Below are 111,362 nucleotides of genomic sequence, written 5' to 3'. Positions count from 1 at the left end.
TTTGTCGTTTTGTGCTATTGTTTTGTGAAACCATCAACAAAAAATGAAATTCAAGTGATTGTCAACGGCAATTACTCGGCTTCAATTTTAGATCGAAACAAAAAAAAATTATCAAGCTTAAAACTTTTATAATGTAATTTATAAATCTTATTAAATTCGTACAATTAGTAAAGTTAACTTAAGCATAAGACATATGTAGTGAACTTATTAAAAAACAACGATGTCTGCACTTAATTTTTAATTTAAAGAATTATAGCTGCTTGACTTTGGCTTCAAGATAAGAAAGACTTTTTAACGGAGGTATTTTTTTAAATTTACTTCGGAAAATGTTAAACTTCGAATGAAATTTTCATTCATTTTCAAATTATTTTATTTTAAAAACTAATATAGACTTTTTCTGAAAAAAAATCAGAATTTTTCTGTAGTACATAGAGGGGAATCCTTTCAATTGATACCGACTTTATTTGTATGCATCACAAATTTTCCGCAATACACCAATGGAAATGCAATTAGAGAAACTCTGAAATTCTTTATTCCATAAATTTCAAAATAATTATTAATCACAGGGTGGAATATAATTTATCCTTCATTTATTTAAATACGATTTTGACAAAAAAAATTTTTAATGCATTTTTTTGTCAAAATGAAAAAGATTGCCAAAATTGTATCTGAATGAATTGCAATGTATGTGAATGAAATTCGTCCAAAAATTGAACTTCAAATCAGATAAATTAAAGACTATATTTATGAAGATATTATGAATAATAAAAGCAGTATTCACTAAATACTTTAATAAACTTTTTATCTAAAATAAGAGGTGTTTTTGATTGCACTTTCATTTGATTACATCAAATTTTAGCAATATTTTTTATTTTGAAAAGAGAAATATTACTGATTAATATGTAGAAGATTCTTTTCGTAAGAACTTTAAAATGCACGGAGGATAAATAACATACATTCCAGTGTTTGGAACTAATTTAGAAGTTCTCAAAATATAAGAAATTTCAGTGTCTTACATTGCATTACCATCGGGCTTATAGACAGAGGAATTCTGATAAATTTATAAACCTTTTTAGTAGTATGGACGGAAAAATAATGCTAAATTGATAGACTTTCTCTAATGAGGTTCATCCTGTTAAATTTATTAAATTTCTCATATGAGGTTTGTCTTGTTAAACTGAAAAAAAAAGTTTCTTCAAAAAAATAAAAATTTGACTTCATGTTACATTAGAAATTTTTTTAATAACTATTTTGTTTTACCTGTATCCATAGTAAAATCCTACATATAAAATTGAAAAATCCTTAAACTAATTGTATTGAAACTTTTGCAATAAACTTTGTTTGATTGTTTATTTAATGACTTATTGATAAGAAAAAAATTGCAAACTTCGTCATAATAACACAATGATATTTAATGAGTGTTCAGAATAATAAGTCTCAGAAATCATATTCAAAGTGTTATTAATTGTGAATTCGGGTACATAATTTCAAAATGAACACACTTGATTGCATTAAATTTTATGAATGTTATACCTGATTAATACTTGCAATCCAATAAAGCTATTTGAAATTAAAGAATCATTTATGCTTTATTTAAAAAAAAATCCTTTCTTGAGAAAATACTAAAGCACTACTGAAGCCTTATATATTATTATTATTACTTTATAAATCACAAATATACAAATACATTTCAAATCTTTAAGAATTGTATTTGATGGTTAGTGAGGAACTAAATGCAATAAGGAATAAAGTTAATTGAAAATTCAAATTTATTTCAGTACTGGTGCCATAAACGAACGTAGAGTAAAAACATAATATAAGAAACATCACAGTTACCATTAGGCATATAATACCTAAGGTAGATATAAAATATAATACCGTATTAAAGTTACGTACAAAAATATAAATTCCATTCAATGTCTGCTATCTTCTTCCTTAAAGAAATCATTTTTGAATTGACGGCTTTCATTTTGTCAGAGGAAGCTTTAGATCCTTTTAACGGATTTATGTCCAAAAAGCATCTGCAACGATAGAAGATAGACACGAGTAAAATCGTTAAAGAAATATTAAATTTTTGAAGCATTTATTAAAATTCTCAAAAGAATTCTATTTTAATTATGTTATTATTGAGTGACTTTGTATAAGCTTACTTATAACTTAATTGCACCCTTACTAAGGGAAGATTAAATTTGCAAAAAAAAAATTATTGGAGTTCTGAATTATAAATTCTGCCAAAAAGCCCTTCGAAACTACGGAAAGGTTTTGATTCAACTTTTAGATTTTATTACACATTCTAAAACATCAAAACCAAATGAACCGATTGCTTTTTTAAACTTGAAATAAGGCGGTAAATAAAGAAGTTATAATTAAATGAGTTTCACAAAAAGAGTCACCCAGATTGTTTAACTTTCAATTCAAAAATTAATAGTTGATGCCTCAAGTTAATCCAAAGATTTAGATCTGTTAGCTTAGTTAATATTTTAAATTTAATGTCTATAATTTAGTCATCATTATAAGTCTAAATTTAGAGATATAGTTCAACATTGAGTTTCATTAAACTTCTTTAAAAATTGAGATACTTTAAAAATTTTGATGGTGATTGCTCGATAATGGTAACTTGTAAAGGTTGATTTTTTAAATTTAATCGAAGTCTAAAATAAAAAGAGATATAGTCAAACGTTATCATAAAAAATTACTGTACATATTAAGTTATTGTCTGCAAATATACAAAATAGTGTTCTATATCACAAAATTCAAACAAATTTACAAAATATTCAAAATTAGGGGAGTTATAAGTAAATGATTAGTGAATGCGTTGGTAAGTGTCAGATATATTCCAAATTATTAGTATTGGGTTGATTAAATTACCCCCGAAAGTTTTATTTTTTCATTTAATAATTATTTTTTATGTAAAAGGTATAGTTTAGTAAATAATACTAGTCAAATTTTTTCAGTATAGCTCTAATTTGTTGCTCCAAAAATTTCTTAAAAAATTGAGATATTTGAAAAATTTTGGTTTCAAAGCAAAGGTAATAGTTACTTTGTGAAGGTTAAATCCAAATCTAAGTCTAAAATTAAAGCAATATATGGACAAAATCAATCTATTGCATACAATAGTACAAGTTATTGCATATAATAGTATTAATGTTAGTAAGAAATTTTAATATATTTAATAAAATTTAATGAAATATTGATGAAATAGGAAATACTAATATATAATTAGCGTCAATTAAATGGGCAATACAATAATCATAATTGATTTATGTTGATTTCAATTACTAATAATTGTTCAAAATTTGGTTATTAGTTATATAGTCTATAATATATAATACAAAGAGTCCTAACATAATATAATAATAAATAACAAAGTTAAAGTCATGGCAAAAGTTTGTATGCTCAAAAACCTACTACGAAATGAAGGAAATTGAATAGAATCACACATTAATGTACAGTAAAGTTTAAGTATATGATACATATGACTATCATAACAATTAGAAATGTAGAAAACCAACTTTCAATGCTTACTAACTAGTATTTATAAAAAATGCTCTAAAAATAAAAAGGTGAACACAGAAGACATCGTACAAGGAAAAACTTAATAGTTAAAAATCAGTCGGGAAATGTTTATAATCAATATTAACTGGTTAATAATGATCAGTTACTCAAAATTAAACATAATATAAGGAGCCAAAGCATGTTACTATAATATTTAATAAAATTATAAGCATTTTAATGAGTTTGCACAAGTTTGTTGGCCTGTTGACCGTTGTAGTAGTTGCACTTTCGCAAGATCAGCAGGGCTGTGATGCCACAATAGGCATTTCATGTTTCCCAGCTTTTAAAATTTCTTTTTGTAATCTCTCACTTTTGGAAAAGAAATTTTGAAAGCTAGGCTATTGTCTATTGTGGTATCACAAGAGCTAAATCAGGTCCATGATTTTGCGCACCCTGAAAAAGTCCAATAATATCACAGGATTGTCCGTCACATCTTGTCTGGTAAGTCCCAGGCAAGCACGGATGTGGTCAGAGGACGTCTGTTCATTGTAGCACGTGATGCAGGTATGAAAACACCAGGAACCATTCGATTATCTTAAAGATCTTAAGGGACCACTGAGAAAGCGAGTGGTAGTTTTATGCAGCATGAGAATCAAAGGTGACTTATTCATGGAAGGGGAAAAGATGCAGCTTCTGTGATGAGAGGCCAGAGCACCAAAGGTAGAAGTCTGACTCAGCTCCGATGCCTACAGACCTTAGCTGGGCATAATGAAATGGCCATCACGCCTAGGATGGCCTATCAAGAGCAAACTCCCGACGTATTTCGCCCACGAACACCTCCTCGCCATGATGAGGAGGTCTGCAGGACTGGAGGAGGCTGTAAGACAGTATTATAGAGAATCAGCTGAATCCCCGTTCTTCATGCGGATTTAATGAAAAAAAAGAAGAAGAAGAAACTGATTTATAAATCAGTACTGAATAACAGTACAAAATCTTACACAAAACTGAAAGGTATATACCGACATAATTAAAAAAGCTAAAATCATTTCAATAATTTCTTTCTTTACTATTATTTGTTGTCATTCCGGGGCTTTGCGTTATTAAATTAAGTAAAATACATTTTTTATAGTTAATAAGCTTTGCTTTTTAGTTCATAGCTTTATTTCTAGTATATCCAATATGGTTCAAAATTCATACTTATTCGTTTAGAGGAATAGTAAAAATCACCATACTATTATTGATGCCAATGATACTTAATTAACGTTGGTAATATGTATGATTTGAAATAAGAAAAAAACGCAACATAAATCGTACTAAAAAGTAAAGTTAATGGAGAAAAGGTACTTGTTCGTTGGTCAGCGGAATGAGTAGGGGTTGAAACCCTTTAGTTTTTTGCATATTTTGCAAATAAAATCAGTAAAAGATATAGTGTATTTCGAGATAAAGTATTAGATGTGAACCTTGGTTTTTTTATATGATTTTAAACGCGCATGTCTGTTTAGCAGCACTAAATATTTAGTGTAAATTAAAATAATTTTTTCAAAAATAAAAACATTCTTTGAAGCGTGATTGCGTTTAATGGTTAGGTTCATAATAATTAGATCACTAATCATTAGGTTCATAATAAGATATAGCCTTTTAATCATAATAAGAATAATCATAACTGGAATTACTGACGAAACTGACTATTAGAATTAAAATAATTTTCTTAAACTTCATTTATTATTTTTCAGGAGCAGAATATTTTTTTATGCAAACCGCCTGAAGATAAAGATGAAAGGAAAGGAAAGGATTCATGGATGAAGAAACAGTTGATATATGATTTATTTTTTTATTAATTTCTTTGACTGGATAAAATCAGTCATTCTTTCCTATTTGGAATGTTTTTATTGCTAATTTCACATGTAAATATGTATATTTCCATCAATCCAGCCAGTGCATCTTGATTAGCTTAGTCAAGATAGTAAACATTCTAGAAAACATCAGTGTGAACGTCCAAAATGTAGTTTAATTTCAATTGTAAATACATTTTTTAATTAATTCTCCCTTGAAAACCATATTTTTTATAATTTTTAGCACCATTTTATTTATTAGTCTAGCCGAAATAGAAAATTGCCAGATCTCCCCCTCCCCCCAACTGGGGTTTGACCTCAGAAATGCATTAATTCTTTAAACTAGTTAAACTAACTATATTTCTATATATTTATTTCATATTTATAATTTTGTACGACTTCGATTTTTAATTAGTTCTGTCGAAACTTCAAACGAATTCCCGAGAAAATGAGTTTCACTGTCTGAAAAATAGCTTAACTTCAAATGTAAATAATTTTGTTTCTAAAAATAAGTCTTCCCCGAACTAGATATCTTAATAATAAATAGTGCCAGTACGTTTATAAGTGTAGTCAGAATATTAGACAAGAATTTGTGATAATTCCCTTTAAATATTAATCCTACTAATCATATCTATTTATATTATTTTCTTAATAAGTGCTTATGCTTCTTGATTAGTTCAATTAAATAAATATAGGGTAAACCAACCAGTGAAGGAACACTACCCAGAGAAGGAACATTTCATATATATTGATTAAAAATAAGAATTTGAAAGTTTTTCTTTAGATTGATTGGTAACAATAGCTTACTGCCAAACAATAGGAAGTCATCTAGCAATATTTTGGATTACCTGGTCAAGTAGACTTCTCTGGAAAAAATTTTGAATTTGTTATTATCTCTGGAACACCTTGTTTCTTTGAAAAAATTATAAGGTGAGTGTTTGTATTTATATGTTTGAAGTGGAATTAATTTCATGTAATACTTTTATTTTTCTCACTGTGAAAAAGAGAATTCAAAATATAGTTACTGAAGTTACATTTTTTTTTAAAGCACCATAGCATAATCAAGTACTGAGATAAGGGGGTGTTTATTCACTGGATCACCAAACGATGAAAAACCAGTAAAGGAACAAGTGTTCCTTTACTGGGTTTTTCTCCCAATTAATGAAACTAAAAGAAATTTTTTAATTTTCTTGTACTTTTAGTCATATTATGCATCAAAATTCTGTTTAAAAGACAAAAAACAACTTCTAACCAGTGAAGAAACAGGCATGTTCCTTCACTGGGAATACTTCCAGTGAATGAACAGTAATGTGTGAAATATGACTTTACATGACTCTAGGATAAGTAATTCTGCTATATAGAGGACAATCGAAATTTTGTTAATAATTGTATGAATAATTCCTGAAATAATTTCAGTTCAAAATGTTAATTTAATAGCTTAATTTATGAAAAAATTATAATTTATATTTATTAATGGGGTGTGTAGTTACATCAAATGTTAGGCAACTTAATAAACCATGTTTACAAATCGGAAACTAATTAAATATAATCATAAAAATTTGAATAGAACATTTTTTCGCTGGCTTTTGCACCAAGAACTCCTAATAAGCTATCATTATAAGATAGCAACGTGATTATATAATTTATAAAAACTACTTTACAATGTTAGAATTTAGAAGCAAGCTCCACAACAAAAAACAGAGTTAAACAGAAACGATACTCAATTTCTTCAGAAGCTTGAGAGGAAAATCCATCAAGATATGTTGCAAATTTTTAACGCAGCATTGACTGAAGAGTCTAATACCGAAAGTATCCAAGAGCCTGTACTTTTTTCAACATGGAAGAAGTACGTATTAAAAGAAGACCACTTGGTTAAGTCAAGCTTAGGAACTGAAGCTAGTATTGATAATGAATGCATCTTAGATATCGAATTTGAAATGAGTCCTCATGCTGATCCTCTCTTAGTTGAAAAAAGAAATGATTCCATAAGTAAAATCATTACTTCTAAAGATCCTCTAGATATAAGTCAACAAGAGTTGGATTTGCCTCAAACTTCAAGACACCTTTCCCCCGTCTATTTTCGAGAAAGACATTCTAGAAATGTTTGCATCAGAAGAAGTTTGGAAGAACCATTTACATTGGCTAAATATTGATGATAAAAAGAAAGGTCAAATAAGGAGAAAAACGAATAAATTACCTTTTGCACTAACTTCAGAGAAATAGAAACAATTTCAAGAGGCTGAAAGATCTTAAAAAAAGTTAAAACAAGAGAACATTGAAAAGAAAAAGAAAGAAAAAATACTTAAAAAAGAAAAAAAGCTTCAAGAAATAAGAGGAAAAAGAGTAAACAAAAAGGTGATAAAATAATAATGATAATAAGCAGCATCGGATGACACAATGATTTAGATTTGACTGTCAAATTATAAGAAAGAATGATTTTTTTATATTTATTTTGTATTTAACATCACTTTAATTTCTAGTTCATGATTACAGAAAAAAGTTAGCATTTTACGAGTACTTGTATGTTATAATTTCACAAATAGTCTTGTTTTTATATATTTGTATGGCTAAAAAGTTCATAAAGAGCATTAAAAAATAACCAAAATTAAGTGTTCCTTTACTGGGTGTTCCTTCACTGGTAAGAGCTGTTCCTTCACTGGGTCTTCTTACTACTTGTTATTTGAACCTCCAAAACTTTAAAACAATATTATGTAAGTTCTCTACAATTTTTTTGCATAGTTTGCAATTAGTAACAAATATGTTGACACTGTCATTTAACTGAAATTACGAATTTTGAAATTAATATGATTTTTTAAAAGGCAAGCGAAGCTTAAGTGTTCCTTCACTGGTTAGCTTACCCTATATCAGACAGAGAAAATGACAAAATCACTTGCAGTAGGCTTATACCACTCCCCATTTCTCCACGAAGTTGTTATAATGCTGGAATCTGAAGTTCCTTTGAAATTATAAAGCTACGGGAGCTGAGCTTTGGAAGCACTACATTCGCTTTTCAGAGGGAATATAATTGTTGAAAGTTTAAAAAAAATACTATTTAAGCGGAGAACTGGAATTTACTAAATACCGACGAATACGTATGCTATTTTATGAAGATCAATCGATTTTTTTTTGTTGTTGAAATTTTCACAAGAACATAAAATTTAGTTTTGAAATTTATTAAGTTGATTTTTTTCTTTAAATATAATTTATTTTGATGATTTAGCATAAGTGATGGTGAATCAGTGACTTGCAAGATATGACTCGCAAGACATTTTTAAATGATGGAATGACAAATTTTGATTAAAAGTATAATGCTAAATTGATTATTACCTGCGAAAAAAATTACTCAACGATTCTTATTCAAACAAGCTAATGATATACTAGACTTCATGTGATGCGGATTTTGTTGTTCTAAAAAGTGTAGGATGTAATTTTTAAGCGTTTCTTCGCATTCAAGCGGAGGAATTAATTTTAAAATGGTGAGCGGTAAGTTTTAATTTATTTGCTGTGGGGGCTATTCAGACTCAGAAATAAAGTTATTCCTTATATCTTCTTCCCGAAAAAAAACATGTAGATAAATACTTGAGTTGTGAGCTTCTAGTTAGAAATATGTATTAACGATTTCGAGTTCAAAAATTTGCCCCATATGTAGTAATAAAAATGCAGCTCGGTGTCAAACTTACACAATATTTATACTGTTTAATGCAAGAACAACCAATATTTAAAAGCGGTCTGAAAAGCAATTCTGAGATTCCAAGCGTAAGAGTCGATGGTAAAGCCTCCTAATAGAACTGAAATGTATCTTCAAATTAATTGTCAGAAAATGATTCCAATAGATAAAAAATAGACAAAAGCAGCATGAAATATTTCAATACTTTTTGAAGGATTTATAAAAAATTGATATTACAATCATTTTGAAATTGATTGTACTTACAACAAGTCACAAAACAATTTGCTACGCTTAGCCTAACTAGCTTGGTAAATGCTATAATTTGTTTTTGTTTTAGGACGAGATTAAAATTGATATTGACTATTTAAAAAAGGCAGTCGGTAGAGAACTTTCTCGAGCATTAGCCGATGTTGCCATACGCCGCCCTAATAGACCGATTGAACATCTAGCCTATTATTTAATAGCTCTTCACGAGAGAGAACTTGAATTGCAGAGGAATAAAAAAAGTAACATAGCAAGGAAACGACCACCAAGGGTTGTTAGTGATGCTTTCTTTAATGAAGTGCAAATAGTTGAGTCAGTATTGTCGGACATCGTGGATCAATGTGTTCAGCAATACGATCCATTGCTGGAGGATACGTTTTCAGACATAGACGATTCGCTATTAGTGGACTTGAGTGATACAGACATCAGGGAAACGAAACAGAAACAGCATTCAGTTGTTATTGATTCTAACACACATCTTAATGAAAACATTGAACAACTTAACCTTGGCAATTTAAAAAATGAAAGTGAAGTGTTTATTGCTGAACCAGAGGATCCTAGTGTTACGACAAGCGTCTATAAAGCTGTATATCGGAAGTCTCTGAGTGTTGCAGACATAGGTGCTTCATTTCATGAAAACCAAGCTGGAAGCGGCTAAATATAGCTACTGAAACTTCCTTTGTATTGTTTTTAAATAGATCCTTCAAAAAGTCTTCATCAATACTGACCCAAAATTCCAGAAGAAAAAGGCTTATTCTATGAATATTACTCTCCTTTTTAGCAATTATAATTTTTATCAATGTTGCGTTTTTTATTATGGATTTAATATGTTTTTTATTATTATAGCTGTATTTGTTGCTCAAAAAATTGTCTTTAAGTTTATTTTCAAAATAATACCATATAGTTTAAAAATAAATTGCTTCTAACAGATACGTGTTTTTCTAAGAATTACTTTGTTTTGTTTTCTCCCACCGTCAGATGGTGTGTATGGATATATATATATATATATGTAAAATGATGCAGTCGGACCGAGCAGGGAAACAGACACAGGATTTTAATTAAATCAGAGTAAATTTTATTTCATCATTCTTAGTTGAGTGGGAGCGAAAAAGTGATGTTTACTCCATCAGCAAACAGTCTTTCTGGTAGGGAAAATCATGCAAAAAAATCCTAAAATGCCTCTATTTAGGGAAAAGAGGGAAAACCCAGAAATTACTATTGGTTAATTAAATATATCACGCGATTCTCACAAGGCTTAAAAGGAAAAAATATCTTTATTTAAATTTATGTATAGTTGGCTAAAAATAGATTTAGAAACAGGATGTGGTTTCTTAAAAGTATCATAAAGTGCTTCGATTCGAAGAATTAAGTAGTAATAAATTAGGAGTTGTTTTATAACGAAGAAACTAACATAAAAAGATTAATTGAAGCTTTTTATGTTACATTCCCCCTCGCCGAAAATTTTTTGACTACTATCAAAAATTTTAAAAATTATCCCTTTGCAAAACTTTCCCTATGATGACACAATTAAAATAAAAAAAATCAAATTGTACTTTTAACAAGATTTCAAAGTAATATGAATTATAAAAAATACATATAAGTACACAATATAAAAAAAATTTCATGAAAGTCTCGAGGAAAAAAAAAAATTGAAGTAGCGCTACCATCAAAATGAAGTGTTAGATCTTCATTTTCAAGAGTTTTTTGTGATTTAAGTTTTTTCAGTCCTTTTTGAAAATCACTGTAAATAAATTTATTACTCATACTAACACAATTAAAATAAACTTTCACTATAAGAAAATTTATAAAAACTTTCTTTAAAATGTAAATATTCAAAAACATGAAAATACAAGTGATATGAGATATACAAATACAAATTGACACTTTTTCCAAAAAAAATTTTTCTTCAGGATTTGTACATCTTGAAAGTAAAATGTATAAAAAATTTTTGACACAATGGTCTTTAATCTGAAATTTAGGATTTCAGTGTTGTTAGGGGAAAATTTTTGCTGGACTAGGGACTGTTTTCCTCCTTTTGGGGAATACAGCCCCTAATCCAGCAAAAATTTTCCCCTAACAACACTGAAATCCTAAATTTCAGATTAAAGACCATTGTGTCAAAAATTTTTTATACATTTTACTTTCAAGATGTACAAATCCTGAAGAAAAATTTTTTTTGGAAAAAGTGTCAATTTGTATTTGTATATCTCATATCACTTGTATTTTCATGTTTTTGAATATTTACATTTTAAAGAAAGTTTTTATAAATTTTCTTATAGTGAAAGTTTATTTTAATTGTGTTAGTATGAGTAATAAATTTATTTACAGTGATTTTCAAAAAGGACTGAAAAAACTTAAATCACAAAAAACTCTTGAAAATGAAGATCTAACACTTCATTTTGATGGTAGCGCTACTTCAATTTTTTTTTCCTCGAGAATGCAGTCGGACCGAGCAGGAAAACAGACACAGGATTTTAATTAAATCAGACTAACTTTTATTTGATCATATATTACAACACATAATATAATCAAAACGAAACTAAATATCCTTTAACATTTTTATGCTAATAATATTAAATCAATTTAATAATATAATATTCCTCAAAGAATAAGTAAATTTCAATAACAATAAGTTTTTGAAAATGCAAAAATAAACAATCAAAATAAGAACAATGAATAAAAATTAATAATCATGAAAAATTCATAATCATAAAAATTAATAATCATCACAATGAAATATCAAGAATGAGAAAAAAAAAATTTCCGAATATAACCAAAATCTATTATTATTTTCGCTGTTCAAACACCACATATTTTGATAATCAAAAAATATTTGTAAATTATTATAAGCACGGATCGAAGTAAAAGCACGGATCGAAGTAAATTTTCATTATATGAATACCATTGAAGAATTTTCCATCGAGGATTATCACTAAACACTGGGAATCACTGCGCGAATCACTGTATTATCACTAAACTGTACACGCGAACAGAATCGTAGCCATTAAGATGAACTTCTGGAAATGTAGAATCGCTGTCACTTTGAAATAAGCAGGAACTCACAAATATGGAACAGATGGTCTTTAGAGGCATGGAATTCTCGAAAAGGGGTAAACGAAACATTTTTTTTTTTTTCTTTCTTAATGTTTTCTCCATAGTCGCACCATTCCAAGAGTAAACACGAGAAGAGTTAGTAGAAAAGGGGGATAAACCATCTTCTTCGTTAAGATGAGTCACTGACTAACGCCGAAATTGATAAATTTGCAGACTATGCTTTCAAGGTTCATCCAAATCCAATTAATTTCGCAGCATTGGCAATGAACTGCTAAGCATTCTCTGTGAAGTCTTCGATCCGTTCGTTAATAGGCTCAAATCTTCTAACATAGTAGAAGTGTGTTCTTTTAGTTATTTTTTTTTTTATGTTTTGAAGAAGCATTTAATATTATCCTGCGCCCGTTTCATCAGTTCTTAAAATCCTGCTCGGCTTGTAAAATGATGCAGTCGGACCGAGCAGGGAAACAGACACAGGATTTTAATTAAATCAGAGTAAATTTTATTTCATCATTCTTAGTTGAGTGGGAGCGAAAAAGTGATGTTTACTCCATCAGCAAACAGTCTTTCTGGTAGGGAAAATCATGCAAAAAATCCTAAAATGCCTTTATTTAGGGAAAAGAGGGAAAACCCAGAAATTACTATTGGTTAATTAAATATATCACGCGATTCTCACAAGGCTTAAAAGGAAAAAATATCTTTATTTAAATTTATGTATAGTTGGCTAAAAATAGATTTAGAAACAGGATGTGGTTTCTTAAAAGTATCATAAAGTGCTTCGATTCGAAGAATTAAGTAGTAATAAATTAGGAGTTGTTTTATAACGAAGAAACTAACATAAAAAGATTAATTGAAGCTTTTTATGTTACATATATATATACATATATATATATATATATATATATATATATATATATATATATATATATATATATATATATATATATATATATATATATATATATATATATATATATATATATATATATATATATATATATATATATATACATATATATATATACATATATATATTAAGTAATTATCTAAATATAAAAGTTTTTTTTTTGGGTTTTGGTTTCTTTTGAAAAAAAAATCTCTCGTAGAGAAAAGCACTACGTATACGAAAAATGAACTTGTTCAGAATATTTAAAAGTGATAGAGTATACTTTGTAGACAAAAGAAAAAAAATTCAGCGTGAATAAAGTTCATATGGAAGTACTGAAATGGGCATATTATAGTTTCGGTTGAATACACAAGAACCTTCCTCAGTGTCTAAATGCCAAATGATGCACTTCGTTTCGGTTCAGAGTACACAATTTTTAATAATTGGAATTATTTACAGTTTGAAATGAAACTTCTCATGATCTTTTTAAATTTATTCTAGCCATTGAAATCAACGTTTCGTAAAATAAATCTGTTTTCTAGTTTGAGTAATGTTCAGAAATAATTTGAAAAACATGTAACTATCTTGAATCAGATTCTTTTACTGTCGACATGCTTCGCTAACACAGTAAAAAGTACATGTACTAAGGTAGCCAGTGCATTTAACTGTAAAATTTAAAGGAATAAGAATAATCTGATATTCCGCTATTTTTACAGCAATATTTACTGTAAAATAGCTGAGTAACTGCAATTAAAAAATATCATTGTAAGAATTATGGTATAAGGTTTTACGGTAAAAATGGATTTTACGGTAAAATGAATTTTATGGCTTCAGGGTGGAAGTACTTTTTTCCGGAATGTTTACGTTATAGCTGACTTATAGCATTAACTTGTACTTATCTGAATAAAATTTAATATTAACACCAGCTGGGTTACCTGTGAATGTTAGAAAATATAGTACGCATTTCTAATATTTTACAAAATATTTTTATTTAAAAAAATTTAAATTGATGACATACAGAAGTGTAAATGCAACATTTGATGTGAAATAGTTAAACACAATGTTCAAAGACATTTTATACTCTCTACATTTGATGATTTTATAAACATTTCAGCTGATATTAATAATAAAAGAAACATGTAAACTATCTAAAGCTGTAGAAAAACATTTGCAAATAAATATATAAAATATAAAAAAATAATATGCTAAACAAATTGAATTTTTATTAAAGTAAATATCACATGTGCAGCAACATGAGCATCATAAAACGCTTGTGCGTTTTCCATTAGGAACATTATTAGGCAGTTTTATGTAATATAAAGCTAAGTGAAATATATATATTGAATAAATGAACATAAGTTTTTGGAATACAATCAAAGAAAATTATATTCTTAAAAGTTTAAAAATATATGTGCAATTGTGCTTATAATTGTGAGGTGAATCGTCTTTTATGAAAATTAAAAAAAAATCCACTTTGAATATCGTGAAAATCTAAAAGGTTTCTAGCAATTTTCTAAAAATGTACTTTTTTATGTACTTTTTGGAAGAAAATTTTGAATGATAAGGGTTTTTCCACAAATGTTATTTTGTACTATTAAACATAATTTAATAAAAATTACACAGACATTATGTGGGAACATCCATAAAAGTATGTTTCTTCAACACGTTTTCTGTTTTTTTAACATCACATATTAATGTACAGGTAATTATTGTAAGGTATTACAATTTTTTTTATTATCAAATTAAGTTTTATGATATAAAATGAAATTTGTGGACATCACTTGCCATTCAGAGCTTCCTTTAAATTTTTTTTAAAAAACTGCTTGAAACTTTTTAAATTGTCATGATATTCAAATCAGACTTTTTTTCAGTAGCTACCAAATACGATACTAATCAAAAAAATTAAATGTTTTCCGCGCATATGGAAGAACTACTTAAAATGCTCGTATCTTGAGCAATTTTTAAATTTTTTTTCTCAAATTTCACACTGATAATTTTGTTATAAATTAAAGATTACTTCAAACATTTTATTTGATTTTATTGAATATTTTTAAAGTTTTAGTGAGAAAAAAAACGTAAAGCAAAAATTTTTTTTATTTTTAAATTTTTTTATAAGCATGTCTATTTTTCCATAAATATTTAAGTTAGGTTTAGAAAATTTTATGTGATTGTTGCATACAATAACGAAAGTAATCGATTTTCTGATGTAGGGTGCTCAAAAATCTTTTTTCATTCCTAATTTATTGCCGGTTTCCCAAATCTCTGAAAGCTTTAAACTTTATCCATAAGTACAAGACATGACCTAAACATCAATAAAGTTATAAAATTATCCTTTGAGTATTTCTTGATAAATTTTTAAAAAATCTCAAAAATTGAAAGTGTTTCTTCAATTAATGTAGGGTAGTGTATAATTAATATAGAGAGTCTCAGAACTTCGTGTACAAACCAGGAGCGAAGGTAGGGCACTACATAAACATTGAGAATTGTAAAGAACCCCACCCCCATTGAACTCTGCAAAGGGTGCTTCTCTTAGATGAATTCTCTGTTCATGTGTTTTAAAATCAGTACTTTTATTTTTCTAAATTATCCTAATTATATGTTTTCGAATAATTATTGTCGAACACTAAATTTAAATAGGCACAGAAATAGCTGTTTTAGCATAATTTACTCATTTGACATACAAATAGGCGAGCTATGCAAACTAGCTGCTATGATACAACATTTAAATCTCAGCTTTTGAGAATGTAATCTTCGATAATAACTATGATAACATAGCTGGGATAGCCTAATTGGTAGGTGTTGAACTCATGTTCGGAGTCCGAATCCTGCGGGCAGAAAAATCCCGGTGCATTAAACGGTGACTGGTGCACGTTAAATTTGTCGGAGTCACAAAGTCATCCAAGTTCCAATAATGAATCAATACATCTGGGGGTACTGACTCAGGAATTCTCTTGCCTTCTGAATTGGGTTCAAAATTATAAAGCTACGGAGTTGATCGGTAATCGTAAATTCGTACATGTAGCAGTACAGTCGTACATTTGTTCTCGTACATTTAAATAGTATTTTTGATGACATTATCTGAAAACAAATTTTTGTTTTAAGTTTAAAAAAATTATCATTGATATTGCGGTTAACTTTATTTTAACTTTTATTATTATTTTTTATATATATTATGATAAAAGCGGTTTTGCCAGCAATTTAAAATGTAGTCAAATCTTATTTCTTTTACGCATTACGAAGGTAAACATATGGAGAAAAAGTAGATTGTTTTTAAATGCCTCTTTTATGACACTGATGTCTTTGTTAATCTACCTTTTAAAGCAATTTTTTCAGTGTTTTCCTGCATCAACTCATTTTATTAAATAAGACAAAATAAAATGTTACGATAATACGTTGGTTTTTCTTAAATATCTGCATAATGGTACAAGTATCCCTTCTAATTAATGCTTTATAATGATTCTATTAGCACTTTCATGCGTGAGCATAATGATTCTATAAGACTCACATCTCTTTCATATGTGACAAAAAATGAACTTTTTGATAGTGTATGACTATCGTTGAATTTAAAGTGCTACATAATTTTTTGAGAGAATAATTCATTCGTATCAAAAAACTTCTTCTATTTATAAATGCATTCAATTACCGTATTTCTCCGTGAGTTAATATTTAAAACTAACAGGTTTGCTTGCATCACACAAAATGGCAAATCCTGTGACACCTACTTTTTGATGACATTTTAAATTGAAAACAAGTTAGAAAGAGGAAATCTGATTTGAAACCTAATAAAATCGGCAATATATTTAGAAAGATGTAGCTGATTCAAGGAAAAAAGATCAATAGACACAACTTAAATAGTCTTTTAACACATCTCATTGACAAAAATGTACTCGTGGGGGAGGCTTGTAAGTTCCGAATTTCTTTGTTGAAACCCCGGCAGAGTCTTGTTCACTTTTCGTTTTTAGTCATGGACTGTACTGAGGAATTTTCAGAAAAGGAATCATTCTTCTTTGCATTAATCTTCGATTCAATTCACGAGATCTAACGCACGTGCAGATAGTTACCACCAATGATATTATCAGGAAGGACAGTAATATGCTTACGATCAGAATGATTCGTGTTGAGTTTAGGCAATTTTCTATGCCAGCATCTGTAAAAAATATCAAAAAGAGAATTGCATGAAGTATATTAGTATGAATATAAATGTATTTAATTCACTAGATGCCGTTTTAAGGGTCTCATGAACTCTAATGCAAAAAATATAATTATCATTATCAGCATCACCCTGAAAGATTAATTAGCTAATGAAACAATTACTTCCTCTTGAGTGTCTGAGAATTTCAAAGAAATTTGATACGATTTATGCCGGAGAACAAATTTTATGTTGCTTCTATGAAAATACTTGAGTTTATCTGATTCAGTTGTGGGTATTTCAAATTTGTAATTAGTTTTGATCTTAAAGCAACAGATTTTTTCAAATGAAATTTTTAGTTTATTTTTTGTCGCAATGTGTAAGTTCAAAAACATTATATATAACAGGTTTTTTTAATAAATGTTGCTATAAATTTCTGAGGAACTTAAGCACAACATCAGGTTTAAAATTGCATAGGAACTCATGCTCGAAAATATCATCGCAAGCGGCTATAGGCGCTTTTTTATAATGATCTGTACAGAAACACACGAAGGAACAATTTATAGTAGAAAAGCGCCCCTAACAGCGTATGAAGGCATTTAAGGGGATGGGTTCCTATTCAATTATAATCCTGATGATGTGACTTAATTTTCTTAGAAGTTTGTTTCAACATTTCTGCCGTTCCCTCTTATGTATTAAGTTTTTTAACTTGTTCATTTCGGCAGAGAATATATTAAAAAGGTAATTTAAGAAAACTGTGGCATGGAGAGAGATATCGATTGCAGATTTAAAATCAAAGTGAAAATATCCGAGATCAATTAAAAAAACTCATGCAACAGAAAAATCAATTTGTTCCCCAGTGTTATCCTCAACTGAAATGCTCCATATGCTATTTCTTTTTCTTCAGAGATTTCTTGGAAATATTACAGCCATCTATATATCACATACAAGTATATAACAAATACTTAGCTTGTATGGTAACTTGGTTTTCTACCTATTCCAGATGCTTGGAAGATTCATTTTTCAAAATTGGTAATAGATTAAAGAAGTAAAGATTTTATGTAAAGAAGTTATTCTGTACTAAAGCCTTTTTACAAATTTACGTTTGGTAAATTACAATGTACTAGTGGGCTGCATCCCCTGCTCGCTAACGCTCGCCAACCCCAGAAAATTGCTACGCAATCTTATACGGTTTGCTTCTCAAACCAAGCTCGCTTCGCACGCTACTAACTTAGGTACATTGCAAATGCACAAAATTCTAAGAATTCAAAATAATCATTCAAATCCATATAACAACTTTTTTTAAAAAAAAATTACATCTTTTTGGTGAATACCAAGTCATTAAAATAAATTTGAATTCAAATAAATGACATGTAATTCGTTAAACCTATTAGAAATGTGCTATAGTATAAGATCTTAAAGCGTAACAGCACGACTGAGACTCATTTTTCAATGAATAACTAATAACAATAATAAAGCAAATAAATTCGTGATATAAATCAAAAATCGTCAAATAAATTCGTAATATATAAATTCGTGAAAAAAAGCGCTTTCGACAAAATATTAAAATAGAGATCTATCGACAAAGACTACTCACTTCTGCCTAGCTTAGTATGAGATTGCCGCAGCTGATAGCGTGATTCTCGGAAGAGATCATATTTGGTGAGAATACTCTATTTGGTTATTTCAGTTTCCGTTTTTAAAAGCGCTGTATATTGAGCCACCTCAGCTAGATTTGGCATGTGACATTTTTACCGGCAATCATTGGTCGATTTTCTAGCGTTGCCATTCGGGGAGTTGCAATGAGGCTTTTTTTTGTCACCGTGTAAGAGAAATAGATTGTTCTTAATGCTTGTGAAAAACAACCATTGTATAAATAAAAAGGAATTAATGAAGTTTTTAAAGTAAGTCAGCATTTCTACACATGATTTTTTATTAAAAATGCAATGCCATCAAAATTAATTTTTTAAAACTCTACATTTTTCACAATAACAGCATACAAACATGAAAACTTAAGATTAAAACTTACAACCAGTTCCTTTCTTCTTTATTATTAGTTTTTACACGTACAGTCGGCAAAAAAAAAAAGATATCACCCTGAATAATTTTCGTTCTAATGATCGGATTTTCACGAACTAAGTGTTAATCTTAATGGTTCCTGGGGGTGACCTCAAATATGCTAATTAATTAGTGCTAACTATTAATTAAGTTACGAAATCAGACACAAAAACGTACTTTCTCTGAATAAACATATATTTTTTCTTAAATATTTGGATTCTTAACCTTCAAAATATAGGGGGTAGCCGCAATCTGGGAAATATGGTCCCCATAGTTTGGTCAGGAGAGCGATTCAAAGTTCGTACCCCTTAATGTTAATTTCACTTTTTACGTTTTTAGTCATATTTTAAAAACTAATAAAGCAATTCGAAGAAAATTTCACCCAGTCATAAAACTCATTTACCCAAAGATAATTTCATGAAAAAAATAATTTTTAATAATTGTTAATTATTTTTTATTATTTAATTAAATTAAGGATGAAAAATTTTTGAATTATAAGGTATGAATTTTTTTATACCATATTAATCTACATATTTTTCAATTGAAAAATCTAAAGTTTCAACTGTTTTTATTTATTAGAAGCTGAGAAAAATTAAAATTAATTATTTTTAAAAAAATAATTTGGCGACAATGAAGAAATGATTAAATGGAGCGATTAATATTAAAATGTGATAAACTTGCGAGGAACTTGACTTCGCGCGCTTAGCATAAAATTTCATTCATATTTTTTTCGCTAATAATCGTTTGCTTATCTTTTCATTTTTATTTTTTTAAGCTATAAAATACGATGTTTCTTCTTTAGTCGTCTAAAATTCTATTTGCAATTTAGTAAAGAAATTTGAATAAAACATTTTATTGAATAAAATACATTTTATTCAGAGAATGTGGAGTTTTATAAAAGCATGCTTCTGATAGAATATGATTATACAACAGATTGTGCTTCTTTAATGTGATTTTTTTTTTCTCAATAACTGATAAAATTTTAATAATATACATACGAATGAATAAATTTGGAATAAAATATTCATCAATTTCTTGAATATATATTTTATAAATATTAATAAAAATACGCAGTCAACATTTTTAAGCATCTCTCACAACATCGCAAATTTCTCAAAATCTTATAGGGTAAACTAACCAGTGAAGGAATACTTAAGCTTAGCTTGTCTTTAAAAAAAAATCATAAAAATTTCAAAATTTGTAATTTTAGCTAAATGACGTATTTGTTATTAAATGCATGTCGACATATTTGTTATTAAATGCAAATTATGTAAAAAAAATTTAGATAACTTACATAATATTGTTTTAAGCTTTTGGTGGTTTAAATAATAAGTAGTAAGATAACCAAGTGAAGGAACAGTTCTTAAATTGAATAAACACTAAATTTTCCAGTGAATGAACACTTAATTTTGAGACTGTTTGATGCTCGTTAGGAATCCTTAGGCCACACAGATATCTGTCGCCCTGTAGATGCCTGAATTGACTGATGTTAACACAGGCGGGCATTAGGAAAAAAAAAAATCTTTTAAGTTTTCGTGCCCCCATTTCAGTATCTTAAGGGGCCTTACGAGCTCTGTTTAAAAAGAGAGTATCATATACATATATATATATATATATATATATATATATATATATATATATATATATATATATATATATATATATATATATATATATATATATATATATATATATATATATATATATATATATATATATATATATATATACATATATATATATATACATATATATATACATATATATATATATATATATATATATATATATATATATATATATATATATATATATATATATATATATATATATATATATATATATATATACATATATATATATATATATATATACATATATATATATATATATATATATACATATATATATATATATATATATATATATATATATATATATACATATATATATATATATATATATACATATATATATATATATATATATATATATATATATATACATATATATATATATATATATATATATATATATATATATATATATATATATATATATATATATATATATATATATATATATATATATATATATATATATATATATATATATATATATATATATATATATATGTAACATAAAAAGCTTCAATTAATCTTTTTATGTTAGTTTCTTTGCTATAAAACTTCATCCTAATTAATTATTCTAAACGAAATACTTTCTCACACTTTTAAAAATCCTGTTCTTAAATCTATTTTTGGCTCAAGTATGCATTTAATTAAGAGCAGGACATTTTTCCCTCTGCTCTTGTGTGGGAAACGTTCGATCTATTTCATAAACCAATAGCAACTACTAAGAGTTCCCTCTTTCCCTAAATTAAGACATATTACGGATTTTACTTTGCAAGATTTTCCCTAACATATAACCAAGGAGCGCAACTTTTCATGTGCACTTTCACTCATTCTCATGACTGCTCTTGTCTAATAATTAATAAATAAATTTTGTACCCTCCTTCCCGACCTATGACCTGTTTTAATCCTTCCACTCGGCAACGACGTTATATATATATATATATATATATATATATATATATATATATATATATCTGATATATATATAACAAAAATAATCATAGTAACAGTATTTGGTGGTAAATGTAGCTTATCGTAATTGAAGAATATGCTGTGCGACATTTTATGGTGAATTTGCGAACGTAAGTTTCAGAATGTATCGAAACATGTGGATGCTATTTGCTAATCATCTTTATCCAAAGAAAACCATGTAACGTAAATATCTAGCAAAATGAAGCAATTTTTTAAACAATGAATCATACAATATGCTACATATTATTTCTATATCTTATTCTTAAACATAACATATTTCAATGTTTTAAAAATGCCACTAAACATTCAGCAATTCATTGAGTTATAGAAAAAAGAAATCGTAAATTACAGAAAACCTTGTGAATGTGCATTAGAATTACTATACAATCTACATTTTATTTTTCATGCACTTTTTTTTCCTTCAAACTTTCATGCCTAGAAGACTCGATTAAAGCTGTAAAAATCATTATCCCTAAAATTTTGTATATAGCTATTATAAGTTATGTTAATTTGATTTTAGTATGAAATCCTCGAATAAACATAGCAAAAATAGCATAATCTAAATAATATCAGATAAAAAGTTCATGTATTTAAATTCTGAAAACTTATAAATCGATTCAAATTTTCTTTTCAAAAGAGATTAAAATAATTTTTTATTTTATTTATTTATTTATTTTTTTTTGCTTTTTGGACATAAATGAACTTAAAAATTGTCTATTGCCTAGAAACTTCGAGGTGTTTTCTATTAACTATTAATTAAACCTCTCAGAGCAATCACAAAACATTATTTCAATTTTTTTACAGTCAGAAATTGGTTGCCTAGCAACCTAGTAAAATTAAGCGTTTCTCTTTTGAATCAGTCAAGGGTTATCTTAAAATATTTATTTGCGGAGGCGACTTTTTTTGGCGGTTTTCTGGACTATCGCCAAATATATAAACCTTTATTGCAACCCAATTTACGACCCAATTGTTTTAAAATTTTGTCTACCCCCCCTAATTCAAGTGTCTAGATTCCAAATATGTAAAAAAAAAATATGTTTATTCAGAGAAAGTACGTTTTTGTGTCTGATTTCGTAACTTAATTAATAGTTAGCACTAATTAATTAGCATATTTGAGGTCACCCCCAGGAACCATTAAGATTGACACTTAGTTCGTGAAAATCGGATCATTAGAACGAAAGTTATTCAGGGTGATATCTTTTTTTTTTTGCGGACTGTACAGTGAATTTACAACTAAGCTTTATCTCTAGTTTTTAATTTCTCAATCTGAGAATTTTTAGGATTTAGTTAGGCAAACCTACGCACTTGTGTTGTGTATCATATTTTAAATGAATTTCAAATGGTTGGTTGCAGAGCACCCCATGAACTTTAAATACAAATATAGTGCCTTTATTCGGTTTCAAAAAAATACTTAATGTGAATTATTCACATAAAAGTTAATTGTTTCTTTAAATTTTTTGAAAATTTTAACCAAATTTACCTGAAGTCATCAGCTCGGCTCCTTGAAAATCAGACTTCGTGGAATGAGGTGTTAACTTGGAATGAGACACATTCTCTTTAACGATTCCTTTTTTTAAATTTTCAGAATGAGCTGTTCCATCATGGAAAGTTTCTTTAAAATGCTTTTTATGTAAATCTAATTCAGCATGTGATTCGGGTTCAGCATGAGAATTCCTTTGGAAAATTTGCTTGTTCATTCTAAAGTTTCCTTTCCCAAAATGTTGATAGCTTTTTTCTGTAGTCTCTTCTTTTTGGCTCATGTAATCCTAAATAATAATAATAGTAATACTTCATATGACACTATGGCTAATTCGAAACTTAACGTTGGACGTGCCTTACACACTTTCAAACATATTAAAAACTCATAATTCCTCTGTTAATAAAGTTTAATAGGGTAAATAAAGAACAATAATTGGCCCGCAAAGTTAACACACTGAAGAGCCAAAAAAACTGGTATACCTGTGAAGTCAACAATGGTACACGTGTGGGCCTTCGGCTCCGAAAGCCCATGTCGGTGATGTTTCGTTGAATGGTTCGCACGCTGACACTTGTTGATGGCCCAGCATTGAAATCTGCTGCAATTTGTGGAAGGGTTGCCCGTCTGTCACGTTTAATGCTTCTCGTCAATCGTCGTTGATCCCGTTCTTGCATGATCTTTTTCCGATCCCAGCGATGTCGTAGATTTGATGTTTTACCGGATTTCCGATACTCACGGTATACTCGTGCAATAGTCGCACATGAAAATCCAAATTTCATTGCTGTCTCGGAGATGCTATGTCCCATCTCCCGTGAGCCGACTATAACACCACGTTCAAACTCACTTAAATCTGTATAACCTGGCATTGTAGCAGCAGTAACCGATCTAAACACTGTGCTAGACACTCGTTGTCTTATATACGCGTTGCCGATCGCTGCGCTGTACTTTGATTGGCTCCATACCCCTTTATTTGCATACTCATGCCTATACCAGTTTTTTTTGGTTCTTCAGTGTAATAATTAAGTTTTTGAAAACTGAATTAGTTACAAAAAACAGCAACATATGTTTCGACAACAAATCACTAAAAAATTACTGACCGCATTAATTGCATTTTGATATGTGAATATTCTTCATTTCTACAGTGTTTGATATATTTCATACTAGTTGAATACCCGTTCGGCATGGAAAGAGAGTAAATAATCAAGAAATCGGTATAAATCAACTGAACGAAATCATGCAGAAAACTTAAATACATATATCAGTACAATTAATTAAGCTTAAATAATCCCAATTTTTTGTTTTTTAATATTTGCTCTCCTTCTCGGTGGTTTTATGTTATCAGATGAAGCAAAATAAGTTCATACTATCGAAATAAAGATTAAATATTTTCATTATCATTTGGCGTGAGGTCAACTCCTGGTACTGAATTACCATAATCAACAATTTTCTCTGAAACCTATTTATTTCAACCACGGTACTTATAGTGAATCTTTATAACAATATTAGTACATTTCATAACGATTAATAAACGTCAAGTAAAATAACAGTAGTAGTACCAATTACTGTAATTAATAAAGCAATCATTCGTGTCAATAGGTGAATTTTTAAGATTTTAATGGATGAATAAGTACCTTTTATCCGTAAGTTTATTTTCCTGATTCAAAACTTATTTTTCTATTCCTTTTTGTACCTGTTACCAAAATTATTTAAACATCATAGGCGTCTATAACAATATGGCTATTTCTTCTGGTTCTCATATACGAATAAATATCGTTTGTTCGTTAATTCAACTTTCTTCTATGTATTGTTTTTTTTTTATTTCCACTTGAATCCATTGCAAAAATAAATTAATTGTAATCATCAAAAATTATTATTGTCACATTAATACTTTTATAATCATTTTTGGTGAAGGAACTAATATCGCTGCTTATTTTGAACTCCCAATCACCAAATCATTATTGACGCCAGTAATGCTTTGTTAAATGTGGTATTAAATACATCTAGTATTGCCGTTATAATGAGGTAATGAGAATAAGAATATATTATACCAATATAGGTGCCTAATATAGGTACCGTGTTGTATTACCATCCGAAATGAATAAGTACCCCATTATCACTATACTACATATTCGTGGCATCTAACAACAAGCTATATTTTATATTATTTGCTATAGATTCCGATGAAGTTCCATACTATTAAAATTCGACATATTATATATGTTAGAAGTTCAACTCAACAAAAGAAAGAAATAATCATGTATCATCATTTTTTCTGTGATATTAAGAATTTATCACAATTTTACCACTGCTCAATAGATTACTTCAAATTTATTTGATTAGCTTTTGCTGAGTTTCAATTATTCAAATATGTATATTATACGTCCATTAAAACACCTTGTATGCCAGTTTGGCATCATTTAAGCGTCAGTTCAAACATTTCCTGGTTTATGTTGTTATTATTCCATTCATCTGATCTAATTGACACAAATCATAATACCTCCATTAAGCTTTTGACATTGTCGAAATCGATTACAGTCAATCGAAGAGATATGCTAATTAAATCTTCCTGTGTAAGTCGAAGATACTGCAAGATATGTTCAGGTGATGCTCATGATTTATGGAAGTAACGAGTGCCTTACAAATAAAATATGGGAAAAGCACTCCAGAGGAAGATTCTTTTATATGGTATTTCGTAAAGACTACCCTTAATAAATATTTTTAGAATCCTCAGAAAAAATAAAGATAAAGAAGTTTCAAAGTTTGGGGTATCAAACTTAAATTTAAGCGAGTAAAAAATAAAAAAGCAAAAGGATGAAAATTAAAGAAGGTGGATGTATAAAAAATCAAAATATTTTTAAATACACGTTGAAATTTGTTTCGAATAACCGTTTTTTAACTTCATTTTATTTTTTCTCGATATCAAACAAGTTTTCGTGTTTCGTTTAACCGGATTTGTCAATTGCGATTTTCCATATTTTCACCCATGGAAATTAATGTGTAACTCCTAATGTAATTAGGTTTTTGTATTCTTTTTTGATAAGGATTCTAGTAATATTTATGTTGAGGGAAGTCTTTATGAAACATCCTTCTTTGTCAATACTTTTATCAACCAACACCTATTTCATGAAATATATATGATATGTTGATGAATTTAAACCGCTGTTTTTTTCTTTCTATTGTTGAATTATTTTACTTTAGATTGGTTGGTTGGTTAGTTGGATTTTATTAGCACAAGAGCCAGAAATGGCTATACTGCACCAGGCACTAGGTTAATAGTCGGTCTCTAGGTCAAACTACGGTGTTCTTTTAAAGCAGAGGATATAGTCCAATAGTTTTGATAAATTTTAAAAGGTTGTGATGTATAGGGTCACCAAGTAAAGATTGAAGATTAGGATAAAAGCTGCCAAAAGATTTGTTCCTCAAATGTTTGAATCGTTCTCAGTCGGTTAAAATATCTTTAATGGTAATGTCGACATGACATAGAGAACAACTAGGTGCAGGTTCAGATTTTAGTAAATGCATGTGAGTAAAACGAGAATGACCAATGCGCAGTCTATTGATAATATTCTGGGTTTTGCGATCAATATGTATTGTTTTGAAGTTGTCAAGATTAGGATAAATTTCGTGCAGTTTATCATTAGCTTGTTTATACCAATGTTCTTTCCAAGCCTGTTGTATTGTGGATTTACATATACGTCTGAAATCAAGAGATGTTATAAGGTTATTACTTACATTTTGAGTGGTCTTAGCCGTAATGTCAGCAAGGTCATTCCCCCTTATGCCAACATGTGATGGTATCCAACAAAAGTAGATATGGAGACCTTTTACCACATTACTTAACACATTTTACATTACATTACACATTTTACTTAAGAAAGATAACGCTCTTTAATACTTTACTAACTACTGGTAGTTCAACACGAAATGCAATAAATGAATTTAATATATATACTTTAAATAAATACTAACTCTGTTACACTGTTTATCACAGGAAAGTTGGTGGCAGGATATATTCAATCGTTGCATTTCAGGAAAAGCTGTTGCATTCAATGTAACAAATGCTGCTTGAGTCGAAGTCTCTGAATCATAAGTTTCTGTCAAGTTTGATAAAAATGTTTCGTTTGCAATACACCTATTTAGAAATGATAATTGAAAACTATTAACTAGAGAAAGAAATGCCTTTTTTTAAAAAAAAAAAAAAACTTATAACTTAAATTAGTATGAGATAATAAAATAGATAGGTTGCGATTATGCATGGAACAAAAACTTTGCTAAATTTCATCCGCTGCGTAGTTTGTGCACTTGCATTCTATTTAATGAAGTTTAAACAAGTATTTGGAATAAATGCGACTGGATCTGAGTGAAGTTGTACCTACTTATGCCATTCAAGGTTTGAATGGTATAATAATCTTCGTTTTCAGACACATAGAAAAAGAAATCCAAAGGTTTTCTTCTTCTTCTTTCAAATCCCTCTTTCTAGCCTAGCTAGACAAGGTCCATGAGTTTGTTTACCTTCAAAAAGTCTAAAACAAGTCTTTCTATAAGGTCTTGTTTTAAAAGACCGAGGCAGTCCAGTAGATGTTCAGGGGATGCCTGGCCGAAGAGCACTTGGTACAGAGGGTAAAACACTTTTCTCCTCCAGAGTATCTCAGTGATTTCAGGTGTCCACAGCGGAGACGTGTGATGGCGGTCGGTCTTTGTCAGCTGTCAAACAGCTACCCGGTCTGGTACCCTGGTACCAATTCCAAAGGTCTTAAAACGCATGATCGAGATAGAAGCTCTCGTCTTCTTAGCGAAAGATTACATGGAAAAATTACAACCAAATATTTAACTATATTTGCCAAAGGTAATGTTCCAAATATAATTGCAGCCTGTCAACTTTATTTTTATTTAAAAATTTCAAAATTAAACTTAAATAAAATATTATACTTTATTTGGAGTAAATTCTTTTGTTGGGATACTCTGTTTTCTTCACAATTGAATATTCATCACAAAACGACAAATACTAAAAACAATATACTTGACAACAGTATAATAGAATGCTAAAAATTGGTACAAGTTTGAACCATAATATGGATACCTTAATAAAAATTACGGTGCAAAATTGTTGGAAACTTAAAAATGCATCAAATCGAACTAGATTTTCATTAAAATTGAATGGTCGTAGAGTGCAATAATATGATAGAATTAAGCACCATTTTGAGATCGCACCAAATTTGAAAGACGGACTTCGATTCAACCCATTTTAAAGTTCTTAAATTTAAAATTTTTTTACATTAAAAATATAAGTGTAGTTACATTGAAATGTTTCTTTAAAATAAAACCAGTATTGAAACTTAGTTTGATCAATATAAATATAATTTGACAAAATATTGTTATCTATTAATATCGAAATCATTGTATTTTTTCTACAACATAAAATATTAGTTAACATCAAAATAATATATGAGTTCCATTTTTAATGAAGGCACTATTTCCTTTTATCATTGCATTGAATTACATTTTTGATTCTATACAAAAAAAAAAAATTATAAGAGATCATTAAACCACCATGTTTAAATGAGGAAAGTAATAAAGAAAGCGTTGAATCAAGCGTAAAAAACACACTTACAGCTTTGTCTTGATATCATAGTTATCAATGAATAGTTTGATTTCTACCTATCATGAATGATATAAACAAGTCTTTTTCAATGAGTGCCCACTTCCTAGTATGAATGATAGAAATAATATTTGTGTAATTGATTACAAGAGTTTTTTTTAATGGTTGTGATGTTTCGGGAAGAGCACAATAAGTGGTAAATAATAGCAGAAATATTAAATTTAGATCTATAATTATATATTTCTTGTATTGTACGAGATAAATTTAAGATATTATTAAATCATAGATACAAGATTTGATTTCTGAAGAGGTACCGTGAAACGAAGAAAAATCAAAGAATATTATAGAAGCAGTCGGAAAATTCTGATTGCCCAGAAACATATGTATGATTACCATTCATAATGAAAGATTGAAGTTATGAAATAATACATAATTAACTCTATTATTTTTGATCCTTACATTTTCCTCTTATTTAAGCTTAACTAAATTTACACATTTTATTTGGTATTTAAATAAGATTATTAATAACATTAAATTTAAAAATTCTTCGGTCCAAATCTTTTTTTCAACTAAATTAAATTTTCATGCATGCATTTGTGCGCATTGTGCGAGAAACTTTTAGCAGTTTATTCAAATAAAACATTCTTACATTGATTGCTTTGTATTTAATTTTCCAGCCGAGCTGAGTCCGCGAAAGGACTACGTCGGCCAAATTTTTGAGTCTGATGGAACATTGGCATTTATTTTGGAGTTGGCAGATGGAGCAGATAGAAATCTAGAAGCGCTAATCTTTAGAATAGAAATCTAGATACGCTTTCGCTCTACTTAAAAAAAACTCTATATGTAAAAAGAAGAAAAAAAGAATTTACCTAAAGAAGCAAATTAAGAATTTACTTTTCTACCATAATAGCTTTGTTTTTTAATTTAAAACTTAACAATATAATGTGTTGACATGTCATCGCGTATGCAGTATATAATTATGAAAGTTAAAACAGTTTTTTTTTCAATCAGCCAAAATTTATAGAGTAATTTTGAGTGAAAAATAACAGAGATGTTCCAGATGTTCTTATTAGTCTCCTTTTCCACTGCTTTATACATTAAAATAAATATAATATTAATAATATAATGTATGGACAGTAATTAAATGCACGATTAATTGTATAACACGATTAATGTATTTATAATGCCTTTTTTTAAAAATTGATAATTATTAAATGCATGATTTATTTATGCTATATTTTTCTTTATAATTGATAAGAATTCAATGCGAGATTTACTTATGCTATCTCGCTCATAAAATTGATAATTATTCATTGCTTGACTTATTTACGCTCCTTTTTTAAAACTGATAATTATTCAATGCATGATTTATTTATGCCATCTTTTTATTAAAACTGATAGCAATTAATTAATAGCAATTAATTGCATAACTTTTATATACTCACCCATTGGAATCGAGAAGTTCGTATTTTCGCCCTGTTTCATCAAAAGCATTACAGTCAGCAATTTTCGTTTGAATATTTTCTATAAAAAAAATCATTAAAAATACATATAATTAAAATTTTTTACTCTATTAAGTTATACAGATAGTTTTTCTAAGTTCGAAACATTGTGAGTTATTAATATATTTTAAATATTATTATGTTCGAAGATTTATTTTTTGTGGAATATTGTAATTTTGTAATTGCAATGTTTTGTTTTGTTGTCATGTTTCATTGAGTCATTTCAGTAAAGTTGATTTCTAGCTCATTAAATATTTTTACATAACTCATTTAAGGGTCAAACGTCAGTAGACGGAGGAGGATGTTTTATTCTTTATTTTACATTTATTTATTTATTTTTATTCTGCTTTATAACCGGCGTTGAACCGCTGACCCAATTCTGAGTTTACAACTATCAATGGCCAGCTCTGCAGCCTTCTAATTTTAAATCAAATTCAGAAGACAAGGTAACTCTTGTATCAAGTATTGGGTGAAATTTGCCTTCTTGGAGGCCGTTTTGATGGAACCAACCCGCATTTGTGTTACATGGAGAGGAAAACCATGGATATCTCCCACGGTTAGCCAAATGGACTCTAACCCATGATCCGTCTGCCACTGAGGATGATTTACGGCAACCCTGTGGTCGGCAAGAGTAGGAAGTAGAATTTGTAACACTAGCCACCACTAAGATTCGATCTTGGGTCACCTCATTGCGAGGCGAATGCTCTATTTCCTGAGCCACCACAGCCGCGATGTAATACATAATTTTTTTTTTAGTTGTTTGGGTCGTTTCAGTACAACTGTAATCTTGAAATCTGTAGTTAGTCTGTTAAAATCTTATTAATACAGAAAAAAAAACAGCGAGCTAATAGGTGGATGTTTAAATGATCGTCAGTTAACCTAGGAAACACGTATAAAAAATATGTAAAATTGTATGAAGTCAGAAAGGCTAAAAATTTTATATTTACTGTTTCTTTAAGTGAAAAAAAGAACATATTTGTTAGCTGGCACCCCTATGGGGTAAAAACTATCAGCTGGGCACTTAAATTGAAGTCCAACGCTTCAACTAGTATCAAAATTTCAATATTGTGGATTGTGATTTTTTTCTGAACTGTAACTACTCAACTATCGAACCAAACTTTACCTTACATGAAATCAATTTGGCAGACGTTCATTTACTAACTAATTAATATTATAATAGGTTAAATTTTTAAAATTTTCATCATATTATAAATTTGAATTACTAATATTAATAATTCTATCTTATAAAAAAGGAAAATGTCAAAACATATTTAAAAAAGAATGAAAAAGATTTAAAATATAAATATGAAAATACGAGACTAAAATCGACTGATCAGCAAAATAAAAGTAGTAGTTGAAAATATTCATTTTATAGTGTTTTAAATTTTATCTTAAAGAATAAAACTACTTTGTCTAAACAAGAAGATAACCGAAAAATTTAAAGACTTTTGTTATTATAATTTTCATTTGACGTATCAGTATCAAGAGTGGGTATTTCGGTTTTAAGATGGTTACATGGTTCATCTCGTGTTCGAAAAATAAAAATAAAAATGTTGAAAGTATTTACGGGCATTTCTTTGAATGAACTTTTAAGCATTCTTAATTTTGGGCAAAAGATTAACTTTCAAACTGCCAGTAGAGTTATCTGATAATCACTGATATCATCCAGTCTGTTAGAGACAATTGAAAGCTTTTTTAGAAAAATATAGACTATACCGAGATATAATCAATATTTACTAAATTAAGGTATTTTTTTTTCCTAAATCAAAAAACAGAGTTTAAAAGAATTTTATCTCTCCAATGAAGTCCAGTCAACGAAGCCACTTAGTTTCTTGCAGCTGGGTACAGAGAGAGCTAATCTTCCAATCTCATGACCGACAGAACGGGGGTTCAAGACCCAGTGTTGACTCCACAATATTTCATTCATAAACTAATTAATTCCATTAACTCCAATGAACTAATTAAAAAACATTCCATGGTTCATTTGATTAAACACAACTCAACCACAACCTAACTTCAATGCCCAGTTAAATTTCTTTTACCGATTTGAAACCATGCTGCTCATAAATGGTAAAAAAAACTATATAGTTTTGTAGTCATGTTCTTTTTGACATACTATTTGTAAACGGTTTCAAAATCGTAAAGGTAAGAAATGTTCTTTACCTTAAACTTGCTGTTAATTGGATGGACAGAATGTTGACGGTTAATTTACCATAATTTTGGAATGAAAATTATAACAGCATTCCTTTAAATTCTAACAACTCGTTGAAATTAGTTTGATTTTTTCATTTACAATTCACACATATGCAGAGATGCCAACTTGCTCCGGTCATCGGATGAATATTTTCGAGTTTTTGTCTTTTAATGCCTGATACTCGGTTTAGTAAATATGAATTATGGGTATTTTACTCACGAATACTTTTAAATAATTCAAAGGCTTATGTGATAAGACGCTTTGTCACACTTAAGACTTGCTGTGCTTTTTAAAAAAATTATCAAAATTTACCGAAAATCTGCATATTTTAGTTTGTAGTTCTCTACTTCTGCTTTTTAAAGTATTTTGTCGAATCCGGAGCAGTTGGCATCTCTAAATATATTATTTACGAGCTGAATATTTGTTCTTCTTACTGGGTGAATAAAAAAAAAACAATTAATCAGTACTGAACAACACTAAGAAATCATGCATAAATCTGAAATGCGTATACAGATATTATTAAAGAGCTTAGTGGAAGAATCAGGTAAATGACATTTTTAGGGGTATTTATGAAGAAATGGTTCTCTCAATATGGGTAGGTTAAATGTAACAGACTTGTACACTGAAGAGCCAAAAAAACTGGTATACCTGCATAATATCGTGTAGGCCCCCCCGCGAGCACGCAGAAGAGCTGAAACACGACGTTGCATGGATTCGATCAATGTATGAAGTAGTGCTGGAGATAATTGACACCATGAATCCTGCAGGGCTGTCCATAAACCAGTGGGAGTAAGAGGGGATGGAGATATCTTCTGATATCGTTCTTGCATGATATTTTTCCGTTCGCAGCGATGTCATAGATTTGATGTTTTACCGGATTTCACGGTATACTCGTGAAATGGTCGTACGTGAAAATCCAAATTTCATTGCTATCTTGGAGATACTATGTCCCATCTCCTGTGCGCCGACTATAACACCACGTTCAAACTCACTTAAATCTGTATAATCTGGCATTGTAGCAGCAGTAACCGATCTAAGAACTGTTCCAGACACTCGTTGTCTTATATACGCGTTGCCGATTGCAGCGCTGTACTTTTATTGGCTACACACACCTTTATTTGTATACTCATGCCTGTACCAGTTTTTTTGGCTCTTCAGTGTATTTACTTTCACTTTAATTTTAACATAACTAATTCACATTAGATTTTAGCATGCTTGAATTATTTTTATTTTTAAATTAGGAAGTGGTAAATAAAATAAGACAAAGAATTATCAGTCCCACTTCTCAATAGATTGGTAATAAGTAAGGCCCGGATTTTGATGACATTTGCATTTTTTTTGCATTTTTTGCATTTTTGGACATTTTTTGTCCTTTAGAGCATTTTTTGAGATTTATAGGGCATTTTCTTTAAATTTTGGGGCGTATTTTGCATTTTAAAGCATTTCTTAAATTTTTTGTTAATTTTTTTCTAATTTTTTATTATTACACTGGCTTCCAAACAATGAAAAAAATCTCTAGGATATTAAAAGGTGAAGCAACATCTTTTCAAGTTGAAGAAGAATTGTCAGTAAATGTGACCGTCCTTTTCAAGTACGAACCAATAACATCAGTAGACATTGAAAGAAGCTTCTCCTGGTATAAAAATTTGCTTTCAGACAAGAGACGCTCATTTACATTTCAAAATATTAAAAAAAAATTTAATAATCCACTGTAATTCTGATATTTAGTAATATTATGAAATGGAAGTTGTTATATTCATTTAGGTTTCTATACAAAATGAAAATGTTTTGGAGTCAATATATTTTCCATTTTTTTGTTATTTTAGGATATAAAACATATTTTTCAAACTTTAATAAACGAAGAACAAGTATTGCATTGCTTTATATTTTTTGAAACGACTCATAATAATTTTAAAGAGTAAAACATTGTTTTAGTTCAATATTTTTACTTCTATTTAAGTCATGTCATAAGGCATTTTTAGCGCAATTTTCGCATTTGGGCATTTTTTGCACTTTTAAGGGCATTTTTTGCACTTTTTAAGTCATTAATTGAGTTTAAGTCATTAATTGAGCATTAATTGAGTTTTTTAAGGTCATCAAAATCCGGGCTCTAGTAATAAGATAGTTTGAAAATAGTCTTCTATAGTCTTCTTTCTATAGTCTTCTATAGCCTTTGATAGTCTTCTTTCCCTGATTGTTCCCACCTGGAATATCACAGTTTTTCGACTGAGCTCAATTAATAAAGCTGAAATAATTTTATTAATTGATTAATTTTATTTGTTGCCCTTCTCAGTTGTTTAAGTCATTATATTAAGAAAAATAAGGTTTTTGTGGTTTAGCCAATCAGAATAGAGATTAACTGTAGTTAGAATCACTTGCCGTGATGATATTGCTCGAGGCCAACTCATGATATTCAAAATTTACCACTATTAAGTAATTTTCTCTGGAAAATATCCCTTTCAAGAGCCAGTAAAACACTTATTTTTACAGTATTGATATGAAAACTGCTTATAGTTTTAACACTTATAATTAGAGCCCGGATTTTGATGACCTAAAAAATCACAACTAATGCCCTTAAAAAGTGCAAAAAATGCCCTTAAAAAAGGTTAAAAATGCCCTTAAAAATCCAAAAATTGCGCAAAAAATGCCTTAAATAAAGTAAAAATATTGAATTAAAATTTTTTTTTGCTCTTTAAAATTATTATGAGTCATTTAAAAAATATAAAGCAATACAATACTTGTTCTACGTTCATTAAAGTTTGAAAAATTTGTTTTATATCCTAAAATAACAAAAAAAGGAAAATATATTGACACCAAAATATTTTTATTTTGTATAGAAACTTTAATGGATATAACAACTTCCATCTCATAATATTACTAAATATCAGAATTACAGTGGATTATTAAATGTTTTTTAATAATTTGAAATGTAAACGAGCGTCTCTTGTCTGAAAGTAAATTTTCATTCCTGCAGAAGCTTCTTTCAACGTCTACTGATGTTATAGGTGCGTACTTGAAAAAGACGGTCTCACTTGCTGACAATTCTTCTTCAATTTGAAAAGATTTTGCTTCACCTGTTAATATTCTATAGATTTTCTTCATTGTTTGGAAGCCAGTGTAATAATGAAAATTGATAAAAAAATAATAAAAATTGGAAAAAATTAACAAAAAACTTTAAAAAATGCATTAAAATGCAAAATACGCCCCAAAATTTAAAGAAAAATGCCCTATAAATCTAAAAAAATGCTCTAAAAGACAAAAAATGTCCAAAAATTCAAAAAAAGTGCAAGTGTCATCAAAATTCGGGCCTTACTTATAATTAATATTTGGAGATTATTAATACTACACTGCTGTGCTGTTTTAATAATTACCGTATATATCAATGGAAAACATTATACCTACATTTGTATATTTGGTACTTATGTATAACCTTCAATATTTGAGTTTTTCTCGAAATTTACTAATCAGTGGCAGCAAACAGATGCTGATATTTTAAAAACCAATAGAATTTTTATCTGACCATTTGTCTATTCGACCTTTAATTAACTATTTGAAATATTTATAAGTGGAGGTGGAAAAAAGTTCTTTCAAGTATTATTCCTTAAAATATTATTACACTATCTTTTCTATCACAGGAAAAATGTTTTCTGAAACTAGGAAAAACCCGTTGTAGAATTCGTATTAACGGTTAATGAATCAGAAGATTCCATTTCGTTTTTCGCTCGATCGAACGGTTTCTCGCAGAATATACTAGTGTTGACAGTGAACTTCCTCGTGCTTCGATCTATCTGTATGCAAAATTTCACCACTTTCGGTTGGATGACTTAGAAGTTTATAAAGGACACAGACAGACAAACACGCTAAATTATCGAATACATAAAAATTTATAATTCTTCACCATTGATTTAGAATTTTTTCAAAAAATTTAAACGCATTTTCTTCTACTATGCTTTTTTATTTGAAATTACATGATTTTTAAACTTCATTAATCGCTCAAATAAACTTATGTAAACAGAATAAATAGTCTGTTTTTAATGATTTAATATTTATAATTTAATAGCAGAAATGGGAAACATTCTTTCAATTAAACTATTGAAAATAGTATTTTATACATATAATTAGCTATTATCAATGCAAGATATGGAAAAGATTTAAATATATATTAAGAATATCTCATTCTGTGTAATATTATACAAAATGATCAAAGATTTTATCAATTAAATTAACTTTACTTGGATTCTTATAGAGAATTTTTAAAGTGACTGTGTCGACAATTTCAGATGGGTTATAACTGTTCTCTAATTCTTCCATTTCTCCTCGCATAACAATCATTTTCATGTCAGGATCAATGTCACTTTCCTGTAAATAAAGTTTTCAATAATAATAGTACGCAATAAATGCTGAGTACAATAAGGAGCTTAAATAAAATTAGTTGATGGCATATAAGCGTTTTGAAATTACAAACAAAACTATAATCGTATAAACAAAAAAATTATCTAGCCGAAGATAAATCTCTCTCGTTTTGGGGAATAAGGAAAAGTTTTGAAAAAAAAAACGATTAAGCTAAAACAGTTTTGCTTCTTTTATCTTTTTTATTTTATAGCCGACTTTAAAAAGCCGACCCCATTGTGAGTTTACAAATATCAATGTTCAAATCCATAGCCTTATAACTTATCTATGTCTAAATGCCCTTCCATAGAGTAATTTAGAAAGTATTGCGTGATACACAGTAACCTACAATCACATGATTGATAACAAGTATATTAAATTAGCACACATGACTTAATTCCCATGTAACACATTAAACATACGAATTAAAAAAAAGAAGAAAAATATCTGAAACCAAGACATATAAATGTAAAGAGTTGTTTAAAAACGTAAGGAGTATTTTTGATGAAGCTAAAATATTAATTAAAACTCACTAAAAGTAACAATAGGGTGCCCCTCATATTTTGGCCACTTTTTGTGTTTTTGCAGAAAGCAAGGAATATAACTTAAAGTGAAATTTTAAGAAATCGCCATAAAAAAATTGAAGATTTCATACACAGAAAAAGCTCCAAGTTACAGTGCCTAATCCGAGGGTCATCCTATTCTACACACTAACCTAAAACTCTTTTAGAATCATTATATTCCGAATATTATCATAAAGTTAAAATTAAAGGATACATTTTTTTTATCGAAAGCGTGAAGTAATTCCTTGAATTATTAGTTCAAAATGAAAAGCTTCAACAGTTATCCTAATTACAATATGGGTAATTTTTGATCCGATAACCTGCTGCATATTTAGTGTAGTATTATTATAAATTGTTGTTGTGTCGTTGTTGTAATTGCTAGAGATTTTAAATTTATATTACTTATGAAATATTCCATTGATGGAGTATGTCCTTATTTTAATAGTTTTTACGAAAATTAGAAAGGAATTTGCACCGAATAGCCATTACATTATAACCAACCTGCTAATAACAAGTAGGACCACCTTTAGCCCTCAAAACTGCTAGCACCCGCTGTGGCATTGATTCTACAAGGTGCTGATAGGTAGTCTGAGGTATCTGGTACCAAGCGCTCACCAAATGGTCCTGCAATTCCCTCACATTGTGAGGGGGTAGCGTGGCAGCACGAATTTGGTTTTCCAAGTAGGACCACAAATGCTCTATTGGATTAAGATCAGGTGAATTTGGGGGCCAAAACATGACTTGAAAGTCACTGGAATGTTCCTCGAACCAATCCATGACGATTCGACCTTTATGACATGGTGCATTATTATCCTGTTATCTAAACACCATCCCCCGCAGGAAACACTGTTGCCATGAATGGGTGAACCTGGTCTGCAACTATGCTCAAGTAGCTTACAGAAGTCAGGGATTGTTCTAAGAGGATTATGGGTCCTAATGTGCCCCATGAAAACATGGTTCCTCGGCGAGAAACCATGAAAACCTGGGCGAGCTCATCGTTATAGATGGAGGGTGGTCATAATGTAATATCTCTTCGGTGCAAAAGATAGTGTAAAAAAAAAATTTGTGATTTTTTAAGTCCCTTCACATTTATTGTTGCGCTTATGCTTTACTTAGGCTTAAACTTTTAAAATTTTCTTTCATTTTAGATTTAATCTTTTTTTGTGCGATGCTATTTGAATCATAATTAGAAACAGAAAATAAAAATTTTAAATTTTAAAATTTATTTTGATACAATCATCAATAAAAATTTAAAGAACTTTTTTACGAGATTTTTAACCATATTTTAACAGTAGAAAACTAGTTATTGCAAAGAGATTCATTTTTTAAATCCATATTATTTCACCATCACTAAATCAAATTTGAATATTGTATCAACATATACTTACCACTACCGCAAACGATTGTTCAATAAATGTTCGCTGAGGACTCTTTAGGAATTCCGAATGAGGCATTTTCTTCGATAAAATACGAAAAGACAGTTTTGAAGACGATAACTGATTGATATGAGACGGTCTCTCCTCACTTTTTAGAGTTGAATTGAAGTCATTAACGGAATCTGGATAAGATCTTTTCCAAACAGCAGGATTTTGTGCTAGGGACGATTCGTTGTTGCTCCTGAAGTTCTTTAAAAGATTTTCATTTGGTTTTTCTTCGGATGATAAGGAATGTTCTAAACTTCGTGATAGGATTGGTAGGTAAGAACTATCTTTTGAATGATCTGTAAACTCTGCAGAGTTATTCGATCCTTCCTGATTCATTTTAACCATTACAACCGTTACTGTAGCTGGTACACAACGTAAATGAAGCATTTCATCGTAGACTTGTTGGAGTTTCTTGTCATGTTGTAAGTATAAGGAAACTTGGAATTCTTGTTTACCCTCCTGTGAAGAAAATGTTAAAGGTTAAGGCTGTTTTTTCGAAGGATTTTTGTTAACGCTTTTCAGCGAATAATATGCTATTTTTTAACAAACAAACAAATATATAACTTTATTGAGAACAAAAACACATAAATACAAAGAATATATATTCGTCGTCAAGAAGAAAATCCTGTCCAGGCGACAAAGAAAAGTAATACAATAAATTTAAAATAGAAATTTAAAAAAAAAAAAAAAAAAAAAAAAAAAAAAAAAAAAAAAAAAAAAAAAAAAAGAATCATAAATTATTTTGCTCATCATAAGACGTCATATATTGTTGTACACTGTAATAATAGAAAACAAAAAAAAAAAATGCATGAAACTATATATATATAAAAAAAAAATAATAAATAAATAAATAAAAAAATATAACAAAGGTAACATAAGAAATTCATTTGGATTGGCACAAGACTGGTATAAAAAATCAAATGCTTCCTTTAAAGTGAAAAATAGAGATCTAAATCGTCAATGTTCATCATAAATTGAAATAAAGCACGCTTAAAAGAAGAATATATTTTGATGTTTTGCAATTGAAATGGTAATTTATTATATAATTTAGGTGCTAAGTAAAAAAACTGTTTTCGTGAAATTTCTTTTGTAAAGAGGGGAATCTCATACATTTCAGTTGGTCTCCTTTCAGACACATTAGTTTTTAACTTGCATATTAATTTATTGTTGTGTAAATAGAGTAAAATACGAAAAAATACATTATGGCGAAATGGTAATAGGTTAATTCTTGTATATATATTGGTAGTAGTTACACTTGAATTATTTATATTTAGAGAATTAATAATCTTGAAGCATTTATTCTGAACTGAGATTAAGGGAAGTAAATTAGTTTTATATTCACCGCCATATATTATCGCACCATAATTAATTAAAGAATAAAACCAGGAGTAATAGAGTGCTTTCACAAAATTAAAATGAATTTTATTCTTAAGGTGATAAAATTTAACTAAAACGAAACGCAATTTTTTAACTAAATTGTTAATATGTGTTTTCCATTTTAAATTAGAATCGATATACAGTCCTAAATATTTGATATTATTTACAGATTGTAGAATATAGCATTGACAATTTTCATTAGTACTTTTGCAGGAGAGAGAGTGAAATTTTAAATTTAAGTTAAATTCTGATTTTCTTAAACTGAAATAAATATATTTAGTTTTATTTAGATTTAAATTTAAGTCATTTATTGTAAACCATTTTGAAATTATGCGTAAATCAGATTCAATTTGAAAAATTAGTTGATTTAAATCAGTGCAAGAATACAAAATTACGGAATCATCAGCATACGTTATTATCTTACCAAAAAGTTTGAGTTGACAAAAGTCATTGATGAATATAATAAACAATAAGGGTCCTAGAATAGATCCTTGAGGAACACCACGGTTTGAAAAAATATAATTACTAAAATTACTTCGGATTTTAACTCTATGTTCTCTGTTTGAAAGATATGAAACAAACCAATTTAACATAATTCCTCTGAAACCAGCAAATTCTAATTTTTTAATTAAAAGATTGTGATTGACATTATCGAAAGCTTTTGATATATCAAGAAATATAGCTACTGTTATCTTATTTTCAGCAATACTATTATGAATAAATTTTGAAAATTCCAAAAGAGCTTTTTCTGTACTTTTGCCTTTAATAAATCCATGTTGATTAACAGAGAAAAAATTTGTATGTTTTAAATAATTGTACATTTTATCAGCTAGAGCTTTTTCAATGATTTTGGAAAAAACAGGTAATATTGAAATTGGTCTATAGTTTGATAGGCAATTTTTATCGCCGGTTTTAAAAATAGGAGTTATGGTTGCTCTTTTTAAAGAAGTTGGAAATATGGATGACTTGATTGAGGTATTGATGAAATTAGTTATAAAATTTATATTATTGAGAGCAAATAGTTTAATTAATTTTACATTAATACCGTCATAGTCAAAGGAGTTTTTATTAGAAAGAGAATTTATTAAGTGAAGTACTTCACAATCATTCAATTCTAGGAAAACAAACGAGGTTAAACTTGGTGAAATATATATTTGCAAACTGTTTAAATTTGGGTTTGAGGTACTGTAGGCATTTGCAAATGATTTATTGAATTGATCAGAAGATTCATAGTCGTTTAAAATATCAGGTAAAGTAAGTGATTTGCTCTGATTACCAATAATGCCATTTACAAGATCCCATTTTTGTTTATTTGAATCACAATTTAAAAATTTGAATTTGAAATATTCTGATTTTGCTGTTTTAATTAAGTTCTTAAGCTCAGAAACTATAGTGTTGTATGCTGTTTTGTAAATAATATCCCATGGATATTTTTTAGTTTTTTTGAATAGTTTTTCCTTTCTTCGAATTAAAATCAAGATATTATTAGTCATCCAGTTATTTTTGGCTTTTTTGTTTGATTTATGCTTATATTTAAAATTATTTTTTAAATTATTGAGTTTGAAAACAAAACTTCGATATTGTTGATCAAGAGAATCTTGAGGATTGTAATTAAATTTGTAATTTGACAGATAATTATTGAGCTTATTATAGTTGATTGAAATTTTATTTTCAGCTTCCTTAATTTTATTTACCTCATCGTAATGAACACTGCAAAAGGTTGGATAGTGATCGCTTATGTCATTTATGAATATTCCGGATTTGATTGAAAATTTATTTGTTTTTACGAAGACATGATCAATGCAAGTTGATGAGGAATTTACTCTAGTTGGTTTGTCTATGTAATTTTGAAATCCAAATTGGCATAATAAATTAATATATTCATGAGTAATAAAATCATCACTTAGAATATCAATATTTATATCACCCATCAGTATTATATTAGGATATTTAAGCTTAGAGATTATTACTTTAAGTTCAGTATTAAAAAAATCAACAGTAAAATCATGAGATCTATATATAGATAGAAATAATAAATCTAAAGATTTGCAATAAAGTAAGATAGATTCTGCGGAAACAAAATGTATAGCTAACTCTGAAATATCAAGACATTTTTTAATAAAAACACAAACACCTCCAGAGCGATTATTATTTCTGCAATTAAAGAATGAATTATAACCATCTATTGAGTAAAAATTAGTTTCATTTTGGTAAATCCAAATTTCCGACATAATTATGACACTTATATTTTCAATCATGCTAGAAATATGTGAAATAAAATTATCAAAGTTGGCTCTTAAACTTCTAATATTTATATGTAAAATATTAATGTTTAACTTACAGGTTGAGGTAATAAAAAACTTTAAATCGTCCAAATTTTCAATTTTTAGGCAGTCCGGCACAGATAAAAATGTTTCTTCAGTTGGATGGAATATTAAGGTCTTGAGATGATTTCACACGCATTATTTTGGACGATTCATCTTTTCTCAGGAATATTTTACCATCACGAACCCAACAAAACTTGAATCCCTTTTCAGATTTAGCCTTACGTGAAAGATAAAATAGATGCTTCAGTTCGGGAGTCAAATGTTCATTGAAGTAAACAGGCATTTCAGTGAATCTGGAGTTGATTTCGCAGGTTGAAAGTTTACGATTTCTCAGTTTCTTTAAGAGCTCATCACGTACAGATTTGGATTTAACTTGAACGATGATGGGTTTAGGTTTATCTTTATTAAAGCTGGGGACTCTGTGAGCGGTGATCAGATTTTCGGATATATTAGTATTCGCAACATTATCAATCTGGGATATTACTTGTTGTATGTCTTCATTTTCACATTCGGGTAAGTTACTTATTTCAAAGTTGGATCTTCGGGAATATTGCTTGAGTTCAATAACTGCTTCTTTTAGTTCATTCAGTTCCTTCTTTATTTCTGCGCTTTCTCTAGTTAGCTGATAATTTTTTGCTTGTAAAGTTTTGTTTACGTTCTGTAGCTCTGTGATAGAATTTTTCAACTCTTGAATTACTTCACTGTTGAATTCAATTGAACGGGTTAAGTCATTGAATTTGTTAGTTATTAACTCTTTTAGGTCTTTATTTTGCTGTAAGATATCCTCGAGAATGTCTGGGCTAGTTGCACTTTTTATTTTCGTTGGATTTTCCTGTGATTTTGAACATCGTGCGCAGGTCCACTTTTGTTTTTTATCAACAGTAAGTCTTCTAAAAGCTCTTTCAGCGAAACCACCACAATGAAAATGAAAAACAGAATTGCATTCACCTTTGCATGTTAATCCATCTGAGTCTTCCAGAATTGGTTCGGTACATGCTTTACACAAAATTTTTGACGAAGACATTGTTTGAAGCAATATTTATGTATAGAAAGCTTGCTTACTAAAACATTAAATTGATATTTTCAAATTTTTATAATTATAAGTGAAATTAGACTTAAAACAATGGGTAAAATCAAAATATTCAAGGAGCGAGAAAAAGCGTATGCAACAGAGGCTACCAGCTGTTGCCAAAAAAGTAAAACTGTTGTCAGTTTGTAACGGTTATACTTGACTAATCGGACAATTTATGCGTGTTTTTAACCATTACAGAGCCATCAATGAAAGTGGCGCTTACGTCATTATGATGAAATGCCGCAGTTCTGTGAAATTGACAAATGTTTGCTTGTTAATATCAAAAAAGTTACTTTAACGTTGTATTATCTGGGCTAGTAAAAAGTTTCGAAAAAGAAGAATTATTCATTTGTTTTAAGACTATTTTTCAAAGGCTCTTAAGTCGTAGGAAATTATGCTTTTTTTAGAATAATATGCTACTTTCATAACTTATCACAGTAACTTATGATGATTGTTAGGCTAAGTTTAGCTTATCCGTAGCCAGCGCTATCTACGTTTATTCTGAAAAACACGCAAAATGTCAATATGAAGAAGAGCCTCAGTTTTGAAAAAGTAAAAAAGGTTTTGTAGCATAATTATTTAAAAACTATTCGTTTGTACTGAAACCCAAATAATTGACTACGGCAAGATGGCATATACAATTCAAAATTATTTAAATCAGCTCTGCTTCAAGTGTAAGACACTCAAACTGTGGCTTTTATTTATTTACTTTTCTTGTCAAAGAGCGTCGAAAAAACATGTTAATGATTTTTATCTAGTCGGAAGAATCTCACCGAATTGGCAACTTTAAAAATAGTTTACTAACCTTTAAAATGTTAAGCTATTTTTCCCAAATAATTCTTTACGGCAAGAACGATACCCTTGTCGATATACTTTAAAATTAAATCTTTGTCTCGAGTGTAAGGAACGTAAGCAGTAGTTTATTAATTTTGCCTTGCAAAGAGCTTCAAAAAAAAACTTTTAAACAAATGTTTTCGGAAATTATATTTATAACACTCAGTTGATTAAGAGTAATTTTAGTAGTTAGATACTTAATTAGGCAGGAAAAAAACTTATGTAAATACAGAGAGTTAAGGTAAAGAAAACTAAAATAAATTAAGGGTTCAGGATATATCGATATTTTGTAAAAAGGACTCTATGAAACATTCGGTTGTAATAAAAATAACATTAGTATTGAACTATTAATTCACGCATGATAAAAAAAATGCTGTAAATATGGGGAATTAAAGTAAAATAAAATAAAACAATTTTTTTCAATTTTAGGATTGAATGAAATAATTATAGATGGAAAAATTTCATCAGGTAAAGACATATTAGTAGAACTCTATCTTTTTTTATTATCTCAGAGGAAAAGAGTTATACCAAAATTGAACTTTCATTATTTTTTTTTAAAAATAAAATTTATTTTAAATTTTGTTAACAATAATTTTTCGGGCGAAGAATGATTAACTAACACAAGATAATTAAAGTCATCTTATTTCTTAGGATTGAATTTCAAGAGCACATAATACGTATAGTTCAAAATTTGACTTTGCTTTTCACATATTGTCTTTAGTTTAAGCATTTACAAGTTTGCAAAAAAAACAAAAAACATTTTTATCAAAACTTGGAATAAAAAAAAACAATATCAAAATTTGGACTACTAGTTCGTCTTTCAATGTGAGAAAGTTGTTGCTAAATTTATCTTAGTAATGCATTGAATGAATTTTAGCCTTTGTAAAGGCTGTAATAATCTTAGTTCTTGCATTTAAACCTGCCCATATCACAATCGTACTAATCCTTGCACGGGCTGCGACTTTTCAATCCAATGACCTTTAGCAATCCATTCTCCTGTGTAGCATTTTCTTTATGAAAAAACGTTTAGTTTAGGTAACAAATTTTAAAAGAAATAAAAAAATAATACTTGCATTATAGTTGTGTTCATCTATGGCCAAGAGGAAAATCACTAAAACAGAGAGCGAGTCCTTAAAGCCAGCTAGATTGTAAATTGGCACACGAGCTTTGATTGTAGTTTCTTCCTTCATATCATGCCATTAATATCTTAAATCCATCTGGCTCGTTGGGATTAAAAAATCTTTTCACCGGTAAGCCTAAATTTCTGTTTCAAATACTGCTTAAGAACATTACATGAGGTAAGCTTGAAGCATTCTTGAATGGTTTATCAATCATGGTGCTTAGAAAACTTTGTTTACAAATTTTTAAACATTTCGTACTATTTCAGATTAACAGGAAATAGAAGGGAATCGTATCGCTGTTGAATTTGCAGACTCATCAATCACCATTTTAATGAGGGGGCGTTCCCAATAAGAAGCTACAGCTGATTAAATTAATAAAAAAAACAGCTTCAGTTCTTTGAAATTCATCAGCAGTTTGTCTTCATTTAAGGCGAACTCAGAGAGACAATATTTTTTTTCTTTTTAATTCATTTACCAAACGTTCACCTGAACTCATTTTTAAAGCTAACTAAAATCATACAGACGAAACTTTGAATAAACGAACTAAGACTTTAAGTTAGCTAATTTTAAATTTATGAAGATAAACACATTACGTGGTTTTGGGCTTTACTTTTTTTAAACCCAGAAAAGGAAAAATTACGGACAGTTTTTTTCTTAAAAAATCTTAATGCTTTCAGAATCCTTCAAAACTCCCAGAAAACATGTTATTACTTTTCTAAGAGTGTTAATTATTAAGTTGTTTTTAAGCAAAAAACGCTTATTTTCGTTTCCTCTGAAACGGGGAGTCACGTGACTATTCACGAACTGACGTTACCTGTGCTCATCTGCGTTCGTTTACCATCGTTGTGCTGTAAAAGCCATTACGTTCACCTTTCGTTTGAATTTTCGTAATTAAATCTAAGTATTTTAGATGGAAAAAAAAGTTAGTGAAAAGAAAGATATGCATTATAAATTGTGCTTAATGAAAATGTGGGTTTAACATAATGTATTTTTAAAATATTGTTAAATTTCAATGGAACAGTGAACATGGGATCAATGGAGCGAAATTTTCTAATTCTGAATAGTTGATATTTTTTAGTTCAGTAAAAAAGTTGTTAGAATGAGTTATGGATGCCTGATATTACTTATTAAAATGATGAGTTATAATTACAAAATAATTTTTTTCTTTCATTTTCTCAACTATGTTGATCTTTAATTTTAAATTACCTTTCGCATTTATTTTGAAGATTTATTTTCATGTTAAATGAAAGAAATATCGAATAAATTACTGATATAGAATAATTTTTCGATTCTAAAAATGTAGGAATTCTTAAGTTATGGACTTTTTTTGTTTGTTTATTTTAGCTCTAATTTAATGCAAGGAATTATCTTCAGCATTGTTTTTTATTATTTTGTAAAATGATTGTAGGAATAAATTTTCCAGTAAAAGGTATACATCTTTTTTACATCATTTTAAAGAATTGAATTTTACAAAATTTGAGAGAAATTTTTCAAATAGTTTCTGAGTTATCAGATTTTATAAAGTCGTGTATTTAAAATTCGGTTTCCCAATATGCCCTTTGATTTGCACTTTTGTTCGATATTTATTTTTCGAAATTTAAAATTACATTCTTTGAAATGATGTAAAAATTTGCCTACATTAAAATGAAAAACTTTTTCTAATATTAAATAAAACAATAATAAATAACTATTAATTATTTGTATAAAATTACTTTTTGTTAAACAAATTTTATAATTACGAATTTCGATCAGCTAATTTTCTCGAGATCTGTCGAAATACGCAATAAATAACATTAACATTAAGGATCCAAACCTTGGATAGCTCACCTTACTCTATGGGGAATGTATTTTTCAGATTACCCAGATTGCTACCCTCTATAATTTGGGGTCAGGAATCCGAATGAGTAGAGAAAAAAATGGCATGTTTATTCTGAGAACGTACGTTTTTGTGTCTGAATTCGTAGCTTGAAACATACACTAATTAGTGTTAGCATATTTGAAACCAGGGTCTTGAACGATTAAGATTTTGTCCTGGTGCTTGAAAATCCATTAGATCAAAAGTTATTCTGTGTGTTTCTTTTTTAATTTTGCACATTGTATGAAACAGCGTAGATAGTAAGTATTTCATTTTGGATACGAAATTATCACTATAAAATTATGCACTTAACTGTATTTTTGACCGAAATAGATCCGCATTCATTAGTTGGAATCACAAGATGAATCTCTCTTGAGCCATTTCCCCTGGCTGTACAGGAATCTTCAAAATAATCTTTGGCATAGAGAAGACCATAAAAAGGTTTTCGAAACTTTACAATTCCCATTATAGCTTCTGTCGTACAGGCGACTTGTACAGCTGTAAGAAATAACTCGAACATTAGTTAGAAAATAAACTGTAAGGATATTTGCTTCACCGTAGGAAAAAAAAATGTTAAAATTTGGAAAATACAAGTGACAAGTGAAAATACAAACTTAATTTAAACTTTAGAATTTATATTTGACATGATAAGTAGGTTTATATTTGTGTCTTTATTTTTACCATGTGTGAACTGGAAACATTTTGCATCGACTTGCATTATGCCTCGATTAGGATCCTTTTGCATCTACTTGCATCATTTTACTAACTTGGTGAAGCGATTCTCTTGATTCGACTTGATTCGTTTAGAATAACCATGAACATTTGCCATATTATTATTGACGTTAATGATGCTTATTCAATATTGGTAATAGGTACAAATTGAAATAAAAAAAATTGTACAAAATTTTAAGTTTATGGTGAAAAGATAGTTATTCACATAGAAGAACTATAAAAATTCGCCTTAATATTATTGATATCAAAGATGCTTAATTAATTATTGTCATAGGTACTAATGGTATTATGCTAATTGTGTTGTTTTAATAGATACTGAATACTGAATATACTAATATAAGTACTATAATATCTACTATTAAGAACTGTGGACATCGAGGTTTTTTACAGGGAAAGGAATTGTATTTAGCTTTCAAAAGCAATGTTAAAAATTAATCATTATTTCAAGGGGCGCGGTAAAAGTAATTGTTTTTTTTTGACTATCGGCTTTGGCCTTGTGCAGAAGCATTAAGCAAAATGTTATTGAATATAGTTAATCTTTATACTGATGAGATAAGCTTCTTAAACCATGTTTTGTTCCATTTTATAACGAAAAGCCAAAACGTAGGGTAACAAATAATAAAAATTAATACCCTGCAATTGTATTAGCTTAAATAATTGTGTCGGAGTTTGTCTTTTAGTTTAGCACATAATTCCGTTGGGTTGAACAAAACTGATTTATTGATTATTTATTTAGTTTTTCATCACGTGTGAAGAACGGATATTCAGTGAGGCGAATGTATACTAATTTCACTTGTATCAAATAATATAACAATTCCAAAAACAGTGCAGTGTATATTAAATAAAAGCATATATTAATTTGTCAGACTTTTCTGTCAAATAATATATACTTTCACGCTTTTTGTTAAAGAAAAAGTGCCATCAAATGACATTGATAGTAGTATTCTTTCAAGATCCATTTAAATCAACAAGGTCACTTAATCCATTTAATAACATGATCATTTCTCAAGTTCCATTTCTTTAACATGGGCTGTCATCAAAATATTGATGGTTTTATTGATGTGTTTAGTAAACCAATCACTTTATGTCAATTTATTTCTAAGAGATAATAAAAATGTTTCTGCCCAGTGTGTTCTTTAGGTTGTAAAGAGTGTTATAAAAAGTTAAATAGACCATTTGGCGGCTTTGGTACGCGTAATCTGTAGAAATAAAATATCGTAGAATCTGGACGTGATCATTTTTAATTCCAGTTGCATGTTCCATATTATATATTCTTAAGCCAGCATATAAATGACTTCATTTTTCTATTCAACCCATTTCCTTCATCGATTGCCTATTTGAATGAAATATTTGTATTCTTTGATTTGTGTTTCGAACAGTAAAATATTATTTGTGGAACTGAAATTGCTTTTGTCTGGTACATATAGCGCGCCAACTAAATGTGTTTTTGTTTCATTTTCGGGTATTCCATTTTCTGTTTTTGAAGAATCAAGTATACAAGTTGCAAAGCTAGTTATGTTTAAAAGAAAATAGATTAAAGTAATTTTCTTTCCACCAATTGTCATATCGTTTTCAATTTTTACGAATTTTTAATGCTAAAAAATCATAAATATTCGAAAACCGTTTTATTAGCAAGATTTTAATAATGTATATTATGTAAATAAAACCAATATAAAATAAGAAAGTCGGTAAAAATTGCTGAAAATAGAAGTGTGATTATTGCAGATAAACTAGGATTATTACAGATAAACTGCGATTATTACAGATAAACAACTCCCGTAATTGCTTTGCCTTCATAATCGTTTTTTTTTCCTTGACGATATTTTCCACCAAAAATACATAGCATTTTTTTTAAAACAAAATACATAATTGTTGTAGTATTAATTAAATAAAAGAAAAAAACATTTTGCCAGTATGAAATCACAGCAAAATGCACGATTACCTGGGTTTTAAAATAACTATCCGTGCTTGAAAGAGAAAAAAAAGTCGAATTAATAAAGATTGCGAGACTCAATAAGAATAAATAAAAGAGAAGTAATGTAACTTCTTAGCACCAATCATAACACTGCAAGGGAAATGGTTTTTAACTTTGAGTTTGTATTGAGTTTTTGAAGTGATACTTCTTATGCGACTTCCAACAAGGTAGCGTTAAACGTTTAACGCTATATTTTTATTGGCCGAGAAATCACGTGGTAGGATCCAGTTTCCCCCCATTCATTTCCATATTGTTTTGGTTCTCACTTAGTGGATAACAATTGTAAAAAATGAGGGAAAACAATCCCACGGACAATGCGACGGATTTAAGGTTACGTCAAGGTACGTCTCTTGTGAATATCAATTGATTGTTAGGTTTTCTCTTTTCTAATTGCTATTTATATTTCACCAAATGCAGCCATAAGGGATATTAAATTATTTATTGTAAAATCTTTATTGCCACTATCCACTGCAGGTTCACAAGCTCTGGCAGACGTTACTGGTGAAGAAATTGATTATTGTGAGCGGCCTGTGATCCGTGCAGGAGATTTTAATGTGAATTTCTCGTTACCTGAGGCTGAAACATTATTAACCTTCCTTAAAGACAAATTTGGATTGGAAAAGATAAATGGTAGGAATGATCCAACAAAATAAAGGGGTAACTACCATTGATGCAGTTTTTGCAAGAAATATTGAAAAAATAGAACTCAAACATTTCGTATCCTACTTTAGTTATCATAATCCCATTGTAAATGTTATAGATTTGGATATTTCTCCACTCGAAAATGATAATTAAAAGATGCGATCAATTGTGAATTGTAAGCAATGTTAATAAAGTTTGTCTTAAAGAAACAATATGATTTCACTAAAAATCAATTTCTACCCCTTCCTATTTTCATTTCCACATTACGAAGTTTCACTTCTTACTCGCTGAGGGACTCCACGCACTATTTTTATTTATTTTTATTTTTTAAAATTTCAATATAAATGTTAAGATTTATATCCGGCACCATCTAATCATAGTCTCACTCTTTTTTGTTACTCCCAAGTGAGATCTATTCAAGCGGGAGTTTTTAAAATAAGGATCTTGAGAGATATCGAAAATAATTTTTTTTACGGAAGGGATAAATATAGTCAGCACTTTTTCTTACGAAAAAGGTAAGAAAAAATGCATTCCCAATAAAAGCACTTAAATTGCTGTTTATTTTCGAGCAAATAAAATTTGAATAGCATTTTTTACTAGAAGTTTAGTTAATAATTGTGAACTTATTTGTAATTTGTTGAATTTGTAATTGAAAGGCCAACCCAATTTTTAGTATGCAGAGGTCTGTTTAGAAGAGATTTGCGTCCATTAACGGATCTTTTACAAAATATCTTTTTTATAAAACTGGACCCATCACAAATTTGTTTATTTTCATTATTGTTTTGTTAAACGAATAAACCATTCCCAGGGGAAAAAAAAAGGAAGTTTTGTCTTCGGCAGACTTATTCTTCCTTTATTCGTCGGAAATGACTATTCTGCGTTCAGCATAGGCTAAATACCAAATATTTGTATGTTGCATCTCTAATTTAGAAGCAGCAATTGCTGTTTATTTTTGAAATTTTAATTTTTTTTTTAATTATAATTTTACAGTGCGGGGCATAATCTTGTAACTATTTACAATTTAAATACTCCTTGAAAAAGTTTTTTTTGCAATAACCGGACCTTATTTGCACAAATTCATAAAAGCAGGACCTTGGTTGAAAGAATGTGACTTAACGTTTATTTTATATTCACAAATTACGAGTAATTTTTTCACAATTTTACAAAAATGGACCTTTCCCCAAATGTCTGGACAGATCCCTGGTATATATATATTTCTTATTTTATACAACTCCCTGCATAGATTTCTGTATTTAAATTACTAAATGTAATAGGTTATACGCAACAAAACAAAATATAACATAAAGATAAGCATTTAAAACCTTGGTGGCAGCGGCTCTTATGATTTTTTTAATTACGAGAAATGTTTTTGTTGTTTGAATTTGTAAAGATGATTTTATTTAAATACTGAAATGGCTAACAAAAGTAGCATGCGTATGAGTAAAAAAAAATATATCAGTAAAACAAGCTGGTGTTATTCCAAATTTTGAATATATTATCGACCCATTTTTGTATAATTAGCACAAGAGACTTACCGGAAGGTTTATAGTCTTCTTCTTTCTTCACAATCTTGAGACCTTCTTTAACAACCACTGCCATTAAAGGTCCTACCTAGAATTTAAAATAAATAAATAAAATTTCTTTTCAAAAAGCATAGTTTTTGATACTAATTATGAGTGGGTACGTGAATTTGAAGGTAATTTGCTTAAGTACTGTGATTTTTAAACACACTTATTGTTATGTATTTTTAGAATCCAGGCAAAACATAAATTAGAATAATTATCTGCTTAATAAAAGAGAAAATGAGTATTCACCTTTTGACGCAGAATCTTTATTAAACTTATTTTTTAAACTTTTTTATTATTTTGTATTAATTTAGGCCAAAATGAGCAAAAAAATATTATATTTAACATTTTATCAATTTATAGTTATGAAATACAGCATTATAAACAGCGGTGTCACTTTCTTCGTAAAAGGTTAAATCCTCCGAACATGGCTCATTTCCAAGCAATAATTTTTGAAATTTGCACTTATTTGCAGTTATTTAGATCTAAGAGAAACAGTTATTCATCATTGAAATTTCCTTAATTTACAAAATAAATTATGGATTATTTTTTGAATATGAATGAAAAAAAATTAATTCGATTTAAATGTTTTGGATTTTTTATTTTATTAGAAATATGATTCCGATAATGTAGCAGATTAGTTTAAGTTACACTATTAAACTGTTTTTCATAATTGAAAAAAAAATTTTTTTTTTGCTCGTAACTAGAGCGTCAGCAAAAAAATATTTATGGGATATCGGTTTCCCAGCTGCGTCAAAAGGTTAAATAATAAAATCAAAAGTAACGCTGAATAACAGATTTGCATACAGAAGTTAGATTTAAGCCAATTTAAGCTTACTATGACATTTTAAACTGATTAATCACATGTTTCAGTATATTATTATGTAACACAAGTTACACTAGTAAACTTCTCAAACAATATAAACGTAGCGGAAAGCATTTTTCGTCGGGGGGGGGGGAGTGGACAGATTTACTTATTTGTCTTTTCATTTTATAAGAAAATAGTTGTATTTAATTAAAGAAAGACAATTTATCACATACTGTTAACTGAGTCACGATGACTCAGGGGAAAAAGCGCTGGCCTTATAATGAGGTGAATCGGGTAAGAATCCCAGCAATGGCTGGTCGATACAAATTCCGCATCCGGCTCTCACCGACCACAGTGCTTCAGTGGTTGTGGATCAAAGGTTAGAGTCCCCTTGCCGTCAGACTAACCGTGGAGGGTTCTCGTGATCTTCCTCCCCATGTTACGCAAATGCGAGTTAGTTTCATCAAAAAGTCCTCCGCGAATTCAAACTTCTCTTAATTCAGGTGTTCCCTCGTCTTCTGGATTGGGTTCAAAATTACAAGGATACGGGAGTTGAATATTAGTAGTCGTAAATCCAAAAATTGGGTCGGCTGTTCAACGACGGTTACAATATAAAATATTGTATACTACATGCATAAGTGTTCATAAAATCAAAACACTAAATAAAAGGCCCAGTGAGCAAAAAAAAAAAGTGAAAAACTAGAATAACTTTTGATTTAATCACTGGAATTCCCGATCTTAATGGTTTGAGGGCTTAACCTCAAATATGCTGATTAATAAGATTTTCAGTTAGGAAATAAAACATAAAAACATACTTTCTCTGAATAAAAATGCCTGCTTTTCGACAAATTTCGATTCATGACCCTCAAAATAAGGGGGGGGGTTAGCCTCAATCTGGTTTAATAGCTTAGGCAAAGAGAACAATCGTGAGTTTGGGCCCCTTAATGTTAATTTGACTTTTTTGCATGTTACACTATATCGCAGAAACTTTTTAAGTACATCGAAAAATTTTTGTATTGAGTTGTAAATTGAGTTTTTCTAAAGATAATTCAGAGTAAAATTTTTTAATATTTATTAATTATTTTTTTTATCAATTTTAATAATTGTCGAATATATTGTTTATTGTGAGGTATGCAAGCGTTTACACCATTTTAAGAACTGAAATTTTAAATGACGACATGCAAAATTTGAACAAAATCGGTCGAATAGTTTCTGACCACTTTAAAAAGACGTATATTTAAAATTTGATTTCCTCACTACTCATGAAATTGTTTTAGTTTGTTTTTATAAAAATTTTACTTTATAATTTTAAATTCTTTAATGTCATGTAAAAGTTTGTTTACCTAACAATTAAATTTTTTTCGATTATTAAAGAAATTAATAAGAAGTAATATATATTTATTTAAAGTTATAATTTAAATATTTTATCTTTGGAGAAATGACTATTATAATTAGGTGCAGAAATCTTTCAATTTGATTTAAATTTCTCAAAATAAAGTGAAAAATGCAAAAAGCAAAATTATTATTAAGGGATACAAACTTCCAACTGACAAAGGAATACGACTAATAAGGGATACAAACTTTCTTCTCACCAAAAAGGTGAGATTTTCCGTATTGTATATTTTACTAAAAGCTTTCCCTCATAAATGTTCTTTTATTTATTAAAAAAGAATCTTTCAATGTATTGTTACAATGAGATTTAGCGGAAATGATATATGTATCTGATGTAAAATTTTAGTTCTGAAAGGATTTTTTTGTAAAATTGCTGTACATTATTATTGTCCAAATTTGAATTAAAGATGTCTACTTACCCAAAAACTTAAAACAAACGCATAGAAAAAATTCTTTGAAGACATCATTACAGATTCCTAAAATTAAAAGAAATTTCAGTCTTAGACGGAATTCAAAGTAATTAGTAATATTTAGGTATAGGGTAGAGTGTTGCACCAATTTTAATTTCTTTAAAATTTTTCTATACAGGAAGCAATATTGCGAGGAATATTTTAAAGTTTATCTATTAATATAATTTTATTGTGATAAAATTTTGTGATACAATTTGGAATTTTTTTTAACTAAGGAAGATTGTTAACCAAGCTTTAATGTACATGGTGTTGTACTATGAACCATTGGGTGGTGATCATTGAATAACATTCGTTATGAGTACTTTCCTTCTGTACTTATTATTTGGTTGAACTTGAGTTACTTTGGATTAAGTGGACTGTATAAAACAAAGTAAATCAAATTATTTACCTGCAATTAAATTGAAAAATATCATTGAAAGCATTAAAAGTAAAAATCTGAAAATAGTACTGCAGATAAGGGAAATGATCGCAGTTTAAATCATAGGAGCATAAAACTTGGTAAAGATAATACCACACATTTGAAGCTTTAATTTGGGATGGGAGGCCATCTCATACCAATAATGGCCGACATTCGAAATAACGATCTCTGAAATTTTTTTCTGTGCTCTTTTTAGATGATTTTTGTTAACAAATTTGAATGATAATTATTAAAGAAATAACGAACTTTGATACTTTTTGCACGAGTTTTTCAATTTTAATAAATGTACGTCACTTGGGGTCTTTGCACCATGTTTCACCAGCACGCTTCGCTCACCGACCCCCATTATTACTTGACAATCATTTTGGTATCTTGACGATAAGCAGTTTGTTATTTTAAAAGTAATAAGTATTATTCTACTTTTTTTATTTGTAGTAATATATCCTTAATAATATATTTATTAAAATCAAATATTATGGATTATAGCGCTATGGGTTAATTAATGATAAAGTATTTACGATTATTTTACAATATAGTTTTTGTACTACTGGATAATTTATATTGCATTTAGTGTATAAACACACTATAGATTATATTTATATGATAGATTCAATTAAAAATTTTTTTTTCTAATGCCCACCTGGGCCTGGGTTGACATTCTCAATTTAGGCGCATTAGATTTGTTGGCCACTCTTTCAGGGGCACCATATTAGGTGGGTCAACGTTACCCAGATTTTGGTTTGATATTATAAATAAACTAATCTATTACGTGGTTATTTATTACGCAGTCTATGATGTGGTACGAAATTTAGAATTTAAAGTAAATTTGTAGAGGAAATACAACGGTAACAAATCGAAATTATAAGGTTTTAATTTTATCCTAAAAGAAACAGTGGGAAGAGCTTGTGGAACCGAATCTGAGTTAATACAATATGCAATTTTGAGATCATTCAATTAAATATTTTTTAATTTCAATGCCATACTCTGTTTCCCGCTAATAAACCGAAATGATTACGAATAAATAATGGGGGCTCGTGAGCGAAGCGAGCAGGTAGTGGAGTCCCCAAATGGCATACTGATATAAATACAAAACTGCATGCAGAGATATTTTTTATTTCTTTAATATACATCATTCAAAATTCCACCCCCCCCAAAAAAAAAAATTAAAAAAATAAAAAAAGAATATCAAAAATTAATTAATTCATAAAATTTAATTATAAAATATGTTATTAATGAAATATGGCATATATTATTCGAAATGGAATAATACGTAAGACTTTTAATTTAACAATTTGCTTATGACCAAGGAAACAAAATGATTGGAAAGCAATTATGCATTTTAACAATCTGCCGTACTCCAAAGAAAAATGACATATAATCACTCTCTTGACACATATATCTGTTTATTCCAGAAAACCGAAGATTAAAAATCTAATTAGAATTCCCAGAAATTCTAATTTCTTTCTAGATAATCAGAAGTGCTGCTCATTAAGTTCGACATTGTTAGAGATATTTTGAGTTGCCTTGAAGAATAATACAGCTCAAGTTTGCTGCAACCTTATTAAGACGTCGTGTTGAACCTTATTATGGGATCAATTAAATTGTTTCAAGATTGATGACTCGATAATGTTGTTGAACTTTAACTTAAACAAGGTTCTACTTTAACTCCTCATCAAGGAAGCAGAAAAATTTGCCGGATATTATTTTTCAAAATATTGATAGATAATATCGATATTTTACCGTTTTAGTTTGATACTTAATTGTTATTTTTTTCGTTTCGTTCGAATATCTTCGATTCTTGATTTGTTGGCTCCATTTTTAACAGTAAATAGGGAGATATAATATATTTTTAAGTTATTCTCATATCTTTACGTTTTTTTTATTTATTTTTTTATTTTTGCTTGAGTAAAAGCTTTTATTAATCGCACTTTTAAAAACATCCGGTTCTTGTAGTGGGAGCATTTTATCACCAAAAGAAGATTTGTATCTAAATCGGATTAAAAATGTTTCAATAAGCTTATTTTCTTCTTTCATATCCTTTTTACGTATATATGAATAAAAAAAAGTTCTCACATTTTAACATATTTCTTTAGAAAGTTAAGCCCAAATACATACGATTTATGTCGTAAGATTATTGAGAAGTATCGACTTAAAGTAATTTAGCTTCAAGACAATGACATTCAAAATTATTAACTTTTTATATATCTTAATGTATGTATATATGTATATTATTATTATTATTATTATTGTTATTTTCTTTCTTTTTTTCAAAATAAAAAAAATTAGTAATTTCTTTTTACTAATTTACAGTTACAGCCAAATGAAACTTTCCGCTTGAGAAGATATAGCCTATGTTTACGGGTAAATGATCTTATAGTGTAAATATTCTTATAAATATGAAGTTCCGTTAGAGAGTCGATCGCGTCGCTCTATTGCTCAGATGATTATCTAGAGTAGGTTTCTAGTAGGATTTTTAAATATAAATGATGTTAATAGTTGAGACATCATGGTAGGTTATCTTAGAACTCCCTTGTTTCTGACAATCATATCAAAGGATGCGCATCAGTGATTTAAGATTAAAAGTAGAGGTAAATAGAATATTTTTCTCGCTTTTCTTACAAATTTTCAAACATGCCATTTTCGTGCTTTTCTAACCATCAATAGAGTTTTAAATAAAGTTTTAGAAACTTCATTTTAAAATTAGAGATTTAGAAACTTCAGAGCATGTTGACCACAGTATCTCTCGAAATCTCTGTTACCATTCTATGGAACTAAGTTGAATTATTAAACCATATTATTATACTTACGTTTGGTTTCATGAAACTGTGATCAGAAACATAGCATAAAATAGCACCTTATTGACTTTGCATCGTATTATGGTGTAACTCAAAACCGATTTTTCTGTGAGTGCAATAGAGTAATTTCTGAAAAAGTTGGTTGATACAGCAATATTTATTGCATCTATAACATTCGCCGATTTAATTGTTATTGAAAACTGAAATTGCAACATAAATTGTATAATTTTAAAGTTGTCGTTCTAAGGAACAACTGTAAATATTAAAAAGTGTTAGAAAATTGTATGTGGAATATTATTTAAAAAATGTAATGTAAATGTAATGTAAAAGTGTAAATAAAATATAAAAATGTAATGTAAAAGTGTAAATAAAATATAAAAATTGACACTGTATTATTGTAATTCAAAACTAATATTGCAGTATTTTAAAAATTAAATTTCAAAACTCTGTGCTAACATAAAGGAATTCACAATAAGTGTAAAAATAGAGAGTTTCTTTAATACAGCAAAAAATATCAGTTGGAAAAAAAAGTTTTTTGTTTTTACTATTAAGTTAAAGGAAAAGAAATGAAACTTTTTTTTTCAGAAAAAATACACTTCAAATATTAGAAAACACTTTGATGCTTTAAAATTGAATCAAAAATCGATTAAAAATAATTTCAGTATGTCTTTAAAAAATTACACAATTCTCGTTTAGACCCACAGTTCGTATTTTCGGCAGAAAAAAAACGATTTTTTCAATATTTAATTTGCAATAAGTTCGTTGTTATAAACATGACTTGAAGAAAGCAATTGTACTAATTACATACCTACTTTAAACATTTGATTAAAACTTAATAATTAAAGAAAAAAATTATTAACATTTGAAAGATTATTCATATTTTCGCTCTTCAATTTTAATACATTTTATGAAAACTAAATTTTATTAATAATTTATTCATCGTTTTTATTTTTAACTCATTAAAAAATATAGAAATGTAACAGATATGAAAGAATTTATTTCAACTACGCTTCTATTAAATTTGTAACGTGAAATGTACGAAAAAAATAATGGATATCATACTCATTATATTAATTATGAAACTTTTGTCAACAGCAATATAAAAAACACGAAAATGGGTGAATACAAATTTATAACTAAATAAATAAACAAACCAAAAAAATTGTGGCATCCACTTTTGAAAAGATGGATAAAATGTGAAATTAAGAGTTGTGTAGTGGCCCTCAGGACTTTGCTTAACCCCAATTTGAAAACATTAGTTTTGGATGGATAGTGGAGTAAATACAAGATTCTTTAGAATTCAAAAATTCAAATAGTATCTATAACAATGTTAGAAATAGAAGATGGTGTTGTATTTTAGTATCATGCAAATTTTCACGTTTTATGGTTCAAAGCATCGATATTATGATTCAATGTTAAACCAATTTTTCTGAGAAAGTACACTGATAGAAATTTAGAATGGCGTTGAACTTTAGTACCATACGAACTTGCTGCAAATTATCACGCAATTATTGCACTAGCACCGATATTATGGTTCACTGTTGAACTGATTTTTCTGAGAACGAACACTAGAAATATAGGATTGTGTTGAACCTTAGTATCATACAAGTCCGCTATAAATTTTCACTTTAATAAAGTTCAAGGCACTGATTATAATAATTTAAAGTTAAATAAATTTTTATTAAAGTGTACACTATTAAATATTTTAGTGAGCGTTGAAAAATTACATCGCTCAAGTAAGCTGAAACTTTAAGATAATAACAAGTTGAACCAATGATTATTATTCTTTTCAAACTTGATTTGGGATGCTATGGTTCAAGTTGAAGCGAAACATGTTTCAATTTAACTCCTTATTAATGTTACAGCAAATTTGCATGATATTCAAGGGGCAAAGTTTAATTGATTTTTTTAGGGTTTCTAAGGTCTGAGTCTTAAAAGGACATTTTGAAGAAAAGAAATTAATTTTACTCTCAATGCAAGTAGCTTATTTAAACAATTAATTCTAAAATTTAACTTCACTGTATTTTTTATCAAATAATCATTTAATTACCACTTTGTTTTGGCATCGTTGTACCATTAATTTGGAAAAACTAGCTAAACACTTTAATGCAAAATCCTCTTATTTGTATTACTATATAAACTAGTTTAAAGTAAAATCTCAATTTATATATTATTATCATTATTAAAACACTCACACTTTAAAAACAAAATATCTTCATTTTAATTATTATTAAAATTATTTTCCCATTCAATGCAAAATATTTTTATTATTATTAATTCTAGTTTCATACTTTAATGCTAAATCCCATCCCCTCAGTTACATTACGAACACCACTGGGAAAATAGTGTTGATGTAACGAATCAGGTACTCAGATATCAAATTACGCAAGTAAAACAAATAATCATTTCTAATTATTGAAAATTTTTCGATAATCTTTTGTTCTATGATGCATCTCTCCACCTTTATCGCACTTTTATGAAAATATTTTTTCTTATTAAAGCGCTTGGTGGGGAGGGCTTCACAATGTAATCGACAGAGCGAGGGACCTAAATACGGACTTATCTGAAACTGATCTTTATAGATGAATGTTGGTCCGAAATTGAAACTTAAAGAGATTAAACAATGAAAAAGTGGCCGACTGGTTAATTACAAGTCTAGTAAAACTTCTTCTAACCTCATTTTTCTATGAAAAGCTCATCGCATGAACGAGTCATCTTATGGTCAGCCTCAAGTCATTGTCCGTTTCAGACAGTGGGCACAAATTGTAGGATGGTTTTTTATAACGGGATTCTTTATTGTGATGCCGTCTTGTATAGGAAGCGTAAGGATTGAAGCGGGAATAAAAAATTGCACCACGTAGTGCAGCTTACAAAAGCGTTTGTGGAAGATGACGCCTATTTATTTTTTTTTCTATCTAGTTTTATTCAGCTTTTTAAATGACCTGTTACGAAAGTTAAAGTTCGCCTTTTGTGAAGATACATAGATGTAGTTGCGATGTAAAAAATAGAGGTGGAATTTTTGCGTAAGCAAAAGTGTTTCATAAATTTATTAACTGGAATGGCTACAGAAGAAATGATTAAAAGTGTTCTTTCGCATAAGTGTTGAAATAAAGTAAAAGTATATAATCGTTCTACAGTCATAATTCCGCAGAAATATCTTTCTCAAAAGTATAATGCAGAACTTCTGTTTTCAATTGTCAAAATTAATTTTGTTTTGCTATCTATTTCTTTTTAAAGAAAACTTTTTATCACCGACAATGAAAATTTTAATCACACATCGTGAATTAATGATTTTTAGGCTTACGTTTCAACATCTGATGCGTACACAAGATTGAAATATCGTTTTTGAACATGAACATCTCATTTAACTAATAATAGGGGAAAAAAATTTTAAATTTATAACGAATTATATACTATTTGAAAAATAATTGAGTAAGATTTTATATTTTTAACGTGGAAATTATAATAAATAAAAATTTAAATAATTTTAATAGAAATAATAGCTCTTTATTGTTTATCAACATTCAAAGAGATTCTTATTTTTGAAAGCACTTAAAAAATTATGGAATAAAAAATTAGAAGGAAAAAATTCCTGACAGTATTAGTCATAGGAATAAAAATATATCTAATAAAGGACAAAGAAGGTCTTATGCGCAATTCTTTAAAATAAAGTAACTTATAAAAATATAAATTTGAGTATATAAAAAAGCATAAAATATATGATAAAATTTAAAAGCTTATTTTTGGGGGGGTTTTAGTTGATTTAGTTTGGATTTTTAAAGTGAATGAGGTCAAGAAGTCATTTAAATTATGATTTCTTTCAGCTTATTTCCAACAAATAAAATAAAACTGAAATGTAGATTTAGTCTTCAAACATTATATTTTATTGTAACATATGTTAATGATTTTTGAGATTCCGGGGGACAATATTAACTTCCGGTCCGGTTACAATTGCTATTCGACGTAGGAAATTTGAAGTTGAAAAATGTAGGGAAATTTTATTGAGTTCTATAGAATTATTTTCAGCAACAAGTTTTAAAAATATATTTCTTTTAATCATTTAACAGTTGAAATGAAATTCTTTTACAAGCAAGTAAAAACAAGAAAAAGTATAAATCGAAATGTTTAGAGTAAAGCATTTACAATTAGTTAGTAATTGACCACTGTGGGTCACATCGTCATCATGGAGGTTAAGGCTCTACATGGTTGTGGCAATGCTATCAGAATTGCGCACAAACCACCTTTAGACCCAGATAAATCGGTACCCATTGATCAAAACCTGCGTGGACATCAAGACATAACTAAGGATCAAACCCTTGCCCCTTTCAACAAAAATTCACCCCCTTAAACGTCTGAGCAACAGCGTCTTCAAGCGTTATATTAAACACTTAATGACTTAAACTTGATTTAAGAAAAAGTTGTGATCGCATCATGATGAAGAGCAATACTTATACTAACAAGATTACAGATAAAAATACTTTTATTTCAGGAAGTTGTTCCGCAAATAATACTACTACTACTAAGATTTCAAATAAAGTTGCTTTCAATTCATGAACTTGTTTTAAAAATAGTTTTTGAATAAAAAATTTAAAATTTTATTTTCTCAAATTTACGAAAAGTTTCTGAATAGGTTCTTCCACAATGTTTTTCAATTATTAGTTTCAAATAGTACCCTCATTGGATTTACTCTACGGTAACTTTTATTAAAATTTTACTACATTTTTGAATCATAGTAGATTAATTTCTTTCGAATGACATGATTTTGAATAAAAATTCTATGTTTACTTGTATAGAAACGCTTAAGGTAAAGCATGCGAAATGATGTTTGGATAATTCAATTTTACTTAAGAAAAAGAATATCTGATCACATCAAGTTATAAAATTAAAAAAAATGAGACGGTTTGTATCAATCCTTGCCAAGTCAATTATAAAAAGCTCTGAGAGAATACTGAACAAGAAGTTCCCTCTAACACATGAAAATAGGATTTATTACCTACTTTCTTGAGTTAATAAAGTTAAAAAATTTTGAAGCGAAACGGAAGCAAATTATTTACGAAATATCTTCAGCACACGAAAGATATTTTGTGAATAATTTGCTTGATCAAATAATTTTTTCTACGTAAGGCTTGTAAGCCAAAAGCTATTTGTTAATGTCAGTGAAAATACATAACTTAGTTAAAATTTAAGTTTTAAAACATCATGATAGAAGTTACCTTTCACATTAATTTGTAGTGTGTAGTGTGTGTAAGTGTTCCAAAAATTGATTTATTAGAATAAGTCTCCACTCTTTTGCGGTTGTGCTAAACTGTTAGAAATTTCTTGGTGAAAATGGTTAAATGTTGATAATTTACCATATTCAAACAAAACAGTCAAATAACCATAAATAAGTTGGTAATCAAACCATTAACTGTTAGATAAATAGTTTATTAACTGCTTTCACCTAATACGTTAAAAAACCAGAATTCTATTGCACCAACTAAGCCCACCTACCGAATCCTCTTAGTTAATTTCAACAGCGTACATATTACAGCCGAGATGACTAATATGTCAGTTTCATGACGGACAGAATGGGGCCCGAGCCCCAGTGTTGACGCCAGAATATTTCCTCCATTCCCTTCAACGCCAGAAGAGTAAAATGCACTCCCCATAGCCTATCTCAAATGTCCTGTTAAATTACTTTTTAATCATTTTAAAAACATGCCATGAAACAACGTAAATGGTTAAAAAAAAACATATACAGTACCGCTCAAAAGTATCAGTACACCTAGAAACTTATAAAAAAATGGCAAAATTCAAAGTGTCATAACTTCTTTAAAAATGATCAATAATGCTTCTGCTTTAGCTCAATTTGAAGCTTAAAATCTTTACTTTTATTTACTTTAACTGCTTTTAATTAATATATTTTGCAACTATGTTCAATTACACTCTAAACAATCATAGAAAATTGTATTAATTTTTTGTGAAGTTTGACGCGATGTACGGGCACAAAGAGGTTAGATATTGCTAATGTTTATTATACCATTGAAAAATTTGGACTTTTAGCTTTCATTTAAAAAAAAAAAATCCAAAAAAACATGTTTTTTGACGAAGTTATTGTCAAATAAAAAAAAAGGTTTTTTTTCAGAATTTAATGATTTTTCAGCAATTATAATGAATTTTAGTGTAATTATAATATGATATGAAAATTTTTTAATTAAAATAAATTAAAATTTAATATTTCTCGATAATATTATTTCATAATTTATTATAACAATTTTAACTTTTTTTTTTGGAAAATATAATAATGAAATAAGAATCAACGTTTACAATTTAATATTTTGAAATTTATTTTTTCGTATTTTTCTCAGAAAAAAATTGAAAACAAAAATGTAATAATGAAAAAATATTTTACATCATATTTTGCTTTCTTCAAAATATCCTCCCCGCGCTTTTATAACTGCAGCACACACTCGAGGCATCCGATCAATCAGCTTTTTTAATGTTATCTTGTCTATTTTTCGCCGCTGCTCTTGAAGGACTTTCCACATATGATTTATGCTGGTTAATGGATCGAAGACCGAAGGTAGGAGGACGAACCTAAATAGTTCCTGTGCGAAATTCATTATAATTGCTGAAAAATCAGTAAATTCTGAAGAAAAAAAAAACCCTTTTTTTATTTGACAATAACTTCGTCAAAAAACATGTTTTTTTGGATTTTTTTTTTAAATGAAAGCTAAAAGTCCAAATTTTTCAATTGTATAATAAAAATTAACAATATCTAACCCCTTTGTGCCCGTACATCGCGTCAAACTTCACAAAAAATTAATACAATTTTCTATGATTGTTTAGAGTGTAATTGTACATAGTTGCAAAATATATTAATTAAAAACAATTAGAGTACATAAAAGTAGAGATTTTAAGCTTCAAAATGAGCTAAAGCAGAAGCATTTTTGATCATTTTTAAAGAAGTTATGACACTTTGAATTTTGCCATTTTTTTTATAAGTTTCTAGGTGTACTGATACTTTTGAGCGGTACTGTAGTTTAGTATTCATGGTTTTATAACCATACAAGCTGTAAACGGTTTCAAAACTATAAAAGCAAAAATGTTATTTACCGTAAACTTTACGGTTAATAGGATGGACAGACTGCTACAGGTTATTTTACCATAATTTTAGAATGAAAATTCTAACAGTGAATGTAGTGGCGGAAAAATAGGGATTTCTTTTCAATGAGATTATTAAATAAAATCAAAATTTTGAGAAAAAGTTCTTTACTATTCAACTACGGACTAATTTTTCTAAAGCGATAAAAAACAAAATATAAGCAGCGCAGTTTTTTTTGCGATTAAGCCCTCCTTTTTTTCTTGTAAAGTATACCAGCAACACCTGCAATTTTTAAGGTACTGCAGAGAGTATGGAACCACGAACTAACACATAATGGGACAAGTTTGGGACTAACCAGTAATGGGATATGGAACACGTTTCCTAACACATAAGAACAATGGTAGATTCTGGTTTACACAGGCCACCGGCAACACATTATAAGCATCAAATATGACAATATCGTGATCATTTCATTACAAATCAAAAAGTAAAGATCGTGATCATTATTGATAGTTATAATTATCGAATGTAATAATATCATGAATATAACACAACGAAGGGATAAAAGATATCGAGAATTTTACATAACGGTAATAATATAATATGATATAATTGTGAGTGTTGATAAATTTGATTTGGGACCGAAATTATTGAATAAAGTAAAAATATGATAACATAATTAAATTGAAAAATATCGCGATGTATTGTCAACTATTGAAAATTTTTTTATACATAAAATCGAAATATTACAATTAAATCTGCTCTTATCGGCTTGTGTTGGCGACAACCTGAAAAAGCAGCTACAAACACAAGGTTCTTATAAACAATAAAAATCTTTTTTTACTATGATGAAGAAATTTTTTTTTCTCCTCTATATTCGAATAACTGCAGAAGTTCAGACGACTTAAAAAAAGTAGCTTAAGAAGCTCTGGAACTTTTCTGGACACTAGAAGTGGGCTACGAGGAGCTACGCAAAGATATGTATATGTTTGAGAAGATATTCAAGAAAATATTTTTCAAGTAGATATATTGTAGATATTTTTCCTGTTCATAAACCTTTGAATGACTTTTAAGGTATTTTATTTTTAAGGTATTAAGTCACTTTTTATGTATAATAATAATAATAATAATAATGAATATATTAATAATAATAGCATAAATAAATGATAGAACGAATATATAAAAAAAGGGAAATTATTCCAAAATCTTAAAGTGGACAAAAATATAACTTAAAAACTGTAATAATAAAAAGAGAACAGTTTGTTTCACTTATTTACTATAGCTAGCGTCCTGAAATCTGTATAGCAAAATGTCGATTTAATGTTAGCTCGGGAATATAAAAATCATTGAAAATATCAATTGATCTATTCAAGAGGGACTTTTGAAAAATGAATTTTTTGTTAAGGTTTGACTTTAGGCATTGTTACAAATTAAATAGCAGTCGCTTTTATTTTTAATTATTTAGAAGATGATATAAGTATTGTTACCTTATAGCTCTATTTAATAAAAAATGGAGTTCATCGCAAGTTCTTTAATAATTATTTACTTTACATTAGGTAAGTTCAAGGGTTAACGTGAATAGTATATGAGGGCTATGTTGTTGAAAAAAGTCATCTGAAATCACGTGCTTATTTCATTTTTAGTTTCGCTTTTGAAAAAGGCTTATAAGAAACTAAATAATTTGAAATCAATGGTAATTAGGTACTTGCAACTCGAGAAGGAGAACACCGCTGAAATCACATAGTTGTACCTAATCACGTGGTTGTGTTTGGCGTGTGAACGTTGCGACATTAAAGCTTGGATTAAATATAACTCTGAAACAACTTAGATAGGATGGATTAGATTTAATAGGATACCTGCAAGTGATGTCAGTCACACGTGCGTATTGAATCAGCCTGACTGACCCACGCGTGATGTTGTTTGCGGGTATTTAATTGAAACAAACAAAAACAAAAAAAAATTAAGTTTTGTACTAGGACGTAAAATCAATGGTGAAAAAGGCCTTTATTTTGGGAAAGTGTGAATATCAAAGGTGGGCCGTGAGCAATAGCATGACGCTGAGTAAATATAATATTTATTATTTGAACAACTAAAAATGATTTTTATTAAAAATCCAAATTACCGGAAAGGGAAATTAAGAATTAATAAAAAGGAAATTATTTCAGTTTATTAATTGTTTGGATACATGACTTTAAGTTTAGTGCTTGATTGGAAACTGTTAATTGATAGCGATTACACTCATGAAAAAAAGGGTATTTAGCTAGTAATTATATAAGTTAAATAAAGTTGTCTTTTAAAAACAAAATTTCTTGTATCTTTCAAATTTTTAATACATTTGGTCTATGCTTTCATCCATAAGAATAAACAAATTTTAAATTCATTATTTATTTTTCATGAATCTAAATTACTATTAAATAAATAGTTTATAATAAAAATAGTATAATGTTTTAAACATAAATAGCAATTTAAATTTAATATTACAGTTTTAAATACGTCTACAGAAGAATATATAAAAAAAGAATTACCTGAAATTCAGTATAATCTGAATTCACAACTGCGCGTTTTAGCGCTGAAGATGACTTTGGTCTTGATGTTATTTGAAGCGTAAGTAGAACTCTTTTAAGTGCGAAATGCAAAAACCCAAAGTTTCGGAAGTCGTTTTTTTTACTGTTTTCAAGGTTAGTTTTTAATTTTTCTTCTTGCCGACTTGTCGTTGGTTGACAAAGGGAACACCCAATTCACAATAGCGCCTTCTACCGGAACAATACTGTAATAGTGGTCAAATTGACTTCAGTGTTTTGTATCACTTCCTTACTTGACACACTTCAACGATTTTGTTATTACATCTCGTCACCTAGAAGTTTCGGCGGAATTATTTATTACATAAAGTGTCATGCATATTGGTAAGAAACGGATTTTAAGGTGCGGAATATATTTTCTTTCGCGTATTCATGCTGTATGCATATAATAATGTATAGTTAATATGGTAACATTGTGTGGTAGAAGCAAACAATAAGGCTCCATTTTGTAAAGTGAGCAAAAATAAATAAAATGGACCACCCTGAATAACTTTTGATGTAATGATCGGATTTTTATGTTCAAGGATTCAATCTTAAAGGTTTGAGAAGGTAACCTTAAACATGCTAATTAATTAGAGCAGACGAAGTTTTAAGTTACAAAATCAGACAAAAACGTATTTTCTCTGAATACATACTGTTTATTCGATGAATTCGAATTTGTGACTCCTAAAATATGGGGGGTAGCCGCAGTCTGGGAAGTATGGTCCCAATAGTTTGGTCAGGAGAGCGATCCAAAGTTTAGACCCCTTAATGTTAATTTTATGTTTTGTGTATTTCGCTATATCTCATGAACATTTGAAGCAAATTAAAAAATTTTTTGGACACAATTATGAAATTTGTTTATCTAAAGGTAATTCCATAAAAAATGACTTTACGTCAGTATTAATTTTTTTTCGTTATTTCATTTACTATACATGAAAAATTTTGAATTGTAAGGAATAAAATTTTTCACATCATTTTGAAGAAGGTAATCCTATATGGCAAGGTACAAAATTTTAGGAAAATAGGTTGAATAACTCCTTTGATATGGAATTTAAAAAAAATATTTTTAAAATTTCTCAGCAACTATTCTACGGATTTCGCACAAATTTCATATTTTTAAATATAAAACTACATTCCTTAAAATGATATCAAAATATTTTCGAACTGTTATTAAATAAAATAATAAACTTCTACTAAAAGTTAATTTTTTCATAGAAATTATTTTTCCACATATCCCAGATTGCATATACCATATTTCCCAGATTGCAATTATCCCCTATATTCTGGGGCTTCAGAAAAAATTCATGATTTAAAATATCGTGTGCACTAATTAATAAGCAGATTTAAGGTCATTTCCTTGAAACGTTAAGATTAAACAGTACAACATGAAGATCCGATCATTAAGTGAAAAGTTAGTTAGAATGGTTCGCTTTTATGCGAACTGTAATAAATAATTCCACGCATTTGCCTATAAATGAATTTTCATTATTTTGGACCCCATCCTCCCCTTTGTCACAAAACGTCGCACTTCATCATACCCCCAAAACTCCCTTTGTCACATGTCACGCCATATTACACAAGCATATACTTGTAGTTCAAAACAAAGCAATACGTTATAGATATTTCATGTTTTATTTTGTTAACTTATTTATTTTTTAATGACTTTTTGTGAATAAAGTAATAATAATATTAACATGCGTGTGAATAAAGCAATAATAATGGCAAAAGGATAAAAATTAATAACAGAAAAATATTTAATTTGCACATTTTAATTTTTATTTCATTTTAATCAAAATATGTAATGCCACTCCTCTTGTTGAGCCTTTCTTCCAGTTGTCACAAATCTCACTATTTTACAAGACCCTATCTCCACTTCAGGGTTAATATAATTTGTGGTCGGCCCCCAGTATTAAGTTTAATATTTCAGATTTTCAAGTTTTTATGCTTGTCATAAACTAATGATGAAACTTTAAAGCAAAGAAAGATACAAATTATTGCTTCTCCGAAAACGAGAAAAAGACAGTGAATTATTTTTGCTGTCAGAACAGTCAGTTGGGTGAACATAAATATTTTTATATACAAGTTAAAGTATTTTATAATTTTTGATGTTTTCATTTTTTATGAAGCAGTGTCCAATACTGCGGATAAATGCTCAATAATTTACATTGGAAAGCGGTGGAAAGTTAATGTTTTTATCCTTAAATCACTTTAATGTCATTTTCCATTTTTGTGCATTTCTCTATATTTTTGGAATTATTCAAGCGAAACAAAACATTTTTACTCACAATTATAAAACTAGTTTATCCAGAGAGTGCGCGAAATTCATAATCTTTTATGATTTAATATTATTTTTCAGTATTTAATTTTAATGTGGTTAAGACTATTTTGAACTGTACTCAAATTTTAAAGTCATCTTAAAATGTATAATTTAAATTTAAAATAAACGAAATTGAGAGTACAGTTATTGGGATAGGAACATTTAAAAATACGACTTCATCTGAAAGTACATTACTCTTAATAATTCGGCCCATTACAGTTGGATGGTGTCATTTAAAATTACGTAATTTAAAATGAGGGAAAAAATAGTACTTATAATTTAACGCTTTTTTGATCAAATATTAAAAATATTAAAAAAGTATAAATCATCATAAAATATACTGCTTGATAAAGTTAATCTAATGTCAAATGAGTTTTATATGTGTGCAAATATATTTCGAATTACATGAAAAGTTCTAGATATCTAGCAAATTGAAATAAGATCAAAATTTCAACCAGACTAAACTATTGGGACCATGTTTCTAGAATGCGGATCAATAATATGAATAATATGAATGTATGATATAATATGATAATATGAATATAATAATATGAATTCAGTTTAAATATGAGGATGGAATATCTGAATCCGATAGAATAAATGTGTTTATTCAGTAAAAATGCGTTTTCGCATCAGACTTCTTTAGTTAAGATATTGTCTGCGCAAAGTAATTATAAAATTTAAGGGTATCTTTTCGAACCATGAAGATTACTTGATTGTACATGATAATTGGATCATAAGGTCTAAAGTTAATCGGATGCTTCGTATTTTCTTTTATTTATGTTGCCCATGAAACTTGCTTTATTCCTCACTCCACTCCCCCCCCCCCGACTTTTGTTCCAACTTACTTAGCTTAAGATAAAGCAATATAGATAAAGCAAACTGTCTCAATACAATAGTGTGAGGAGCACTAAAAAATTTAAACAAAATAGAACGCATTAAGTAAAAAATATATCAGGCAAAAAACAGAAACTAAAATGCAAAGAAAAAAACAGAACAAAACACAAAACAAAATCTATAAAGCGAGTAGCGAATTCAGATGCACTTACATGCACGGGAAACTTTCAAGAATGATTTAAAATATTTTCGTAATAAGATTGCCAAATTACAAAATAAGAAAACAGTAGCCCAAATGGAGTTAAAAGCGTAAATCGAGGGATGTTGTTTTATGGCGCTTTCTTACTGCAGTACAGAAGTTCGTTAGATTTGTTAGTTACCAGGGATTGGCCGGAAAATGGATGTGAGCAAGGTAATAATATTATACTGGATAATTAAGTTTATAGTAAATAAGGATGATATCTAATTATACAATTTTAACGTTGTTAGTAAATTAACATTTATTTAAAATAGAGAGAGAGAAAGAGATTGATTTTTGCCAGAAAATTGGATTTGCACATGGTAAAAATATAAATTAACAAAGAAGCTTTTAGCAGATTCATTAATAATAACATGCAAATAACTCAATGATTATCTATATACATATTTTTCTTACACGGCGACAAAAAAGCCTCATTACAACTCCCCGAATGGCAACGCTAGAAAATCGACCAATGATTGCCGCTAAAAATGTCACATACCAAATCTAGCTGAGGGGGCTCAGCATTTAGCGCTTTAAAAAACGGAAACTGAAATAACCTTAAGCTAGGCAGAAGTGAGTAGTCTCTGTCGATAGATCTCTATTTTAGTATTTTGTCGAAAGCACTTTTTTTCACGAATTTATATATTACGAATTTATTTGACGATTTTTGATTTATATCACGAATTTATTTGTTTTATTATTGTTATTAGTTATTCATTGAAAAATGAGTCTCAGTCGTGCTGTTACGCTTTAAGATTTTATACTATAGCACATTTCTAATAGGTTTAACGAATTACAAGTCATTTATTTGAATTAAAATTTATTTTAATGACTTAGTATTTACTAAAAAGATGTAGTTTTTTTTTTTAAAAAATTTTGTTATATGGATTTGAACGATTGTTTTGAATTCTTAGAATTTTGTGTATTTGCAATGTACCTAAGTTAGTAGCGAGCGAAGCGAGCCTGGTTTGCGAAGCAAACCATATAAGATTGCGTAGCAATTTTCGGGGGTTAGCGAGCGTTAGCGAGCCGGGGAGGCAGCCCACTAGTATATAGAATTTAATTAGTTTAGATGGGTATTCATTGTTTTTCCGTAATCAAATTTTGAAAGAGTTTGACTATTTGTTTTTTGGATAAATAAACATTACTACATATTCCTTTAATTATATTCATTTGATTAAAAATGGTATTTAAATAGATGTTTTTAGAAGCATTAGAATTCCAAGTATTTAGTTTATTTATATTAAAATTATTTCTTTTATCGTATAAATCAGCAGATATTTTCTTTTCTTTTAGTACCCAAAAAATCCAAAAAATTAAATTTAATATTATCAGCATGATTAAGGAGCAAGTGTAATTCCCTGGGGTAAATATTATTTAATAAAATTGTACAATCTTGAAAATTAAAGATTGTTAAATCATCAAAAAATCCAAAACCAAATTTAATATTAAGAGAATAATTTTTTCATGATAGTGTGAAAATAAGTTAGCTAAGAGAGATTAAAAATTAGATCCTTGTGGTATTCTATCAATTTGAATAAAAATAACTTTTCCATTGTAAAGTTAAATACTAAAAAGACAAAAATTAATTATAATTTCCCAATAATCAAAATCGCAATTAAGGATATTCCTAACATCATAGCAATAACTCAAAAGTTTAGAGCCTTTTAGTTTAGAAAGGGGAATGCTATTGAGAAAATCCTGGAAAATAAAAAATGACAATAGAATTTATTTTACTATGCTTATAAATTCTAAAATTGGTTAATTATTAGTGATAATCCAAGAAAAACCCTCTTTAATATTGTTGATAATTTTATTTTAATAGTTAGAGAAAATGGTGCCAGGTTTAGTTATTGATTTTAGTTTCCAGCTTTAGTATTAGACCCACATGTGATTGTTCTAAATTTCATGAGAATTTTATGAAATTTTGGACTGATAATTAAGTAAGGAATTTGCGTATTTCTAATTTTTTAGTGCTTCTCACACTGTTGTATTGATACATTTTGCTTTGGCTATATTGATACAATATTAGAAAGCACTCAAGTATTTTTAATTATAGTGATAGTTTAGCAAAAATTCTTAGAAAACTAACATATCCGATTATAAATGTCACTGTGAAAAAGTGAAATATTTTGAATTTGTTGATAAACATCATAAGCATATTATTACTCGTAATTTAAATATTATAGAAAACGTAGAACTTAGGAATTTAATGATAAAAGGCACAAAATTTAGATCCATTTACCATATATCAATTAATAAAATTCTAAAATACTTTCTTAATGATCTCAAAAATTCTTGCTTTAAGATAGCAAATAGATTCTCTTTACCTTTAGGTATGTTAACAGAATAAAAGTGGGCTATTTATTATTACTTTAAAAACTTTGTTTTCAATAATAAGGAAAAATTAAGTAACAGTAACAATTTAACAAATTTTTATAAAATTGATCAATCAATTAATCATCCACAAACAAATTTTGCAATTAGCCCCATAGACAAAGCTAACAATAACAATGCACTCTTCTGCAAAAAATTCTTTCTTAAACTTTGAAATAAAAGATGTTCTTTTAAATTATTACTATGATTTTAAAAATGTCCTTTGTTGCGATTTTGATTATTGGGAAATTCTGATTAATTTTTGTCTTTTTAATAATTATCTTTATATTGGAAAACATATTTTTATTCAAATTGATGAAATACCACAAGGAAGTAATTGTTCATCTCTCTTAGCTAACTTATTTTAAACTATCATGAAAAAATTATTCTCTTAATATTAAATTTGTTTCTAGATTTTTTGATGATTTAACAATCTTTAATTTTCGAGATTGTACAATTTTATTTAATAATATTTACCCCAGGGAATTAAACTTGCTTCGTAATCATGTTGATAATATTAAATTTAATTTTTTGGGTATTAAAAGAGAAGATCTGCTTCGTTGATTTATACGATAAAAGAAATAATTTTAATTTTAATACAAGTATGCTATTTACTTGAAATTCTAATGTTTCTAAAATCATTTATGCAAATACCATTTTTAATATAATGAATAGAATTAAAGGAAGGCGTAGTAATGTATATTTATCCAAAAAACAAATCGACTAACTCTTTTAAAATTTGTTGAAAAACAATGGATACTCAACTAATATAAATTAAGTTTTATATAAAATCATTGAGTTAATTGCATGTTATTATTCTAATTAATAAATATACTAAAAACTTCTCTGCTAACTACATTTATATTTTTACCTTGTGCAAATCCGATTCGGGCAAATCTGTTGCTAAAATTCTGTGCAAACCGGGCAAATCATGTTTCTTTTCCTTTTTAATAAATGTCAATTTTCTAAAATCATTAAAATTATGTAATTAAATATCAACCTTATTAATTTGTTTTACTTTATAATCGTCATTGACCACACAATTTTTTGGGCTTACGACTTCTAACGTTTAACTCCGTAGCCTTGTAATTTTAAACCCAATCCATAAGACAAGGGAACTCCTGGGTCAAGTATTGGAAGAATTTGCATTCGATAAGGACTTTTTGATGGAACTAACCCGCATTTGAACCATGAAAACCTCCCACAGTTAGCCTGACGGCAAGGGAACTCTAACCATTGCTATGATTCCAACCCGGTTCACCTCATTGGAAGGCGAACGCTTTATCTCCTGAGCCATCACACTCCTACCTTATTAATTATAAGCATCGAATTATTCAGTTTAATATAATATAATACCTGGCGCGCATCCATTTTCGGGCTAATACAAGGTAACTAATAAATCATACGAGCTTTATTACTGCAGTAAGAACGCGTCATAAAAGATCCCTCTATTTACGTTTCTAACCTCTATTTGCTCTTCTGTTTTTATATTTTGTAATCTGGCAAATTTATTACGAAAATGATTTAAATAATTCTTTCAATTAAAAGATTCCAGAAAATGTAAGTTCATTTGAAATCACTACTAGCATTATATATTACGTTTTGTACTTTGCTCTTAATTTCCTTACATTTTCTTTTTTTTTTTTGCTTGATATATTTTATTTCGTATATTTTTTACTTAATGTGTTCGATTTTCGTTTCAATTTTTTGGGTGCTCTTCACACTATCGTATTGATATATTTTGCTTTAGTTATATTAATACAATATTAGATAGCACTCCTTTTTGCGATTACAATTGTGTGAGCTGATGACGGGATCTTTATTATCTTTTCCTTAATTCGTTTATCGGCTTGTTAATTTTTAATTTTTTCAAATTTTTTAAAATTTTGTAAATGTTTTTCAAGAATATTTTATTTTTTATAATTTTTTTAATAAGTTTATTTTTAATAAGTTTTTTTTTTATAATTTTAAACATTTTTCTTAATTTTTTATAATTGTAAAAATTTTTTCAAATTTTTTAAAATTTTGTAAATGTTTTTTAAGAATATTTTATTTTTTATAATTTTTTTAATAAGTTTATTTTTAATAAGTTTTTTTTTATAATTTTCACCATTTTTCTTAATTTGTTATAATTGTAAAAATTTTTTCAAATTTTTTAAAATTTCGTAAATTTTTTTTAAGAATATTTTATTTTTTATAATTTTTTCAATAAGTTTATTTTTAATAAGTTTTTTTTTATAATTTTAAACATTTTTCTTAATTTTTTATAATTGTAAAAATTTTTTAAATTTGTAAATATTTCTAAAATATATTTTCTTAATAGTTTTTCTTCTCCTTTAAAAAAATCTTCTTACCTTTCCCCCTGTTTTCTCTATCTTTTAAACTTATGTGAAAATTTTCAAAATATATACTATTTTGTGTATTATCTTGATATCAGGTGAAAACTAGTTTAAACTGTTCAGGCATTTATATGGCTTATAAATGCATGTAGAGTTGACGCATTAAATTAATTTCCTCACTATTTATTTGGCAGTTAGTAACCACATCCAGTATTTTTCTACATAATTTGATTTTACAATGTATTGACTCTGTTACAAACCAAAAATAACAGAAATCTACATTTTTTAAACGTTGAATTGAAATTGTTTTTTGAAACGTTCTTACTCAAACTCAAGTGTTCCTTGATTGATCGGTTTGCGCCAACATAACTAACATCGACCGTTCAATAGCTGTAAGCTCCATTTGATAAATGCAAGCTTCTATCTTTTTAATTTTGGTGCTGCCATCTATTAATAAATCTAATAAGCCATCTATTCATAAATTTAAGATCATACATGCAAAGCTTTTATAAAGGAATAATAATCCCCTTTTAAACTATGTTTTATCAATAGGAGACTGAGGCCAAACCAGATCATTTGTCCACATCAAACCAGGACAAACCTTGTGCGCCTAGGACACAGCTGTTCTAAAAGTTCGTCAGATATTTCTCCCATAAGGACCAATTTGTTTTTATTTACATTCCTTTAATTTCTAGAATTTAGAAAATATCCTAAAATCCAGAGAATGTTTTAAAGCTACAATATGCTCTTTTCAAGAAATGAAATTGTACAGCCATTTTTGAAGCAGAGATTATCTTGCCCCTAGTGTTGCTCGCGTGGTGCTTTGAAAGAGTTTAGTTACGATATGCACTTTCGTACGTGTATGATGTTTTATAAAGTTGGCGTGTTTAAATGTTCCAATCGTAATGGAATCATTATAATTACGCAATCACACCCACCCACACATGTACTCAAGAACGTGTAGGAGCTCTCTTACACGCAACCGAGGACCTCCTTTAATAATGGATGTATTTTGATAAAATGTGGGTATATATATTTTAATGCTGAGTTAAATAACAGTTTAATGCTTAAATTTAAAATAGTTTCATTTTTCAAAATATGCAGTTTTGCAAGTACTTTCATACACAACATACACACTTTACACAACAATTTGTGGACCTTCAGTAGAAAATGTTGTATAGCGTGCATTTTTATAGAGTTAGAATTTTCGAAATCATTTGAATTTTAAAAACATGTAGTTATGAGATATTTATACTTCGTTAAATATTATATTGTACAATAAATATTATACAATTTATAAAAATTTCATTGCGAATGATAGATATGTTACACGTTTAGATACAGAATAATTTCAGCTTTTCAGTGCAGGAAAAATGGCATACTGAATGAGTGATAAAATCATTTGGGGAAATAGAGACAACTTTACAGTATTTTCTTTCTGAATTTTAATTTTGTTTTATAAAATTCAAAATTTCTCCTTTCAGCTCTCAAATGATGCATATTTTATTTAAATTTTTCAAAAATGTATTTATGCGAATGTCCTGTCTGCCGGTCACAGCTTTAAGCTCACCCAACTTTCGATTGATAGGAACCATCTTTTCTGGGAAGAAAAGGTGGCCGGTGCGCAATGCAGATCATATTGCCACCATTATGGTCACAAAATGTGTCAAACACTGGTCACAAAATGGTAGAGTCTTAAAGTCCACGACCTCTCTTGCTTACAACTTGCGGTTTTTTTGTTAATAATTACTAGTTTTTGACTTCAATTTGTTTATGCTTATCAATTCATGTTTGTACTTCTAAGAAAGAAAAAAAAAAGCTTTTTTATTATTACAAGTGGAGTAGTTTGTTTAAATTTTTATAAATGAAATTTAACTTATGTGATACAATATGTCTTTCCTATAAACTTAGATCGGAAAATGTCCAAAAACGTCTTTCGAATAAAAATACGTTTCACGGGATCTGAAAGCTACGCTAAATGGAAGGGGTGACCCAAGTAATGCTACGTAATTCATCCATTATATACGAACTATAATTATGGGATTATACGTAATCAGCCTTGCTGTGTGTGATCGAGTATTGCTCGCTAAAAAATGGCTCTTGGGAACCTAACCATGAGTGGCAACACGTGTGGCTGAAAGATTGTCATAAATGCACTACTGGACTGTCATGCGCTATGCTTCAATATTGGGAATGATAGTGTGTCGTACGCAATGGCATCCCATTTTATCACACCAGCTATAGAGCGCTCTGCTGCTGTACAGCGCAGGCACAGGAAACATTTTTACAGTGGAGCCTAATTTTTTAAGCAGTTTATAAATTATCGACCGAAATTATTAAAAAAAAACTGTCTTGTAATTAGTATAAACACTGACTCTAATTATAAAAAAGGAATTGTTCGTGATTACGCTACACAATGAAAGCATTGCCCAAAATTTTAAGTAGTGTAACCATGGGCAATGGTTTTACAGTGTAGAACAATAATCAGAGGCCGTCCTCCAAATTTACTGTACATAAAATTAAAATTGAACCAATTAATTTATGTGTAAGGCTTAGATTGTACTCTTTCGAGTAGTGGTTGGCAGCTTCTGCTGCTGAGTGATGCCTGTATTCTTACTGTGAAATTTTTTACAGTGTAAGGAAAATTCAACGTATCAAACGAAAATGGTAATTTTTAAAACTTATGGAAAGACTTGGGGAAATAAACATTATTTTAAAAATTAAAACAGATGAAAAAAGCGGAATTTTTTTGGGTGTTCCTTTTTATGAAATATCAATTTGTAATTTCTGTTTCTGTCACTAAAATTCTTCTGTTTTTTCTTAAACAAAACTTGTTAAACTGTGAGTTTCCACTATTTCCACCAACTTATTGACAGATCTGATTCTCCAATTAAGTGACCTTTGAGCATTGAAAATGAAAAAGAAAAGTGTCTCTAAGCATTTCTTTAAAACATGTTCGACACATATTGGTTTTTATATTATAAATGGGAAAAAAAACTTCTATTAAGAAGGGGAAGCCTTTTACTTGCTAGATCATTATCCTCTGACGTCAATCCGAGATTTGTATTCGCGAAAATCAAATCGACTTTTTTCAAGAACTATCTATTCTTAGAATGGTGCAATAAATATTTTACACGATAAACACAGGAAAAGTTTTCTAGATTTTATTTATTTATATGTTTTTTCAAGCGAAAATACCAATGCTGAAAGTATTGATAAGAGATTTGTCAGTTTCATATAATTTTTGATCAATGATATGTTACGATAGGAAAGAAACAGAATTGAATTTTCGTCTCCAGTATGCAAATAAAATTTAGTATAAATATAACATGTACTAACATGTTATATTTATAATATAACATGTACTAACTTTAATGCTTTTAGTTTCTTTTGTTTTACTCCAGAGCATAAACAAAACACTTTAAAAGAAAAATAAAGTGCGTTCACAAGAGAACAAATATGAAAGCTTACAAGATTCAAAATACTTTGAAACAACGAAAAATTCATATTTTCAATTTATTATTAAAACTTTGAAAAGGTTACTTAAAGTGCTTGAACATATATTGAAACAAGAAATTGAAATTTTCATAATTTAAAATTTATTTTATTTATGTGTGTATTATGTACAAAAAACATGATATTAATCCTTTAAGACAGAAATCATAGAAAAATTAATAAAAAAAAAACCTTTATCTTTTTTATTAAAATGCATAGTTTTGTTGCAAATTATCAGTGCTTATTTATACTTTATTATTCACTTAATTTTTTTACTGAGTGTATATAATAAAATTTGGGAGTAGACTATGCATGACTCGACCTTATGTTAATTTTCAAATTAATATTAATTCATAGCTGTTGTTTTTCATTGTGTTTACAGCTGATAAAGCTAATATTATTTTCCAAAAAATGAAAAAATATGATATATATATACAGTGAATTCGTGATAACTCGAATCTGATAGGACTGACGAAAAACTTCGACATATCAGAAGTTCGACTTACCGTTAGTTTCGGTTTTGGACTTTCAAAATATTGTCGGATTATTTAATTAATGCTTATTTATTAATTACAAATCTTCTAAATGCTTACAATATTTAAGATCATTTTTCTGACAAGCCATTTACGATAAGACTGTTTGAAGCACTTTATGATACCCTGGTTCATCGGCTGCAACTTTGCTGTTGTGTTTGGCGGGAGAAACTGTAAGTTTACTGCTTTCAAATTAGGTAAACTATGCGCTGTGCATTTATCCATAAAGAGTATCACTTTTCTTTCTTTAGCGAAGAATTTCCGATCCAATTTTCTTACATAGTCTCCAAATAAAACTGATGTCATCCAAGGGCGCCGGCAGAATAATCTAAAAGGGGGTGCAACCCTCTAATAAACTAATCCCCCCCCCAAAAAAAAGAAGAAAAAGTTAAAAAAATTCCGTTATTACATTTTGTTTTGTTATTACATATACTTTCATTGTTAATTTTTTTCAAGATTCATTTCTTCATTATTTTTTTTAAAAAAAAGTTCGAATTTGATAGAGGGGCAGCAAATTCATCAAAACAATGCATCTGAAAAGTTTACTGTAATTTTCACGAACGCAGAACACATTTGCGAAGAATTAGGCATTGAAATGAATCGACCTCGAGTGGCATCTAGACAAGTTCATAGATCGAATGTGCCTTCTGAAAACGCAGAAGAATTTTTTAGGAGATCAATCTTTATTCCTTATTTGAACTTCATTATATCTTCTTTAAAGGCCGTTTTTCTTCTACACAAAGAAAAGCATTTTCACTCTTACAGCTTTACCCGAATGCGATGAACAAACTGGACGAAGTGTCATATCCTGAAGTTTTAAAAGATATATATACTATGTATAAAGATCTGCTCTCATCGAATTTCATCACTGACGCTACAACGTGGTACGAAATGTGGAGGAATAGAGAAAACTCTTACGAATCCCTCGAATACATCGATTTAGTTATTGAAGTCACAACGTTTTATCCGGCTGTAGAGGCGGCAATCAAAATTGGCCCAACTCTTCCAGCTACTACGTGCACTATTGAACGCACTTTTAGTACAATGCGAAGCATCAAAATATGGAATAAATCTACAATGTCTCACGAGAGATTAAGTAGTTTGTGCCATAGAGTTGTATTTCAACTCTATGGTTTGTGCATGCTCAGTGTGCATAAGAAAAGAATCAAAGATGACTCAGAATTTATTGAAAACGTTATAAACAGATTTGGACAGCAAACAAGACGATTATAATTCTTGTTTGATTAAACAATTCTTTAATTGTTTATGTATCAATGATTAGTTAATTATTTGATTTTGAATAAAAATATTTTTAATAAAAAAAGTTTATAACAAAATTGTTTTTCCGTATCTCCTTAATTGGTTTTAAAAAAAGCCAGGGGGGTGCAAGTGCACCTCCTTGCACCCCCCTGCCGGCGCCCTTGATGTCATCCAAAACTTTTTGTTAGACTTGTAATCCAAAGGATACGTTTTTACATTCTTGAAACATCGGAGATTTCGGTATTTTCCGATAACAACAAAGGGCAATTTCTCTGTCCCAGACGCATTTCCTCCAACTAGGGCAGTCAAACGTTCCTTGCTCGTTTTACCCCCTGAGCAGTTTTCATCCTTAAACATCCTAGTCTTATTTGGAAGACATTTAAAAAATAAACCCATTTCATCAATATTGAAAACATTATTTTTAATTGTATCCTTTAAGTAAATTTGGTAACGTTTCATTTAACCATTGTTCACATACTTCAAGAGGGACAGCTTTAGCTTCTCCATGAAGAGTGCGAAAGACATTGTGTGTGTGTTGCAAAGGAAGGGGCAAGATATCAGCTCCTAGGTTGTTGTTCTTTTCTGCTTTAAAAGATCCAAAAAAAATCGAGTTGAAGGGAGTAAAATTCGAGTAATCGAGAATAATTAACCTGAAATTGAAGATAAAAGGGTCGGGACCTCATAAAAAAATCGAGTTATAGTAATATTCGAGTTATCGTATTTCGAGTTATAGCGAATTGACTGTATATATATATATATATATATATTTAATTTGGTTGTAATATAGAATAATAGTTTGATCAATGGGTGTTAAGTTTATACTCTAGACATATTTGTTTCAAGTAAATGTGACGTACAGGTTTTTTGTTGTGTATTTTAACATAAGGTAAACAAGAGAAGACGCATTTTCAGATGTAATGTTAAACAGATGGCCAGTGGTTTGCACTCTTAGAAATAAAACTCTACTTTTTGACGATTTAGCAATCTTTGAGTTGTATTTCGTTAATTTTGAGAAACATTTCGTTACGCAATTGCGTGATTTGTGACAAAACGCGAACTCTCAAATATATGACGAAAATCTTTCTTCATCTCTTAACCTCATCGCTGGGCATTGTGGGAGTAACCAGAATAACAAAACTAGAATAAAGAGTAGACGATCGAAAATAAAGTAACGATACAATTCAAACGGGGCTGTACGTTGTTCAAGAAGTTAACCTCAAATTAGGAAGATCCCTGGCTCGAATCCTGTTCAGGCATGCATGTAAATTATATCTCCGTTCTATCTGTGCTTCTAGTGTTGCTTGGACGTTGGTAGTGTTGCTAGTCTACCTACATGGTACCCACAATGAAATGATTATCTGAAAAGTTAGATACATTAAGCGCTGGGAGTTTTTATAATATTTTTTTTTAGAAAATATAGAATAACGAAAGATTGTTTTAATTTTGACGAAATTCGTTTCTCATTGCATGATGATAATTATTTGACAAATTGTTCTCCCGGAGTGTATATCTGGTTACGTCAAAGGCAAAGAAAGTTTCGAGAAATCTGAATGCCAATTTTTCGCAGTGCGTGAGTCTATTGATCAATATTTTTTAAAATTATCATAGTTTATGCTCTTATTCAGATAAAATAATTCAAATTCTTCTGGAAAGAAAAAATAATTCCTGTCATTATATGCGAAAATTTAAAAATTGATGGTTTGGTTAAAATTAGCTGAAAAAGGGTATATGGTTAAATGGGATGCATAATAAATTTGTAAAAGCAACATAAGTGCTTAAATTTAAATTTTACTTAAAAAGTGATTTGCGAAAATTAATAAAGAATAAAGAAAATGTAAATGACATGACGATAAGTTTTTTTTTTTTAAATATTAAATTTGTGAAAAACTAATAAAGTTATATGCATTTAAGAACTGAAAAAATATTTAGTCCCAAATGATGGAATTGCCTACATATTATTTTTTTAAAAATTACCTTAAATATATGAAACAACAATTAACAATTAATAAATGTTTATTTTTACAAATGTGACAGTAAATTAATCCATTTGGTACTTATGATAAGTTTAAATGAATTCAGAAGTTATGAATTTTTTTTATTTAACACCAATAACTAGAAAAATGGAAAGAAGAATATAATGTGGTTTTGAATCATTTTCATTCTTGTAGGCAAAAGCAATGTGTCTGAAAAAAAAATTTAACAAAATAATATCTTATCTCAAATTATAAATTTTAAAATAACCATCATGCAAATAAATCCAACTAACTCAAATACGGAAATTCATAAATATTAAAACAAACATAGGCAATCACAACTCCGCAAATATAAAAAGAATATCGTAATCGCAAATATATCGTGTATTAAAATATCGTCTGCACTAATTAATTAGCATATTTGAGGTCACCCCTCGAACCTTTAAAAGAAAAAAAAACAAATGCGCAAACACAGAAAGATACACTAACATTCAATTATAGAAGATAAAAACAAATACACAAACATAAAACTTAATGCAATTTCGAAAATATAAATTATGAAAAAATATCCACAACGATGGAAATTAACACAAATACAAGCATTTGGTTTTGCTTTATATTAATTTAAAGCGAGTGGACATTTTCTGAAATAACTAAATTTATATTTTTGCTAAGCATATGTTATATTATTAATGTTTATATTAGATATTTTAGTAATAAAGCAGACATTTGTCCGTTTTTTGCACAATAAATATAAAGTTTGTTTTCTACGTCAAACAAAGAAGTTACCTAGAATTTCACCTGCCAATAGAGTGAACTTCTTAAATAATTTTTAGGTTAACAGTTCAGGTATAGTAAAAAAACTTGTCTATTTCCCCGCAGTTTTGGAATTATAAATTTTTACAAATATTGGCTTTGATTCAAAAATTTGAAAAGAATCATTGCGTTTTCTTCCTTCCAAATGCACTAAAGGTTCATTTGGCCGAACTATTTTTAAGAACTAGAAAGAAAAAAAAGAAGACTCAAGTCCGAAGCTGAGAAGTTATTTATTCAATAAAACAATATGTATACCCTGGCGATGAAAATGGAAATCCGTCAATTGGGTCCTTGCATTTCAAGAAGAACATCACGAATACCCACACATGTGACCTATAATGCCAGATCCAGCCGATCGTTTATAAACAAAATGGAATGTTAAGGTAGATCTAAGTTTCTCCACATCATAAGTTAAAATGCTAATAAACATGAAGTTAATTACATACAACACCGTATCGCGCATCGAATTTTTATATGATTCTCTCTCGTCTACATCTTTTACTTAACTTAGATTCATATATTTTTGTATTTCATTGCAACCGTGATATATTTTGAATTTGATCTTCACATATTTTTGTATTTCATTGCAACCGTGATATATTTTGAATTTGATCTTCACATATTTTGATATATTTTTGATATATTTTGATGTATAATACTTTGATATATCTTATAGTATTTTGATCTTGATGTCAAGTTAGAAATATATAGTGAGAGAATGGAAATTTTTGTGAAAGTATATAGTATGTGTCCATTAAGAGAATTCATACTTGACGGGCTTGGCTTACTCGAAATAGAATGGAAAGAACAGTTGTTAACGTAAACAAATGCCACGTTTCAACAGCCAATCAAGATCGCGATACCCACACTACAGTCAGGTATCCCGTTAGACAATACTTTCAATACAAATTACTGCAAGACAAAGTATGATCATAATTTATTTAAAATCAAAATTAGTTTTTTTAATGCAAATATAAAGATCGAAGATGATTGCAAGAATGCATCTGCAATTATTTGCAAAAAAAAAAAATTTTTTTTTTTACTTGGTTTAATATGAGAGCAACTTATATTCTTTTGCAATAAATAAATACGAAGTTAATTTTTGCATAATTGTTTTTTAAAAAAATAAATTTTTAAGTTGAGTAAAAATAGGAACCATTTTTCTTTTATTGCCACTTGAATGAAAACTATACTTAAGATAAAGCAAACTTTTACAGCCAAAATGGTTCTTAAATTGCCAAATTCAGAAATCAGAGTAATATTCGGAGTAAAAAGTACCTTTTAAATAACCAATAGTCTTATAACTATTTCTAAATAGACAAAAAAATAAAATTCTCCAGTAAGTACCACAGAAGCACGACATTTTTCACTAAGCTAGATGACGCAGGAATAAATTAATAAATAATAGTTTTAAAAATTCTAAATTTTGAATTGGAAAAAAATATTTAAATCATCTGCCTAATATAGAAAGTTTTTAAAATCATTGACATTATCTTAATTCTTGGGTTGAGTTAACTAATGAAGCAGACATTTAACTATAAATTTTAATGAAATGAAAAAAATGAAATCTAATTATAACTGAAAAGCTGAAATACAACTTTCAATATTAGAATGATAAAATAATTTGGTGTGGTTTTATGTATACAAACCACTATCCCTTTTCTAGAGATGGTAAATTACACAAGAAATTATAGTTAAATATTTTTTTTTACTCTTTGCAGTAACACTTCCTAACCTAAGGCTAAAATAAACTCAGTATTAAGTACACTGCGAAAAAAGTAAAATCAAAACTACCAGAATATGGTACCATGTTTCTGACTGTAGGGGGGGAACACCAAAAAGTTCAAAATTTTTTTTAGAAGCGCTTTGTTAATGATTTCGGTAAAATTAACAATGAAATATGGTTTTATAATAGTTGATAAAATATAGTGATTTGATCATGATACCTTTGATCATGGAATAAAAACTATTTATTCGTTAAAATTTACTTTTGACTTTTGTATTTTTCATAAAATGTGTGGTAATAAGAACTATAATTTTGAAAAACAGAATTTTCGGTAAACCGTTACCATATGAATGGAAAAACTATCAAATGAATCATTTGAATACTGTATACTTTGTTACTGTATATTTTATTACTGTATATACTGTTTTACTACCTAAATTATTACTATTATTATTTTTTACCAAAAATGTCATTACCATTCAATACGATAATTTTACCAGATTTTTTTTTCTCTTTTCATTATTTTAAAATATTGATAACTGTTAAGTATAATATTCGGAATACAATTTTTTTGTTTCATTGTATAAAAGACTAATTTTCTTGTAGTTCATAAAGCAGCAATAAATGATATTTTCAAAATATTGTATTTATCAATAGAAAATCATGTAAATTAACCCTTTAAATTTTAGTTTTCAGCACATAAAGTCACTTAATAGAATCATCCATACTATAATTTAAATGATATAACTTCTTTTTTACTTTCATTTACAAAAAATTTCACAGACATCACTAAATACACAAAAATATTACGGTAATACTAACATTAAAATTTTTCCAGATTTATTCAATATTTAACGATAACATTTGCATTGCAATTTCAAAAACCCTTGACAGTAGCCTCCAGTGAATCCAGCACTTCTGCAATGGTTATGGCACTTCTTTTGCTTAGGGCAACCAAATCCAGCATCGACACTTGTAGTTGCTAAAATTAATGAAAATAGAAAGAATTAACTCTTCTATTGTTTATATTTTTATATAAGCTTTAGAAATATTCTTAAAACAATCATGAGGCAGGAAAAAAGGAGATTTTCAAAATTCCTAAACAGTCCATCATAGGGGAAGTGGTATTAGTTGTTATTTACCCATCACAACTATCGATTTTTTTATACATTCCAACCAAATATATCAATATATTGCTTATTTTTTATTAAGTTAAAAATTTCAAAAGCAATATAGAAACATATCCTAATCATGCCACACTTGTAATTTGTTGCAACCTTTTTTTTAATATTTCCTATGAGCTGCATAATCAGTCTTTCCAATGAGCAGACCTAGTGCGTTCTCCAGAAGTGGTATCCACTCTTTCACACCACAATGGGTGAGATACCGTTGGCCATGTTAATTTGGATGTCTAGTTTCTGCCACACTAGATGGCAGCACAGAGACTCTATTTGGATGATAAAGTGCACTAGGAATTTAATTTTGCCGGAAATGCCAAGAGCCAATAAGGCACTCTTTTACATGCCGCATAATCATACGATTGGCCGCTGAGGATTTTCTGCATCCCGAAAATCCGGTGTCTGGGCCGGGGATCGAACCCGCAGACTTAGGCTCAGAAGGCCGACGTTGCAACCTTAATATGATACAAAATGGAAACATTTTAAACTTTGATTACACGATTTTATGAAATAAAATGTAAGGTAAAATGGTCCACTGTAACACTCTATTAATAGTGCGCAGCAATTTCTTCCCTCAAGGTACCGATCTTATGATTGAGCGTTGACGAATAAGGTTTTATACGACATGAAAATACATAGGAAGATCACTAAATAAGGAATAAAAAATTAAAATCATTAAAAATTATTAAAAAATTTAAACAAAATAGTAAAATCGCAGAAATTACTTGTTAATTAGTCGAACAAGTGATTACAAGTATAAATCGACTATATAATTTATACTTAAGGTGTAGTTCAAAATGCTGCGCTTAAGAAAAAATGCGCCTTTCGTGATTTTCCTCTCTATGTAACGCAAATTCTAGTTAATTCCCCCAAAAAATCCTTCACGAAAGCTAGCTAGTTCAGAAGTTCTCTTGTCTTCTGGGTTGGATTCAAAACTACAGGGCTACGGAGTTGAACGGAGACAGTCGTAAACTCTGAATTGGGCCAGCTGTTCAACGACGGTTACAAAATAAAATAAAATAGTTATAACAAATACAATACTTGTAAAATGCAATAGTTATTATTTTTTTTAACGCGCATTGAAATCAACTGACAATTTTTTTTCCACCACAATTTTAACTTCCGTTTTCTGCAAGCTAAATTTTTAAATGTTTTTTAAAGAATTTGTAGTAGATTTTAATGTTTTCCCGCTATATAAAAAATACTACTCATTATTGATATTTTTTATAAAAAAATATAACAAAATAATATGCTATTCACAATTCGATGTTCCGGTATAATCAGTTTATAATCTGAATATGTATACAATAACCGAAATACTGAATGTTTCAAATTTGAAATTTCTTATATTGCCAAAGATGATACTCACTTAAAGCTGCAACCAGAAGAGTCAAAAGCAAAAGGGTGATCATGAATTTCATAATTACAGTAGTTTTCTGTCAAAAAATATTTATAAACATTTATTAATAGGCTATATCATATAGTTTCAGCACAGAGCTTTTAAAATTCAAAGAAAATTATTTAAAAAAATTGAAATCAATTATTTATTTTAAAAGAAAACACCACTTGAGTGATTGTCTTGTAATTGCAATCACTCAAGTAATTTTATAGTATTTATCTGGAAAAAGAAAAATTTTGATGTAAAAATGTCAGCTGTGGAAAAAGTTTGCCTTTAACTATATTGCGGCAAGCACCTGCCAATTTATTTAAATTATTCTATTCATATTTTGTTAATTTTTTAGCGTGAAAAAATAATTATATTTTAAAAAATTAATTACGTTCATTATAAAAGGCCGTTGAAGATACCTTTTAATACTGGTTTCACTATTTTTTCAAATTTTAACCTATTTACATATTACACACTGAAGTAGTTTTCACTGCATAAAAAATTTGCAAACTTAATTAGTTCAGACAAAAGCGAGATTTAAAGATTCAAGGTAATTTTAAAGTCGTCACTGGTCATATAATTAATAAGAAACTACCAAAATAAAAATTTATTCGAAAATCGTTCGCAGAGCGAAAATAAATCTTTATAATAAATAAAGTAGAACGTTTATGTGTATGTGTGCTTGCACCAAATACGAATCCACAATTCTGAACTAATGAGCACCAAATTTGGTGCACTGTGTGTAAAATTAAAAATGGACCACTCTGAATAGCTTCTGATCTAATGATCGAATCTTCACTTTCTAAGACTCAATGGTTTGTCTGAGAGACTGACCTCAAATATGCTAATTAATTAGTGCAGACGTTATTTTAAATTAAGAAATCAGGCACAAAAACGTACTTTCTCTGAATAGACATACCCTTTTTCCGACCTCCAAAAATTAGGGAGTAACATCAATTTCATAAATATGATTTTATCATAATTTCATATTATGGCTTTTCATATTATGGCCTCAATTTCATAATTATGGCTTTTTCAAGATGGATTCAAATTTCTGACTCCCAAAATATAGGGGGTAGCGGCAATCTGAGAAATATGGTTCCCATTATTTGGTCAGGAGAGCTGTCCAAAGTTGGGATTACTTAACGTTAATTTTAATTTTTGTGTATTCCGCCATATTTCGAGAGCTTTTCAAGCAAATTGAAAAGTGACTGCACACAATTATAAAATTCATTTATTCAAAGATGATTGCGAAAAATAACCTTAAGTAAATATTCATTATTTTTTTCGAAAAAAGTTGATTGGGTCGGCTGTTCAACGATGGTTATAAAATATACTTATACTTATATATAAAATATAATAATATTAAGAGATCTGAAATCCTAATCCGTTAAACAAAAGGCGTGTTAATTCAGAGAAGGTACATTTTTGTGTTTGAATTCGTACATTTAAATATCGTCTGCACTAATTAAATAGCATATTTGAGGTCGCCCCACGAACCTTTAAGATTGAGTCCTAGAACATAAAAATCGGATCATTAGATCAAGAGTTTTTCAGGGTAATCCGTTTTTTATTTTGTGCACTGAAAATTCGTTCGAAAAGCACGGCTTACCTATACTTTAAAACCTCCTCCGATCAGCGATTCTTGCACTGTGTTAGCTTGCCTTTCTAATCAGTCAAAAATTTATCTTATCGCACTTTTTTTATTCATTTATTTTTTATTACGTAACGTTATTTATTTTTGGTTTTCTACGCTAGGTTATCATAAGTCAACGTTAACAATTTCGTCAAGTATGGTGAAGACTTCACCAAACTCCTATTTAAAGAGGAAAAATCAATTGATTTTGATATTGATACGCTTTAAAAGCATATTTCACTAAACTTAAACAATGGAAACTCAACAAGAACTTACTAAATAAAATTAAAGTTATCTAATAAGTCATGGAAAAATAGTTATAATTTTTTAATATAACAGGTTAAATGATATTATATGTGTAGCTAATCTTTCTTTTGATGAGTGGAATTTCTAACTTATTTTAATGTAAATCAAATAGTATGAAGCCACTACGGAATGTACAGGAAATTACAAAAAATAAAGGTAGTATGGTATGGAGATATTAAGGTTCTTTTCCCTTTTCGAAGATAGTAAAAATCATATTACCTCCACACCTATATTGGTATAAGAGGTTCTCATTAACACAACACCTATGACGGCAATACCAGTAGTATTTATTGAAACATTTATTTAAGCGTCATGCAGTTCAATAATAATTAGGCGATATTTTATGGCCATCGAAATGAGTACCGATATTGAAAATGATTATAAAAAGTATTAATGGCATCACTCAATATTTTTGAGACTTTCAATTAATTTTTGTAATATGTGCAGATTGAAATGAAGGAAAAAGTTTTATATTGAAATGCTAAATTAATGAAGAAAAGGTACTTATTCGTTGATAAGAAACGCAATAAATTTCCTTATTGTTAATGTTGCCAATGATGCTTAATTAATTTTAGTAATAAGTACTACTTTTATTACGGCAATTAATATTTTTTAATATGTACTCTATATACTAGAATTGGTACCAAGATGCCTACAATAGGTACTGGGGAAATAAGTTCAACGAAAAAAATAAGTACCAGAGGAAATTGTTAATTATGGTAATTTTTGAATATTGACTATGATTGACCTCGAATAATAGCATATAGCATTTTGATAAACTATACTGATTATAGTTGATCTTAGTCTAATTGATTTTTTAAATCTATTTTGAAGGAATAAGCTTCTGAAAAATGTTTTGCTTAATCTAATAACGTAAAGATACCGGAAAGCATAATGAATAGTAGTAATAACTTAAAAAGATGGATATGTTTCAGTTTAATTGTGTCCGTTTATGTTTTTCAGTTGGGTACATGATTTCGTAGTGTTGATCAATATAGTTTTAATGATTACTTACTTTTTTCCAAGCCGTACGAAGAACGGGTATTCAGAAAGTTGGTAATATTATTTTCCTTACGAAATATTTTAAAATTATAACTGAAGTTTAAAAAATAAATACAAAAATAAAATAAAAACTTTATGAAAAATGCGTTATAAAATTTTAATTTTTACATTAGATCTTTAAATCTTTACATTAAATCTTTTGAATAATTGTTTCAAAATTGTAATAATGATGATTTATTTTAAAATATAGCACTAATAAAAAGCAATCATGTGTTTTTTTAAAGGGGAGGGGGTTATTGCGGTCATGGTGCTAAACTTTTTTTATAATAAATGTTTTCCTTAAATTAGTCACATTCTCTCTGTGATATATCGTAAACTGGAAACATTGATGTAAACATTGAAAAACAGATCACCCTGAATAACTTTTGATCTAATGATCGGATCTCTACGTTATGGAACTCAATCTTAATAACTCGAGGGGGTGACCTCAAATATGCTAATTGAAAAAAGTTTGCACATAATTATAAAATTTGTTTGTCCGAAGATTACTCTATGCAGAAAACAACATTTATTAAATATTTTTTATTATTTTATATAATAATTGTCGAAAAATTTTGAATTGTGAGGTATACAATTTTTGCATCATTTAAAGAATATAAATTTTACAAAGATATTTGGAAAATTTGTCTAAAATCGATCAAATAGTTCCATTTTCGATCGAAATCGAAGTTTAAATATCTACCTTTTTTGAAATTCAATTTCTCAGGAACTATTCGACCGAATTCGCTTAAACTTAGTATTTTGCCATGTAAAATTACATGCTTTAAAATGATTTTAAAAAAATGTATATCTTACAATTCAAAATTTTTTCGACCATTCTTAATAAAATAATAAATATTTAATAAAGGCTATTTTTTTTTATATGAAATTATCTTCGGACGAACGAATTTCATAATTGTGTGCAAAAATTTTCAATTATCTAGTTCTCAAAGTTATTCCGGGTGATCCGTTTTTTCTTTTGCCCACTGTACGCATCCGTGTGCAGTTGTATAATCAGACTGTGAATACTTTAATTAAAATTTGTCCCTCTCTCCTACCCAAAAGTCTTTGAGCTATTATTGTGAAGTACTGAAATTCTAATTCTGTTTGCTGTTTGAAATCCTCTCAATTTCAGACCAATGAGGTCCAGCTCGTATAGAAAGTAAAGGCGGCCAATGCGTAATGCTAACTACATCGCCAGCTTCATGTCATGGGTCACAAAAGTATAGAACTGTAACTTCTGTGACTCCGTGGCCAACAATTTTCTCCACCAGGAATGCTTTACTTTTGAATAAATAAAACAATTTAGTGCAAAACTATTTTACTTAAAATTGTTTTTTGTTTAGTTTAACATCATATTAAATCTTTTAAGTCATAATCAACACTTTAATTTAAAAAAATACATTAAAGTTTGTTAATGTTTATCGGAATCTTAGAATTTTTGGAATGGAAATCAAAAATTTTGATAAATGAATTCCGTTTTTTGTAACAATTTTTCTTTATAACCAACTAAGGTGTTTAAAGTCAGCAAATATGAAATAAATACAAACACTTTGAGACTAACTTATGAAGAAAAAAAATGCAGAGCACTAAACTTACCTATTATAAAGGCAAATATTTATTAGTGAAGAATTTACAGGATGAAAAATTAATAGTATAATGGATCAAAAATCAATAGAATGGGTCTCACATCCTTTACTTATCATTTTTATATCCTTTACTTATCAATTCAAGTTTTATCTAAAGTTTGATACTGGTAACTAAAAATATTCTAAGTAAATAAATTTCAAAACACATCGAAATAGTTGGGAATTTACGTTAATATCATCTTATATCTTACGTCATGTTCTGAAGAAATTCAATTTTTAATACGCAAACATGTAGATAAGTGTTAACCAAAAGTTATCGTTTGTTCTTGAGACTTTGTAACCTCAAAAAAGGTATTTTAGGATCGTTATTGTGGTAATCTGTGCAAAAATGTTTGAAAACGAATGAAAATGTATGAAATACTAATATATTTAAAACTGATATAATAATAATTTAATATAATTTTATTATTATATTAAATTGTTTTAATTTTGTTATTAATAAATTTCAAAGAGCTTATTTTTACGAAAAGACAAAGAAAAACAATTTATTGTGCAACTGAATATTAAAACCACTTACATTAAAAATATTAAAAACACCGTAATATAATTTATTTATGAATTAAAGGCGACTTCAGATTCACATGAGACTGTATTTTAAACTTTAAAATTTTTGATTTGTTTGAAAACACTTCCTAGGATTAGGAAAGGACTCATGGAGTTGGTTTATGATGTATAATTGTATTTTCATTGTGTTCTCCAGTACAATTTTTTTAAAAAGAGTTACTAAGGAACTCCCGGGTAACTTTGATCACCAGACGTTTTATTTGAAAACTTCCTTAACTTCTGAGAAAAGTTAGCCACTAAATAAAGTGAACAAATAAACTGCTGTTTGTAGAAAATGCAACACCATGAAGGAATCATCAGAATCAAATGAAATTCGCAGCAAATGTCAATTATAGGATATTATGCAAATTAATAAAGTTTCAGAGCCATCGCGCGTGCGTGGCGCGCGCAGCGCCCTCTGAATTGATGCTGAAAGCGTATAAATAAAGTGCTGTAGCGGGACGTTGAAAATAGTCTATGATTATTTGTTAGTGGCAAACGTTTAGTGAGACCTGAGTATGCCTCCACGATGGAAGAATAAGAAATTCAAGCAACTTACGGAGTTTGAACGAGGGAGGATAATCGGCCTTCGAGAAGGAGGATTTTCCTATCGCGCAATAGCAGCTCGTATGCAGCGGAACAGTTCCACAGTGATGCGAGTTTGGAAGCAGTGGACCGACGAGCACCGAACAACTCGAAAAACAGGCACTGGACGACAGAAGGTGACGTCAGAGCGCGATGATCGACACCTGCTCCGCATGGCGGTGAATGATCGCACAGCTTCCTCCAGGCAGCTGGCAGCACATTGGTCTACTGCTACAGGTGTACAATTGTCGGCTTCGTCAATTCGTCGTCGTCTGCTGCGCCGTGGATTGCGTGCAAGGGTGCCATTATACAGGATTCCCCTCACAGCGGATCATCGACGGCTGCGTCGGCAGTGGGCTCTTGAGCACAGAGACTGGCGAGCTGATTGGCACCAAGTTGTCTTTTCAGATGAATCACGCTTCAATTTGTGGACCCATGATGGCCGTGTTCGTGTTAGACGTTATGCCGGTCAACGCTGCCTTCCTGAGTGTATTATTGAACGACATAGTGGTCGAACACCCGGAGTTATGGTCTGGGGTGCGATTTCGTATCATGGACGATCCAATTTGATACGAATTGAGGGTAATCTCAATAGCAACAGATACGTCCGTGAAGTGCTACAGCCCGAAGTCGTTCCTTTCCTTCAAGGCATCCCTGGAGCTATCTTTCAGCAGGATAATGCACGCCCACATGTTGCGCGGACTGTTAGAGACTTCTGTTCAGCACAACGCATGCAACTTCTTCCTTGGCCTGCTTATTCGCCGGATATGTCGCCTATTGAGCACGTGTGGGATATGGTTGGTCGGCGTCTCACTCGTGATCCGCGTCCTGCAGTTTCCAAAGACGAACTTTGGTTGCGCATACAAGCGATATGGAATTCTCTTCCTCAAGCAGATATTCAACATCTGTTTGACTCCATGCCACGTCGTATAGCAGCACTTATTGCAGCGCGTGGTGGCTGCACCAAATACTGATTTCGGACGCTTAATTTGTTTCTTTTGTTTTGAAAATTTCATCATTTATTTGTATCAGTACAAGTCGTTTCTGCATTAAATTTCATTTGATTCTGATGATTCTTTCATGGTGTTGCATTTTCTACAAACAGCAGTTTATAAACTTGATAACAGTTAAAAAAATTTTTTGTTTGAAAATACTTCCCAGGATTAGGGAAGGACTCATAGAGTTGGTTTATGATGGGTAATTGTATTTTCATTGTGTTCTCCAGTACAATTTTTTAAAAAAATGTTACCAAGGAACTCACGGGTAACTTTGCTAACCAGACGTTTTATTTCAAAACTTCCTTAACTTCTGAGAAAAGTTTGCGACTAAATAAAGTGAACAAATATAAGCTTGATAACAGTTAAAAAAATTTTTTGTTTGAAAACACTTCCCAGGATTAGGGAAGGACTCATAGAGTTTGTTTATGATGGGTAATTGTATTTTCATTGTGTTCTCCAGTACAATTTTTTAGAAAAAATGTTACCAAGGAACTCCCGGGTAACTTTGCTAACCAGACGTTTTATTTGAAAACTTCCTTAACTTCTGAGAAAAGTTAGTGACTAAATAAAGTGAACAAATATAAACTTGATAACAGTTAGAATATATTTATACAATAATTGTTATTTTTAAAAATGATTTTCATACTGTACACTCGATAAAACGTTTCAAATGCTTTACACATGCATACATTTTTCTTTTTTAAAATTATGAAAGTGTGTAGAAAAATGGTCAAGGAGTTCGATAGAATGAAAAAATGCTATTCGATTATTAGCTCGAGAATTATAAACTTGTCATAAGAAAACCATATTGGTCGATGTTCTGTCAGCTGAAATGCAACTGTAGAGTTGAAATTTTACGTGGCATTCGTACTGGCGCAAAATCCATTCATACATCGGAATTTAGGCAGCTATGTTATTCTCAATTCTCATGTGCCTTACCTCCCTGTAAAGCTGTATTTGGAATTCAAAACCACTAATTGTAGCAAATTTGCAATGAAATTTTACGAATAAAATTGTCAACTCCTAAGTTATGTCAAACTAATTTGATCTTGCTGTTTATATAATAACGAACATAAATCATTGAATTTTAAATTATTTATAGATATTTTATGCATGTTTACAATTTTTTACAATATGGTGCAAAACATCGTTAAGTATATTAAGGTGGGTGTGCGAAACATCAAAACCTGTTTAATTATCGCAAACTTGAAATGGTTATTAATAATCGTCTACTCCTTTCGGTTTCCTCCGGCAAGCAGAGCTGCTTTGTTTATAAGCCTCCTCAACAATGGTTTCGTTTCTTAGATTTCAATAATGATTTTATTCTGTTTTCTTTATTAAATACTAATTTAAAATTGCCATAGTGTATATTATTTTGTCTTATGTTTTGACAAGGATTCTACAGAGAAAAAAAATATTATGAGCGATTCGTACGAAACACCCTGCATTTTGTGCTACATAAAAAAAATTCGCATTCGTTCAATGTTGTCCTGATAAATGTCAGTGTTAGAAATCTGTAATAGTGTTGAAGAGCTATAATATGCTTAAAATTTCCTGCAACCCTAATATGTTGAAATGTTCTCATTGCACAGTGCACAGAAAATAAAGGGACTGTCTTAAATAACTTTTGATCTAATAATCGGATATTCACGTTCTAAAATTCGATCTTAATGGTTTGAGGAGATGATCTCAAATATGTTAATTAATTAGTGTAGAAGATATTTTAAGTTAGGGAGTCAGATCAGTAAAATATATTTTCTTTGAATAAACAAATTTTTTTCCGATGGATTCGTATTTCTGACCCCTAAATTATAGGGAGGAATCTTGGAAACATGATCCTAGTAGGTCAGGAGAGCAGTCCAAACATTGGGGACCTTAATGTGAAATTTACTTTTTGCGTATTTCACCATATCTCAAGAAATTTCGAAGCGAATTAAAAAATTTTTGCACTTATGAAATTAATTTATCAAGATATAACTTCATGGGGAAAATAACAATTAGTGAATATTATTTATTATTTTATTTAATGCTCGATGAAAAAATCTTGAATTGTAAGGCATAAAAAAATTTTTTACGTTATTTTAAAGAACGTAATTTTGAATGACAAAGTACAAAATTTTAACAAAATTGGTTGAATAGAGAACTGAATAGTCTGAGAAATCAAATTTTAAGTATACGACGAAATCACATTTTAATTCTGCACGAAATTATTTTCGAATAAACGAATTTTATACGTATGACAAAAAATTTTCAATCCTCCTAAAAAGTTCTGAAGATATGGTGAAACACTCGAAAATTAAAATGAACACTAAGGGGTCTAAATTTTGGACAGCACTCCTGGTCAAACTATTGAGACCATAGTTATCGGACTGCTGCTACTCCCTATATTTTGGGGGTCAGAAATTTTAATCTCATTGAACCTTTAAGATTGAATCCTGGAAAGTGAAGATTCGAGTCAGGTTATTTTGATCGAAGGTTATTTTGGGTGGTCAGTTTATTATTTTTATTTGGACACTGTACATTAAAACTTTTGGAAAGCGTTTATATGGTATTATAATTCTTGATCTTTGTTACTCTACGAATGTTTCAACTTGATAGGTAACAACTTAAGTTTAATGCAAATTTTGCACCATAACTTGATTCAAGGTATCGATGCCTATTTTAAAAAGTACGCTTCAACATGTATTATTCGTTGAAATGTTTTTTTTTCTGACGGCAAATAAAATTTCTTATATAAGCATTTAGATAAATTAAATTATTTGAAACAAGAAATTTTTTGAACCGTCTGTTAGATAATAAGTTTCCGAATTTTTATCATCCTCAAGCCAATTAACAAAGTTGAAAATGTTTAGGTTTATTGCAGTCATAAATGTAAAGCTCATTTTCATAAGAAAGCTTATCCTTCACAAATATTCTCTTCCGGAAATAGCTATTTTATAAATACTTCCCAGACACATAAATTTATACATCAGCATTGTTGTCGCAACGAAATAAAAGGTTAAAACAAAGTTCGTGATAAATTAGCCCTATTAGCTTTTCGCTGTCGATAGTTGGGACTCGCTTGTTTTTTGAAGTGAGTTTAGACTTAGTTTAGAAGTAAGTTTGAAGTTCAAACTTGCCTTCATCTAGTGAGAATATTAGAAGAAATCATTTTGTGAAATAGAGATATCGTGAATACAATAATTAATGGAACTGTTTAAGATAAAAGTTTTGAATATTCTTTAAATTATGTGTCTTTTTTTAATGTTGATTTATGTTCGCTGAGAGTAAAATTATAAAATGCACGGTAAAAAGTTTAAAAGAAGTACTAGTATGTCACCCTTGAAATACTTCCGCCAAAGAAAATTCAAAATACTAATTATAAATTAACAGAAAGAGGGAAAAGAAAATTATTCAAATTTATTTTTGAAAAAAAAAATTCATATTAAAGGAATTTTTTTTCTTTAAAACGTTCAAATGAAAAAAAAAACCCAGCAAAATCAGAGTAATTGAACCACTTTTAGAATATTAGGGTAATTCATCTTGGTGACTATGGAGTTGAATATACAGAATGCTTTGTAAAGGTAGCCCTTACATCAACACCTATTTGATTAAATAAGAATAAAAAAAAAACGAAATAAAACAGGATAGAAAGGTAATAAGGTAAGTTTACAATATTAAGGTAAATCAATAAAATCGTTAAAGTTCGAATTCGAGAGTTTGGTGAATCGCGAGAGAGTAATTTTCTGTAGATGGAATCAATAATAATAGAATGAAAACCACGGTTTACAAAGCGATAGCTTTGAGGTAAATACCTGCTCTTTGGAGACAAATTCCGCGATGCCGATAACACCAAGACTGGAGAGAGGAGCAATTGGGTTGAGTGCTCTTTATGGATGAAAGCATGCTTTGATCTGACCACCAATCCTGGACAAACACTCATCTGGAGACAGCGGGGGAGCAAGCAATAACCCCTTTAACGTCATCGAAAGAGGCATGCAATTGAGATGACCGTTTTGTCATTTGGAGTATTACCATGCTTGATGAAAAGTACTGAATTTTAAATCTTTTAAGAGGATTTGGTCATTATCATAAAGACATTTTCTAGAACCAAATTAATTTAAAATTTTCTTTTTAAACCTTTTTTTAATTGTTCTTTTATTATGTAAAATAATTATTTCTTCGTAAATATTTTTTTAAATAAGCGTCTCTGTATTTCAATTTCATTTTCGTATTTCTTTAAATAGAAAACTAAATTCTTACATCATTCTTACTTTTTTTTATATTTATCTTAGTTTCTTTCTAGTGAAATAAATAAAAAAAAATCAAGTACTTGTTTAGTGCGATAATTCTAGATAATCAAATTATTTCATTTAAATTACTGGAGACAGTGGTATGCCTTAAAAGCATCTACATTTATGTTAAGAAAATTGTAGTATTCTTTTTCTCTTATTAAGCTTTGATTCGGATTTTTTTTGTTCACTGCCCACCTGTGTTAACATCCGTCAATTGAGGCATATACAGGACGATTTTGTTGGCCTCTCTTTCAGGGGCACCATATTAGGTGGGCCAACGTCACTCCCACAGTGAGGACAGATAGTACAGAGAAGGAAAGAACATCCATGCCTTGCTCGGGATTCGAACCCAGAACCTTTCTGATGCAAGGACAGTTACCTGTCCCCTACACAGGCCGGTCGGCGGATTCGGAGAAAATGTTTCATATATTTCGCGTATAGGAGTTTTCCCCTGTTAGAGTTACTTTTGTAATCCATGGCCCTTATGCTTCATATTTTTTTTTAATCTAAATTTTGATCTAAATATTTTCTTCTCTATTTCTTGATTTTATACCCATTAGTTAAGAGTTTAAATAACATTAATTCGAAATAACTTTTATAAACACAAAATTTTAACTTAATTCAATATACGTTTTCAGATAATGAAAATACCTCTCCTTGGCCGGGATAGCCTGCTTGGTAGAGCGTTGGTTCGAGATCGTTGGTTCGATCCCAGCCGACTGAAGATTCCCCGGGTAGTAAATGGTGACTAGTGAGTCTGCTAGGTCACAAAGTTTTCTATGCTCCCATAACAAATTATATCTCTGGAATTGGAGATTGATCGTTCTTTATTTCAGGTGAAAATTAAGATCTGTGGATGAATCTATGGATGTATGAATGGGTTCGCCCTATAAACGGGTTGAGAGGTGCGTATTGCTGAAATCACATTCTTGGCCATAGGTGGTGCCACCATGAAACGCACCCTCTGCCTGATTCAACTACAAATATAAGAACTTCGCAGTTAAAAAGTCGTTTAAAATTCAATTTCTTTGGAACTATTCCACTGATTTTGACCCAATTTTGTGTGTTTGCCGTGTGACATTACATTCTTTAAAATGATGTAAAAAATTTTATACCTTGCAATTAAAAACTTTTTTGACTACAAACATTGATAAAATAATAATAAAAAAAAATATTTACTATAAGTTATTTTTTGTCTGGAATTATCTTTGGATAAATAAGTTTTATAATTGTTTGCAAAAATATTTTAATTCGCATAAAATGTTCTCGATATATGGTGAAATACAAAGTAAAATTAACATTAAGGGATCCAAACTTTAGACTGTTCTCTTGGCCAAACTATTGAAACCATAGTTATGAAATTGAGGTTACTCCCTATTTTTTGGAGGTCGGAAATTTTTTGGAGGTCTGTTTATTCAGAAAAACTACGTTTTTGTGTCTGATTTCGTAATTTAAAATATTGTCTGTACTAAATAATTAGCATATTTGAGGTCCACTCATCAAACAAATAATATTGAGTCCTAGAGCGTGAAGATCCGATCATTAGATCAGAAGTTATTTAGGGCGATCCGTATTTTTCCTGGTATTATACATAAAAGCTGCTGTTGGTGTAGCAAGAATCCTATTTTCGCTTTAGTATTTAGTATTAGTATTTTAGTATTTAGTATTTTAGCTTTGTGGGTAATGTGTAGATAACCTAAGTAAAATGAAACATTGTTTTTGCACTTTAACGATTGAATCTAGTAAATCTGCATAGTAATTGGATAATCTGTAGAATGGATGACTTCTACATTTTATTAGAAACACATTCATGATTTATAGAATGCTTTGGTGATTGTGCCCTTTTGTCACGTAATGTGACAAATGGGTTTCACTTCTTGTCATCTGAATCTGTCTATGCAAGTAAGATGGTAATAAAATTTTTTACAGCGTACTAAAAGTAAATTATTTGATATTATAACTAAAGCAAGATATTGTTACGAAATAAAATACGAGTAAACTGAAGTGAATAATATGTTTTGTGTCCGGAAATAAGAAAGATAAGCGAGATAGGCTTTTAGAAATGCAATGGTAGATTTTTCTGTACAATCCTCAATGCTGACGTAAATAATTCTAGGCGATAATTAAATCGAAGATAAAAGTCTCGTACCGGTTGGGAAACTCGAGAAGTTTTTTGTTGTTTTCCGACAATAGGCTGGCAACTGAATATTTAAGATTTAAAATAAACTAGGGATCTATCACTTCCTGCTCGCTATCACTCGTCACCCCCGTAAACAGCTTTCGCATTATTTTTCGAATCGCTATCTCACCTGGTACTAAAAGTATTCTAATAGTAAAGTACAGTGAAACTTCTCGTCACTCTCTGTTCCACAGTAAAATGGTCGTTAATGGAGGTTGGGCGCTCTAAGGGGTTGCCACCATTGATTTCAAAATGTTATAGAAGGTACATGATTTTTCGCTAGCGATTTTAATTTTTCTCAATGTCATTTCTTTGGTGCGGAAATTGGCCACTTGTGAAAACGTCACGAAAACTAGATCTGTGAATAAAATTTAGCGTCAATAAAAATGGCCCCTACCAATATAATTACGCGTAAAAACAAATTTACCAATCGTGAATGATAGAGCTATTTTAAATAAATAAACAATTATGATTTTGTTTAGGTTTGCATATAATTTTATAACATAAAAATTAGTTTACCTTAAAAAAATGAAAGACTTTCTTGTTTAAGATGTTTAGTTTTTTCTAAAATAACTTTTTTTTTCCAATTTAACCTTTGACTCTAAAACTAAATCATTGATAGCATCGCATTTAGTGCACTCTGACTGTAACATGAGGTTGTCAATCTCGTTCAGAAATCGTCGAAAAGAGCTCCCTAAATACGAGCCTCCACGAATATTTTAAATACATTTGAATCTACTCATTTGTTTTGTCAATATTTTTTTGTTTTGAAATTTCTCCGTGCATCCTTATTTAAACTTTTCCGTATTTGCTACGGAGGTTTACCCCGTCACTGGGAGAGGTGTTCTCTCCAAAAAGTTTTCTTCAATATATAGTCTGTGGAAAAAAAATCCCATGCCTAAAAGTGGTCGTAATTAGATGAGATCACTACACGGAGGTGATCTTTTCTGGAGGTTTCAATATAGTAGCAGTCTAGTATTCTACACGGAGGTGATCTTTCCTGGAGGTTTCAATATAGTAGCAGTCTAGTATTCTGCACGGAGGTCATCTTTCCTGGAGGTTTCAATATAGTAGCAGTCTAGTATTCTACACGGAGGTGATCTTTCCTGGAGGTTTCAATATAGTAGCAGTCTAGTATTCTACACGGAGGTGATCTTTTCTGGAGGTTTCAATATAGTAGCAGTCTAGTATTCTACACGGAGGTGATCTTTCCTGGAGGTTTCAATATAGTAGCAGTTTAGTATTCTACACGGAGGTGATCTTTCCTGGAGGTTTCAATATAGTAGCAGTCTAGTATTCTACACGGAGGTGATCTTTTCTGGAGGTTTCAATATAGTAGCAGTCTAGTATTCTACACGGAGGTGATCTTTCCTGGAGGTTTCAATATAGTAGCAGTCTAGTATTCTACACGGAGGTGGTCTTTCCTGGAGGTTTCAATATAGTAGCAGTCTACTATTCTGCACGGAGGTCATCTTTCCTGGAGGTTTTAATATAATAGCTGTCTAGTATTCTTGTTTAAACAAAATATGCTTATGCATAATCCCAAAAATTCTTCGGCATTGCAGTGGCCACCATTGATTAAAATCACATTCATCCTGAAGATGTTTGGTTTTATAAACCGGCTGATTTAATGAGCCGACAAATCTAATCTCTGGGAAAAAAGATTTCTAAGTTAAACTTTACGCTAAAAACTAAATTAATTACCGCGTTTATATTTTGTTTTAACTTTTTTTAGTTTAAAATTACTATATTATTTCATTTATAGAAGGTTCTTAGAATCTTGGTGTAAGGTTATTTAAATAGAAGAATTTGAGATTTAAGTTTCAATATCATTTAAAAATGCAAAATTTTTTGTAACTTTCAATATTCTACAACAAGTGTCAAAGATAAATTTGTATAATTTTTTTTTATTTATTCTTAGCCCTTTTATCTTACCGTTTAGGTATTTTTTAAGTGAACACATGTGACTCAAAATGGGTGTACTAATATACCCTCCACATTATAAACACGAGCAAAACTATTTTAAAATTGCTCGCTGATATTTTATCTCTATTGTTTGATAAAAAAAGTGAAAAAATATTTATTATTTAGTTGCATGATTTTCTCTATTGAATAAAAAAGTGATTCAATCTATTCTTTAAATTATTTACAGATAATTTTTTTAAAAGTCTGCTGCGACTGTTTTATTCGTGATCATACTTTAAATCTTTCAATTTCCTTAAGAATTTCGCACACATAAAACACTGTTCGTCAATGTTGTCTATACTCTACAAATCTTTTAAAGGAAGAAAGGAAATTCTGAATGCTTTGGCCCGAAAATTATATCATAATATTTATAATTATATTCAGATAAAAAATTTTATTTAAATAAAATATTTAGACAATTTTGAAACAAATATTCTTCTAACTTTTGATTTCATAAAAAGGGATCATGATTTTATTAAAGGATTGTTTCAGCATGTTTTGATATTTCATTGATTTCATTCTTGCGGATTTGATTTTAGAAAGTGATTTCATTTGACGTGGTCACTGTGCTTGGATTGTAAAATCATTCTTCTGAATTTATCGAAAGAAATAATGCATAGAATAGTTAAAATAAAAGCCCATATTACTCTTTTATGCAAAAGTATTCTAGATTCGTTAAGTAAAAAGAATGTGATCTTATTTGTTTCCGCGTAAAACAAAATAGAAATTAAGTAAAGAAAGCTTTAAGCTTTAGAAACGCTACATTTCTATGAGGTGAACCGGGTTCAAATCGAAGCGATGGACGAAGTCATACGAATTCCGCATCCGGCTTTCACCGGCCACAGTGCTGACGTGAAATATCCTCAGTGGTAGATGGATCATGGGTTAGAGTCCCTTTTCCGTTAGGCTAACACTAGGAGGTTCTCGTGGCCTTCCTTTCCATGCAACGCAAATGCGGATTGGTTCCATCAAAAAGTCCTCCACGAAGGCAAATTTCTCCCAATACTTGATTCAGGTGTTCCCTTGTCTCCTGGATTGGGTTCGAAATTACGAGGCTACGTAGTTGAACATTAGTAGTCGTAAAGCCAATCATTGGATCGACTGTTCAACAGCAGTTATATATATTAAAAATAAAAAAAACTCTACATTTTGTATATTTATTAGCATTAATACGAATGCAAGCATATAAAACGGATTCGGAAAGATATCGCTCTTTAAGGAATAGTAAGGTCTTATAATGATAATTGGATAACCAAGCCACTCTATTTCTTTCTTACATTTCAAAAATTAGATTTAATGTCTCAATAAACTTTTTATTGATAGCAAAGAAATTGCAATTCTTTTGCGAGATGGAAAAGATATATACTGATTTCCGATGAAAGATATTAGTGGCAATTCTTTCTTTATTTCTTCGTCATATTAAGAAAGAGAAAATAATTTTGTTCTGTCCCGCAGTGGACTGATCGCTAAGACACGGTTCCCAGCAGATCACCGAAGTCAAGCATCACTGGCTGCGGTCAGTGTGCGGGTGGGTGACCACTTGGATCAGTCTGCGTAGGGACCGAGGGTGTGCGGTATTGGTCCTCGTTAAACTGTGCTACCGTAAAGTGCTCGACTTCGCGCGCAGGTTGTCGGGCTACCGAAGAGGGGGTGCCATCCCCTCTGCAGAGGATCAAAATTGTGATGGCATGTCTTCGGATCATCCTCAGGGATGTTTCCCAGACCGTCGCCAATAGCCCATTGTGCAGCTCTAGTGCGACGTAAATTAACAACAACAACAGCAATAATTTTGTTCTATTCTCGACTCTACAGTTCTATTTTAAAAGAAATTGTTTGCTTCGACCCAACTATGTTTCGAGGAATGAATTGGATTTTTAACTTAGTTTTTTTTGCAACAGTTTTAACATGTCAGGCAATCAGGTTTAATTTTAAGAAATTTTATTAAGAGTGAAATTTCTTAAAATTAATAATAAAATTGTCAATTATTAAACTATGTTATTTGTAACTGTTAATTATTAAAGTTTTGGGTTGAGAGGCACTTTTTAACTACCTAAAGTAATCAATAGTTTTTTTTTTGCTGAAGAATGACGAATTAGTGGTTTATTGCAACACAAAATCCTAAATAGTAATAAAAACATTTAACTTTTGCTCATTTTTCAGTTATAAGTTATAATTTATATTATTATGCAATTTTATAAGTCATATCATTAAATAAAGCTCTGACGATGAATATTGAATAAAAATCCAAAATATTATTACTCTTGGTCTATAAAACAAATAACAAAATAATACGAGTGAGAGAAAGGAAGGATTCGGACGGACCACTAATCTAACTAATACCGTCTAATTAGGACTTAAAGCAGACATTCAGAACGACGAGATATAACCCCTTTCATAGAAACCTTAGATAGTCTTGCGTAAAAATTCAACAGAATTCTGTTGCGGGTTTCCGCCATTTTGAAAACGAAATATCGATATACTATATTGTCGATATAACTAAATATCGATATATTATCGGTATATTATATACTAACGATATATAACATTAAAAAGGATTTATTATGTTACTATTAATATTTATATATTATTATTTTTATTGCCTGAAAACAAGGTTATGCGATGAGACTCTATTACAGGTAGATTATAATTAAATTACTCTGTTTAAACAAACATAGGGTTCACGGTGTTTGACAGATGTCAATGAATCTCGGTATATATATGTTATATGGACCATAGAATGGAATTCTGCGATAAAAGAAATTTGATCAAATTGCAACACCAAGGTGAGAAAAGACGTTGACAAAGATAATAAAACATGATGCAGGTTTTTATTTTAGTATTTGCTCAATTTGCCTTCGATTCAAGTCGAACACGAGTTAAAAATGCGTGATCAATTTAAATCGAATTCAAGCGTAAGAAGATGTATTTTTTATTCATTGCATTAATTTGCTTTCGTTAAAAAGCCATTCACGTCTTATAATTTTGTTTTAAGAACACCTCTATTTTTCTCGTCATCTCTTATATAGTAAACATTTAGTTCTTTTTATTATGTAATGGTTTGTTCCAGAATAATTTCAGTGCTGTGATTAATTACTCTTTTAACCAATTAAAGCATCAACATCTATGCATCAACGTTATTGTATATTGTATGTGAAAAGTGCCACCTATCAGTCAAAATATGAACTAATTTTAAAAGTAGATTTCGTTCTCTCTTGGGTTGTATAACGCAAAAGCCAAGTTTTACCGACACCCACCTTCCAAACCAGTCTTTATGTGGGTATAAACAGGAAAAAACCTTGTTCGTGTAACGGTTTTGAATCTAGAGGTTTTGTAAGAAAACGTAGATAAATATGGTAAAAATATAAGTCTATTTATAAGAGCTAACGTAGTATGCCACGGTTATAAAATAAGATTCAGCATAAAAATTTGCTGTGCATGCATAGCACTCCCAGAGCAGGTTTGAAAAACATCAATTAGAGAGAACAGAAAATTAACGTTCTTCATGTTTTTTTTTGTTAATTAATAATTATCATCCATTTGAAATATATTTCCAAATTAATGAATGCTTTAGTAGCATAAACATTGCCTAGCACTTTGGTTGCAACATCATTTATAATGGTAGATTCGGGATACTTGAAGAAGAAGAATGATCATTCTATGAAATTATTCACTCATTTAACAAATAATTAATGTTATCAACTCAATGTAGCAAACTGGAATACTTTTATAATGCTTTCCTTTCATTATAATTTAATATTATGTTAGTGAAAAAAAAATGAATGTTCCAAGAGGAATAGTTTGTCTGTAATGATAGTTTTGGTTGGCGTGAAAAGAAGCAACAGGATTACGTGATATTTTTCGCGTGAGATCATCTAAGATCTAAATAAACAAATTCAAATTTAACCCAGTTTGTTGTTATGAATATCTAATTTTAATCGAATCTGATTATTCCAAATGTTTTTCAAAGGATTTTAAAATTTAGAAAACAATATTTACTTTTCTGAAGTTTAAATCAGAAATTCACCACATTTTAATATTTATTTACATGAACAACTTAAATATAAGTTTCGTCATGCTCATTTTCGATTTAAAAAAGGAAGAAAAAAAACGGGTCAGTAATTTAAAGAACAATTAAAAAAATATGGCTTCAAGGCTTAGCGAATTTCAAATTGAATTATTTATACTTTAAATACCTGTACCAGCAGCGCGTCTTTCAAATTAATAATGTGCTTATAATATTACATGTTTTGACATATTAAGGCTACAGTGGTCACCCATAATCATAAAAATCACTTGAAAGAGCTATTTCGTAATTTTGATCATTTTACATTAATAAAATGATGCTCTATCACACGCAAAAATAATTTTTCGTATCTGAGCAATTACGAGCCAGCTATAAGACAAAATGAATTGAATTTTTCAAATAAGAAAATAATAATAGAAATATATGGAGAAAAAAAATACATATTTTTACATATTTCACATTGTTGTTTTATTTTCATAGAAAATTGAATTTTCTTTTTTTGTTGAATACATTGACTTAAATACAAATTTTAATAAATCCTTGGAAGATTTTCATGCATAGGTAAGTAGCTTCAGGTATTATTTAAAGTAACGTAACAAAGCTTTATGTCAAAAATACTTTTGATGTTAATTTTACTGAAAAAACACACTTTTTATTCCTATAATTAATGTACTAATGTCACCGAATGATGTATGTCCCCGAAACCGCAAGAAATTGTGCGCACTACAGCGACGACGAGTTGTGTCTATGACAAGTTGTGTCTACGATGAAATAACCTCCCGACGAATTGTTGTTGCGACAAATCTTGCCCACGAAGATTTGTTTTTGCTATGAGTTATGCTCAAGAAAAATTGTCGCTGCGATGAATTGTGCTAACTACCCGCCAAAGACAAATCGTGTGTGATGAATTGTGCGCGTTGAATTTGAACGAAGATTGCCCACGAAGATTTGTTTTTGCTATGAGTTATGCTCAAGAAAAATTGTCGCTGCGATGAATTGTGATAACTACCCGCCAAAGACAAATCGTGTGTGATGAATTGTGCGAGTTGAATTTGAACGAAGATTGCCCACGAAGATTTGTTTTTGCTATGAGTTATGCTCAAGAAAAATTGTCGCTGCGATGAATTGTGATAACTACCCGCCAAAGACAAATCGTGTGTGATGAATTGTGCGCGTTGAATTTGAACGAAGATTGCCCACGAAGATTTGTTTTTGCTATGAGTTATGCTCAAGAAAAATTGTCGCTGCGATGAATTGTGCTAACTACCCGCCAACGACAAATCGTGTGTGATGAATTGTGCGCGTTGAATTTCGCAGAACCATGATGGCCACGTAATGCAATTTTTATTTTAGAGGAAAAGTTTACATTTCCATGAAATGTAGAGAAAAGCTGTCGAAATATCAATAAAAAAAGATTTTATGGCAAATTTATCCATTCCTTTTTTTGCTTTTTATATAATTGGGATAGAAAAGAAAATATTTTTAATTGGCATAAATCTTAAGTGCTTGGGAACATCATAAAGATTGGCACTCAAAGAAAATATTAAGGCCTTAAGAGGCTAAGCTCCTCTGAACAAACTTATGAAAGAAATTTCAGAAGTCCTTTTTAAGATTAAATAATTAGTTCTGTATCCATCTATAAAATTACACATTATTCTCCCATTTACGAAAAAAAATTAACAACTCAAAAGAAGAAAAACGACATCTTTTCAAAAATGAATAAATTTATAATAAATTTTGAACTCCTAATAATATTCTATGGAAGTTATAAAATTAAGCAATGAAATTGCCTCATTAAATAAAAATGTAAATGCAAGCACGAAAAAGAATTCCATTTCCGTTTCATTTATCATTTTGTCAGTATTCATGGCTGAAATTATTGTATATGCGTTGAAATAAATAGAATTTATGCAGAAGGGGTGCGATTGATCTTGTTTTTCAGTGGCGCCATCTATGGTCAAGAATTCGACTTCTGCCACACTATACGTCGCACCCGTTTATAGGGCGTATCCATTCATTCATCCACAGATGGACCTGAATCAGAGAACGATCGATTTCCAATCCAGTAACCCCAGAGGTATTGATTTGTTATGGCAACATGGAGGACTTTTGCGACTCGACAGATTTAATGTGCATCAGTCATTTTACTACACTGGGAGTCTTCGGCCGGCGGGGTTCGAACCCACGAATTCTCGGACATGGGCCAGCGCCCTACCGATCAGGCTGTCCCGGCCTAATATGTGTTGTAGGTCACTGGAATTATTGTATGTGACGGGATGCCCCCTCCCCTCTGTTTTAATTCTGGAATACAACTCTTCTTTAAAAAACCGCTTAAAGAATAATTATGTTTCAAAATTACAAAGGAAAAAAGAATCAGTAAGCTTTGTTCTGTAGATTAGTGTATTACATGGGTGCCACTCTTCAGTCCCAGGGACTGAAATCAGTCTTGAGAAAAATCAATAGACTAATAAATTCTATCAATTAAATAAATTTTTCTTTTTTTTTTAATTAGAAATTTTGTAATTTTTTTTTGTCGAAATAAAAAAATATTGTATTTTAATGAAAACATATGATATGGTATTGATGTCAGGACTTTAATTTATCTTCTTTTTGTCAGCTTCACTAAATCTCATTCTCTAAAGTTTTGACAAATGGGATTGTCTGAACTTTATCTACTTCTATACTTAAATTTTGTACTATTAATGAATCTAAATCTGCTCTAGTTTGCTTCCTCCACCATAACCTATCGTCATGCTGGTCAAAGTTAAATCAAGATTATTTTTTTAAAAAAGAAAGAAATTATAGTGCTAGAGCAAAAAATAAGTAATGGTGAAGTGAAAAACAGGGATACGAATGGTTTCAGGTTGTTCAGTAATAGTTGTTAAAAAATATACAAGGTTGGCTGTTATTTTCGTTTTGTTTGTTAAAAAAACATAAAATAAAAAATTTGAAAAAATAATCAAATGATTGATTTAATATGTAGGCTAATATCAAGGAAAGGTAAATTTTGGTGTCAGTGTGCTATAAACTTCTAAAAGTTTGGTAAACAACGCTAGACAGTATTATTTGGTCAAAAAATGAGTTCAGTCTTGAAATTGTTTTAGAGTGGCACCCCTGGTGTATTAGTAATGTGTCTCTGGAAGGTGCGACTTCAGAATTTTCTTATTTTCAAAAATGGTTCAAAGACTAATTATTGTTTATAAATTACATTAAAGGGAATCAATAAATGTTGCGGTGTTGGTCACTGGACTCACTGCGTGTGATTGGAAGTCCCTTCATATCAATTTTAGAAAGCGGCTCAGGATTTGCCTCACTTTTTAAAACTAAAAAAATATTTATAATTCATAAATTACATAAAACAGATTCAATAATTATTAGCGTTAAATTTAATAAGGATAAGTAAAATGGTAGCCATAAAAATATAAAATCCAATGAAGTTCGATGATATACGATCAAGCGTTAAAAGAAAACTTTTTAATTCGAATATATGGCTTGTTTATTTATTTATTTATTTTTCTTG

The 111,362-nt window shown here is 29.2% G+C and overlaps 2 protein-coding genes and 1 long non-coding RNA gene across 3 annotated transcripts in view; all 3 read right to left on the bottom strand.

The window, feature by feature from the left end:
* Window positions 1-4,081, bottom strand: part of LOC122271617 (uncharacterized) — a 21,659-nt gene extending 17,578 nt beyond the window's left edge. Inside the window, exon 1 of the mRNA XM_087168711.1 lies at window positions 3,987-4,081. Within this exon, the coding sequence (XP_087024837.1) occupies window positions 3,987-4,081 (95 nt within the window). The remainder of the gene's footprint in view (window positions 1-3,986) is intronic.
* Window positions 4,082-16,554: 12,473 nt separating this feature from the next.
* Window positions 16,555-68,241, bottom strand: LOC122271332 (uncharacterized). The gene is made up of 10 exons (XM_043052269.3): window positions 68,129-68,241; window positions 55,256-55,312; window positions 52,607-52,682; window positions 48,036-48,220; window positions 39,101-39,595; window positions 36,993-37,119; window positions 30,510-30,588; window positions 27,435-27,597; window positions 23,469-23,754; window positions 16,555-17,342 (listed from the first exon to the last, which is right to left on the bottom strand). The coding sequence occupies exons 2-10, from the start codon at window positions 55,301-55,303 to the stop codon at window positions 17,158-17,160; spliced, it is 1,644 nt and encodes a 547-aa protein (XP_042908203.3). The 5' UTR covers window positions 55,304-55,312; window positions 68,129-68,241; the 3' UTR covers window positions 16,555-17,157.
* A 15,316-nt stretch (window positions 68,242-83,557) lies between these two features.
* On the bottom strand, window positions 83,558-86,934 carry LOC147806949 (uncharacterized). The gene is made up of 2 exons (XR_015435402.1): window positions 86,900-86,934; window positions 83,558-83,745 (listed from the first exon to the last, which is right to left on the bottom strand). It is a non-coding gene; the product is annotated as an uncharacterized LOC147806949 (long non-coding RNA).
* Between the last annotated feature and the right edge of the window lie 24,428 nt (window positions 86,935-111,362).

Source organism: Parasteatoda tepidariorum, chromosome 7, assembly GCF_982258835.1.
Source record: "Parasteatoda tepidariorum strain Cologne lab strain chromosome 7, Ptep-v5.0, whole genome shotgun sequence".
Lineage (NCBI taxonomy): Eukaryota > Metazoa > Arthropoda > Arachnida > Araneae > Theridiidae > Parasteatoda > Parasteatoda tepidariorum.
Note: the sequence above shows the minus strand (reverse complement) of the source record. Positions and strands in the feature narration are given on the sequence as shown.

Bases quoted from the DNA above. Each gene is read 5' to 3' on its own strand.
- LOC122271332 (XM_043052269.3), bottom strand. From the start codon at position 55,303: ATGATGTCTTCAAAGAATTTTTTCTATGCGTTTGTTTTAAGTTTTTGG. The intron at 39,596-48,035 runs GTTAAGTGCATA...TTTTCTTCACAG, and splicing joins CTATTTCGGTCAAAAATACA to GAGGGTAAACAAGAATTCCA. The intron at 27,598-30,509 runs GTGAGTATATAA...ATTTCTAAATAG, and splicing joins GAACTTCTCGATTCCAATGG to GTGTATTGCAAACGAAACAT.